The sequence below is a fragment of the Condylostylus longicornis genome, unplaced genomic scaffold (genome assembly GCF_029603195.1).
Source record: "Condylostylus longicornis isolate FDR11 unplaced genomic scaffold, ASM2960319v2 ptg000008l, whole genome shotgun sequence".
Taxonomy (NCBI): domain Eukaryota; kingdom Metazoa; phylum Arthropoda; class Insecta; order Diptera; family Dolichopodidae; genus Condylostylus; species Condylostylus longicornis.
The window spans coordinates 1,106,187-1,250,365 of record NW_026577977.1 but is presented as its reverse complement, the minus strand read 5'-3'; the positions used below and the strand labels follow the sequence as shown (position 1 = coordinate 1,250,365).

At 25.9% G+C, this 144,179-nt stretch overlaps 1 long non-coding RNA gene across 1 annotated transcript; it reads left to right on the top strand.

Annotated features, from left to right (window-relative positions):
• The first annotated feature begins 58,192 nt into the window (after positions 1 to 58,192).
• On the top strand, positions 58,193 to 59,668 carry LOC129618520 (uncharacterized). Its single transcript, XR_008697808.1, has 3 exons — positions 58,193 to 58,624; positions 58,949 to 59,202; positions 59,269 to 59,668. It is a non-coding gene; the product is annotated as an uncharacterized LOC129618520 (long non-coding RNA).
• Positions 59,669 to 144,179: the final 84,511 nt, after the last annotated feature.

Sequence of the window (144,179 nt, the reverse complement as noted above, 5' to 3'; positions counted from 1 at the left end):
TGCTACAACCTATTATCATCTATCGGCAGAATCTGTGCATTCCCAGTGATCACAAAAAACACGTAGAATCGCTCTATCTCTTCTAGTTTAGCCAGAAAACGCGTTTAAAGTTTTGCAAGTGATTTTTTCAAATATCTCCAAAAATATTTTTGCTACAACCTATTATCATATATCGGCAGAATCTGTGCATTCCCAGTGATCACAAAAACACGTAGAATCGCTCTATCTCTTCTAGTTTAGCCAGAAAACGCGTTTAAAGTTACGTAGAATCGCTCTATCTCTTCTAGTTTAGCCAGAAAACGCGTTTAAAGTTTTGTAAGTGATTTTTTTAAATATCTCCAAAAATATTTTTGCAACAACTTATTATCATATATCGGCAGAATCTGTGCATTCCCAGTGATCACAAAAAACACGTAGAATCGCTTTATCTCTTCTAGTTTAGCCAGAAAACGCGTTTAAAGTTTTGCAAGTGATTTTTTTAAATATCTCCAAAAATATTTTTGCTACAACCTATTATCATATATCGGCAGAATCTGTGCATTTCCAGTGATCACAAAAAACACGTAGAATCGCTCTATCTCTTCTAGTTTAGCCAGAAAACGCGTTTAAAGTTTTGCAAGTGATTTTTTCAAATATCTCCAAAAATATTTTTGCTACAACCTATTATCATATATCGGCAGAATCTGTGCATTCCCAGTGATCACAAAAAACACGTAGAATCGCTCTATCTCTTCTAGTTTAGCCAGAAAACGCGTTTAAAGTTTTGCAAGTGATTTTTTAAATATCTCCAAAAATATTTTTGCTACAACCTATTATCATATATCGGCAGAATCTGTGCATTCCCAGTGATCACAAAAAACACGTAGAATCGCTCTATCTCTTCTAGTTTAGCCAGAAAACGCGTTTAAAGTTTTGCAAGTGATTTTTTCAAATATCTCCAAAAATATTTTTGCTACAACCTATTATCATACATCGGCAGAATCTGTGCATTCCCAGTGATCACAAAAAAACACGTAGAATCGCTCTATCTCTTCTAGTTTAGCCAGAAAACGCGTTTAAAGTCTTGCAAGTGATTTTTTCAAATATCTCCAAAAATATTTTTGCTACAACCTATTATCATATACCGGCAGAATCTGTGCATTCCCAGTGATCACAAAAAAACACGTAGAATCGCTCTATCTCTTCTAGTTTAGCCAGAAAACGCGTTTAAAGTTTTGCAAGTGATTTTTTCAAATATCTCCAAAAATATTTTTGCTACAACCTATTATCATATATCGCCAGAATCTGTGCATTCCCAGTGATCACAAAAAACACGTAGAATCGCTCTATCTCTTCTAGTTTAGCCAGAAAACGCGTTTAAAGTTTTGTAAGTGATTTTTTAAATATCTCCAAAAATATTTTTGCAACAACTTATTATCATATATCGCCAGAATCTGTGCATTCCCAGTGATCACAAAAAAACACGTAGAATCGCTCTATCTCTTCTAGTTTAGCCAGAAAACGCGTTTAAAGTTTTGCAAGTGATTTTTTTAAATATCTCCAAAAATATTTTTGCTACAACCTAGTATCATATATCGGCAGAATCTGTGCATTCCCAGTGATCACAAAAACCACGTAGAATCGCTCTATCTCTTCTAGTTTAGCCAGAAAACGCGTTTAAAGTTTTGCAAGTGATTTTTTTAAATATCTCCAAAAATATTTTTGCTACAACCTATTATCATATATCGGCAGAATCTGTGCATTCCCAGTGATCGGAAAAAACACATAAAATCGCTCTATCTCTTCTAGTTTAGCCAGAAAACGCGTTTAAAGTTTTACAAAAGATTTTTTTAAATATCTCCAAAAATATTTTGCCACAGCCTATTATCATATATTGGCAGAATCTGTGGATTCCCAGTGATCACAAAACACACTTAAAATCGCTCAATCTCTTCTAGTTTTGCCAGAAAACGCGTTTAAAGTTTTGCAAGTGATTTTTTTAAATATCTCCAAAAATATTTTTGCTACAACCTATTATCATATATTGGCAGAATCTGTGCATTCCCAGTGATCACAAAAACACGTAGAATCGCTCTATCTCTTCTAGTTTAGCCAGAAAACGCGTTTAAAGTTTTGCAAGGCATTTTTTTAAATATCTCCAAAAATATTTTTGCTACAACCTATTATCATATATCGGCAGAATCTGTGCATTCCCAGTAATCACAAAAAACACGTAGAATCGCTCTATCTCTTCTAGTTTAGCCAGAAAACGCGTTTAAAGTTTTGCAAGTGATTTTTTCAAATATCTCCAAAAATATTTTTGCTACAACCTATTATCATATATCGGCAGAATCTGTGCATTCCCAGTGATCACAAAAAACACGTAGAATCGCTCTATCTCTTGTAGTTTAGCCAGAAAACGCGTTTAAAGTTTTGCAAGTGATTTTTTTAAATATCTCCAAAAATATTTTTGCTACAACCTATTATCATATATCGGCAGAATCTGTGCATTCCCAGTGATCACAAAAAACACGTAGAATCGCTCTACCTCTTCTAGTTTAGCCAGAAAACGCGTTTAAAGTTTTGCAAGTGATTTTTTCAAATATCTCCAAAAATATTTTTGCTACAACCTATTATCATATATCGGCAGAATCTGTGCATTCCCAGTGATCACAAAAAACACGCAGAATCGCTCTATCTCTTCTAGTTTAGCCAGAAAACGCGTTTAAAGTTTTGCAAGTGATTTTTTCAAATATCTCCAAAAATATTTTTGCTACAACCTATTATCATATATCGGCAGAATCTGTGCATTCCCAGTGATCACAAAAAACACGTAGAATCGCTCTATCTCTTCTAGTTTAGCCAGAAAACGCGTTTAAAGTTTTGCAAGTGATTTTTTTAAATATCTCCAAAAATATTTTTGCTACAACCTATTGTCATATATCGGCAGAATCTGTGCATTCCCAGTGATCACAAAAAACACGTAGAATCGCTCTATCTCTTCTAGTTTAGCCAGAAAACGCGTTTAAAGTTTTGCAAGTGATTTTTTCAAATATCTCCAAAAATATTTTTGCTACAACCTATTATCATATATCGGCAGAATCTGTGCATTCCCAGTGATCACAAAAACACGTAGAATCGCTCTATCTCTTCTAGTTTAGCCAGAAAACGCGTTTAAAGTTTTGCAAGGCATTTTTTTAAATATCTCCAAAAATATTTTTGCTACAACCTATTATCATATATCGGCAGAATCTGTGCATTCCCAGTGATCACAAAAAACACGTAGAATCGCTCTATCTCTTCTAGTTTAGCCAGAAAACGCGTTTAACGTTTTGTAAGTGATTTTTTTAAATATCTCCAAAAATATTTTTGCTACAACTTATTATCATATATCGCCAGAATCTGTGCATTCCCATTGATCACAAAAAACACGTAGAATCGCTCTATCTCTTCTAGTTTAGCCAGAAAACGCGTGAGTGATTTTTTTAAATATCTCCAAAAATATTTTTGCTACAACTTATTATCATATATCGCCAGAATCTGTGCATTCCCATTGATCACAAAAAACACGTAGAATCGCTCTATCTCTTCTAGTTTAGCCAGAAAACGCGTTTAAAGTTTTGCAAGTGATTTTTTTAAATATCTCCAAAAATATTTTTGCTACAACCTATTGTCATATATCGGCAGAATCTGTGCATTCAGAGTGATCACAAAAAACACGTAGAATCGCTCTATCTCTTCTAGTTTAGCCAGAAAACGCGTTTAAAGTTTTGCAAGTGATTTTTTTAAATATCTCCAAAAATATTTTTGCTACAACCTATTATCATATATCGGCAGAATCTGTGCATTCCCAGTGATCACAAAAAACACGTAGAATCGCTCTATCTCTTCTAGTTTAGCCAGAAAACGCGTTTAAAGTTTTGCAAGTGATTTTTTCAAATATCTCCAAAAATATTTTTGCTACAACCTATTATCATATATCGGCAGAATCTGTGCATTCCCAGTGATCACAAAAAACACGTAGAATCGCTCTATCTCTTCTAGTTTAGCCAGAAAACGCGTTTAAAGTTTTGCAAGGCATTTTTTTAAATATCTCCAAAAATATTTTTGCTACAACCTATTATCATATATCGGCAGAATCTGTGCATTCCCAGTAATCACAAAAAACACGTAGAATCGTTCTATCTCTTCTAGTTTAGCCAGAAAACGCGTTTAAAGTTTTGCAAGTGATTTTTTCAAATATCTCCAAAAATATTTTTGCTACAACCTATTATCATATATCGCCAGAATCTGTGCATTCCCAGTGATCACAAAAAACACGTAGAATCGCTCTATCTCTTCTAGTTTAGCCAGAAAACGCGTTTAAAGTTTTGCAAGTGATTTTTTCAAATATCTCCAAAAATATTTTTGCTACAACCTATTATCATATATCGGCAGAATCTGTGCATTCCCAGTGATCACAAAAAACACGTAGAATCGCTCTATCTCTTCTAGTTTAGCCAGAAAACGCGTTTAAAGTTTTGCAAGTGATTTTTTTAAATATCTCCAAAAATATTTTTGCTACAACCTATTATCATATATCGGCAGAATCTGTGCATTCCCAGTGATCACAAAAAACACGTAGAATCGCTCTATCTCTTCTAGTTTAGCCAGAAAACGCGTTTAAAGTTTTGCAAGAGATTTTTTCAAATATCTCCAAAAATATTTTTGCTACAACCTATTATCATATATCGGCAGAATCTGTGCATTCCCAGTGATCATAAAAAACACGTAGAATCGCTCTATCTCTTCTAGTTTAGCCAGAAAACGCGTTTAAAGTTTTGCAAGTGATTTTTTCAAATATCTCCAAAAATATTTTTGCTACAACCTATTATCATATATCGGCAGAATCTGTGCATTCCCAGTGATCACAAAAAACACGTAGAATCGCTCTATCTCTTCTAGTTTAGCCAGAAAACGCGTTTAAAGTTTTGCAAGTGATTTTTTCAAATATCTCCAAAAATATTTTTGCTACAACCTATTATCATATATCGGCAGAATCTGTGCATTCCCAGTAATCACAAAAAACACGTAGAATCGTTCTATCTCTTCTAGTTTAGCCAGAAAACGCGTTTAAAGTTTTGCAAGTGATTTTTTCAAATATCTCCAAAAATATTTTTGCTACAACCTATTATCATATATCGGCAGAATCTGTGCATTCCCAGTGATCACAAAAAACACGTAGAATCGCTCTATCTCTTCTAGTTTAGCCAGAAAACGCGTTTAAAGTTTTGCAAGTGATTTTTTTAAATATCTCCAAAAATATTTTTGCTACAACCTATTATCATATATCGGCAGAATCTGTGCATTCCCAGTGATCATAAAAAACACGTAGAATCGCTCTATCTCTTCTAGTTTAGCCAGAAAACGCGTTTAAAGTTTTGCAAGTGATTTTTTCAAATATCTCCAAAAATATTTTTGCTACAACCTATTATCATATATCGGCAGAATCTGTGCATTCCCAGTGATCACAAAAAACACGTAGAATCGCTCTATCTCTTCTAGTTTAGCCAGAAAACGCGTTTAAAGTTTTGCAAGTGATTTTTTCAAATATCTCCAAAAATATTTTTGCTACAACCTATTATCATATATCGGCAGAATCTGTGCATTCCCAGTGATCACAAAAAACACGTAGAATCGCTCTATCTCTTCTAGTTTAGCCAGAAAACGCGTTTAAAGTTTTGCAAGTGATTTTTTTAAATATCTCCAAAAATATTTTTGCTACAACCTATTATCATATATCGGCAGAATCTGTGCATTCCCAGTGATCACAAAAAACACGTAGAATCGCTCTATCTCTTCTAGTTTAGCCAGAAAACGCGTTTAAAGTTTTGCAAGAGATTTTTTCAAATATCTCCAAAAATATTTTTGCTACAACCTATTATCATATATCGGCAGAATCTGTGCATTCCCAGTGATCATAAAAAACACGTAGAATCGCTCTATCTCTTCTAGTTTAGCCAGAAAACGCGTTTAAAGTTTTGTAAGTGATTTTTTTAAATATCTCCAAAAATATTTTTGCTACAACCTAGTATCATATATCGGCAGAATCTGCGCATTCCCAGTGATCACAAAAAACACGTAGAATCGCTCTATCTCTTCTAGTTTAACCAGAAAACGCGTTTAAAGTTTTGCAAGTGATTTTTTTAAATATCTCCAAAAATATTTTTGCTACAACCTATTATCATATATCGGCAGAATCTGTGCATTCCCAGTGATCACAAAAAACACGTAGAATCGCTCTATCTCTTCTAGTTTAGCCAGAAAACGCGTTTAGAGTTTTGCAAGTGATTTTTTCAAATATCTCCAAAAATATTTTTGCTACAACCTATTATCATATATCGGCAGAATCTGTGCATTCCCAGTGATCACAAAAAACACGTAGAATCGCTCTATCTCTTCTAGTTTAGCCAGAAAACGCGTTTAAAGTTTTGCAAGTGATTTTTTCAAATATCTCCAAAAATATTTTTGCTACAACCTATTATCATATATCGGCAGAATCTGTGCATTCCCAGTGATCACAAAAAACACGTAGAATCGCTCTATCTCTTCTAGTTTAGCCAGAAAACGCGTTTAAAGTTTTGCAAGTGATTTTTTCAAATATCTCCAAAAATATTTTTGCTACAACCTATTATCATATATCGGCAGAATCTGTGCATTCCCAGTGATCACAAAAAACACGTAGAATCGCTCTATCTCTTCTAGTTTAGCCAGAAAACGCGTTTAAAGTTTTGTAAGTGATTTTTTTAAATATCTCCAAAAATATTTTTGCTACAACTTATTATCATATATCGCCAGAATCTGTGCATTCCCATTGATCACAAAAAACACGTAGAATCGCTCTATCTCTTCTAGTTTAGCCAGAAAACGCGTTTAAAGTTTTGCAAGTGATTTTTTTAAATATCTCCAAAAATATTTTTGCTACAACCTAGTATCATATATCGGCAGAATCTGTGCATTCCCAGTGATCACAAAAAACACGTAGAATCGCTCTATCTCTTCTAGTTTAGCCAGAAAACGCGTTTAAAGTTTTGCAAGTGATTTTTTTAAATATCTCCAAAAATATTTTTGCTACAACCTATTATCATATATCGGCAGAATCTGTGCATTCCCAGTGATCACAAAAAACACGTAGAATCGCTCTATCTCTTCTAGTTTAGCCAGAAAACGCGTTTAAAGTTTTGCAAGTGATTTTTTTAAATATCTCCAAAAATATTTTTGCTACAACCTATTATCATATATCGGCAGAATCTGTGCATTCCCAGTGATCACAAAAAACACGTAGAATCGCTCTATCTCTTCTAGTTTAGCCAGAAAACGCGTTTAAAGTTTTGCAAGTGATTTTTTCAAATATCTCCAAAAATATTTTTGCTACAACCTATTATCATACATCGGCAGAATCTGTGCATTCCCAGTGATCACAAAAAACACGTAGAATCGCTCTATCTCTTCTAGTTTAGCCAGAAAACGCGTTTAAAGTTTTGCAAGTGATTTTTTCAAATATCTCCAAAAATATTTTTGCTACAACCTATTATCATATATCGGCAGAATCTGTGCATTCCCAGTGATCACAAAAAACACGTAGAATCGCTCTATCTCTTCTAGTTTAGCCAGAAAACGCGTTTAAAGTTTTGTAAGTGATTTTTTTAAATATCTCCAAAAATATTTTTGCAACAACTTATTATCATATATCGCCAGAATCTGTGCATTCCCATTGATCACAAAAAACACGTAGAATCGCTCTATCTCTTCTAGTTTAGCCAGAAAACGCGTTTAAAGTTTTGCAAGTGATTTTTTTAAATATCTCCAAAAATATTTTTGCTACAACCTATTATCATATATCGGCAGAATCTGTGCATTCCCAGTGATCATAAAAAACACGTAGAATCGCTCTATCTCTTCTAGTTTAGCCAGAAAACGCGTTTAAAGTTTTGTAAGTGATTTTTTTAAATATCTCCAAAAATATTTTTGCTACAACCTAGTATCATATATCGGCAGAATCTGCGCATTCCCAGTGATCACAAAAAACACGTAGAATCGCTCTATCTCTTCTAGTTTAACCAGAAAACGCGTTTAAAGTTTTGCAAGTGATTTTTTTAAATATCTCCAAAAATATTTTTGCTACAACCTATTATCATATATCGGCAGAATCTGTGCATTCCCAGTGATCACAAAAAATACGTAGAATCGCTCTATCTCTTCTAGTTTAGCCAGAAAACGCGTTTAGAGTTTTGCAAGTGATTTTTTCAAATATCTCCAAAAATATTTTTGCTACAACCTATTATCATATATCGGCAGAATCTGTGCATTCCCAGTGATCACAAAAAACACGTAGAATCGCTCTATCTCTTCTAGTTTAGCCAGAAAACGCGTTTAAAGTTTTGCAAGTGATTTTTTCAAATATCTCCAAAAATATTTTTGCTACAACCTATTATCATATATCGGCAGAATCTGTGCATTCCCAGTGATCACAAAAAACACGTAGAATCGCTCTATCTCTTCTAGTTTAGCCAGAAAACGCGTTTAAAGTTTTGCAAGTGATTTTTTCAAATATCTCCAAAAATATTTTTGCTACAACCTATTATCATATATCGGCAGAATCTGTGCATTCCCAGTGATCACAAAAAACACGTAGAATCGCTCTATCTCTTCTAGTTTAGCCAGAAAACGCGTTTAAAGTTTTGTAAGTGATTTTTTTAAATATCTCCAAAAATATTTTTGCTACAACTTATTATCATATATCGCCAGAATCTGTGCATTCCCATTGATCACAAAAAACACGTAGAATCGCTCTATCTCTTCTAGTTTAGCCAGAAAACGCGTTTAAAGTTTTGCAAGTGATTTTTTTAAATATCTCCAAAAATATTTTTGCTACAACCTAGTATCATATATCGGCAGAATCTGTGCATTCCCAGTGATCACAAAAAACACGTAGAATCGCTCTATCTCTTCTAGTTTAGCCAGAAAACGCGTTTAAAGTTTTGCAAGTGATTTTTTTAAATATCTCCAAAAATATTTTTGCTACAACCTATTATCATATATCGGCAGAATCTGTGCATTCCCAGTGATCACAAAAAACACGTAGAATCGCTCTATCTCTTCTAGTTTAGCCAGAAAACGCGTTTAAAGTTTTGCAAGTGATTTTTTTAAATATCTCCAAAAATATTTTTGCTACAACCTATTATCATATATCGCCAGAATCTGTGCATTCCCAGTGATCACAAAAAACACGTAGAATCGCTCTATCTCTTCTAGTTTAGCCAGAAAACGCGTTTAAAGTTTTGCAAGTGATTTTTTCAAATATCTCCAAAAATATTTTTGCTACAACCTATTATCATACATCGGCAGAATCTGTGCATTCCCAGTGATCACAAAAAACACGTAGAATCGCTCTATCTCTTCTAGTTTAGCCAGAAAACGCGTTTAAAGTTTTGCAAGTGATTTTTTCAAATATCTCCAAAAATATTTTTGCTACAACCTATTATCATATATCGGCAGAATCTGTGCATTCCCAGTGATCACAAAAAACACGTAGAATCGCTCTATCTCTTCTAGTTTAGCCAGAAAACGCGTTTAAAGTTTTGTAAGTGATTTTTTTAAATATCTCCAAAAATATTTTTGCAACAACTTATTATCATATATCGCCAGAATCTGTGCATTCCCATTGATCACAAAAAACACGTAGAATCGCTCTATCTCTTCTAGTTTAGCCAGAAAACGCGTTTAAAGTTTTGCAAGTGATTTTTTTAAATATCTCCAAAAATATTTTTGCTACAACCTATTATCATATATCGGCAGAATCTGTGCATTCCCAGTGATCACAAAAAACACGTAGAATCGCTCTATCTCTTCTAGTTTAGCCAGAAAACGCGTTTAAAGTTTTGCAAGTGATTTTTTCAAATATCTCCAAAAATATTTTTGCTACAACCTATTATCATATATCGGCAGAATCTGTGCATTCCCAGTGATCACAAAAAACACGTAGAATCGCTCTATCTCTTCTAGTTTAGCCAGAAAACGCGTTTAAAGTTTTGCAAGTGATTTTTTCAAATATCTCCAAAAATATTTTTGCTACAACCTATTATCATATATCGCCAGAATCTGTGCATTCCCTGTGATCACAAAAAACACGTAGAATCGCTCTATCTCTTCTAGTTTAGCCAGAAAACGCGTTTAAAGTTTTGCAAGTGATTTTTTCAAATATCTCCAAAAATATTTTTGCTACAACCTATTGTCATATATCGGCAGAATCTGTGCATTCCCAGTGATCACAAAAAACACGTAGAATCGCTCTATCTCTTCTAGTTTAGCCAGAAAACGCGTTTAAAGTTTTGCAAGTGATTTTTTTAAATATCTCCAAAAATATTTTTGCTACAACCTATTATCATATATCGGCAGAATCTGTGCATTCCCAGTGATCACAAAAAACACGTAGAATCGCTCTATCTCTTCTAGTTTAGCCAGAAAACGCGTTTAAAATTTTGCAAGTGATTTTTTCAAATATCTCCAAAAATATCATATATCGGCAGAATCTGTGCATTCCCAGTGATCACAAAAAACACGTAGAATCGCTCTATCTCTTCTAGTTTAGCCAGAAAACGCGTTTAAAGTTTTGCAAGTGATTTTTTTAAATATCTCCAAAAATATTTTAGCTACAACCTATTATCATATATCGGCAGAATCTGTGCATTCCCAGTGATCACAAAAAACACGTAGAATCGCTCTATCTCTTCTAGTTTAGCCAGAAAACGCGTTTAAAGTTTTGCAAGTGATTTTTTTAAATATCTCCAAAAATATTTTTGCTACAACCTATTATCATATATCGGCAGAATCTGTGCATTCCCAGTGATCACAAAAAACACGTAGAATCGCTCTATCTCTTCTAGTTTAGCCAGAAAACGCGTTTAAAGTTTTGCAAGTGATTTTTTCAAATATCTCCAAAAATATTTTTGCTACAACCTATTATCATACATCGGCAGAATCTGTGCATTCCCAGTGATCACAAAAAACACGTAGAATCGCTCTATCTCTTCTAGTTTAGCCAGAAAACGCGTTTAAAGTTTTGCAAGTGATTTTTTCAAATATCTCCAAAAATATTTTTGCTACAACCTATTATCATATATCGGCAGAATCTGTGCATTCCCAGTGATCACAAAAAACACGTAGAATCGCTCTATCTCTTCTAGTTTAGCCAGAAAACGCGTTTAAAGTTTTGTAAGTGATTTTTTTAAATATCTCCAAAAATATTTTTGCAACAACTTATTATCATATATCGCCAGAATCTGTGCATTCCCATTGATCACAAAAAACACGTAGAATCGCTCTATCTCTTCTAGTTTAGCCAGAAAACGCGTTTAAAGTTTTGTAAGTGATTTTTTTAAATATCTCCAAAAATATTTTTGCTACAACCTAGTATCATATATCGGCAGAATCTGTGCATTCCCAGTGATCACAAAAAACACGTAGAATCGCTCTATCTCTTCTAGTTTAGCCAGAAAACGCGTTTAAAGTTTTGCAAGTGATTTTTTCAAATATCTCCAAAAATATTTTTGCTACAACCTATTATCATACATCGGCAGAATCTGTGCATTCCCAGTGATCACAAAAAACACGTAGAATCGCTCTATCTCTTCTAGTTTAGCCAGAAAACGCGTTTAAAGTTTTGCAAGTGATTTTTTCAAATATCTCCAAAAATATTTTTGCTACAACCTATTATCATATATCGGCAGAATCTGTGCATTCCCAGTGATCACAAAAAACACGTAGAATCGCTCTATCTCTTCTAGTTTAGCCAGAAAACGCGTTTAAAGTTTTGTAAGTGATTTTTTTAAATATCTCCAAAAATATTTTTGCAACAACTTATTATCATATATCGCCAGAATCTGTGCATTCCCATTGATCACAAAAAACACGTAGAATCGCTCTATCTCTTCTAGTTTAGCCAGAAAACGCGTTTAAAGTTTTGTAAGTGATTTTTTTAAATATCTCCAAAAATATTTTTGCTACAACCTATTATCATATATCGGCAGAATCTGTGCATTCCCAGTAATCACAAAAAACACGTAGAATCGCTCTATCTCTTCTAGTTTAGCCAGAAAACGCGTTTAAAGTTTTGCAAGTGATTTTTTTAAATATCTCCAAAAATATTTTTGCCACAGCCTATTATCATATATTGGCGGAATCTGTGGATTCCCAGTGAACACAAAAAACACTATCTAACAAAATCGCTCTATATCTTCTAGTTTAGCCAGAAAATGCGTTTAAAATTTTGCAAACGTTTTTATTAAATTTCTCCAAAACTATTTTTGCCACAGCCTATTATCTTACACTGGCGGAATCTGTGGATTCCCAGTGATCACAAAAAACACTTAAAATCGCTCCATATTTTCTAGTTTAGCTAGAAAACGAGTGTAAAATTTTGCAAACGATTTTTTTAAATATCTTCAAAAATATTTTGCCACAGCCTACAAACGTTTGTTGGCATATCAGAATCTGTGGATTCCCAGTAATAACAAAAAACACTTAAAATCGCTCTAACTCTTCTAGTTTAGCCAGAAAACGCATTTAAAGTTTTGCAAACGATTTTTTCAAATATCTCCAAAAATATTTTTGCCACAGTCTATTATCATATATTGGCAGAATCTGTGTATTCCCAGTGATCGGAAAAAACACATAAAATCGCTCTATCTCTTCTAGTTTAGCCAGAAAACGCGTTTAAAGTTTTACAAAAGATTTTTTTAAATATCTCCAAAAATATTTTGCCACAGCCTATTATCATATATTGGCAGAATCTGTGGATTCCCAGTGATCACAAAACACACTTAAAATCGCTCAATCTCTTCTAGTTTTGCCAGAAAACGTGTTTAAAATTTTTCAATAGATTTTTCAAATATCTCCAACAATATTTTTGCTACAGCCCATTATCGTATATTGGCGGAATATGTGGATTCCTAGTTAGAAAATTTAGTTTTTAAAGTAAAAATTTATTAAGAAAGTATTTTTTTTGTTAATCAGTTTAAACCTTATTTTAAATTTATTAATGTTGTTGACAAATATGATATTTTACTAGAGAGGATATCAGTCCCTTTATGACATTGACTTACAGTTCTTATATAGGTCGCGTTAAAAATAACTTCTTACGTTTTCTCTAGTAAAGAACAAGGCGTATTTATTAATTACCTTGTAGAAATGAATTAACTAGCTGTTTACGCAAAATACAAATTTAAAATTTTTGAAGAATTTTTAAGGTTCTATTTACTATATGACATCTATCTGTGTTCTAAATAACCATGAATAGTTTAATGCACATATTAAATTTGAATCGATTTTTTGCGTTAATACCATAAATTTTCTCGAATATTACAAAAAAAGTTGTGGACGGTATCGTATCAAGTTCTATTTTTATTTATAATAATACAAAATCACATTATATATTTGATATAAGAAAAAATTATTTACCATATATACATGAATTATAATATACAGCCCCGGATTTATCATACATGCAAAGTATGCATTTGCAATGGGCGATAAAAAATAGGGGCGCCATTGAAAACTTAAAAAACCCCTAAATTTAAAAAAAAAAATTTTCACCCAAAAAAAGGATTTCAAGTTTTTTTTTATACATCAATTTATAGCGAAATTAACTTAATAAAATCTACCTACATGCAAACATAATATTTTGTTCCTACACATATTTTCTATTTGCACCATATAACAAAAAATGTTCATAGAATTAAAATTACTCATTACATTTCTTTACTCTACACTACTCTTTCACTCTTATTTTGTATGTATTGTATATGCCTATAAACACAGAATATTATTTCACACAGCTGTATACATTCAATCGTTCATATATATAAGTGAAATCGTCTCATATAATATACATACATATATAGGAGCAATGTACGCAACAAATAAAAATATTCAAAAATACACATGTACACATAATTTATATTGCCTAATATGTATAAGATCAACATTCATGCGTACACATATAATTATCTCATAAAGCAAAATTTTTATTTTGTTGAGATTGCTCCCTATCAACACTCGCTCGTACACATATAATTATATCACAAAGCAAAATTTTTATTATGCTTAGTGATCTCCCTGGCTACACTCGTTCGTACACATTATATTTAAATTGCTTCATATATGCAAAATTTTATTTATGCATAGTTGTCGCCCACTCACCAAACAAACAAACACATTATTATAATGTATTGCTTTTTCTGTATACTATTGCATTAGTAAACAACAAGAACAAAAAAAAACAAAAACAAAAATTAAAAATGAGAATAGAAAGAAATTAGAACAAGTAAAAACGTTTCAGTCGGTATGAACCGATTGAATTATACCCTGCACCTTTCATTGTTGTATAGCAATTACTCAAACCTGTGAAACAATTCTATAGAAACTTCACGGATATGTCTGATCTATAATTGGACACACAACTGCCAAGTTTCATGAATCTAACTTTATTACTTTTCCAAATATTCAAAATAAGCTTTTGGACTTCTGTGGGAGCCACTCGAACCTGTCAAGCAATTCCACCAAAACTTCAGAAATATCTTTGACCTATAATTGGACACACAACTGCCAAGTTTCATGAATCTGTCTTTATTATTTTTCCAATTATTTAAAATTAGCTTTTGGAGTTGTATGGCAGGTACCCGAACCTGTCAAGCAATTCCACTAAAACTTCGCAAGTATATCTGATCTATAATTGGACACACAACTGCCAAGTTTCATGAATCTAACTTTTTTATTTTTTCAAATATTTAAAGTAAGCTTTTGGACTTGTATGGGAGCTACTCGAACCTGTCAAGCAATTCCACCAAAACTTCAGAAATATCTTTGACCTATAATTGGACACACAACTGCCAAGTTTCATGAATCTGACTTTATGATTTTGCCGAATATAAAAAATTTGCTTTTAGAGTTGTATGGCAGCCACCCGAACCGGTGCAGTTATCTCATTAAAATTTTTAGAGCATGTGTAGAATATAATTGGACACATGTATACAAAATTTTATATTTGTACCTTTATTAGTTTTTGAAATAATTAAAATAAACTCTTTGAGTTGTATGGCAGCTACCCGAACCCGCTGTCCGAACTGGTCCAATAACAATAGGGTTCGTCCTTGGCACAAAAGAAGCAACTTGTGAAAGTTTGGTGTCGATTGCATTATTCGTTTTTGAGTTATCGTGCGATCGGACGGACGGACGGACGGACGGACGGACGGACGGACGGACGGACGGACATGTCTAAATCAACGCAGAATTTTACGCTGAGCAAGAATATATATATATGTCCATATCGCAGATGACTCCTTCAAGTAGTTACAAACTCCATACCAAAGTTAATATACCCTTCACGAAGTGCAGGGTATAAAAAGAGAATGAGAGCAATATTCTTAAATAATAGAATGCATAGCTTGATATTGAGATTGTGTATACCAATATTTTGTTTTTGTTTAACAACAAAAAATTTTGAATGAATTTCAAAATTACATGATCGTTATGAATTTCTACTACTATGTTTTGCTTTCGTTTTTGAAAAAATTGTTATTAGTCACAGAATTAAATATTAATTGGTAATATCTACTACTTATATTGAATTGGAAAAATGTTGTTTAATAATCAAGCGAACATTAACAATTTTATGTTGAATTGATCTTGTGTAAATCATGCAAACAATAAAAGTAAAATGAAATGGCGCAGTAATTTGTTTCACACATTTAACTCCAAAATTAAAAATGGATTTATTTTAATAAAATCAAAAAAATTTAATGAACAGCATAAAAGCTTGTACCAATGTACATAAAAAGCTTAGTTTTCAAGTCATAAATTTTAGAACGAAACTTTGATTTTCCTTAAATTTTTGAATGCAAGTCGAAACTTTTTTTATACGCTGCTTAAATTCTTAGGCGATTAGTGAAATAAAAAGCCAAATTTTATTCGTAAATTTAAAATTACGAATAAAAATAAAAATAAATTTTTACTTTTTTTCATATTCAAATAAGCTTTGAAAAAGTTCATTTGATATAATTTTCATAGAACCTTTTACAATAAGTTTCACTTGTACGTCAAAAAGTAAATTTTTTGGTTGTTAAAATCAAAAAATCAAGTTTAAATGATTGATATAAATCTGATCATAACTTCATAAAAAAATCTGATGTGGTCAGCACATAACCGACCGCAATGTGTATTGTTTAGTTAAGTGAAAGTGTTACAGAATATTATAGAAATGTCTGTTAAATACTTCTTTCCAATTTTTAGGACATTAGTAAGCTTATAGTAAACATACTTAGAAAAATATAAATTTGACTCTTAGTAGAGTTTCGCTTTGTGCTACCCGAACTCCCTGAAAGGCTCACCAGTTAGTTTCAGTAACAACCAGAACTCAAATATCAAATTTCAAGAAACTCCATCAATTCGTTCCGTAGATATGATGAAAAATGTAAAATCGGCCCGCAGATCAGTTTTCGAGCCCTGATCTTTCCAAAAAATTTACATGTTCATTGTTTTAATACAAGGAATTCAAATATTAAATTTCAATGAAATCGGTTGATTATTTCTCTTTATATACACAAAAATGTATATTTGGCCCGTAGTAAACGTCCAGTTGCCGATGCCTGATTTGTTTCAAAAGCTAGGAATTTTTACGGACGGTCAAACAAAGCTTATATATGAAATTTCAAGTAAATCGGTTGAATATTTTCTTCAAAATGGTGAAAAATGTGAAATCGGCCCGCAAATCAGTTTTCGAGCCCTGATCTTTCCAAAAAATTTATATGTTCATAGTTTTCATACGAGGAATTTATATATTAAATTTCAATGAAATCGGTTGATTATTTCTCTTTATATACACAAAAATGTATATTTGGCCCGTAGTAAACGTCCAGTTGCTGACGCCTGATTTCTTCCAAAAGTTAGGAGGTTTCATCGCCGGAAGAGCAAAACTTATATATGAAATTTCAAGTAAATCGGTTGAATATGTTCTTCAATATGCTCAAAAATGTAAAACAGGCCCGCTAAAAAGTGCAGTTCCCGAGGCCTGATATATACCAAAAGTTGATCGATCCGTGCCATGGTGGAAATAAACTTACATATAAAATTTCATCAAAATCGGTTCAGCCGAACTTGAGATACACGCGTGCACACACAGACCGACAGACCGACAGACCGACAGACCGACAGACCGACAGGTTGCTAAAAATAGTTTATTTACACTTCCCTACTATGGAGAAGTACGTTCCCACCGAAAACTCGATATGCAAAATTTGTTGCCATCACATAACCTACCTATTGTTTACACAATACGGTCGGTAAAAAGGTACAGTTAAATAAATTACCTTGTTTTTGAATTTATAAAACAAAGAATTGAAAGTTTAGTTCCAGACTTTAATTCTTTAATTCAGCATAATAAGGTTACAAGAAAGTGCTTTATGATGCACAATGTGCAATGACCATTAAATTTTGTTCACAGTAATAAAATAGGTGAAACGGTTGAAGGGGGGGGGGGGGCGCACTTTTTAGGAACAGCTTAGGGCGACGAATACATCAGGACCGCGCCTGATAATATATTAAATTACATTCATATATAACAGAGCAGCAGCATACTGTTTAAATAAACACCCATATTTCAAAAGAGTTTGGAACTGACACTCTACACTCAATTAATTGAAACGTGAATCGGAAAACGATACTTAAAACAAAAATTGATTTATGATATAAAAAAGTATGAAATTCTAGCAATACAAACTATTTAAATAAATTTAGTTGAGCAGAAGAAAAGTTAATAAAGATTTGGTTTCATAACTTAAAAAAAAAGTGGAATAAAATTCAGTTATACCTTTTCTTTTGTATTTGCAAAGCAATTAAATTTTGAAATATGCCATTTTGCGGAACTCAAATTAAATGTATTCTACTAATGTGACACTTTTCTTTTGATTTGGGAAAACAAACACTTCAGACTTTTGTAAGTATAAACATGTTGGTTGAAGGATCCTGTCTTCTAAGTTCTTAGGAAAAGGGTGATGATCGGTTTTAGTATGAGCAGGAATTTGTTTAAGTCATAATACTAAACTAAAAATGTGTGTTTATATTAACTGTTATACAAAATATGTTTGCGCATTATTATTCTATTTAATTTGCAAAAATGATATTGATAGTTTATATATTAGCAGATTTTTTAATGAACCACATTATTATGTTTTTAATAAAACAAAAAATGAAAATTTATAAATAAATACAATAAAGTCAAACCGATGCTCGATTTTAAGAGTTAGTTGCGTGAGTTAAGAAAAATTATTATATTATGAATTTTACTAGTACAACATCATAGTTGCGGAATTAATAAGAATGTGCTTATTACACTACTAATTTATCTTAATGGAAATTTCTTCATGCAACTGCAGAACAGATGGATGACGTAATCAAAGGAACGAGTTAAAGACAGAAAAATTCATTAAAAAAATTTTTCTCCTCGAACTGGACTCGAACCAGTGACCTACCGCTTTCTAGGCGGACGCTCTACCAACCTGGGGTCTAGAAGAAAAAACACTTCAAAAATTAAAAAAACCGGATTTTATGTAACGGTAAATTTTAACGGCCATTTTGTTTTTTTAAAGTTTGAGTGTAGTATGCTGTGATAGAAGAACCAACCCACTACTTTTCTGCGTTTGTAAAATTTGAAAAATGCATATGGTTCTACTACAGTAAATAGTTGAAAAATGGCACTTTTAGGGTTTTGGAGGGTTTAACTTTTAGAGGGGGGGGAGATAGGTAAAAATTATGTTCTACAAAAATTAGTTTCTAATAAAGACCAATGTACATAGGAAATTTCAGCTTTCTATCTTCAGATGTATGTAGAAGTCTTGTAAACAGACACACGGACAGATGAACAGAAGGACCGACGGACGGACGGATAGAGTGAAACTAATAAGCACTTTTTTTCAAAATTTTTTTGGAAAAGTGCTAAAAAATAATACAAAGGTGTTTAAATACAAAAGCTAATTAAATTAACAGATAAAAAAATTCTACTTTTTTTTATACCTACATAATTTTATGCTGAATAATTACATAATTTATGTAATTTTGATGCAAATATAATAGTATTAATATATAGAGAAAACAGATTATTCTTTTCAATTGAAAATTCTATATTTCACTTTTAATTAAATATATGTATACTGAAGTTTTTATTTTGTGTGGGATATATCATAAAATATTGAAGAAATCATTAAAATAATTAGATGATAAAATTATAAATCTGTTATACATACTATTTAAATTTTATTTATGTTTATTCAATATTAAATATCAATTACCAACATATTAAAACAAAAATTTAATGGTAATTACTACAATAATTTAATTTTTTTAATTTAATGCTAGTTAATGTTATAAAGGTTTTTTAACACTTTTGTAACTTGAGCGACTATTTTATATAATAATTCTTATTTATTTGAGAAAAATAAACATAATTTCTGGAATACTTACATAAAATATAAAATTAGTAGTTATAATTATTAATTTATATCAAGTGTAAATAATATCAACATTAATAATAACACAAGAGCTGAAATTTAACTGCTGCGATTTCATGAGTGCAAGTCGAAATCATAATATGTAATTTGCCTCTAAATTTTAGTTAGTTAATTAGTTAGAGAGGAGATGTGGCACTCTCAACACTGCCATCCAGCACTAGATTAATAAAAAATGAGCTGATTTTTTTTTAAAGTGGTATAAGTACATTTTTTCATATATTGAGATATTTAAGGTTTTGCATTTGAATCAATTCAAAAATATTGAAAATATAATATATTTTGTTTGTTTTATGTTTAAGCAGAACTCTATTGAAATTATGATTGTAACTGCGGAGAGAAAGTGTTTATAGCTCATCAAAATTACCATTAACTTAGTCTTTTTAAAAATTAGAGTTATACCACTTCCAAAAAAACCAACTCAAATATGTCCTTAAATGTTGGTGATAAATTTATTGAGAAGTTTTATTCTTACAATTTATATAATTACAAAAGATAATTACAAGTTTTTTTAAATAAGTTGTGAAATTGAAGTGTTCTTCTACATATACATATATACGAATATACATACATGTACAATTCAATACTTTAACAATTAAGACATTGTAAAACAATAATGTATATTCTTATATTAAAATAATTATTAAGAAAACTATATTGAAAGTATTATTTTCATTTAAAAAAAAATCTGAAAAGAGAATAGAAAATTGTATCACATTTGAAAATGAAATCTTATTTAAAGTACATCCTTTTGCGTTTTCTAACATTTATTATAATTCATAAGGGGAAAAAAGTTTTCTTCTCCTGGCTTTATTCTCTCGATATGAAATTATCATTTAAGGGGAGGTTTATTATTACTAAATTTGATTAAATTATTGGGCGAAATGTAATTGAAAAATAATTTGTTTTCAATTCGAATATTTTATTATTTCAATTAGGTTATAACATGTATAGTAATAATAGTTATATTTTAATTAATTAATTAAAATGTTGAGACAAGATAAGATAATTTACTATAATTATTTCTAGATTTTCGGTACCTCGAACAAAATGAATGAATGCAAAAATAAAATACTTTGAAAGGAAAATTTTGAAAATGTCTCACTTAATCGAGAAAGTTACACAATACTACACTTACTTTTTCATTTAACTTGTATATTAATAAATGTAGTTTTATACTGTGTATATATTTTTTCTGTATCCTTTACTTAGTTAATAAAGTAGAGGTTATTTCTATAGTCGTAAGACTTTAAGAGATTTTTTTTTCTATTAACTACTTATTATACCATGTAGGTTCTCTTCATATATGCACGTATTAGTATAGATATTATTATATATACATATTATATACCCACATAACAATATTATAAATTTTATTTTTAAATTTCATTTTTTTTTTTGCTATCCTTTTCCATATAGCACTGGCGATATTAAAAATGTAATAAAAGCTCAAAAGTGGTTAAAATGAATACAAGATTACAAGTGGAAGAATAAAATGAATATTATAAAGGAAAAAAAATAATAACGGGCTAAAACTAGAAAAAAAACTCTAAATTATAGCATTGTGTTTGGTATTTTATTAAATAAAATTTGTACTAGTTCAGATGTATGAGCATATTAAATGTTGTAAAAAATATATAATAAAGTATTTCATAGGATCAAAAACAGAAGGATATACCAATAGAAAAACAAGTATAAAATATGAAAAAAAAAAAGAACATCGTACACAAAGGAATTTTCATTCACTCAGTAAATTTTATGATGATGTGTATATATGAATATACTCGCCATTTCTTTTTAACACTTCATAAACATGGTGGAAAATTACGTCTGTCGAATCATTCAAGACATTCATGATGGTATAAAAAAATTGTAGAGTATGTACTATGTACAACATAATAATAGACAAAGCAGGATTATAATAGTAAAATATAAAAGCAGGACAACGGAAAAAATAAACAAAAAAATAAAAGAATGAAAAGAAAAGATGTTAAATTACAACAAAAGCAATAATTAAAATGTTTAAAAAAAATGGAGTAAAAATGAAAGTAATCTTGAAGAAAAAAGTTTTTCGCAGTGCTCCATTAGAAATGTTTTACTAGGAAATTTTTTTGTAAATCCAAAAAAACTAAACAAATTTTTTGTTTAACTATTAAATTTTAAGTTAAAATTCTTTATCGACTGCATACGATAATGGGGGATATGTGACGGCATCGATTTCGGATGTCAAGTTTTTGGTGGAAACGCAGTTCTTCATAGTAGGGAAGCGTAAATAAAGTATTTTCAGAGCGATATCGGTTTGTCTGTTTGTTTGTGTACGCGTGTATTTCAAGTTCGGCTGAACCGATCTTGATGAACGGGAATTGAATCTTTTTGTGCGCCGATTTTACATTTTTGCGATTACGAGGAGAATCAGTTTCCTTGAAATTTAATATTTAAATTCGAGATGTTAAACTAACATCAGGCGAATTTTTCAGGAAATTTGAATGGCGTAAAACGAAACTCTACTAAGAGAAAAAATTAATTTTTTCGAGGTATGTTAACTAGTAACCTTAAAAAAAGAAGTATTTAAAAAACATTTTCATAATCTTGTGCAATACTTTCACTAAACTAGACAATATACATTGCGGTCGGTTATGTGTTGATAAACACATTTCAGGTAAAACTTCGTTAAAATGATTAAATAAAAATGTAGATAATGGAAATATTTTTTTCCGTTGCAACACATACTTAAGATCGCCTTCAATTTATTCATAATTACTGTATAATTCATTATATATATCATAATATACAACTTAAAAATTTTAGATTTTTACGTTATCCAGACGTTTTACGTATTGTAATTTTAGATTTTTTGATATTCTCCAATAATGTCATGTGCGATAAATTATATTGGTTACTGAATATTGGATCAATGCCATAATTTGTATAATTTGAAATTATCATCTAATATTTTTTAGTACTGGTTATATTAGAAACAAATTTTTACACACTTATTAAAATTCAATGATGGGTTCTCTTGTCATAGTAAAAGAAATTATATTTTTTTTTTCGTTATGAAAATATTCACCATTGTAAAAATAAAATGAGCGTTAAAAAATCATTTTTTGGTTTTTTTTTTCGCAAAAGAACTGGGGCAAAGTTACAATTACACGAAGAAAAACCAAAACCATTGCATAAAATTCCGGATTAGAAGACGAAAGAATAATAGAAGTTTGAAATTTCCGTTTCCTTGCAATAAGTTCGTACATGAAGAATAAATACAAAAAAAAATTTTTTTTTTCCTTTTAGACTTTTTTCCTAAAAGTAAATGCTTCTGCATTTTAGTTTTTTTTTTCAAAAAATTGAAAAATAGACTGAATGAACACTCTTTTGTTAGATTTGAGTTTTTCTGGTTATTATGAGTATCGCGAGTACAAAGCATTAGGAAGTTTGTAACATATAATGTGTTTATTACCTTTGATTATTGATTTAAGAAAACATCAAGAGAGATTAAGAGAAATATTATAGTTTGGCAACAGGTGTTTTATATGTGTATATATGGATCCGGAAACATTTTATTTTCGTTTGTTGAAAAACCTTTGGGACTGTCATAAAACGGAAGTAGTACGATGTTTAGCTCAAAAAATGTTGTAACGTATAATATACTTCAATATGTTGGTATAAATATTGTTGATCAAATATTTTTGTTTAATAGTGTGTCCCATATATAAATGGTGTATGATCGCTTCATTATTTGAATGAAATTTTCACTTTTTATAAACCACTAATTTCAAAAAGTAAATGATTTTTAAGTTCAGAAAATATTTAAAATAATTCGTTGATTTTGCTTGGCAAATTTGGTATGAAAGGTGAAACGTTAATGTTGTAAAAATGCAAAAATACTGATGATTGTAAATATGTACTGAAATCTGAAAATACTAGGAATTCTATTAATTTTTTTCCAACTTTCATACAATATTATTTATTTGTATTCGAATGAATAATTATTTACAAATAAAACCAATATTTCATTCAATATTCAAACTATGATATTTGGATAAATAATATAATAATTAAGAATCTAATACTTTTAACCTAAAATATTGCTAAAATTAAAATAAAAGTATTTATAGTAACTTTTTATAAATCACAAACCAATTATTTCCGAGGTCATGGAAACTACATACATATACATATATCATTTTTATGCAACAAAAATAATTTTATCTAGAATACCACATTCTTTTTTTAATAAAACAGTTATAAAGCTTCAACCCGATTTTTTTTTCAATTAGAGTAAGTGGAACGCATTCATAGATAGAATGTTTTTGCTTTAAATGAAACCAAAGACTGCATGTAAAATACCAAATTTTGTTTAGCTATACATAGAATAAAAAATATTAAATACTCGTAACAATATTTGAACCAATATTTGAGAATATTTTGGTTTATGTGTCAATTTTAAAAATGTAGAAGTGTTTAAATTTTTGGGATTATTAGTATGTAAGTTAGATGTATATTTAAAATTCTATGAAAATTCTTTGATTTAGTTTTGAATTCACATACGTTACTTGTAAAAATTTTGAGATGTAAGAAGTATCGGAAGAATATTTATACATTTAACAATAAATGTGAACATTATATAACACATTTATTTATACAATTAATATTTTTTCATCATAACATATACATATTATTTCACGCATTTGAAAAACAATTCCAGGTTACTTCATTTTGTATTTCTTTATACGACATGTTTCTTACGGGAGAGACTCTCACAGCTACCCAAAGGATCTTAACCCTATCAACCTAACATTGTTTTTATTAAAAATAATGGAAAAGTTGACAGGCGTATACATACGTATACAAGATTGATATCTTTGGCACAACATGCGTATTATAGAGGAGGTCAACGGAAACCGCCCTTCACTCTTTGATACACTATATTGAAAAGTCTTTAGACTTCAGAGAGGTATCATGCATTGAGCACTCCGTTGGCAGGGCGCCCAGCAAGAAGGTGCACTTTCTTCTCCTTTCTGGAGCCTGGTAATCGATCGATAACTGATATGACTGTAGGAGCAGAGCTATAAGGTGTTCGCCTGGGCTGATGACTTGACGGTAGCTATGTCTGGGAAACACCTTGATGTCGTAGGTGAGCTAATTCAGAGTGCTCTGAGCCTCGTCTCTGACTGGGCTCTCCCAGGTGTGGACTGTCGATCAACCAACAAAAAACGGGCTAGATAAGCATAACTCCGCTTATCCATTAGGCGGGAGGGTAAGTACCTGAATCATTCTTGAGTCGAAGCTGAACTGGAACTCCAGCATTATAGAATGAAAACAGTTAAATTAGTCAACATTCAGATCAAACATGACTAATCGGCTATACACTGCGGTGATGATATTTTTTTTGATGTGCGATGCTCTGGTATAGTGGCTAGAACTCCGCACAGCCAGGAACTTTATGTCGATAAGGAAAATTTAATCCGAAGTTATGAGCATTTATTCGTAAGAATTATCCCTGAAATTATTTGCCACTTTATGCGAAACACCCTGTATATTTTAAAAATAAAACGCAATAACAAAAATAAATTGTAAATGCAAACTGCAGTGGTTTACAAAAATTGTCTAAATTTTTTTTATCTAAAATAAACCATTCATTTAAGTATCTTTTTTTTTTAATTTTTATTTAAAATACTTACATTAGATATCATTACAATTAATCTCTAATAATTTAAAATTCAGTTAAAAACCAAATAATTTTATTAATTATTGGTAGACAACAGTTATGAGCCCCATTTAATTTTGTAAGAGTGATAATGGCATTTAATGTAATTACATTTGTAGTTTGTGTTATAAGAAATGAAATGAATGGAATTTGAAAAAAAAACAACAATTTATTTATTTTCTTCTTCTCATTTTTGCTCTTAAATATTGTAAGATAAATTGTAATTATTCGCAAAATTTAAAAAAATGTTAGCCATCTCTATATCAGTTAATTTTTTTTTTTTAAATAATCTCTGTACTGTATTCCATCAAATTTAAACTTAATTCAATTTTAAGGTTAGATAGAGAAAATTTAATTTTCTTTAAAAGTTTAAATTGAAAATTTTATGAAGTCTTAAGAGATGAAAAAAAATCTTGAACTTTTAATTTAATGTGCATAATTTAGAAAGTTTTTTTTTGTGCTATTTGGAAATGAAACATTTCATTTATCTCTGAAATGTAATTTTTAAGAATTTTTTTGTTGTAATTTTTGTTTTGGCCAAAAGAGAAATAAATTGAGGCGGACAGAATAAAATGTTATTGAATAAGCAATTCTATTTTTTTTTTTCATTTTTTTTAATTTTTTTTACAAATTCAATTTCTTTAAAAGTTTTTTCTTTTGGTACACATATAAATAATAAGAATAGAAATTACAACAACGTGTATAACGATAATAATAACAATAAAAATGAGAAAAATATAAATTGATTTTTTACTTTCATTTGACCATTATTTTCATTTTGTATGGTTAACCAACCATTTACCTTTTGATAAAATTTTATATACATATATAAAGAGAGGAGAAATGGTACAAACAAAGGCAGGTATATAATACGTGTAGGTAGATATCTAAAATATTCAATAATAAAAATTCCACGTACGCTTATTTTTTCAAAAATCGAGTTTAGAAAAAAAAATTCAATTGAAAATAATTTGTAAAATTTTTTTTTTAAAAAGAGACCGTTTGTCCATTTTGAATTGAAATTTCGTTAGAGTAAGACAAATTGTTGATAAAATTTGATCCATGACGATCGTTTCAAAATAAGGTAATATACGATGTTGTCGGCGACCCTTGGTATGTTCGTAACACAGATATTTATGAGAAACTTCAGATCCCTTTTATACAGAATGAGATAAAGAAGAGGGTTTCATTCCATAGATTTCGTTTATCTCATCATGCCAATAACGAAGTAGCACTATTAGTTGACGATCAAAATTTTGTTCAACTTCAAAGACGACTTAAACGGGCGAAACTATGGTCTATTATTCATCTAGTATTCCTATTGGAATATTGGTAAATCATAGATGTCTACAAAAGCTTTCGACCGCCAAATTCGTTTTAATAGTTAATCTTTAGGACTAGTTTTAATTTGCAAGATCTAATAGGAGGTGTTAGTGCTTTCGAATGGTACAGTTCTTCAACCCTGCACTCTCCGGTTCTAGCAGCGTTGAAAGTCTCATTCAACAGTGTTGAATGTCTTATGAAAAGAAAAGAAATATTGCAAGATTTAATGCATATTTTATAAATTTGAATAAAAATTTTTTTGAATACACTCTTCAAAAAGAAATAGGGTATGTTCATTAATTTAAAATTTATACTAGAATTTTTGCACTTTAAATAATATACACAAAACCCAAGTATTGTGTTAGACTTTGTTAATTGCAGAAATTTAATATAATAATGAATTCCTGAATATACTATAGAATTGAAATATGAAAATAAACTTTACGTTGGTGTTTACCTTAAAAAAAATTTATCAAGGAAAAAAAAATGCTCGTTATTTAACCTTCGATCAGCACAACTCCTATTTTTTACTAAATTTTTTATTTCTCATTTTTTTTTTCTACATTAAAAATACTTTAGGTTCAATTATTGTAATGATACGACTAGACTTCATGGAATGTTCGGTTTGCCCCTTAATATTTAGGTTAGTTTTTCATAATGTTTTTTTTTTTTTATTTTTTACCTTGAATTGTTAAAAAGAATAAATATGTATGTATGTATGTACAAGGGAGAAGTTAATAGAAAAAAGAATTAAATCAGAAAATTAAAATTGAAATAAATATTGATTCTGAAAAGATTCAATAGAAATTGTGTGTACCACTTCTAAATTTTAATTGTACATTCTAAATAATATATATATATATAAAATACTAAATGAGCGTATATACAAGTATATGTATGTGTGTAGCATTATATTATTATTGTTAAAACATTTTCAATTTATTTTGATACTGATGAAATTGATAAAATTTAAGGACATTTTTAGGTATACAATATAATATTAGTAGAGGCAGTGGGTATAGCATTATAGTATTGATCGATAAGTTGATATTTTAAATTACAATTTCAACTATAATATTTTTATAAAAAATCCAATGCCAAGTTCAAATTGTAATAGCAAATAAATTAAAAACTCCCAATTAGTGCTTAATATATAAAATTTTCCGATTTTTTATTAGTTTTTTCTTAAATTTTATAAGGTTTGGAGGCAGCATTTGTAAGTGAAAGTCTTTATCTTCTTTTTCAATAACTGCTTTAAATTTATATAGTATAAAATCTTTTTTAAAGAAATTTTCAGAATTCGACAAAAACTGCTACACTCAAATAAATTTTTCACTAGACTTCATATTTTAGCTTTATAAATGTACTGAGCTAGAATGAATATTTCTCTAATTAATTAAAATTTGAAAGATAATAAAAGATATTTGATGTTATGCTGAAGCCCAACTAAGTTTTCATGCTGAACTGCCAATATTTTTCACATCGAGCATATGTGCGTATAATTAACAAGCAAAACATATAATTTCGAGAGCCCTTTACTTATAATTTAATAAAATAAAAATACTAAAAACGTTTTATTACTAAATTTTAAATTAAAGTAGCAAATTTTATTTTTTATACAATATAATAATCTTTAATTACTTTAATACATTTTATTTTCTCACATATCCTTGGAGTTCTTTAATAAATGAAATCTTTAGGTAAAAGCCTAATTAAATATGGTAGTTTTTTTTTTTTAAACAAATAGACTTTTAATTATTATTAAGATGTTAAAATTATATTCTCTAGTCGATTATAAATATTAATTTATAAAAGGAATTTGAAATATCCTTTTTCTCATTTTAATGTTAACACCGTATTACGAATTATATACGAATTTCTATGTAGTATAACCTTAATGTATTTCAAAGTTGTATAATAATAGTAATGTTTAAAAAAAAAAATTACAATTTTGAATTTGGAAAGGAAAAAAAATGTAAAATTAAAATTCTAAAACTGAAAAACCATGTTTATTTTTCTCACATATAGACTTATAATTAACATTATAAACCCTTGGACTTTGTAAATCCTTTCACTTTTAATTTAACCATTTAATAATAGTGTGCAAATACATATAAAACTTATATCTACAATATTGCTTATAATTTTATGTATATAATATTTGTTTTGTTCCGAATTTTTAGTTTGCAATCAGAAAATTGTTATACAAATATCCTATATCCAAATATAAAAAATTTTTCTATAAAAATTTGGATATTTTAAAATAATTTTCTTTTACGAAAAACTTAATTTATTACTACACTGTCCAACTGTTCATTATGAATTGCAATCTTAAATTTTTGAGGACATGATTAAAATAAATTTTTATATTTTTACTAAACATCGTAAACAATTCAAAATTGATGAGTCGAATCTGTTTTGTTACAACTTATAACTTCATTCTGTACCACAGTTCTTTAGCCACCGTATTTATAGTCACTTTCAAATTAAAATTCGCACTTTTTTAAATTAAATATGTCATTTTTCCCAATAGGATTTCAGAATATCAATTTCCAAAATCAGTGCAAGAATTCAATGGATTAAATTTAACAGTCATGTATCTTTTTCAACAAAACATTCTTCTTTTCTGAAAATCATATTACAAAGAAAATGTAATACACTTCATTCATTTCTTTTACGAGAAACTAAACAAGAGAAACTCTTTTAATAAACAACCCTTGCAAATACTACTATCGGAAAGCAAACTAATTTAGAATATTTAATGCGATTACCTTCAAATACTTTGTAATCTTAAGGTTATGGCATTATTTAAAGTAATTTTCGAATCCAAGTATCATTAAAATTATAATCTTGGCAATCTCGCATTTATTTACTTAATTTTAAAATACAAAAAAATATAAAAAATTAGCTTACATATTTTTAAAATTTGGAACAGAATTGCAAGGTTTCCCTTTTTTTTTGTTTTTGCACTTCAGTTTTATTCCACTAGGTGTAAATTGTATAAAACATGTAAATTTAAATGAAAAAAAAATATGGAAATGAAAAAAACCCCAAAAACATAAAAAAAAAAATGGAAAACCAAAATAAAATTTTCTCATTTATAATTTTTTAAGTATCTAAATATAGCATTAAAATATTATAATATTTATAGTTGATTTAAATGTTATGCATGTATATGTCATTTGTGTATAACTTAGATGTAGTCGATTAGGTATATTGTAGGTAATATGTGAATGTGTATTTTATAATAATAATAATATGGTAAAAGCAGCAAGAAGATGTTAAATACAAATAAATATCGTACCTTCACATACCGAAATTAACTTGCATTTTAGGTCAAAATTACTCTCAAAGGAAGCAATTAACCTTTTTCATTTTATTTGTTCTGTTTTCCTTTTTCTTTTTCATTTTGTTTTGTTATTTTTTGCCTTTGTTTCTTTATAGTTTTCGACCTTTTATTGTTGTCCTCCCAAGAAATATGTTCAAAATGATAGTTAAATCACTAGATAAAATAGAAAGTAGAAAAGTAATTGTCCCTTAAGTACATTTCCTAATTTTAGTTTTATGTACAAATTTTTTGTTTTTATAATATTTTTTTTTGTTTAAATATTCTTTATGTATATCCATAGGAATGTGTCTCATATTATGTGTGTATACTTATATGTATATAGAATATACAATGTAGAATGTTGTTAGTATATAAAGTAATTAGTTCTATTCTGGAAGTATATAGAAGTAATTCTATAGCTTTATGACTTCATATATAGATAACTATTGTTGTTGTTTACATCTTATTTGTCTTAAATTTTCTAAAAAAGAAGTGAACTTTGATATTCTAACTTTGAAATCACATTTATAATACTGTCCGTGATACACTAATTTGGCCAAAAATTTGGGTAAGTTTTTCAGTGAAAAATTGTAACTTAGTAATTTTCACTCTAAGCTCTTTTAAAACTTTTAAATAATTGTTCCAATTACCGATTTTTCGGAATCATTTTTTTTCCAGCCGGAAATCCTCAAAATATGCAAATTTTTCTTCTTTTTCGGGTGTAGAGACCCTTAAGTAAACTACATATTATAAGAGAAAGAATGCTGTGCTAACTCTCCTCTCCTTCCGAAGAATGTTCTTATGCTAACTCAATTTTTCCTAAATTTATGCAGAGTTGTGTAACAACAAAATAATTATTTCAATATTAGCTTGCAATATGTTATTGCTTTACGTTTTTACTCTTAAGTGTTAAAGCTATATAAATAAAAGTTTTAGACTTAAATGGCTAAAAGAAAATATTCTATTTTTTTGCACCATATGTGTTCGATGGATTGCATAGCTTTATGTTTTGTCTGCCCTTAATATATTTAAATTCGATGTCTTTAACTTCCATCTTACACTGATTAATTTATAAAAATTTTTATAATTCATTTAAATTTAATTTTGATCCTTAAAGATGCTATGAATAACGATGAAAATTTTCACAACATTTATTATTGAAAAATTTATTATATCTTAGAAAAGATTTTTATATAAAAGAGGAATAACATATAGGAATGTAATTTGGTTTCTCTATTAAAGAAATAATACCATAGTAATAACAAAGTGTCAACGACCTCATCCTTGTTCTTTTAAATTGTTATGCAAGCTTATCTAAAATAAAAGGAATGTTTATTACAAGTATAAAATGTATATTAGATAACAGTAGAATGCATGTTTATTGGCAAATTACTGTCAAATTATTTATGGAAAATTTATTTATGCAATATTGGAAAAATCTGATTAAAAAAATCTTGTTTGTGTGAACAATGGCTTTATGTTTCAAAATTTACGAGTTGCTATATATTTGAACACGCAAAGTTACTGAACTTTTTTATTTGCGTAGAATGATTAATAAGTTCCAATATTATGCATGTGTACGTATGCATGTTCGAAAGCTTGTTGTGTTTAAAGGTGAAATATCACCTTTCAAATGTAGAGGTTTTGTATTATGAATAGTGTAAAATACAAAAGTTCTTGTAAATACCAATTTTTACTATAATTGTGGAATAGGATTGATAATAGGAAGGATATTTGTACATTATGAAGAATAATACACTCAGACACTCATACGGAACCCGATTAAAATCTTTGTGTTGTGGGTGGTTTAATCTAAAAATTCTTTCAGAAACAAATGCTTGTTTCACTCCGAATTTGTTTGAAATTTCTTATGTCTTCAAAATGCTTCGTTAAATTTCGGAAAATGTTTTTTTAATTTTTCTTTCCAAATATTTTTGCAACTCTTAAACATACTCGAACTTTTTTTTAATCTAATTTTTGTGTTCATTATACCAAGAATTTACTGTATTTCTAAATAATTTAAAAGCATAAAGTAATGTAGTATTTAAGTGTATAAATTTGCGCACAAAGAAACCAAAAAAAAAAACAAAAGAAAGAATCACCGGTTTTTCTTTTTTGTTTTATTGCAAGGATATTTTAATTGTTTTTACTGATATTTGTATACTAAATTTAACAAAGAGTTATTGTTGACAATTTTCATATTTTCTAATTTTTGTTTTCTTTTCATTTTACCAATTTTACGTAAAAGACAATTAAATCTAAATGGTAAAAAGTATTCAGGTAAAAAACTAATAGTATAAAATACAAAAGGAGGAGAAATGTCAGAGAAATGTTTGCGTAACTTTTTCCATTATTAGTAAATACACATACACATGTGCTTATTTTAAATGTAAAGATCAGTGTCCTTCATTTGATAGAATTTTATAGGACTAGCACATATGTATATGAAAATCTATATAGGAATAAAATATGAATTAAAAAATTTTACTACGATTTTCCATTTATTACACAAGTTTTTGTTGTATTTTCTTTTTTATATAAAAAATGAAAATGAGACAAACTATTTAAGTATATAACTGTAAATAAACATAAATATTTTGTTATTTGAAATTCTTTCAGGTAAAAAAAAAGTACCGACATTGCTGCTATATGAAACTATATAATGTCCAGGTGGTCTTATCATATCTTTCCCCCATTGTTATGTCCACGAAATGTAAACAAAACTGACATATTTGTAATCTCCATTATAATATGTGTGCTTGTGAATAAAAATTTATTGAAAGTAACTTGCAGAACGGTATAATGTGCCTTTTTCCTAATACTGTGCAATAGGGAAGAAAAATACATACATAAACATTTTTTGTATAGAAATTTTCTCATTTACAATGGTAAACAGTAGGTTGTTGGCTTGGATAAATTGTGAGCACATATATGTAAATAAAATGTTACTTAAAACATATTCAAATGGAATTTTTTTTTTTGAGAAATTATGCGTGAAATTAAACAAAGTTTTAGTTGCAAAAACTAATTTTCATTTGAGATTTTTTCCATAATTTTTTAATGGAATTTTGTAGTTGATTTTTTTTTTTTTGAACTTTACATTTCAAATTATTTTTTTATATTTATGTCACAATTTTCTCTTGATTATTTTCACGAGACATTAATTTTCAATTTAGTACAATACTACAAAATTATTGTGAGTCTATTAAAGCTTAACCGTTTTAAAGAGACTCGACTTAAATAATGGTTTTCCAAATGAAGGTGGAAATAGATTGTAATTCGTTTGAATACTAGTAGTAAAGGTTGAGTATATCCGAGTTTGTTGAACTGTAGGAATTGGATCTAAACCTGTAACACTTAATGAAATGTTAAGTATAGTACTCAATATCTTAAGTAGTACAAACATTTTCAATTTATTACTGAAATATCAAAGGAATTTATTTTTATTACAATTTGATTTAAATGACATTGAAATTATTTTAAAATATAACACTTGCCTGAATGTTATATACATTAATTCATCTTGAATTTTATAATTTTGATTTAATGCAAAATGGATTACTTTCGTCGGACGGTAATATATTCTTTCATTTATTCTCTAATGTGACCATAAGTACGTCAAAAATTAATAATTTGTATATAAAGTGAGGAAATATTATGCAAATATTTTATTTATTTATTTTATTTTTTTGTTCATGCAATATAAAATTCACTTGGGAAATTACACGTTTCAATAATTTTTTTTTGCTTTTTTTTTCATAAATCAACAGACTTTTCTTTATAAATTAATTCAATTCAGCAATGTAGATTATGAAAATTATTTGTATAGATGTACAAGTACATAATTTTGTTGAAAGGCGAGAATAGGTTAATGATTATAGTCGGTTTAATTAATAGCTATTATTATTAAAATTTATTACAAGAATAATATTGTAATTTTGCATTTGAGGATTAAGCATTTTTCAAAGTTAATATTTTTCAGTCCATAACTTGAAAATGGTTGACTACAATAAATAACAAAATTATTTTTAGAACGTAGTAATGTTGGTTGAAGATGGTGGGAGTTCCACAAAGAGGCTACACGAATTCACTTAAAAAATACATAAGTTCTCCACATAAATAAAAAAATCATACACTCTCTCTCATTAATCTTTAATCAAAAAGTCATAAAGTTAAAAAGTTTGGCCGATTCAAACTTCTCTAATTTTCTTTTTGTTAAAAATTAATTTTTCAATTTCGAATAAAAATGAAGACAAAATAAATATGGCCAGCAAGAGAAGACGGAAAAAAAAAAAACAATATTTTTTTTTTCATGCTTGGAAAAATTTAAACCCATGTCTTATTTTTAGAGCACAATAATTTATTAAAAGTTTAGAAAAGTGTAAAAAATTGCGATAATATCATTGTGATCATCAAAAGGAAAACACAAAAATTATTTTTATTACCTTTTTTGGCTTTTTTATTTTATACAATTGGGATTTTTTTTTTATTATTTTGAATTTATGTAAATTGTATAGACGACAATTTCAAAATAGAAAAATATTCAAAGTAATAAGTTAAAAAATGAAAACAAAAAGTTAAACCGATAATAAATATAAAAAAAAAGTTTGAGGTTTTAAAATTATTAAGGTTGTAAAATTATAGATGGACTTTATGGTGTATTGTACACAACTGTGAATGATGATCCTTTAACAAATTTTCAAAATAAAATTTGGCGGTATTCGGTACTATTTGAGAAGTGTAAAAGATAACTGGGAATCGCCACAAAGTATAAATGAAAAGCTCAAATTTTTGGGCCTATTTAATATTAATTGTAACTGTGAACTTTTTAAAAATTATATTTTTCAATATTTTGTTAAAATAATTAAGAATTACAGTTGAAATTATTGTTAAATCTATATTATATTTTCCCGTTCTGTCCATATTATTTAGTTCATCATGCAACATCATTAGCATTTGGCTAGTTAATTTATTGAATGGATAAATTAATTAATATTTTCGATTTTACAACCTTCAGTGTTTCTAAAAGTTGTCCTTTCTAATCTCATTCCCAATTATTATTTTAGATATTAGAAATCACATAATGTTTATTAATTTTTAATAATTATTGGAATAACATAGTATTCTTTAGGTAAACGATTCACATTTTAAAGGCGAAACTAAAATTAAAAGACTGGGCATTTTGAAAATTATTATATAATTTTGCATAAATTTAGGAGCATAATATAATTTTGCATAAATTCAGGAGTTCAAATATTCAAGTTTTTCTTCGAACAAAAGATCGCTTAATACAACACTTTTATAGGTTTTATAGAATTTTAATAGTGCCGAAGAAATAAAGAATTAAAAATTGACATTTTGTAACTTCTTATGAGTTAAAATGATATTAAAATATAAATATGTGGTAATTTTAAAAACTCGAATGATAACAAAACCTCAAACTCGAACGTGACAAAAAAATCTAGTTTTAGATAAACTTTAATTTAAGGGGACAATTATTAATCAACCAAACATTTTTGGTGATTTACAAACAGCCAGATAAGTATGTAGAATGGACCCTATAGACACAATTTTTCCAATATGCTAAAAAGCAAAATTGTAGGTCTCTTATTTTTCCTTATAATACTGAATTATTTTAAATACGCAATTATTAATTTAATTAAATTTTTATTATAATAGTTATTTTTGAATATAATTTTTTAAAGTACCATCATTGTAATATCCTAGTTAAGACAGTGGAAAATTGTAAAATAATATTCATTCAAATTCACTTATATTTGCTTTAAATGTTATAATTAAGTCAATTACCTTTATAATGATTTTTTACTGTCCTTCTGTTCCATGTTATATTAAAAACACAAAAGTACATAAATATATATGTTATATAATTATAAAACAAATGAAATTTAATTTACTTTGAAGTGTCCATTAAAGTAATTTCCGGAACAAGAAATTATATTAATTCATAAACAAATGAGACGTTTAATTAGCTTAAATTGCCATTAAAGGTGAAAATAATTTTAAACCCTTTTTTATTAAGAAGATTATTTCAATAGCTTGCTGTGCTCATTAATGGGAAATTTTAATATTAAGCAAATATTTTTTCCTTATAAAAAAAACATGAGTAATATAAGATCTAAAAGCATTGCTTCCTTTTTTTTTAAAATTTAAAGATATTGTTATCTACAGTTTTTTTGTTCTTTTTCTTAAAAAGTTTTCCGAACGAAAATTTATGTTTCTAATTGCAGAGAATGTAATAAGTATTGGTTTTTTTTATAGTCTTTCCTATGCAAATGTTATTAAACTTAAGAGTAGAGCTTCGGAATCCATTCGCAATATTTGTAGTGCCACTGGTTACTTAATAATAAAACTCATTCCACGAATACAAAATCTGTGTTATAGCGAGTAAAGGACGCACCAAAAATTACATTTCCCTATCTAATTTTGTTGAATCGCTTTTGTTGTTTCGCTATCTAATTTCGCTAAATTTTGTTGAATCCTCACTTGAAAAAACTACATATATAAAATCGCATTCATTGTTCTAATAAAACTAATTTAAATAAAGAACAAGAAATTAAATTTCAATTTAAATATAATTACAAAGCAAACTGTGTACAAGCGAACAATGTGTACAGGCGGACAATTAAAAATATAAATTTTTTACCTGCATCTAAAATATATGAACACAATGAAAACACAAAGATTTCTACTCAAAAGTTATTTTCAAATCAAAATGTTTACTTTCGGCAGTTTGTACGTTCTTCGAAAATGAGTTGACGATTCGCCCAACTTACGTTAACTACGTGTTTGATGTTACTATATGTGCTTCACCATTTCTTGTGATAAGTGTGTTATTTAGTAAAATTGCTGCATATGGAATAAACTTAATCAATAAAAAAACTCTGTACAGCTTCCATATTTAATGCAGAAAAATACATTCCGAAATTTCAATTTCGTTTCAATATATAAAAATCTTAAAGATCATCAATTTTACTCTTTTATTTTCACTATACTTAAAGACATCCAATAATTTATATTTTATCATTTTTAATAAATATTCAAAAATTTCCACATTATAAACTTGGCAGCAAATTTCATATAGTCTTTGAAATTTTCTTAATAAAAAAAATTAAAAGAGAATTTAATTAAATTTTTAACAACGTCCCCTGCTGCTGAAAAAATTCCGGTAAAAAGATAATGCAAAATATGTAAAATAAAAAATATTATTGTTGTCTGCGAATAATCGTGAATTCGTTAATTTATTATGTTCGTGTAAATGGTCATTAACATTATAAGGAAAAAAAAAATATTTTGTGAATAGGATTTTGTAATTGGAGAGACGCACACAATAATTAATATTTTTGTTGGGGAAATGAATGAAGTGTCGTCCATGCAATTGCAATACAATAGCAGAACATATATTAGGATAAATGTTTTGTTTCCTTTCTAATAATTAGTGTACAGTATACAAGGAAGGGTTACGTTCCTCGTATAGAACTGGTAAGATACAGAATTTTGCAAAAACAAAATTAAAATAAAAATTTTAATAAAAATTTTTCAGAAAATTAGTTTGTTTCAGTAATTAGCAATGAAGAGGGTTTAAATCTTACAGGTTCTATTTTCTAAATAGTTTTCCCACAAAATATTCTTATATTTGAATAATTCAGGAATTTTTGCATGAAATTATTATGATTGTGTAAAATCAAAATTATTTTTATTTCGGTTAGTAAAATAATTCAATTAATGACTAGATTAAAATGTCATTGAGCTTTTAGACTAAAATTTTCCAACAATTTAAAAAATTTTTTTGTTTTTCTCTTTTATTTAACTTTAATTTACAATATTCAATTTTGAATATCTAAATATGAAGAAAGAAGAAAGCAATTTGCATATTTTTATAATTTATAACTTGATTGAATTATCAAATGGGTTTTGTATAAAATGATGACTATAAATACAAGAACATGCCAGCATCTTAATTATTAATCTAAGTAAACAACATCAATTTGTCTTCAGAATTTTTTTTTTCAAAAAGGAAAACTTTAATAATGTAGTCCAAATACCGAAAAAGAAACAGTAAAAAAATATGAGTAAATAAAAGAAAAAAACTCAGCGCTTTTTCTAAGAAATTTTTGACCTCTGTATAAAATCATTTATAATCATGTTTTTCTTAAATGAAATAGAAAAAAAAAAGAACATTCAAAAAATTGTCAAGAAAAAAAAAATATTGCTTGGTTGTGTTATCCTTCAATAATACCCCACACGAAAAATGATGAATTATTTTTGAAAATTAAAAACTTTTTAAAGAAAAACGTGTTGCACAAAAATATTAGCTTTTGAATTTTTTAGAAAAAAAAATATGTTATTTATGAAGACATTCTACAATATTACTAATCTATTTTTATTTATAGACAAGTTGTTAAAGTTTTCTTAGGGGTTACGATTATAATTATTGGATTTCATGATAATCCAAGAGGATTCGAACTAAATCATATCTAATTAATACTAGTAGCTATAATAAACCAAAGCAGACATCTTTGGTGCATATTACCGTGCTCTCGTCTCAAAATTACTACTATGATTTCGAATTCATTCGGAGTAGAACAAAAATTTTATTAATTTTTAAATCGTTTATTCGTATTCGCCATTTTTTCCCCCAAAATTTTTAAAAACAGTTTGAACAAATAAGATGTAGCCAAAAATATAAAATTTGGAAAGCATATGCGTGTTCTAAACGTTATTAAGAAATTCGTATGAACCAAAAAAAAATTTTTATTTTCATTTGTACATTTTTTTGTAAACCGTGTTTTTTCATTCCTAAAGAACAAAAATTTATCTCAATCAGCCTATATGAAACTTAATCAAGTTTTTTTTTCATATTTCTATTTTTTCTTTTTATACGCAATTTTTGAAGTTTTTTCTTCATTCTTTTACTTCCTCATTTTTGTTCTTTTTTTCCTGTTTTTGTTGAAATAGCAAGAATAACAGTAATGGTGTAATTTTTTCACATTCATTTCTTATGGGAACAACATTAAATCACTTCAACTTTTCACCTTAGTAGATAAAGTTTGATTAATGACAAATGTTTGTAACATTATGCAAATGGATTAAAGAAATATCAATGATGCTAGATATTTCGAATTTTCGTTCATATTGATCAGCCTTTTTATAAAGGCTGACTAATATTTGAAAGATGATTTACGCAAATCTTATTGGAGGGATAATAAGAGCATCAATTGTAATTGTAGGTATATTTAATAGAATCTTACAGAATTCATGTTATGTCCTTTAAAGGGGTATTTTTTGAAAATGCAGCTCTTGAGGTTAAAATGGCAAATTTTTCAAAGCTTCGTCTATAAATTAAATATAGAGCTTTAACTTAACTTTGCGCTCTAACTTAAGAATTTCATTTTCAAAATTCCCAAATATATACACATTTCGAACTTTGAATATCCGATAAATTGAAGTTTTGAATTCCACAATTCCAAACTAAGTTGTCGGAATGCCCGAACAAAATTTTAAAACTTTTTTCTTATTTGTTTTACAATTCTATGAAAAAAAAGCTAAAAATTAACTTTGAAAAATTATATTAAATCAATTTCAATATTGAAAACATTAATATTAATATTTTTCTCGTATTTTTTTTTATGTAAACATAATATAAATATAAAATGTTACTTTTGAAAATGCGAAAACAGGCATTTACTTTTATGGCAAAATTTTTTTATATGACTTAATAAAATTTTTGAAACTTTTGAACTTAAAAATTGTAAAGGTTATGATTAAATACTAAATAATGTACGTATTTTTGTTTGTAACCTAACAAGACAGCTGAAATAGCTTTATTCTTTAAATTTGGGAAAAAAATTTACTAATTACAATGCTAAAATTCAATTAATTATTCAACAATATCTCAAATTTATTGAAAATTTTTATTGTTCTAGTAAAAATAATTTTAGTTTGCATCACTTAACCAAAAATTATGAGTGCAACTTATCCTATTTTGAACAGATTTGTTAAAAAGTAGAGCTCTGATTTCCGTAACTGCTAAGTGAATTCTAAGATTTTCTGTAATTTTTTAGAAATTAATATAAAAATCTTAAATATGAGCTTACAAATACAATAATTCTACAGTGCATATTGTGTTATACGAAAAATGTCATAGACTTATAAAATGTTTACTATGACAATTTCAAAATACTTAAACTAACAAAAAATTTTAATTATAAATAAAAAGTTACACCAATTTTCAATATTATTTATTTTAGCAAATAATTGTGAAAATTAAATTTTACGAATTTAAAAAGGATATTTTCTTTTCTCCCTATATTATGTTCACATCACTTTGTTAATAATAAAGATTACATCGTCTAATACTGAAAACATTGAGGGTAAATATATGTTATACCTACATGTGTAAAATTAAACATATAAAATATGTGCACTAATTCTGATATCATAAAATATTACAGAACAAAAGACTATGAAATGTTGATAGCGGAAAAGGAAAGCAAATATCCTGTTTTGTTATTTATACAATATATTATACAATAATATCATTGGGAAATTGTTTATGCAAATACCTTGAAGGTTATAACACATATTATACTAATGTACGTATGTACAAGTACGATATGTAAGTTAAAAATTAAATTGTAACTTATATACATAAACGTATTTAAATACATTATTATTCTTATACCTGCAAGTAAATTAGTACATACATACATACAAGTATAATAATTAGTTTTAAAATTGTGCGATTCATGTATAAGATTTCAGTATTTATGTGTAATTTTAATTTGAAAATTTCACTTAATTTAACTAAAGAAAAGTTAGTAGGGTATCTGCAAGGCATTTTATTTTGATTTCCCTTTTTTCATTTTTTTTTGCATTTAATGAATATCCTCTGTGTTTTGTATGTTTTGGATGTAGGTACATTTCATTCGTACTTACATTTTAATAATATTGTGGAATTAATAATAATGTATATAGTAGATAGTGAAGTAAAAATTATTGTTCATTACGCCATACATATCTAGTGATTTGTGTTTTCATTATGATTATCTGGAAATTGCAATTATTTTGTTACAGAAAATTATTTGTTTTGAATATGAAATTTCTGTAGCTTGTTCACTAGAAAATTTTGCTTTTTCCGAAGTTTTATTTTGCATTGTGTCGTGGAAGAAAATATTAATTACATTTATAGGTAAAAAAAAAAAATTAATATCATTAATAATGTAAGTATACATATGTGATTAGGGATTATAAATGCATGCATAGGAAATTTCTTCATGCAACTGCAGAACAGATGGATGACGTAATCAAAGGAACGAGTTAAATGTAGCAATCAACGTAAACAAAAAACAAATACTTAGTAATCATGTGAATTACAGTATAAAGCAATGTAGAGAACATTTCGTCGGCAATTTCTTCATGCCTCTGTAGCTCAGTTGGTAGAGCGTCCGCCTAGAAAGCGGTAGGTCACTGGTTCGAGTCCAATTCGACGAGAAAAATTTTTTTAATGAATAATTTTTCTGCCTTTAACTCGTTCCTTTGATTGCGTCATCCATCTGTTCTGCAGTTGCATGAAGAAATTTCCATTAAAGATAAATTAGTAGTGTAATAGGCACATTCTTATTGATTCCGCAACCATAATGTTGTATTAGTAAAATTCATAATACATGCATAGGTTTTTATTCAATTACAGAGAATTTATCAGAAAAATGAATCATAATTTTGCATTATTAGTAAATTAATGTATATGTATGTATGTATATGTACATACGATATTGTGTTCGCTTTACACAACTCATACAAGCTTATATGTATTCACTCTTATAAATTGTGTTTAAGTAGCTTATTGGATATATTTCATTATTGAAATGACTGGGTTATAAATTTTTCTACTAATAATTTAATTACGGTATATAATATACGGTACGGTATATAATGTATATATGTAGATCAAAATTAGGAATTAATAAAAGTTTGTAATTATTTTTTTAAAATCTAAAACATATGTAAAGATGTTTGTTTAACCAATGTGTTAATCACAATTTTCTCAAAAAGTTCTGGAGTAATAATTAAGTGAATTTAAAAAATATCTTGGATGAAAGCTAAAGTTGGGTAACTCAATGGTTGAAAGCTAAAGTTGGGTTGGGTAAACTCAATGGTTTATAAAGCAACACTTTTCCCTTCAATAACTGAAAATACTGCTATCATAAACTAAACTACCTTATAAAGCCATCTACTACCTTATTAAAATTAGTTTCATTTGTATACGAAAAAATTACAAAAAATTGCATACTTTTAGGATGAAGAAGAAAAAAATTTAAAGAGATTGCAAATTTCGAGTAATGGTAACTTGAGAGGGAGCGGAGGTGGAAAAAAATTTTCTTCTAATGAAATGAGCTGTTTATTAATTTCTAAATGGGATTTTAGATAACGGTAAATTTTAACTGTCATTTTGTTTTTTGCAAAATTAAGTATGGTATGACACGGTAGCCAGTTAATACTTTTTTACGTTTACAAAATTTAAAAAATTTTTGTGGTTTTTTAAAATAAATAGTTAAAAAATGGCATATTTAGGGTTTTGGGAGCTAGTAGGGTTATAAATTTTATTCTACGAAAATTAGTTGCTAGTTAATATCGATATACAAATGAAATTTCAGCCTTCTATCGTAAAGAGTATATATTTGGGAACAAGTATGTTTTTTCTAATTAAACGTCTAGTTAAAGCTTAATATGCTGATTCAAGTTGATTTGTATAGGTATACAAATCCACGTGCGCGTGTGCCTAGACAATTTGATTGTTATAGAAAGTCTACTCTAAAATACATTTTACAAGTTGTAAAATATAATGTCTAAGTTATGTAAAAATTAATAAAATCCTAAAATAAAAGTACGTAATTTTGAAAGTGCTTGTGTTTTTGAAAAGTTTTTTTTACTCTAGTTATGATTGCATTGCTAAAAAAATTAATAAAAATAATATTTTCATATGAATTTTATATTTAAGAAGCTTCTATATGACTTTTTGTTCTTTCAATTTATTTATTATTTTTTTTTTAAGATTTTTATTAATTATTGAAATATTTTTATAATTTTAAAATACATCGAAATTCAAAATTAAATCTTATAAGTATCTATTTAAAATAATTAGAATAAAATATTTATGTACACAAAATATCTATAAGAGCTACAAGACTAGATTCTTTTGATTTAATTCCTTAAATTCTTTGTAAATTCAAATTAATAAAAAAAGAAAATATTGATAGCATATTTAAGTGCTCTTATATGTTTTGCTAATACAAAATTTAATAATTTTAAAAATACATAAGTACGTATATGTTAAGTTATTGTGTTAAATTTCGGAATATTTGTACATAAGTTCGGTACTTTTCCACAAAATACATAAATCTATTTAAAATAGATTTTTGTAAGGGTCTTTGTTATTCCTGTATCGGAAATAATTTCGTATGCTTAGATGAATTCGGAGCTGATTTTTCATTTTTCATATTGAAAATTTAAGTATTTTTAAATATGTTGGTACAATTTTAAATAAGAAATTACAAACCAATACAACAACCGGTTTAGAGAAACTTCAGCTTTTCTCTTTAGTTGTCAAGTTTTCGGTGGGGACGCATTTCTTCATAGTGTGGAAACGCAAAAAAACTATTTTTTAGAAAGACTTTCACTAAACTAGGCAATACACATTGGTTATATGCTGACCAAATCACATTTTTTTCTGTTATCACTGGAATTTTACTTCGGAACTAATTATTGATTCCATTATAACCATGTTGGTCTTAATAGCAACAAAAATACATGTACCTAACTATGTATATTCAAGTTCACATTATTATGATTTTGGAATCTTGTTTCATTGCCACACAATTTGGTATTGTTAAAAAATTTCAATTATCAAATACAAAGAGTTCTTATACAATATTATTGAAAATATTCAAAAAAATCTAATATTTTTTTCGTTGAAGAAAATGTCTTCCTATTATATTTTCTGTTATGAGTTTGAATTGCGTTTTATAATATAGTCGAAATAAAAGCTACATATAGATCTTCAATATTTGAGAAATTTGACTAACGTGTAATCTTAACGTACTGTATAATATTAAACTCGATTATGATATTTCAACTTTACGTTGAGAATGTAGGGCGTTTATATAGAATATTGTTTATTTGTTATAATAATTTTATATTTTATTGTAAATGTTTTGTTGATATACTATAATTTATCATAATAATATTATCGTATATACATACAAAATATTTTACATGAAATTTATTGTATTGTTATATTGTATATATTCAAAGCAGATTATACTTTGTTTAAGTAAATCTTTTTGGAAGATTTACTCGAAGGACCAATAAAATAAATTTTCGTATTCGCACATTATTCTATATACATATATAAAAGAAAATGAAATGATTGAAAATAAAACCCAAAACGAAGGTATACGTAAATTGGTATTTATACACAAAAAGGATTTACACTGAAAGAAATAACCGTCAAATTCTGTTAAAAATTTTTTATAATCTATTATAATATGTACAAAATAAAAGAAAGTGTACGAAAAATACACACATATACACTATCCAAAACGACTAAATTGGAAAAAATTAGAGTTGAGCATTTTTAAGAAATCTCGTATAAGATGCAAAAGTTTGAGCAGTAAACTGGTCATCATTACTGATTATTCATTACTACCAACGTTTATTACGTATACCTACACATTTTATTATGTATGTACTACATAGTATTTTGGATTTTTCACAATATGGAACTATAATTTTTATAATTTGAAGCATTCGCCATTCATATCAAATTTTCCTGAATTGCTTTGAATATTCGACACTGAACTGTTATGATCAGAATTTGTAAATATTTATAATTTTTTCCTGTGTATACAAATAATATACGGTATATAAGTGTAAACGAGTCTCTAACAGTTATGATACACAACGTAATACCGTTAAAAAAAACCTGTTTTACTGCTTTTAAACGTAACCTTCAAATGCAAAACGATTTCTTTTTTTATGTAATATATAGTATGAAGGTACGTATACATGAAGTATGTAGTATGTACTTACCTTTTATAAAATATACATGTTTGTATGTATGTTTATCTTAAAGGAAACTTATCATATTACTTAAACAGTGTTCTATATATTTATATATCGTTTATATATGCTACGTATATCTAAATATAAAAATTTTAAGCTTAGTGAGACAACAGATTATTTTACTGACATGGTTTTACTGATTTTTTCCTTATACTTGCGAATTATATAAGATGTACATGTACTCTCTAAATACACACATCTCTATACACGTGGAAATTTATATTTAATATATTTTGTTCTTGCTTGAATATGTCATTTACACAGGTACCATTTATATAAATAAATAATATCATAATTTATTGTAGGTAGATATACAATTATTCTTAAGTACTTATATATGTATATGTATTTGTACCATATTTACGTTGTTACATATATTTAGGATGTATCAATTTTTATTGATATCAATTTACTTTCTCTTTTATGTTCAATTGCTTCAAAATAATAATATTTTCCTTGATGTGACATTGATGAAAATTATCAAGAGATTTTTCTTTACATATATATTTAAGTGTATGTATTTAAACAAGGTATACGATGTATAAATATGTATATATATACGTATGTATAACAAAAGGCATGTTTTGTATAATATAAGTAGGTATGCATGATAAGAAAATAAGGATAAACATAAATAATGTATAATGAAGTTTAAGACTAATATTTAGATGTTGTAAATGTTTTGATAAGATTACAGGATATTATTTGAAATTGTTTGTTTGTTTATTTATTTATTTGTTTATTCACTTTATAACTCGTTTTATTCGCTAAATCACTTAAGTGATCCAAGAAATTTACCATATGTATTTTATATGCGTGTATTAAGAAGGTATTGTGATCGCACTGAAATTAATACTTCAAGATTTCAACATGATTTATTTTGGCTACATCAATAACTGAGCAAATTTTCAGATATTAAAGACTTGAGAGTGAATGTCAGATTTTCTCAAAATTTTATATTTAAGTACAAATATATACATATATTTAAAAAATATGACTAATTTCGAATTTTATATTTACAGTTGTTGTTGAGACATGATTTGAGATCTTGATCGCAACTAAATCATTAATATAATTTTACGAGTATTGATTTAAATTTAATAATTTTTTTAATTTCGTAAAATTCCGATTTCCAGGGATTTTAACGAATTTTCACGGAATCTTACTTATTCAAGGTTTTTGGATGATAACTTGCATTTTGAAGAAGATAAGAGCTTCAAATAAACAGTTTCTGAAAGGGCTTAAAATAGACATGCTGCTTGATTCAGAATTTTAAGTACCTTCGGAATACCAAGCGTTCGAACTTCAGGGAAAATCAAGTTTTACCCTTGAGATTTAGTAACCAGTCAGCAACAAAAGTTTTACCCATTTTCGATCTTCTACCCAATGGTATATGTTGTTGTATAATTTTAGAATCACCCTGAATATGTATGTCGTTGCATTAATATATCAATTACTACCCGAGGGATTCCAACTTGTCGCGGTGGGGAGGCTTATGTGGGACTAAAGAACCAAAGAGCGATGTCAGCGGATACTGTACACCTTACAGTAAGTGGCCGGTGCAACCATGCCGATAAGGTTGAGGGCGAGGTCTGAAGAACCAAGAGAATCAGAAAACCCAACTATTATGAAGGATGTCGAGAAGGAGTGTTGAAAAGAATACTGGGATATCAGCACAAGTATCGTCCGGACTTATGACGGGCGGCGTGGGCTTAGACACAGGAGATGCTAAGTCGCCAGTGGGACCGTGCTTCAAGGTGGCAACCGGCCTTGAGGAACGTAATGCTACTGAATGGAATAACGACGAAGAGGTGCGGGCGTTGTCGCGGTCTTTGTCATCCACAGTCAACAAGACAGTAGGTCTTGCTCGAGCTCTGGGACTGAGGATGGTGTCGGTGAGAGGCACCCCTCAGGGAGATCCTGTCGCCATATCTGTAGGTCCTGGTTATGGAAGGTTATCTTAGGCTCATGGGGAATAGCGGGTGTAGAGTAACTGCCTATGCGAATAATGTGGCGATCTTGTAAGGTAAGTATCTTGTCAGTGGGGTCTTGATAGACTGGATGGCTGGGCGCGGGGATGCGGTCTTTCTGTGAACCAAGCAAATGGGGGGTTCATGGGGCATTGGTCTGGTGGCCAGCGGTGCTTCGAGATAGGGAGAGGAGGAAGTTGGAGAGGGTGCAGCGTATGGCGTGTGTTGGGGTGACTAGTGCATTGCGTACTACACCCACTTTGGGTTTGGAGGTTATTCTCGACTTGGATCCGATGAGTGATCAGGTGAAAACGGTGGCTGCGAGGAGTGCCTTGAGCCTACAAGCGATGGGCATACTTAAAAACAGGGAATACACACACAGTAGGATTTTGGGAAAATATGGAATGCGGCCTATGGGAATTAGGCTTGATTTTGTCTGCCATATACCAACTAGAGGATTAGAGTGCGGAAGGGTTATGCATGCATGAGGGGTTGTCCACCTATACGGATGGGGGCGGGGGTCTTCCCCGAAGAGTTGAGGATAGAGCTGGTTTCAACCATAAAATTAAACTATAAAATAAAAAGGTTGATATTTCTAAAATATAACAGTAGGAAATTTTTAAAATTCAAAAAAGATAAAGTGATCTTATCACCAATACTAGCTAATTATTATTTAACAATGAAAATTTATATTCTTCTTCCAACATAATTTTATTACTCATTCATAATCATAAAATGTCCGGACATGGCATATAGTTGCATGAAAATTTTTGTGTGATTTATACTTCCCTTCATGTAACAATTTATTATAACATAATTTATTACTTTAGGATTTTGTTACACTCATACTTACTTACTTACTTACTTACTTATTCTAAGGGTATATTATTATTAAAGATATTAAAAATCAGTATAGCAAATTTTCACTTTATTTTTTTTTATGACGGTGACATATTTTATTCACTTAATTTTCAATTTTTCATCATAAAAAAAAAAATAAGAAAAAAAGATATATTAAAGTAATTTTTATAGGTATTTTGGTCATAACTTATCGGACGACAAGCATAATAAATTTTCTTCTAACGATTTTTTTTTTCATTTTGATTGAAAAATTTTCAGAAATGTTTTTAACTTTTAGCTTTTAAATACTTCATCACCAGTATTATTATCATCGTCATCATAACGTTTCCATCCTGGATCATATTAAATCCATGAAAGCTATACAAGTGTATGTCTACTTATGAAAACGAAATGAATCACGTTTTTAGCATTATTGTAGGATGAACTTCAATATAATTCAATTCATTAGTTATAGTAAAGTTTAAGTGGTTTCATATATAAAATTTTGGTAAATCACATATTACACTAAACATACATGCAAAGCTAAAATATATGTTATGTAATATAGTTAATTAGAATATTATATGGGCACATAAAATTGGTAAAATTTCATTTTATTATGAGAGAATTGAAAAACTACATGTGTGTGTATAAATAATCACTTGCACAGAGAGATGTGCGGATGTCATAATAAATAGTTAGAGTTAATTTTTGTTTTAAAATGTGCTGTTGGCTGACCAGTATTGTTAGTTTAATGCACATGTAATTTAATTAAAATTGGTTATGCTTTACATAGAATATTATAATTTTTTTTCGTATGATAAAAATCCAGGGTATATGCTATGCTTATGATAATTTTAAAATTTATAAAAAATTTTGTTTTCTTTTAAAGTTACTTCGAATATTATTAATTTTCATTTGGGTTTTACGTATCACATTTAAAATTTTAATAATTTGACATAATTTTGACAATAATGAGAGATAAGTAAGTACTTCAACAGTTTACATGTTTAGGCTCTGTTTTGTAATCCAATAATTTTTTGCTATAAAAATAAAAATTAGAAAATTGTACTAAAAAAAATTTATTTAACCCTCCTTTGTTCTTAAAAAAAAACTACGTTTTTATACTTCATGTGTAGACTTGTACACATATGAAATATCTATTATTTTTTTATACTTTATTCGAATCAAAATGTAGAAAAAGGTGAAAATATATTAAATTAATTTATTTGAAAAACATTTTGTGTAAACATATCTATTGTGCTCTGCTTTACAACATGGTTTTTTGCAACAACAGCAGATTGTCTCATGTACGTTATTTTTTTTCTTTGAATCTTCTTCGTAGCAAATGTGGCATCTACCTCTTCCTTTGAACTCTTCTGGAATGGTTTTTAGGCGTTTTGAAGCTGGGGCTTCGTTTTCAAAATTAGAATCCTGTTCTGTTATACTTTGAAGCAGTGATAATGACGATTGCGATGTAGGGTTTCCAGTTCTATTTGACATATATGGTTTTGCAAGTGAAATCCCCAACTCACGAAGGAAATTTCTTCTTTTTGTGTTTTTTTGTGCTTGTTGCCAATTTTAATTGATTTCGTTGTAAACTATATATGCATTTAGTGCTGATATGTCCTTTCAAGCCAAGGTAAAGTTTTGCAAGGTAAGGTTGAATTCTCCATACGTAGTACGTTTTAGAGCACACTAACATCCAAAATTTTAGACCATATTTTGCTGGTTATATGGCATATTATATTGACGGAATGGACATTTTCCTCTAAATCCTAATAATTGTTCATCTACAGTAACAGACTCATATGGATTGTAAAAATTTGGCAACAAGTTGTTCCATTTTTCAAATAAATCTCGAATTGGTTCAAACTTATCAGATGAACTTTGTTGTCTTCTACTCATTGTGTTGTCAAAACGAATGATGCTATTCAAATAACGAAGTGTTTTTTGTGGCATTATAGCCCTGAATATTGGTCGACCATTATCTTCATCAAATAATTCATCGGTTGTTTCATTATTTGATCGATATACGCCAGCTAAAATTAAAATTCCAATATATGCGTAAAGCAAATTTGAATCAATTTCTATATTTGAAAAGTTGAAGTCCATATTTTGCTTGACCAAATGCATTTGAATTTTCAATTATAATTTTTTCAATTTGTTTAGGAAAGTAAATCCAAAACGCATCTTTTGGCGTATCTATTCGAGATTTAGCATATCTGGTAACACCTGGTGGAAGAGTAATAATATTTTCAGATCTTATTCGCCCAGACTAATTTGAAGTAGGTTCAGAATTCCATATTCGACCATCTTTTGAAATGAATAATGGATCAACGATTTCGTTATTATTTTCTTCATATTCTTCATTCTGACTTTGGTTTTCATCGCTATCAGATCTATCAGTATCATCTGATAATAAGTAGTTTAAATCTTCGTCTTCATTTAAAACTAATTCAGTACTATCATAACCAAAATTGCTATCGTTATCACCGCTGCTTTCTCCAAAAACATCTTCTATTTCTTCATCACAAAGAAATCTCAAACTCGACATTTTTTGGAAAATAAGTTACAAAACTTAGATTTTATTGAAAAGAATAAAAAATTCACAAAAACTATTACTGAAATAATAATATACTGAAATAATATTATTGAGTGAGCTTCTATAGGTTCAGAAAATGACATTGAATCCCGTTATGTTTATAAATACAAACAATATGACATCAAATAACCAAAAATCTCATATGTGTAGAAATCTACACACATGGGACAAAAAGAGATATTTTTAAATTAAGCAGTGAGATCTACCTTAAAGTCTTTAAAATTATGTGTTTCTGGTGTTAAATAGAGAAACTAACAAAGTCATGAAGTTTCTTGATTTTGGTGACAATAGTTGCCGCAAAATTCATAAATAAAAAACTTTTTGTGTAGGTTTCTACACAAGGTATAAAGGAGGGTTAATTTCAACTTTTATTTGACATAGCCAAACGTAGAAAAACTTTTAATAATGCTCTAAACATACATTTCTCTTCAGTTTCCCTTCCATTCTCATTCTCATTAGTAATCATAGATTTTGTCAATATATCGGTATTATTTGATGTTACAGCTACTCCTGAATATTTTAAATATCTTATATTTAATATTGGTATATCTGGATTATATTTTGATTTCGGTTCCAATAACATTAATTCGGTATCATACCATAAATTCTGTTTGTCATAACCGTTAAATTGAAAATCAACATGTTTGAAACCAAGATAGTCTTCTAATAATATCCCATCAATCCAAAGAGAAAAAATGCCACCTTTTAAAATATATTTTATTGTATGCCAATCATTATTATAAATTTTATGAGCCCAGTATTCAGTATTATGCCAAATAAATTTTCCATTTATATTAGCACAACCCGATACTCTTAATACTTGACGTTTTCTATTTAAAGATAAAGTAAAACGTGCACCACTATTCGATGATAAAACTATTAAATAATGTGTATTATTTGATTTATTAAATTCTTTAATTCTATAGACAATTTCAAATGAATGATCTTTATCAATACCATTTTCAAAATATTCTGAAACATCATAACTTATACTTTTACTAAGTTCATAATATAATCCCGGTATAGTAAATAAATTTAAGGAGTCCACTACATCATTAATTGGATAATAATTTCCTTCGTATTCATTTTTATTAAATAAATTTTCTGATTGTGTTAAATTAAATTGTGTCTTACATAAGTTACGATCAAAATCCATTTCCTTAATTTTCGATGGTATTTTAAGGAAAGTTATCGGTTTATTATATTCTATTTGTTGGACATCGCCATATTCTAAAACTGGACTCTCAAAATTATACATAATATCATTATTAATATTTATTTTCGATTTATATTCATGATTATAATTTCTTTTTAATTTACAATCAATCCAAAGTTTAAAATATTCTTCACCAAATCTATACACAATATAATGCCATTGATTATCATTTAAATTTATTAGAGGAAATTTTAACCACCAAGTACTTGGTTTTTCATCAAAATCTGCATCACCACGAAAATAAAACATTAATTCGGTTTCATTTTTTGAATAAATAATTGACATTTGACTTCGAGATTTTAAATTTAGTATTTTTATTTCATTATTTGAATTGGTTTTTAAACGTAAACCAATACGTGCTACATGTGTTACAAATCCATGTTCAAGTAAATGTAAATCACGATTTGATTCATTAAGCTCATCAATCGATATATTTTTAGTAAAATTGTAGGTCCAGCATTGATAAATTTGAATATTAATTACACTAAGAATTTTTAATATTATAAAAAATTTCATTTCATTGAATTTAAATTTTATTTTCTTCCTGTTACCGAAAAAGATTATTTTGTTACTAAATTTTTTGTAACTATAAAAAAGTATGTTAAGCTTTAATTAATCAATTTCTAGCTTTTAGTGTTATTTGATATTTTTTATAAAATGAATGTGGGTCATTTGAAAATCAACAGAAATATCAACGTTATCTAGAAATTTTATATTTTTTTTTCTAAAAATGTGATTATATTAATTAACACATCCATACAAAGTTTGTTCTAAAAATGGGGGTACTTTCAATTAAGAAAAATCGATTTTAGTCGATATAATATTAAGTATCAATTAATTTTAATCTTGTTAATGGTATATTGGAGATACAATATCATTAATAATTTTCCCTTTTTTAAGATTCATTAAAGCATAAAAATAACTAGGTATTAACGCGTTAAATGACCTTCTAGTAGGATGTTATTGTAAAAGTGTGCTCTAAAGTTCGTATAATTTCTACTTATACGATACGAAGAGAATCTTCGCTTTTCTCAGGCGAAATGAATGACCTTCCTTTCAACGCAAACATTGTTAATCTATACTTAAGTACTTAGAAAGAGTTCACTGTACCTAAAATTTGTTGAGTTTTTTGAACCGTTCCGATCTATCGATTCTGCAAATAATTTAAATATCGCTATGTTTTATCACTACATATACATATTATGTATGTATATACAAGTTTAATTAGTACCGGTAATATGTGTAAAATTAGAACATAAACAAATAGAAGAGAAAATCAAATTTTTGAACTGATTAATCTCATTCATGAGAGTAATTTTAGCTTTGTTTATTTTTGTAATAAATTAGTTTGTGAATGAATGTAAATATGTATGTACGAAAAAAAAATATAATGTCAGATTTGTACTTTAGTTTCTATGTTGAACTCTTATTGATGATTCGTTCATTTTTACATTTCCTAATTGCAACTGTATTAGTTAGGAAAACACTATTTTTTTATTAAGATAGAAATCGAAAATTTACATATTTTCACACTTATTTCGGAATAGACTATGGCTTATTTTAATAGACTATGGCTTATTTTAATTCGTTTGTTCTAAAAAAAAATTTGATACTCTAGTTTAATTTTTTAACTTTTATTACAATTTTAATAGTTCAATTCACACACATTATTTCTTAAAAAAAATTGTTAAATTCGACAAACAAACAAGTCTTAAAGTAAGACAAATATAATTGGCAGTGAATGCTTTATTTAAACTAATAAATAATATTAAAAATTAAAGTTTAATAAAAACTGAACGTGTCATTAATTTAAAAAGTGATGACATTTTAAAATCATTTTCATTAATACCATTTTCATCCGGTTCCAATGATATTTTTGTATTATTTGTTGTTATTGCAGTACCATAAAATTTCATATTACGAATATTTAATATTGGTGTATTATTAAAGATACCTTGTAAATTTGATCTTGGTTCTAAAATTGTTATCTCGGAATCAAACCATGAATATGTATTTTTTCGATTTAAACGTCCCACCAATTTAAAACTACTTTCACCTTTTGTATCTGTTAATAATGTTGAATCCATCCACATTTTAAATGTACCATTTTCTAAATTATATTTAATTGTATGCCATTCAGTATTATAGATTTTATCAGATCGATATTCAATTACATAAAATTTTAGATGTTCTTCATCATCATATGCACTACCATATATATTTATAATATTTCTTTTAGCTTTTAATGTTAATGTAAATTGTGATTCAGCATTTGACCATAATTGTATATAAAAATGTGAATAATTTGCTGATGGAAATTTTTTAATACGATATGTCATTTCAAAAGTATGATCCCTTTCTAAACCATCTTCGAAATGTTCAGATATTGATCTACTTGTACTTTGATTAATTTCATAATAAACACCAGGTGTACTATATTTTTTTAGAGTTGATGAAAATTCAATAAGAGGATAATAGATTCCTTGAGAATTTTCCATATTAATATATTTTGTTTCATTTATTTTGAAAAATTGTTCACATATATATTTGTCTTCAGAAGAGAAAAAACTCATACCAGTATGAGATTCAATAGCAACTGCTGTATTATATTCAATTTGATCATGTTTACCATATTTCAGTATAGGATTTATAAAATTTATTAAAAAACTTTCATCATATATTATATTTGTTCTTAAATAACCATCTGAATTCAATTTTAATTCACAATTAATCCATAATTTTAAATAATGTCTACCAATTCTATAAACTAAGTAATTCCATTCACCATCTTTAAAATTAATATTATTATATTTCACTTGAAAACCATGACCTTCACAATTATCATCTAATGTTTGTAATTGAAAGATTACCGTTTGTTCTTTTCTAAAATATTTTAAACATATGAAATTTTTATTTTTAGATTTTAACGAAAATATTTTTATTCCTTCATTGATATCAATTTGACTTGAATTGAATTTTAATCGAAAAGCTACTTTTGCTGTATGAGTTTGAAAACCATCTGAAAATATTTCAAGATCATAATTTTTTGCATCAAGTTCTTCTAATGTTGCTGTAGTATTTTGACCCCAAAATGCCTTAGTACCAACAGATATTTGAATATTATATAAGAATATTATTGAAAATATTAAAAACAAATTCATTTTGTACTAAACTATTTTATAACTTCCAATAGCTAAGTAAGAAATTTCATTACTAAATAATAAAAATAATGAAATGCCTACAATTTAATTACATTTTAAGCAAGTAGAAATTCCAATTTAAAATACAAAATTGATTGAGAATTGTTTTGTATGCGTATATCAGAAAAAAAATTGATAACGCTATTTTTGTAAAATAATTTGAAATATGGGTGTTGTTTGTTTTTATAATATTTCTTTATTAATGATTTTTTTTAAATAAATCAAATTATTTTGCTGTCTGAAGTTAGCACTTAAATAATTATTTTCTCTCTTGTTATTTATAATTTTATAATCGACTAGAGAGCCATTAAATTAGATGCAAAATGTTGATTGCATCAAATCGTAGCAGATTTTGTTCTTTAATGCATTATGTATTTATGTATGTATGTTAAGCTTAAAAATATTATAGAGTTAATCTCCATTACAGCTTTAATTTCTCAAACTATTCTAGGATCACATATAGAAAATCTAATCATACAATACAAATTCTGTTCGTGATTAATCGGTGTCAATTTTAATTATTATTCATTCAGTACTGGGAAATAATTTAATTACACTAGTCATTTTTCATTTGAATTAATATTATTTCGTCATTTTATCGAATTTTTACGATTTTGTGTTCACATTAATACGTATGTATATAGGCACGTTAGTACGCGGATCAGCTATATTGTTTGGTGCTATTTTAAAGAAAGTTATACAGCCATACTCTGCGTTATTTTGAGTGTAAAATATTTTTCGCTATTATAATACTTATTTTCGTAAACTCTTGGAAATTAAATCAAATTTTTGAATACAATTAAGTGATATAAAAAAATTTTATATTTTTGAGTATTTATTTAAATATTTGAGAGTTAGAAATTCCAAGATATTTATTTGAAATTACTTGAAAACTATTTCAAATGAATTGAAAAAATTTCAAAATTTTACAAATTTTTTGGTAAATGAAAAAAAAACGATTTAACCCTTAAGCCACTAAACCAAAACAATTTCGTTAATTAAAACATAGTTATATTCATAGAATAAAATTAGCTATATTCATAGCTAATTCTTGGTCGCTTCTAATTTTGATCTTTCATTTTACAATCAAAGAATATTTATTTGATTATTCAATGAGAAATTTATTCGCATAACAATGAATTAAAGAAATTTTTATATAATTATGTACATAATACTGTTATATAATCTGTATTAAACAAATGAACAAATAAATTTATAATATATTTATGTATAACATTGTACAGGGTACGTCACATATATTTTGATTGTCAAATATTCATCATTTGGGTCAAACATTTTAAATTGAAACTGTTTATAAGATTATTGACCTTAAAGTCGGAAAAAATTTAGACAAATTGCTACTAAAATTAATAACGGTTAAGCAATGAGTATCAATAAGCACAACTAATCAAACCTATGCGACTGATCGAATTCATTCATTTAATATTTTGCAACTCTTCATTTATTTCTTGTAGTATAACAGATTAAGATTTTTGAAAATAACATAATGCTATTTGCAATTTCCTAAGTTCTAACGTTTTGCACAATCACAAAGTTGGGAATATTGTGAATTTTATTTCTGATGTGTGTAGCTACTTATAATTTACATGACCTGCCGAAACGGAAATACTTTGTACGTTCGTTTGAAAAATAGTTTTAATTTATTATCACAATATAGAAGCAAATTTCAATAAAAATATAAAATATTTTTATAAGCCAATGGGTTTTAAAATATGTATGTGCAAAGAGATGGAATAAGTGCTTCTTCTAAATTTTTTTTGTTCAAAAATATTTTTCATAGTTTAACCATTTCAAAGGAATACAAAAAAAAAATCATTAATACCTTAGAACAATTATTTGTTTACCGCAACGAAAAAAAAATCTTAAATTGGATCTAGTATAAAAATAGTACGAAAGAAAAATTCTTGTGAAGTCAAAGGGAAACATATTTTTATTGATCCGATAAGAGTTCCATATAGGGAAACCCTTTGAAAATGTAAAAGAATATTTTCTCTTTAGATTATTAAAAATGTTTTGAAGTGGAAGAAGGTACTTAAAAAATTTAAATTAATTCTAAAACATGAAAAAAACATGACTTTTTAGCCGATTTAAAATTTTTTTTTTTAAGAAGTCTATATTTTTTTTGACAGATGGGGTGTGATAGAATATAGTTTTTAAATATAATTATTTTATGATTTATTTTTATCGTTATTTTTCATAGTACATGTAAATTGTCCTGACAGTTATGATACGTTTGTGTAACTTGGAGACTTAACTTTTTATATGTTAAGTACATATTGTTTATATAATATTTCCGTCTATGGACGCTTATTATTTGCATAATTCCAAATTAAAAATTTAAACAGAAAAATTCCAAATTTTCTTTTATTTGGCTTTATATAAATATGGATTATTACTACATTCCAGGTGGTACATTCCAAGAATCCTATTTGAGACGTTTTTACACATTTCAGTCGGAATAACCAGAGTATAATTACAAATAATTGTAAATGTATACGGGACGTTCCCCGTAGCGTCGTAAAAAAAAAGTTATGGGCGTCAAAATGCATTACTTATTGTAAAAACAGAACCACTTAACTGGAATTTATTCTATTTCACCGGCAGCGATTAAATTCGCGGTGGTAATTTCGTTTAATTCGGGGCAGTTCCATTTAAATGTGTGTATTCTACATGAATTCTGATATTTCGCCGCGGAAAATCATTCTTGTTCTGTTTTCAACTTCAGTTAATCATTTAACAATTGATATCCTATCCAAGAGGAAATAAATTTCGGCATTGGTCAGTTTTTTTCGAAAACCAATTCTAAGACCTGATTTCAATTTCTTGCACGAGCTTTTGTACGCCAGAGGGTCAAGATCCTGGCAGTTTAAAAATGGAAGATTTCCACAGATAAGAAGGAATTCAGCTGAATTTTAAGGGAGCTATATTTTTATTTACAAAATGCACATATATACGTGTATGTTTCCCTTCTATAGAAGTTCAAAAATTTAAAAAGATTTTTACTTGAATTTATTTGAAAATATTTGAATAAAATTAACAAAACACTTTCGATTTTTAGTTTTCATTGTTTAAAATATTCGTGTTACATTTAACATCTTTTTAACAGAAACAATAGTGATTTTTTTTAAACTACGAGTATCTACTACATATTTACAAAAAAGCTGTGATTTTTATTTTCTTTATTAAATACGATTATTCTACTTTACCATATTGTACATACAATTTGTTGCACTTTCAGTATACAACGACTTCTAAACACGAGTAAAACCATGTAAACTTTATTACACCAAAAGATAAATTGATGTCGTAAATTGGATTTTGCGGTAAAATGCAAAGCATAACAGTAACAGCAAAAGTGTTTATGAAAATACAATAAAAGCAAATACTTGCAAAAAAAATTTAGTTGTTCTGCTTAACATAGGTTAAAGTGAAGTTCGAAGATAGATGATAGTTTAAGAATATTAACTCTTTAAAATATTAAATTATTGGTAAAGCAGGTGCAGTCAGTTGTTAATACAACATTATCTTTTTAAAGAAGTAACGATCTACAGAAATTCTTTAAGAATTCTACGAAATCCTTTTTTCTTTATGTTAGAAAGGAATAGAAAAATTTATTATACCAGACCTACCAATTTTACAGGGAAACAAGTAATTTTGTAGTAGCATAAGATCTTATATTTCACACTGATTTAATATACTGTGAGTAATAAATTATGTTATAGAAATTTGTTGCATGCAAGATTAATATCAAGTAATATTATGAAGTAATAAAAATTTTTCCTCTTTTGATCTAAAGCTTGTTTAATACACTTAAAATGAACTTTTTATTAGCTTCCACTTTACGTAATTTAATTTGAAAATTTATTTTCACATAATTGAAGCTAAAACATTTGTTACAGTAGTGGTAATAAGTTTTTATTCTTCACAAAAATTACAAAATGGTGCAGTTATAAAAAGTTGCACTTAATTCAGTTTTGTCTTTTAACAATATTTAAAAATAATAATTTATTTATTTTATTATAGTGGAAAAAACTACAACGGCAGAACGGGCCAACACCTTAACATGAAATGATTTCGAAAAAAAAAAAGGGGATTCTTTTCATCGATTGTTTCGAAAAAGAGACGGCTGAATGGCTTATGAGGCAGTAACTTTTACTATGGGAGGAATGTTAACCAAGCCACAACTAAAGTTTGAGCTTAGTCAATGTTTCCAAGATATTTAGAAGACAAATAAAAAGATTAGCTGTTCGAGATGTGTAGGCAGTATATGATTGTAGGTGGGTATGTCTTACTTAGAACCGGCATCTTAGTAATGAAATATATTACATTTATTCTATTTTCAGAAATCATAGCGAAGGACTTATCATGTGGTATTAACACAGAAACAAGAAATCTATATAGTGCAGAGTCCGCGTCATAGCCCTTGGGGAAGTAGGCAACACCAGTTTCAAAGTGAAATGTTAATAAAAGAATTTTTAGTTAAAGAAAACCTAGATATACATAATGTAGGAAATTTCTATACGGTTGTGACTATGGTTAGAGAAGATGTGGTGATTTCCTTGTAGAGAAATGTGGTGCAGTAGAGCATAATGTAAGCAATAATAAAGTAAAAGCAAAAAAACCAAATGAAAATGAAATTGAATTTTACTGAAATTTCAATTACACAATTGAAATAGTTTTGTACTAATTTCCAAGCTCATGTCCGCTCGTTATTCTTATAAATGCGTTTTTTTTTTCAAATTTCTTGTAAGCATAATAGTATTGATTTTATTATAGAAGTAATTAAAGTAAAACCCAAGAAAAGCATAAGAGGTTATTTTTCATTAAAATCCATTTTAATAATGCATACCTACCTCAACATTCCAAAATACATTCCGATCGATTCCCGGATATTTTATATTACCATATATCCCGAATTTTTACTTATTTTTAAAAATATTAATAAAATAAGATTGACGTCAGGGTATTGAAAAAGCATTATGATTTGTTGTTGGAAATTTCTAAAATATTTGTGTACCATAGTATGTATGTACATACATAATATTATTCATAATTGTGAATATACTGTATTATTATAATTATTGTTATTTCTTTCTATTCACTACTTATTACATTACTCTCAACCGATATTGAAATCCTATAATAATAATATTTCAATTGTGCTTAAGAATAATTTTATTATATAATAAAAAAATAAGTTATTAAAAATAATTATTTTATTCTTGAATATCCTCTATAATAATTGTATAATTTCTTGAATATTTTAATTTTGATTTCAAAATAAATTAAAGTTCTCTATATAATAAAAATTTTTGATTAATTTCAATATAATTTTAATTATTGCTTATATCCAATTATTTAATTTTTCTTTGTTACTTTTAAGTTTATGTTCTTATCAATTAATTAATTTATTAAAATTAATTAATTATATTTTAATATTTGAATTTTTTTTGAATTTTAATATTGCCATTATATTGAAAATACTATAACTACTTAAATTTTTTGATTTCCAATTTAACTTTCTACATTTACAACATCAATCAATTGTTTTTCAAAATCATTACATATATACATACAAATGTACACTGAAATTAACTTGGATTCATATTAATAACTTTTAATACCGACTATTCTCACCTAACTTTTTATTTGAAACAAAAGCATTTTTCTATTGATTTATTTTTCTAATGCTTTATAGAATTTTGACTTTTTGTGTTTATATGCTCGTTCATATTTTACAATATCGTATATATATTATGTGTTTGTCTATATAACATGTATAACAGTTTTGTTATGTACACGATGTGTATTGTACACTCATTTGGGAAATCAATTTCATCAAAGTAAATCATATTGAATCTGAATTGAAATTAAAGGTAAATATGGAAAATTCATGAAAATTTTTATAAAATCGAAATGTGAAAGAACAAAAAAAGAATAAAAAATTGTAATTATTTTTAACTGTTGTTATACTTTACAGATATTACAAAATTGGATATTGATAGTAAGAATTTTATAAATGTCGGTATTAGCAAACGAATATTGTCGGATTCTTCGTACATTGTACAACTAATTGAAGTATAAATAGGTATAAAGTGATTGAGGTGTAGCATTTTTAATAAACAGATTTAGATTTGAAAATTTCAATTATTTGAAGCACTATTGCATTTATTACAAAATTAATTGTTAATAAAATAAGAGTGTAATGTTTTATTTTAACTTTATTTCAGTAATTTGAAACTTATTAATTAAAATTCTTGGCAAGTTTTTTCTAGTAGAATTGTGTAGTGTACTTACTCTTACATCAAGTTATTTGGAAAATTTAATTTTTATTTTTATTGCGTAACTGTTCTTTTATCATAATACGAGTTTCATTCCAAGGCCGAAAAATAAAAATTAAATTACGCATTTAAACCTGTATCGCTTTTAATCTGAAGTTTTATAAATTTAATCCGTATATACCTAATAATATTGTGCAGTTTTCTTTTAGTGAACTGCGTAGAGAATTTTTATATATAAACAATAAACACTTTATTATTATTGAAAAATGTCTTTTCTATACATTTCATTCTAATTATAATGAATAATGACAAAAAATGCGGACAATTCTGTTTTTTGGGTCTTCATTTTCCAAAAAAAAAATTTAATTTTTTTTCCAAATAAATAAAATTTTCAAGTCTTTGAATTTCTTTGCAATCAAAATTCCTATAACGATATGCAAATTAGAAAAACAAAAAACGAAATATTTGAATATTTTTGTTCTTATTCTTTTTACCAATGAATAGGTTTGCATACAATAAAGAAGGTATTGTGATGGCATCAAATTTTTCAAAGGTTAAATTTTAAGAGGCAATGCATTTTTATTGAATGAAACGTTTCGTATAAGTATGCCAGTTACGGTGTAATATTCTTATTTTTAATTATGAAACTGATATAGAACTGATGAAATTTTGATGAGTATTGAAACTTCTTTGTCCTTTTTTTGATAGGACAGTGCATATAATTTTGAATAATTCGGTTTCTTCTTTATACCAATGCAATTTATCTACCTTTCGAAATATATTTCGAAAAATTGACAGTTTTTGTTGCGAATATGTCGGCCAGATAAGAATTCTTCTTTTTCACAATAACATACATACATACGCATAAATTGTTTTCTTATTTCTTTTCCCTTTTTTTTTGTTTGCCAATTTTTTTGTGTTAGGCTCTATTTTACATCCTTGTTATTGTCACATGAGAAAATACAAAAAATAATAAAAAAAATATATTATGATATTATCAGGAGAATAAATATCGTTTTATGAATTTTTAATATTGATGAATCTTTTAATATATACACAAAAAAAATTGGAAAACACAAATCTCAGTTTTGCTTTCCTCATACTTAATTTTTAATATTCTTTAAAATTATTTTTTGATTTATACTTTTTGCATATTGTGCTTCATATGTTTATTGTGACCAATATTAAGAATTGCTATTGGGTAGGTATTAAAAATTTATCGCCCATATTATTATGGCAATATTATTGAAACATTTCTTATTCCTGTATTGAATTCGCTTCGAATAGTTTGAATGATTTCAAAATTTCAATGTGTAATTTGTGCTTTTAAGTACCCTTGCAAAAACTCCTCTTTTGAAATTTATGGCGAAACGATTGAATTCCTTTATTAACAATTATAGGAAAACCGCAAATTAATGTAGAAAGAAAAAAACTTATTTCAAACTTAGAAAATTAGGTTCAATCGAACTCATGCAGGTGAAAAATTAAATTAGCCCACATAAAATAACTCTTCGGTTAAATAAAAAAATTTTCAAGAGTTATAAACAAGTTATTACAGTTGTTTTTATTAATTTTTTTTACATAAAACAAAATAAGCTCCTTGCATTACCTTACAGTTGGTCTGATCAATCAGTATGCTTATTCTTCTTTCAAATAATTCAATCTTTTTAGATATACTCCTTTTTTTCAATTTTTGAGAAAAATTATCCTTTTCAATTTAATATTGAGAAATAAATGAATATATTATGTTGTATGTTATGCATATATATACCTATATATATATATATATATATATTATATAGATAATATACACATATAAGTAATAATAATGACAATAACTGTGAAATTTTTTATGACATATTAATAGACACTTACAATTATTATATATACATACATATACATTCATATTATATATATCAAAATTCATATTGTATAATAGAATTAGAAGAAAAGGATATCGAATTGTCAATGAAATTCAAAAATAATGTTTCTTCTATTTGAATATTACCATTAAAGAATAATATAATAATAAGTAAAGTACACGTGCAAAATATAATATTATATGGATTATACTGGGTCGTTGGTGGAATTTGTATATTATGTATGTCTGTAACTTATGTATACCAATAAGGAAAAGGGGTAGATACCATATTGTAATATAGCAATATTTTTGGTGTGAGAGCTATATTATACGTAATAACTTGAAATGAATAATGGCTATTCAATTCTGACCCAAAAATTATATAGAATAGAAAAAATATTTAAAATTTTTTTTTTTTTTTTTCAAAAGAATTTTTATTATTTTAATATGAAAAAATATTTTATGTAGTGTTATGTAGTGTGAATATAAGTGAGAGTGCAATGTACGTGAAAATATGTATGAAAAGAAATAGAAAATTAATTGGAAGAAAATAATATGAAAGAATCTTTTGTTTTTTTTTTCTTTTCATAATTTACTAACTATGTGATATTATATAAGAAGATGAAAAGACATCTCTAAGTTTTTATTGTTCTTTCGGATATTAAAACAAGAACAAATAAAACGAGAAAAATATTATTTTTTTTATCCATTTATCAATTTTGACAGGAATAAGCAATTTATTTTAATTTTAAGCTTTAAATGTTGTAAACTAACATTATAGTTTTATTAGACCTGTGTATATACATATTAACATTGAATGTATGTGTGTCAGTACGAATTTACTATGCTAAGGGTATTGTATGTAACCATATACGGGTGTTGTATATGCTATTATAAATTAAAAAAATTTCTTATTAAAAAGTTATGAATTGAATTCTAGCATATAAAATTTTATCAAACTGTTCTATTGATAAAATTTGCTTGCACACTTAGATGGAAAATTTAATAACTGAATAATAACTGAATAATAAAATTAATTTTATTGTTTGTACCATAGAGGTTTGCTTTCCCAAAAATTTCTCATAAAAAAATGGATTATTGCCAGGGGTAGGGGTAAATAAAAATTAGTAATTAGTTATAATACTCGAATTAGATTTAAAAACCAAATAAACTTTAAAAAATTTAAATAAGGTGAAAATCCTAGAGATTAATCCTTGATTATAAGGACATTTAAGGAGCTCTTTGTATAAATTTGAATAAATTAAGTTAAAAAAATAAGTTAAAATTGCTCGGAATTGTCAAATTACTTTGCCTTTCTTCGCTAGTTCTCGTTATTTCTTAATTTCTAATTTTCGTACATATAATGTACGATTTTATGCTAGAATACCAATAAATTAACCTTCAAATTTTATTAAGATAATTTGTAAATTTTTTATATACTTTTCTGTTGGAATGATGTTCCCTTGATTAAGATATTAATCTATATATGAAATTAATCTTGTAAAATTTGTATGTATCTTTAAAAGAAATTTTTAATTTATTCAAATGGTACTTTAAAAGTGTTTTCTTTCATACATTATTAAATAACGATTATATAGCTTATAGATATACAAACATACAAACTTATATACTTAATCTTATATTGTCTCATTTTTCAGTAATTTTGTAATTTTTACCAATAAAACGTATAGAAGAGATTATAAGTTTTTATATTCTGGGAAAATGGAAAGAAAAATTAAAGAGAATATATGAAGAGAATAAAAATTTAATGAAAATTAAAGAGAATATATGAGTTTAAATTAGGGTGGATCGCTCTTTTTTTAAAATTTTTAGTTTTTAATTTTTTTTTTTCGGAAATTCTGTCTAATTCCTTGAAAATCATCTGAATTCCTTGATTTCTGAAATGCTGCTCAATTAGTTCAAAATAGTTTAGTAAATTAGCTACAACTTCTATATTATCCTTTAACATTTAATGCAATATAAAATTTATAACTTCCCGTAATATAAAATATAAATTGCTACATACTAATATTATTCTCACACATTTTATTCATACATACATATGTATACTTACATAAAAAAGTAAAAACTTTTTTTTATAGATCTTGAAAAATGATTTTCGCTCAAACTAAGTTAAGAATTATTAATGTTTACTGTTCATGAACCTTAAATTTTTAATAATAACATGATTTATTGAACTTGTGAACCCTTCAAACTTTTTATTATTTGAAATAAAAAATTGGTGTATTTATGAAATTTTTCTGAAATATTATATAACAGTAAAGTATTTATGTTTTTAACAATTTAAACGAAAAAAAATCTAGCAATATAATATCAGATTAGCGTTTAAATTTGGTATTATTTCCTTTTTGACGAATTTAATAAAAACCCAAGTTGATTTAAGCTTTGCTGCAGGAAAAAATTAAGCATCATACGAAAATGGTGCAATAAAATAACTGGTAGTTGTAAGTTCAAAACGAAAAGCCCAATTAAAACCAGGATCATCACTACAACACCCCAACCCCAACCATAATTAATTTCAATTAAATACTTGATTTTCCTTTAAAATAGGCCACTTTTTTACCAATATACTAGTCTACTACATAAAGTCAAAAAATAATCTAAAGCGTCACTTTAAAATTTGAATTTTTAATTTTATTAAAGTAACACTGTGTATGCTATGCGTTCGTCTTATTAAAGTATTTTGTTTTTCGTTAATTTGTGCCTGATATTCTGGTGAATGCTCCCTTTTGCTGTACTACTTGTGGTAATTATAATAAAATTGAACTTAAGTATCAAAAAGAAAAATGATTTTAAAATAATATTTTAACGTTTAATATAACCATGAAAAAGGAGCAAAAAAACGATAACAAAAATTTTAAACTAAAAAGAGCTCGTAAAGGTGTAACTGCTTTAAATACAAGATGAGAAAATATTTTCCTTTTTCAAAATCCAAGAATCTTGAAAACTTTTTTAATAGCAATTTAATGAGAAATATTTATCATTATTAAAATTTATAACAGTTAATCGAAATTGGAGTGTGAACATACACCATTTACTTAGAACTTCTTTGATTTTAAATTTTACATACATATACATAAGAATTGGATGGGAGTTTTGTATGAATTTGCAAAGTTTTTAAATAAATTAAAATATTACAAAGGTAACTATCGTTAATCAAATAACATTTTACAGAATATAATTAATATTAAGTTCGTTTGCTTAATTTCTAAAAGTAAATACTAAAAAAATTATTTATTAATTATTATATGATCACTTCGCCAGGAGTGATCATACCAAGAGGGTGGGTCTCGAGCATATGTTGTAGGGAATGCTCCGGAGTCAGGGGGAGCGGACAGTAGATCCTTATCATAGTAGGGTTGCCTTGCACTGTTGCCCAAAATGTACAAACTTACAAATCTGATCGCCAAATCGGGCTCAGTTACGCATGTAAGAAAATACCAAATTTTAAAGAGATTTCTAAATATAGCAACCTGATTTTGGTATAATATGTATATAGTCAAGGTATGCAATTGTTCATAAAATATTAACTTATGAATTGGTATTTAAGGAAGTACTTTTGATATTTGTGTGTAGGGGAAATATTTATTAAAAGATGCAAGTCTTTTTTTGGGAAATTTCTTAGTACTCACGTATAGTAGAAATACGAAATACTTTATAAGAACTTGCAGTTCTTTTGTATTTAACTATATAGCTTGCATTGCAAATTTACACGTGCTTTTGATTATCTGTTTGAAATTTCTATAAAATATACTAGAAAAAATAAAAAAAATTAAAAAAAAAGTTGAAACTTTCAGAAAAAAAAAATTTAATTAATTGGTTATCTAGATTTTGCTGTCTAACTTTTCCATACATACATGAAAATCCCAATATTTTATACTTGAATTAAAGATTTTTAATTTAAGATTCTTGTATATTATAGTATAAAGAAAACTTTTTAAAGAATCTTTAAATGTTTTCAATTTTTTTCTGATATTTCACATACGCACATACATAGATAACACTACATAAGACTAAAGTTTTTAAATCTACATAATATTTTAAAGAAAAAATTTTGAAGGCTATAAAGGTAACATAGAATTGGAGCAAATAAAACTTTTTAGGAACTTTGCCAACAAATTTTCCGTCTTAGTTTTTCTTTAATGAAATTTATGGTTTCCGAAGAGCATATGAAAAACCTCTAATGTTTAATCTATTAAAGTTAATATTTGCAGATTTTCAACTAAATAATGGAAATAAATTCAGAAAGAACAAGAAAAAGTACAGTTGACTATGTAAATTTTACCGTTATGGTACTTAAACTTTTTATTCCATTTTCTGCATTTAACAACTTTCACGAGGATTTTAAATTGCAGCTTTATCATATACCAATATCTGTTATAATTTTACGACAACAGGCACATTCTTACAGAATTCTTGTTAAGTAATATGACTTAAGGTTTTTTAATTTTCGCAAATGTCACATACAACGACGGTATTTTCCATTCACTAATATTCAAATTTTTCACATATTTTGAATAAATTCTCCTTATACTTATTGAAGATTTGAAAATTCTATATCTATTATGAATCGATAAAATATGAAATTCTGTACACGTACAAAAATTTTAAATAAAATTTTAAGAATATTGAAATGTTTTCAATATAAAATGATAAAAAAAATTAGTTGGAACAAAAAAAAAAGAAAGACAAAATAACTAAGAGAAGAAAATAGCAAATTTTTTTTAAAAATACAATTTCTTTGCAGATTTTACTATAACATTTAACATTCGTTCCTATATAGCTATGCTTTCTAACTATAATAAAAAAGATTTGATATTCTTAAGGATTCTAAAATTATTTTTAGGCTTAAGATTTTCAATTTCTAGATAATACTTACATATGTTGGTTTTTTTTTTATATAGATACGTGAGTTTCAACTATAATTTACCCCGTATAACAATAATATTTAAAGTGCGTATACTTTTTGTTCTTGTGCACGTATAAACTTAGGTGCTCGTTAGATTATGAAAAACTTTTATCACTTTTAATATTAATTTGTAGATCACCTGGTGTTTAAGACTTCTCGAAACAAATTAATATTCTTATATTTGAATGGTAATTTAAATATAACAGTTTTGAATGTTAATTTTGTTTTAAAAGAAAAAATAAGGACAAAATCTAATTCGTAAAATAATTAATATAAAGTAAAAGTTACAGTTTGCCCCAGTTTGCTTTTTTCATGCGGAATTAAAATATTTGGAAATTATATATGTATGGCATACAGAATATTCATTAAGTTTCAATGATATTTTACGGGCTATTAGACTTAGCAAATCATAGAACAATATACCGTTTCTTGCGTTTCATTAAAATTACTATACAAGTCGTGTACTCATATTGAAATTTTTGTGGAAGTTACTCATTGAATTTTGTTGTTTAGAAATTAAAGCAGTGAACATGTAAAGTTAAAGCAATTCTTGAAAGATGCGAGCTGCCAATTGAATAAAATCGTTAAGTAATATGGTTTATCTTGTTCCATTCTCATGAAAGTTTCTAACTCAGGGATTTTCTATGTACAACAGCTGTTATTTTTGGCTATTACAAGCTTAAGCAGTAAATTTACATTACACGTTCAAAGTACATAGTGTAAGTATGTATGTGGGCAGAAATTTATCACAAGCAGTTTATGCAGCATATGGATTTTTTTTTAAACAATGATGAATGGAAACTTGTATTATTTTAAAAAAAAATTTATTTTGGCATATTTTTATTGGCCTCAATAAATATCTGAAAAATATTATTTTCTCATATAAAAAACAATATTAAATTATTGTTGAGCAACATGTACCTATAATATAATATACAAACAAATGCTATGTTGCTTGAAAAAAAAATATTTATTTTCTTACATATTTTTAGAAAAATTGATTTTCGAACAAGTGCAGCTTTTTACCAAAGACACACATGGATAATCTAATTTATAAGGTTTATAATAATTTATTGTAAATCATTTTAGAATAATATATGAGTTACAATGATGTTTCTAGACAAAAAAAGTGTTAAATTATAATATATATATTAATAGTTTCACACTGCCCGCCCGCCGGTGGACACGATTATAAAACTTCTACACCCTTTAAGATACAAAGCTAAAATTTTATACATAAATAGACCTATACTAGAAAATTACTTCTGTGGAAGAAAATTCTTAAATATCCTCCCCTCTAAAAGTAATAGCTTCCCAAAATCCTAAAAATGTCATTTTGTAAATTTATATTGTATTTCTTCTATCGCCTCTCAAAATTTGAATTTTCGGATCCTTATATTTCCGAAATTGCAAAATTTGCAAAATTTCTATAAATTGCAGAACACTTACGCTAAATGTCATGCCGCATCAAATAATCAATTTTTTTTGTTGCCTCATCCTAATTATATGCAATCTTTAAAAAATTTTAGTATATCAAATAAACTTATTTAAATAATGTAGAAGATTACTTTCGAAAGCAGTATTTTTACTTGTAAAATGGAAAAGTGCTAATTTACAAACCAAACTGTATTTAAAATCATCTTGATTTTGAAATATGAAAATAGGTAATCTTTATATAATTTCTTACCCTTTCTTAATACAATAATGTGATAGAATCTGTTTAGCTTTTTTGTTAACATTTTATGAGAATTACAAATTACTAGTTTATAAGAAAAATTTACTCAATTTTTATCAATTTCTAATATTTTTGCTAACAAAATTTTTGAGTAATTAAAACAAACTATATTTGTAATACTTAAATTTAATAAAAAAATTACTCGTATATTTACATACTAAGAGCATCTAACCATAACACTAAAAAGTTTCTTAACTATGGCATTATGAGATGATGTAATCCAACAGAACTATGTTACATGTTAAGTTCATTATGGGATGCAATTAAATTACTAACTAACTACTTTATACCGAAGTTGGGAAAAAAAACTTAATGACCTCTTTTTAACTACAAATTTCAGGCATATTGTTTTACATTCTAATAATGCTCTTTAGAAGTAATTATTTCCATTAAAAATTAACATTTATATTTAAATGGAACGATAATAAAATGTTTAAGAGCAATTTTAATACTTACACATACATATATAATAAAATGTGAGCATGTAATTATAAGTTTTTGGTTTTGCCCCTCAAGAGAATATATTAAACTAATCATCATTAAAGTAAAATTAAAATTTCTTAATAGTTAAACTAAAAATAATATTAATAAGCTATAAAGAGTAAAATATGTAAAAAATATAAAAGTTACCTATTTTGTAACACTCGAAAATAAAATTTTTATATATAATATGTATGTATGTATCTATACGTTTTTATAATACATTGAAGATATCTCAAAGTCATCCAAATCCACTTTATAATGCAAATGAGGTTTTCTGCTTTTTCTCATTTTTTTTTATATTTTTTGTATAATAAAATATTTAAAAGTATATTAAAATGTCCTTGAAATCGGGTCACTATAGTGTTGTAAAAAATTTGCGAAGGTCGTCTTTAATATTTTTTACGTAAATTTTTGTAGCAATAAAAATTCAAAAGTGCGAAGAATTATGATAATTTCATTTTATATCTATTGTACTTTATATAATATGAAATAAGTATAAAAAAACAACTATAAAGTAATTTTTTATTAAAATTAGTTTCTGAGGGCGATTATCATATACACAAAAATATTATAGTAATAAAACTACCTAAACAACAAATTTTGTAATAATTTGTCTTGAAAATTAAAAGTTAAAATAATGATTCGCAAAAAATAAAGGATCAAATACGCAAAATTCAAAGTTCCGAAAATGTATACATACGATTACAAGGAATAAAAATCTATATGGTATATTGGTATTACAAGAATTCACAAATAAAGTATATCCTTATAATAAATATGAAAATACAGCCTTCCATCTTAAAATTAACGACGGGATATTTGCTCAGTTTACGACACAAGTGGTTTTATATAAAATATTTTAATCGAAAACATTTTTCCTTAAGGCTGTTTTGTATTCAGTGACAAAATTGCATACTCAAATTCTTGATAAATTATAGCATTTTTAGTCACCCGCGTGCCGAAAGGTAACGCAATTTGTATATTCAATTTATAAATCTCTACATGCATGCATACTCATATATAAGTATATTTTGCAGAGAAGGAAAAAGCATTTGTACTTCACAGCACTTCTGCCTGAATATTCCATAACTTTATTCAGATACATATTGGGTAGTGGTCTGGTAACTCATTGACGTTCAATGCTAGTAAATTCTTTTATTGAATAATAATATAAAACTTTCATTCTTGAATAATAAATTTTATGATGAGTATCGTAAACGTGATGACTCAAATACGATCAATAAATATTAATACATTTCGTATTATAGATATATGGAACTACTCGTAGTTATTGATTTTTCATATCTTTTTAAAATTCATATAAGATTGTATAGACATATAGGTACCACCATATTATTATTAACCAAGAATCATCAAAATTCAAAGAAACTTTAAAACAGCAAGAGAAAACACGAGAGAAGTTCTTGGTAATTTGTGATGATGAAGAAGAATAAAATTAAGAAGTGAATTTGACAAAATAACAAGCTTTATAAATTTTAAGAACTTGAAAAAAATGAATGTAAATTGCTTTTTTTTTTATATTGATATAAATTACATACATACTTACTAATTTTCATAGAATGAAAGACTCATCGATTTGGTTTTTTTAAGCAAGAAGCAAAAAAAAAAAAACTTAAATTTCAGATTCCATTTCTCTTTCTTTGTATTACTAAATGGACCTTGATGTCGACTTTTCAATTGGAAATTCATGCAAAAATATTTTTTTGATGATGACTTTATGATTTTATAATGTCCTTTGCTTCCTTTTTCCAAATTTTATATATATATATATTTTTTTTTATTTTAAATAGATAAAGAGAAATATGAAAAAAGTTATGCTACATTAATATTTATGGTCGAAACTTTTATACCATTTTTATGTTTTTAATGACTTGTTGACTTGATTTTGAATATATCCACGTACATATTATGTATAAATTTATATGTGGATTTGACATTCTGGTTAACTTTAAAAATATGGTATTAAAACCAAAGTAAAAATAATAAAAAAAAAATAGATTCTAAATTTCCGAAGATTGACATTTATTTATTTTAAATTACTGTAAAGTTTATTAGATAAATTTCAGGAGATTTATTTTTTTATGTGCGGTTATGTAACATGTTTAGTGATTAATGTGAGCAAATGAGAAATATTTCAAATATTTTGAAATAATTATTCTCTAATATGTGTTGAAAGTATTAATTTACTAAAATTTTATTATACTGTTGCCTTTGCCGTATAGAACAAGAAATATTCTGTTGGCGACGTAATAACTGACTAAAATAATTTTACATTCTGAACACATCCAACAAGGCTGGCACTCATAATCCTGCAAACAATTCAAATGAAGAAATTACGAAGAAAGAATAGAGCAAGCCGAATTCAGGAAACAAAGGGGATGCATAAACCACTCAGTCACTTTGAGACTAATTGTGGAGCAGTCGATTGAATAAAAATCCCCACAGTCATACATCAATTTTGATAGGGCGTTCGACACAGTAAAACGCGAAGCCATATGTAATACAGAGAAAATTAACGACTCTCATACAGTCGCATCGAAACTGGCGTAAAACAGAGGCGCTCTCTCTCCCCAAAGCTATTCAACATAACCGTAGATGAAATAATGCAAAAATCAGAAGCCATACTCCAATGGGTATACAATGGATTCATAACAAGCTGCCTAGAAGGTTAGGGATACGTAGATGACATGCCTCTGCTAGATTACAACAAACATTCAAATGTCAAGAAAATTCAGATCTAAATCACTCCCGATAAATACAGCCAACCCTTTCCATTTCAATTATCACGTGATTTACTTAGAATGCAATCTACAATATCAAGAGAATTCAGGCATACAAAAGAAATTTAATGAATTATGCCATCTTTCGTAATAAAACATAAAAATTACTTTCTTATTATTTTCGGATACAAAATATTTATTGAAGTTAATCCTGACGTGAATTAAGTTTCATAATATTTAAATTTTGGTACTCGAATTAAGTATATGTAATTCACTGAGGTAAATGGATATTCTAAGCATACTTCCATATACATATAATTTCTATACCTATACAATTACATTCAATAAGATTTATAACGACAGCAGTAAACTTTTACAAATGATAATTAATAACTATTGCTGGAAACTTATTCAGTTTTTAAAAAAAAAAAGTTTTTTTTTTCAAAAGTCGAATTTGCATAACAGTTTGTTACAATCAGTTAAATAATAAAAGATAAATGTTGTTAAATTAAACATCCAAACTGCGAGAAAAAAATTCTCGCAACAGTAAAAATGATGGCCTTTTAAAGTTTCAAGAATAGTTTTGGAAAGTTTTTTTTTTCACTTTCATGAAAAGGTTCCTGTATTAGTATAGTACTCTATACTTATACACTACGAATGCCTATGTAATTTCTATTCATATTTGAATATAGGGTTGAAATATTCTTTACATTCTCTTTCATACTTGCTATATATATATGTACATACATATATACAGACCTGAATATTACAGATACTATTCTATGCAAATAATCATTTAGTCGGGAGTTTATGTTAACAAATTTTTGCATTTGAATTTTTCTTTTTCAAATTGTCTAGTAATGGACGTAATCCTGCAAGGATATTTTTTAAAGCCAAATAATAAAAGTTTTCAAAAAGTTTTTTTTTGATTTTTATTTTTTAAAAAAAATTTTAAATTGTGATGTAATGTCATTAGCGTTGTCAATAAATCGAAGTGAAATTTTATTATGCAAATTCGAAAGAATTTCCACCAGCTTATAAATGTAGTAATAAAATTTTGAACTCACAAAATTTAAATATTACAAACATAATTATTTAAAACTGATTTTTGTATTGGAATTGGAAAAATATTTTGGAATTGACCACATTTTAGATGGAGACTGACTGAAAGAAAATTGAGTTTTTGAAGAAAATAAGTGAGTATAAAGTTTTAAAAATGAATTATTATTTTCGTAGTTTTAGGAAAAATATGAAAAAATAAATTGTTCGCTACGCTAGCAAATCGCCGGAGATTGTTTAGTACAAAAGTAAGAAAGTTGGTGTTCTTGAAAATAAATTTGTGTGAACAATGGCTGAAGTAATAAATTCATTCTAATCTACAACATATTACGCATTGAATTAAAAATTTAAAATTAAATATTTACGAAAGGTCATCATTGAGCCCATTAAATTTTTTCATACATATAATATATACATACTTATATTGGTACATTATAAATAGATTTAATGACAGAATGTTCAATACCCCAAGATATGTCTATCGCATGTTAGAGGTTTCTGTTACATATTTAGGGTAAGGACTTTAAACTTGAATTTCTCAAAAGAATATTTTAAAAAAATATCATGAATAAAAATCTCAAATTCTATTTTTCTAATGTAAATGTAAATTTGATTGTTAGCCCGTTCGGTAATTTAATCGTATACCAATATAAAAATTTTGTTTTTTTCTTAAATTTACGTTATGAGAAAGGATATTTTGCCAAAAGAGTAAAATTTCTGGTTAAATTTTAATTGTATTATAAAAAATCGTCCAAAATAGTTGCTTATGAAAGTATTTTTACGTGATACTTACGTGATACTTAGCTCATATTGTGGATGCAAACATAATTTAGCCGATTTTTGTGAACATAATAGAATTTGTTATTAATAACTCACACCAGTATGTGGTTTTCAATATCTTAAACGAATGTAAAAAATTTTCCATTGTAAAACCAATTTTAAGGTTATTAACTTGTAAAAAACCGAGCACAAACATTATTTTTATTTATACGTATATGTAAAGTCAAATACTGATAAGTTGGTGAAATATAAAAAATTAAAAATTATTAAAAGAATATCAAATCACTATATTGCGGTAGTTTTAAGAAACAAGTAACAGACAGTGTACCGTAAATGTTAACACGCTTTTATACATGTATGGGGGGTGGCCATAAGTCAATCAATTTAATATATACGAAATGTTTTTCATGAATTAATTTTGCATATTTAAAGTTTACACCTTAACCAAAAATTAGATCTATATAATGTTACATTTTGTCTAACAAAGTGGAATATTCATTTCTGTAATACACCAAATTGTTTCCAAATTAAAACCATAAAAATAATTTATAAGCTCACGTTATTATTTTATGGCTGCAATCAAATATGAAGAGGTTTTTATTCTCAAAGGAATTTTTTGTAAAATTTTTTTGTAATTCTATCATTTCTTTTTGTGTTTACTATGAAATTAGAGTAGTTTGAACAAAACCGAATTGGGAAAGCAGAAATTTATCAAACATAAAAATTTAATATTGAATATTGCATAATGATTAAGCTGTAATCGAAGTGAGCTGAATTATATATTAGAATTTTGTGGAAGGGTTGGAAACTCAAAAATCTCTATAAATTATTTATCTTATTATTTTGCACTTGCATATGTTCTTAATTTCTTTTGTTGTTTAAAAGTTCAATGCAATAGATCACAAACTTTATTTATTTTTTCTATTTTTTTTTTTGCTTTTTTATTTTACTATATATTATTTATGAAATCCTTTACTTCTATTCCTCCTAAAATGCAATAAAGAAGAATAAAATATAAAAGATTTACATAATCGTGACATGATGATAAATTATAGAATGTTGAAATAAACTAAGAGCAAAAGCATAGTAGAATAGTAGCATTAAAATAAATCTCATGATGCACTCGAGTTGTTCAACACCGTCATTTTCTTATAATATGTATGCATACATTTCGTGAACCAATACTCCTTGTGTATAAGGCACGGTACATAGTGTAAATATGATGCAGGGAAAGTTATGAACAACAAACAAAAAAAATTAGAAAAAAAAGGAGTCTTCCGCTATTACTGATTATCTTATATAGTAAAGTTTTGAAAGCTTCAAGATGTTTTCGCCTTTTAATCTTACAACACTTTAAAATAGACTGTAAATTTTAATTCTATAAAAAATATTTCAAATTATTTGTAGCTTAGAAGTTGAAATCATCATATACGAAAACGACATGTTAAAATTAACATAGTTGAAATCTGCGTGTTTCTTTAACAGATTTTTATTCTAATAGGATCTTATAGCAGTAAATTTTTTCAATACTCTTCAATATACAATATTCAATGATCACTAATATTAGAATTTACACAGTTTCCTAACACAATTATTGTGTTACACCCTACTTTAACTACATATATTGTATTATTCACCATTATTTATGCTTTATTTTCAACTCAACATATTATTAATAATAAGATATTGCGATGATAAGTGCAAAGAAAGTGTGCATATGTACGCTCCATACACATACATCTGTTGCATTATAAATTGCTACAAAAAATTGACAAAAAATATATTGTCATCAAAAATACATAAAAATCCTATATAGGATTGTATTTCAGAACGATGTTCATTCTGAGAAAAACTAAGTTCACAAACAAAAGTTTCATATAATATGTATATAAGGCTAGAGTTCATTGGCACGCAAAATTTTAATTTAAACTGTAAACTTAGGTAAGATTATTATTTAAATAAAATGCAGCATATTTCAGTTTAGTGGTAGTTAAGATTTGTAGCGGCAATTTGTTAAAATTAAAGCAACCAAAAAAAAATATTGGTGCAGCATGAAAATATTAAGGCAGCCTGCCCCATAAAGGAGAAGAGTGTTAGGACAGATAGAGTGAGATGAACGATATCTCTCCATTAGGCTAAGTTTTGAATTACCACTTTCGTGCCCTTCTTCAAGGAATAGGTTAAGTTAGGTTAGGTTCAGCTCCCCGAAGGCAGAAGGAAAACCCAAGGAATCTCTGCCTGGAATTCGCCAGTGCTGGACATGAGCATAGAAGGTGGGTCACCGTTTCCTCCTTCCCCTCGTCACAGAAACTCCAATAAAGATCGTTTGCGGGGCGGCCCATTCTCCTTGCATGTTTGCCGATCAAACAATGGTCCGTCAGTACCCCTACCACAACACTGATATCCTCCCTTCTGAGAGAAATCAGATCCCTATATATTCTTCAAGGAATATATAGACACAAAGATACGATACGATCAATTCTGGGTGACTATACCGTTCCAGGGATTTATGATGTTAAAGTCCGCAATTACTGATAGGTCTGGCGACTATACGAGGCAGCCTATTATTGACCCTATATATATGATTTTTAACTGTTATTTCAAAGTAGTTTCACCCATTCAACTGGTTGGATCATTAATATTAATTGAAAGGAGGAAATGATCTTGATTTTAATTAAGAGTCACCTATTAGTCGACTAGTAATAATTTCTAAAACAGTATAATTAACATAACAAAACTGTGATCAGTTAAAATTTCTCTTTTAAATTTTATGAAAAAGCTAAATAGAAAATTTTGCTTACCTTTAATTAATTTTCTTATAGAAGAAATTGACTTAATTTACCTTAAAACTATTTTAAGTGTAAAGAAAATTCAAAGATGTTTAATTTAAAATTAAATATTTCTGGTCTTTAATTTTTCGTTTACATTTCCTGAATGTAAACTTTTACTTTTATGCAAATTTAGAATATTTTTGAATGTATGTGTATGTTCGTGTATACTAGGAATTCAAAAAGTAGCAAAAAACGACAAAAGCTCCAAATTTGTTTGAAGAGAAAAACTGTACCTACCTATATATAGAAAATATTTTTGTACGTCAAATTGTAGATATCATATTATATGTACATGAATTTTTCAAAAACTCTAAAATTTTCCATTCATTTTCATTAATTTTCTTAACTTTTTCTACCTGAAAGAAACTTAATAATAATAATATTTCCTTCTCAGTAATTGCAAAGGAGAACTGCTTTGTTGAATTATTTTCTTCTACTAAAAATTTTTGTGGGGCTGTTTTTAAAAATTTTAGGATTACCACCCGAACAAAATTTTGAAAAATTTTTTATTTGAGTAATGGCTGAATTAGAGCTAATCAATTCTATTTCAAAAAAAATGCAGCTAATATTTAAGAGAGAGAGAGAAATAATTGAGAGAGTTTAATTGTCTTGATAATGGACAGGCTCTCATATTCTCATTTATTTACATATATTGAATTTCTTCTAAAGAAAAGTTGTAATCTGGTAAGCTTGTTTCAATTTAAAGTAGCAAAATAAAAAATGTTGATGATCGAGACTAAAGGATATAATTTTTATAACTTTGTAATTTTCGGATGTAAATTTTTGCTAATTTCATTTTGTTAATTTAAATACATAGTCTATAAAGTGATGTAGTTGTGTCTAAGAAAAAATCTTTAAAATGCAGTGTTGTCTCCTTAATCTTAAAGAAGAATCCTTAAAATTATTCTTTTCTTTGAATATAATATTTTGGCCTTATCTGTATAGTAATGCTATGTAGCGGATATTGTTTCGTATTTCAATTTTTTCATAACTTTTGTTGGCTTTTTCTTTAAAATTTTTAAATATTATGCTAATTTTTTAAAATAAATTTCAACCTTTGAATTTTCTCTGTTAAAATTTTTTGACGTTACTGATTACGTTGCTTGCTAAAATATATAAAATTTTCGAAAACTAAGTAAATAAACTGAAAATCAAGAATTAATTTGATATTTTATCTCTCTAAAAAAGTTAAAATTTTTTATGTGTTAACAGTAAATTTACATAATGTATTTTACTGTCCAAATACATGTCTCGGCCGAATAATATGCCACAGACTCTGTAAAAATTTATAAATCACAAAAATTAATTACCATCATTATTTAAATTTAATTACCTAATTCGGCTTTGTTTATTCTGAAACTTATCTAATACCAAATTAGAATATCAATTATAATGTGGTAAAATTTACTTTATAAATTTAATTATTAATTATAAGTTATTGTAATAAATTTCATTGCATTTTTATTAGAATAATATTGATTATCACTTTATTTAATTCACATCCATTTATGAAAATATTTCTTCCACATAATTTAATCTAAAAATAATGTCCCTAACAATGTTGTCTCTTCTACGGAGCTTATATAATATTATCTTCATAAAAATATGTGAGAATGTTTTTGTATTAATCAGATATTTGGTCGTGTTCTTGTAAGTAATTAAATTTTCTGTACTGTATACTTTTGGGTCATTAAATTTTTGTATTTTTGACAAATTCAAATAGCTTGGTTTCGCCATTCGTTCATCGCATAAATAGCTGATTTTATTAATTTCTTTTAGAATTTATTGTACATGTATATTATGAATGTAATTCGAAATAAATTATTAATAATATAATGAATAATATTTAAAAAAAAAAAGTAATTTTTTTTTTGTAAAAAAAAAGGAATTTTTTTTAGCTTGAAAGAACTTAAATCAATTTTATAACGAGACATTATAATTACCTTATCATTGAGTAGTAGTGCGGAAAAGACTATTCTATATCCCTATTATATTTATACATAAAAAACAGTTTATGCTTATTATAATGTGCTAGTTCGGATGCATATCTCAAATTTTTGTTTTATTAATTTATTATAGTCCGTTAATTCGTGTTATTCTTGAAATATTTTGTTTTCTTTTAGAACAGAAATTATAAATTCTAAGGGCGATATTAAAGACGCCAATAGAAGATTTTTTTTAGATATTTGCTTGTCACATAAATAATTTTTAGAAGGTTATCTAATAGTAAATACAATGAATAGTTTTGTGATCAGCTAGAATAATTACATCTGCTTCAGTATCTTTGAGGGTATAGAAGTTAATTTGTAAATTCTATTTTCTACTTTTTCTTATAAATATTGTAGCAAATTTGGAAATACGCTATTTACAAAATCTTATTTCATTATAGACTTGTATTGTTTTTCCTTTTTTTTTATAAGAAAATTTTGGAAATTTTCAAAAAATTTTTTTTGATGAATAAACTTATTTATATACATATATTATATGTATATATGTATATGTGTATATGTGTAACAATAATTTCATTAATAGCAAAGGGATTTATTCCATTTGTATTTCCTATTTTTTGTTCTTTTTACGTATTCAAAAGATGAAGTAATCTGTTTTTTGTTTAAGGTTCTAAAAATGAATAGAAATACTAGCAAATAAACTAAAAATTATACATAGATAAAAAAAAAGAGAAAGAATTAATTTATCAAAATAGAAGTTTTGACAGATACAATTAGTTAATTGTTTGGAAGAAAAACAGGAAATAGAAAATTTTCCGTATTTTTTGTTTCATTCATTTATTAATATTCACTTACACACATGTATATGGTATTATTTACCTTTGTAATAAAATTTTCATCTAACTATAAGTTCCCATATATATACTCGTAATACTCGTATGTATTTTATGTATATAAATATGGCATTGGTAAAAATTTTGTAAAATAATTAATAGGAAGCAAGATAATACATAATAAATTATTTGAATATCTAAAATATTGTTAATTGTATTCTTTTATAATAATAATAATAACAAAATATTTATTTCTATGTAGAAAATTTAAATTATATAGTTTATTGTAATTTCATTTAACAATAATTAATAATTGTTATTATGAACAATAAACTTTTATATAATGTATGTGTATATGAGTGTGCTGTACCTCTTACGAAAATTGTAAGAGTATACTCGTATCTACTTACTAAAAAATGAAAAAAATTTTAAACGATGATAAAAAAAATCTGATGTGGTCAGCACATAACCGACCACAATGTCTAAGCCATCGTTTAGTCAAAGTGTTACAGAAGGTTATGGAAACGCGTTTCAAACACTTCCTTACAATTTTACACTGTTGCACACACAGACTGACATCTCTCTTAAAGTAGTTTATTTACGCTTCTCTACAATGGATAAGTATGCTCTTGCCGAAAACTCGACATCCAAAATTTGGTGCCGTCACATGATCTACCTCAATGTATACAATTCGGTCCGTAAAAATTAATCTAAGAAACGTAACTTAGATTTTACTAGAAACTTATTAATTAGAAACTCTGTAGAAGCAAATTTTCAACTCTCTCTCCAATCTAAAAATTATGGTTTTTTTCCGAATTCCCAAACGTCACATTCTTTTGACGACTTATTGTGTCTAAACCACAAGCGTAAGGTTGTAGAAAGGTGCCGACCTTATATTTTCGAGACTGCAAGCTTTTCAAAGCTAAAATCTTAACTTTACCGTCGAATTATGTTGACGCTTATCAATTTTTTTTTGTTTATCCTAAATATATGCAATAATTTGTTATATTTTCGTGCATTAATAAAAGTAATTTAGTAGCTAATAATTAGATTGTTTATAAAAAAAATAATTATTTTCACTTGTTCTAATGGAAAATTGCTACTTTGCAAACCATTTGATCCGAGTTTGATCCGAATATATTGAAAATGTATGTACTTGTTATAAGTACATTTATAAGTATCTACATATAAGTTTATCTACATAAGTAAATTCATATTTTTTAAAAATGCCACGAATTGAAGTATTTTTTTACTTAGTACAGTATTTTTGTGTTACAGTATTTTTGTCTTAGTATTTTTGTGTTATTTTTTTTGCCACCAATTATTATCAATTACCTGTTAGTACCTTTCGCTATTATTTGCTTATAAAGTAAAAGCGTGCATAGTGAATAAAATAATTGCATATTATTTTATGCATAAATTCTGATCAAATTTTCAACTTTTCAATTATTATGTTGTACAGAACGTCATAATATTAAAATAAACATAATTTATTCATATCGTGACTTGTTAAAGTTAAATAAAAGAAAAATTAATTATATTTATATACTCTTTTTAAAATGCAAGTAAGTCATTTAATTCTGACATTTTTAAAAACAAAGGATAACATTTCTTAATTTACAGGCTATAAACAAACATGTATTTTATTAGTAATAAACACATAATATAAAAAGTATATGAAATTTCTTTTTATATATTTGTGTACAGGTTGCCAAATCGGTGGTTCACATAGGACTCAACGTAATTTGTTTTGCTAGTGCGTAAGAAATTCAATCATTTTGCCATATTCACCAACGATATACAATATTAGTTAAAGCAAGGCGTCGGTGGTACAATGTGACTCACCGTTTATATGGGACAGTACTAGCCAAGCAAACTCGAGCACTGAGTAGTAGGTTGGCAGTGTCCAAAGAACAAAGAATATTCTTCAGACAGCTTTTATAAGTTATTGAATTAGAATTTCTCGTTCTGTCTTACAGACATTCGGTGATTACTAAGTTTGGCAGAATAATACTGCTAAGTTTGTAATATTTTAAGTTTTTTTCATCTTTTATAGTCAAACATTTCATACCGAAGCACTTTGTGCTATTTAATTTAGAATTTACTTTTATTATAATTTGTAAGTATGTGTATGTATTTATATATTTAAGTTCTTCTATAATATTTTAATAATCTTATATCTAGGCTAAAAGTTCGAATAAATTTGAAATTATTTATAAGTAAAGGTTTTTCTGAAGAAAGGTAATTTTGTTGCATGCAATTTTTAGTAGTTTTTCCTGTTCTTACATTATCCATTAAAATTATGCGACAGTCATAGTATTTTACAGGTAATTTCATATTTATATGGTTAATTAGCATATATATTAAAAAGGTGTAACTGTAAATATTTAGAACAAACCGTTATAATAAGTAATTAATTTTAAGTTTTCTTTTTTTATTGTGTATTGTTATTCGAATAGCATAATAACTTGCTTATATTTTCAGAATTTTTAATTTAAATTATGCAAACGCGATTTTGATTAGCATACAATTATCATTATAAGTTTCTTTATTCTTCTATATTAAGTTTTGCTTAAATATTGTATTTTAAACGTAATGAAACAATATTTTTTTTTTGAAAAAAGATTTGGTATAGAAATTATTGCACGTAATTTAATTATATAATAAGTTTTTAACGATATTTAACAGTTTCAATTTTCTATAGGGAAATTATTTATTTTTGAAGTAAAAACGCTAATGTGTCAACGAGTTATTTGTTAAACTTTACAATGCCGCGGACAGGTATATTTGATTTCGAAAATGTATTTTTGAAAAAAATGAGAATTTATTGCCCAACATTGTCTTGTAGATTCAAGAATGGAATTCGGGCTTTATCAAAATGCTCAAAATATAGCAAGAAATCAAAATATTTTCATTCTAGATTCTTGTAATTAATTTTGATCTTATATAGCTACTAGGTTTATATGTATTATTTTTTATTGAAACAACACAAATTTTTCCTTCTTCATTTGGTATTTCATTCATATTGGGAATTTTAATGGTATACATATAACATAAATATCATCTATATTTCAAAATATGCGAGCTGAAGCAATACAAACTTTTACATGTATAATTTTTTAAAAATATGTCAACAATTTAAATATACCAAATATGACTAAAAAATACAACCTTTTCTTTTTTCTTTTTCTAACCGCATTACGAGGTGTCCTCATTATTTGTATTAAATTTGGTATTTTCATTTATAGCTGCAAATGAAAACGTTGTGATAACAAAAAAAGAATTATTTTCCAGAAGAGGAATCTAAGTTCTAGAGCCATCTTCGACCCAAATTTGTTTATTATTAGAGTTTCATTTAAAAATTAAATTTAATTGATGGCTTCTTCAGTTGTACACTTTAATTTTCAGTTATATTTAAATTGTTGTAAAATTCTAATATATTTTGACACAACCGTTTGTTTTAGTCAAAATCAATTGAATTTGTTCAATATAATATTATGTAGAAAACAATAGAACTCTTATGTACTCTTTATAACAAATGGGTTGGAAATGTCACAAGTATGGCCTTAAAAATATTAACAGAAACATTATTTATAATCAACTATATAGATACTAAATAATAATTTGAATGTACTTATGTTGTTCATTGGGTTACTATCCATGTCAGGACATTATTTTTAAACTTCCGGTTCATTTAATATATATATATATATGTATGCATAATTTCATAAAGAGGAAATACTGAAAAGATTTTGAATTAAGACAAGTACTTACTATAGGCGTATTTCTTTATATAACTTTCATATAACTTTTATAATATTATATTAAATTATATAGATAAATAATAGATAAATAGAAAATATGAAAAGGGAAACTTAAAGATTATAGGAGAATAGATAAGATTTTAGTATAAGATAAGCATCCTTTTTTGTTTGTTATTTTATTATATAGGATAATATTTTGTGGTTTTATAATGAATATAATTTTATATTATATAACAGGATATTCAATTTTGTGCTGTTTTGGTTTTTTCTTTTTTTTTCTTTTTTTTTGTTGAACATCTATATTATTATTGAACTATGGTAATGATGTTTCCTTTCTTATAGAATATAATGGTATATACATGTTATATAAGATATGATACATATATATATTTTTATTATTAAAACATACATATTTAAATAAATATACAAATTACATACACAAATTGTCACGTTTACATTCATTCTGGGATGAGCTTTAGAAAATAATTTGAAAATTATTGGAAATTTGGCTGGACTTTAACTTTGTTTTAGACATTCGGAAAATATCAAATGTGTTGTACATTTTAGTGCTGTTAATTAAACAATTAAGCTTTTTGAAACTGAAGGTTTTTATACGTTCAGTACCTGCTCTTCAAAAATAACATTTTTAAAATAGCCAAAACAAAATCAAAATTGTCATACAAATTTTTATATATTTAGTTATTTTTATATAAATTAAAAAAAAATGTAGCCCCAAATGGGAATATTACAATTTGTCGGTTTAAAAGAACAAATCGGTTTAGAAATGGCTTTTCTATCTCCGTTCCCCAGGCTGACTGCTGTCAAGTCCTTGTTACTGTATAGAGGCAGTAAAAAAACATATAAGTTTCTTTTGATAAGTATGCAAGATCTTATTTTTCCGCCGTTGCTGCTATAGAACAGCTTGTAGCTTTGCATCCCAAGTTCGCAGATCCTCCTTACTGGAAGCCAAGGCTTCTGAATCCGGACAATTTTGTTTCATATGCTTTCTTTATCAAGCAATACTTGGAATTTTGAAAGAATTCGTAAAATTTCATTATAACAATACGAAATATTGTGTTAAAAAAATTAATTAAATTTAAAGAGCACTTTCAAACGAAACACTTTGTATAATTTACTTTTAAAATAATTTTAATACAATTTTTTTTTCCTTTTATGTTGTTGAAAACCTAGAAATACATTATGCATATATATAAGTAGAAAATGCAAGAGGATTATAATGAAAACTATGTTAAAAATATAAAGATATTTAAAAGAAAATGAAAAATCAGTAGAAAAAAGTCTTTATCATTCATAAACTTCCGTTTTGTTATTAAAAGCGGATTCATGCTTCTTTTATATCAAAGCATCTTTTTATTAAATAGTCTTTTTTTTTAGAATAGAAAAGTATTATTTAGTCATAGTATTATAAGTGTACCTTCCTCTCTTTATAAAGTTTAAAATAAATTTTAAAAAGTAATTTAAGATCTTTAATATGTTACACTTCTTAATACTTTAACATGTTAGCAGTTGTAAAAAATTACATTATTGTATTCTATTCTTAAATTACATTTTTAAAACTTTTTAATAAATTTGTAACACTAACTATGCAATTCTATTCGTGCTGTAAAAAAAAATCATGTGGTGTTCATTAACAAATCAATTTAATATCTTCATTTCACTTGTAGGCTTATTGGAGGCCAGGGGCATTGTGAATGTTATTTGTAATTATTGCTTTTAAATCAACTGTCGAAATTGGAAAATACTACGTCGAACTGTCAAGAATTTCATTCAAATTCAGTCGAACACAAAGAAATAGTTTAAAATCAAAAGAAATCGTTGCAGTTTTTGTGACTCTAAAGCTTAACTTGTCTACTGAAGTAAATAATATACTTGTTTAGAGCTTTATTAGTGAGCTTTATACTTGAACAGCTGTAGGATTAAAAGCCTTTGAATATTAGTAGTACCATTAGTAGCAAATTAAATAGTTTTATTGAAACTTAATGAAAATACAAAAAGCCAAGTCATTATTTTAACTGCTTTGTTTCTTTTGGAAATTAAGTGGAAAAATCTTGTAATGACAGTTAGGGATTTTCATGTACGATCTATTCATATAATATTCATATATATACATATATATATATATATATACATATTTATATGTTTTAGAATGTAATAGTAATTTACTAATGTATTTTTAATTGAACTTTAAAATTTCTTTTTATTTTCTTTAAAATGTCCTACCCATATCTTTCAACGTAAAATTAGATCCTATACATCTTAATCATGAAAAAACATTTTAAGAAAATTGAATGTCTAAGCTTTTTCTTTTATTTTTCGAAAGTTATATAGAAATTTTCTAAACTTAATATAAAAATTAATATTGGTAAAGTAGAAATAAAAATGTTATATAATCTCAAAGGTAAATGAAATTACAGGAAAAGAGATTTTTTTCGCAATATTTGAAATGAAAAGAGTTTTTCACAATAAAATATAAAAAATTAATATTTTCTCTTTTTTTTTGAAATAGTAATTGCAATAATGGTAAACTTAATGAAAAATGTGGTAAAAAAATTAATCAAGTTTTCTGAATTATTATAAAAATTCCTTTATTTTTTAGTCGAGTAAGCATGAAGATTTGCAAGCAATGCTGATGCCCAATGTGCGCGTTCCAACTAGCCTGTGCAGTTCTCCAATCGTGTTGAGATATGTGGTAGCCTCGGAAGCCATGACGACATTTAGCGAGTCACTGAACTTTGACCAATGAGTTCTTTTGCGATTTCTAAAGCTCCGTGTAGGATTCTGCTCAGCAGTGATTTCGAAATGTGTATATCGATGTTTTCCCAGATGGTGTAATGTGCGTAAGCGTCATTTGCAATGATGAGGCCGGTTAGAAAAGATCGCGTGTTCTCTTTCAAGCCTCTCAAATTTAAAGGTGCAAACTCTTGCCGGGAATCGTCGGACAGGTGTACTGATGTCATCGATCTCCCTACCTCCGGTTTAAAGGTTGACTGCTGTTAGGTCCTTGTAACTGAATAGAGGCAGTAAGAAAGTACTTGAGTTTTAACAAGTATGCAAGATCTTGCCTATCCCAAGCTTGCAGCTTTACGTCCAAAGTCTGTAAATCCTTCCTCCTAAAATCCAAGGTTTCTAAATCAGGACTAGGTCTTTTCCATCCGGCACCGAGAGGAAAGTTTGGAATGAGTTGGATCTCAACTTTCTTCCAGTACTTAGCCTAGATCCTGTCGTCATTTTGAGTCTAGTCTACCACAACCATGATAAAATGGTTCTTAAGAATCTCGTTGAAAGGTTTGGAAATCGGTTTAAGTGCAGCCGTGTTCGGCGGATTGCTATGCTATCGCGGCCTCTTGTTTTCCCGATGCGTGTACTCTGTGTATTTAATGCAAAATAATGTCAATACAAAATACACTTATAATTTGATTTTCAAAATAAGATGTAGGGTATAAAAAAATGCTGTAAAAATTGAATAATTTTTTGAATAATTCGTTGTTTGTTTAAAACTATTTTGATAAAAATTGCAATGTTACCAAAATTAACTTTTTTTTCTTTTTGTTTTTTTGTAACACAACCTTTATTAATTTAAATAGCTAATTGGCGTAACAAATTTAGTTTTTCTGAATCAAATGTTTCTATATACTTTTATTTTTATGAGATTTTACAATTTAACAAAGTTTCTATTTTAAATTTTTATCTTATTTTTTTTTTCAATGGAATTTTAGAAGTTTTTATTTGAAATGTAAACGAAATCCTTAAAACATTCTGTTTAAATATTTGTAACTATGTATGTAAGTACAACAATTATTACTCTTTTTAATTAAAAGTTGAAGAAAATTTTGTTGCAATATTATAAAGGGTTAAAATATATTCCAACAAGAAAAAATGGTAAGAATAACAAAAGAAAATTATTCATTTATTTACGAAATTTTATTCTTTGATATTTTAGAAAACTTATTCAAACTATACAAGACGCTGTTTTAATAAAATTTTAAAAAATATTGTTTAAAATGTATATACAAAGTTTTTAAAAATGATAAGATAAAATGTGAATTACTTGGTGATTAGTTTGATTTTTGATGGTTTCCTTGTAGCTTACTACAATATAGCTGCATATAATATAATTATTTATACAGTTTAAAAATCCAACTTTCCAATAATTTTTAATTAGTTAAGAAAATTCTGTAAACTACAAGTAATGCAAAGTTTTTTCGTTAATTATTACTTAAAACACTAATTTTTAGGATTTTCGTTGCCTGTTTAAGAAATCCAACAACAGATTGTATTATATATTTAAATAAGGAGTCCCGTTAAAGTTTATGATTCTTTTGTAATATTGTAAGTCCAAATTTTGGGATACAAATAAAATTTACATGTAAAATATATTCAATATTTTACAAATTCAGTAATTTTTATATAATTGTATTTATTTTTTTCATTAGTAAAATAATTTTAATTATTAAATGCTTTACAATTCCTTAGTATTTTCAGATACCAATTGAATTATTGTGAAGAAAAAATTTGTAAAATAAATTTCAATTGATTTTTTTTTTCAATTCTTTTTAATAAATTTTCTTTTATATGTAATTTTGTATTTAGAATTTTTTATATTACATTTTCCATTTAATTTAAAATAATATTTGGAAATTAAAATTCTTAAAAATTATACTTTATTTTTGAAAAATTTTAAAATATTTGATTCAAAATCAGAAAGTGAAAATTAAAAATTTATTAATTTTGAATTTCTGGCATCTTAAATAAGAAAAATTAGTATGTACTCGTTTGTACGAGTATGTATTTAAAATATTCTTGAAGTAATTTTTACATTTTTTTAAGCAGTTTACACAATTTTTTTAAGTATTTTTAATTACTGTACACAATAAAAATTATATAAAGATATAAAATTCATTTAATTCAGAGAATAAATTATAACTATTAGTTAAAAAATAATCTGGCTTCCAAATTTAAAAAAAAATCAATTTTTAAACCGCATTTGTAAAGTCTCTCAATTTTATAATTTTTACTTAAATGCTAAAACGTAAAAAGTTTTATGTGTTTACGTTATTTGACGAATTATAAATTTAAATTGTCAAAATCATATGTTTTGTGTTCATAATGCCTACCAATTGTATTACAACTTGAATACTGCTTAAACAAGTTATATTCGCTAACAATTTGTAACACTGCTCGAGAGACGCTCTTTCCTTTTTCTGCGAATCCATAACGGTTTTTAAACAATATGAAATAACTTGCAGCTTTGGGTCTCGAGTCTGAATATTGATTGAAGGCTTCATTAAAATTTTTATATGAACAATATGGAAAGCGATACTACGCTTAAATTGTGTTCAGTTTTTACAAAATTCAGTAATTACAAAATTTTTTGACATTTGATTGAAACAGTTTTAGTTGCAAAGTAATACAAAATGAAATATGAATGCCAGCTTAAAATTTTTAGACACACTACGGCTTTTTGTAAACAGTTCTCGACTCTCAGAAAGGTCGACTTTGACAGATATCGTATTTTTTCTTTTAGTTCGACTTATTTTACACGAACAAAAATCATGTAGTTTGTTTACCGAAAATTTAATTTTTTTTTATAAATCTGCGTGCTATAACAGACAGACAAGAGTACGTATAGCACTTTGTTTATTCATTCAGTTTTTCACTGTATGTGCATTCTTTAACATTGTAAATTTTAATTTACCAAATTTTTTTAGTAAGTTTTATACAAAACCAAAAACAAAAAACAATTTTGCATTGTAATTCTTTACAATATAATGAAGCATGAAATCAAGTCATATAAATTTATCATACTTCATTATACATACAAACATTCCAACACACTGATAAAATGAAAAATGATTTACTTCATTTTATAAAAATTAAAATAGTAGCTATCCTGAAATTATTAAGACAAAAAAAAAGAAGAAATTTATTTTTTTGTATATTTAATGCAGGTAAATAATGTAAAAAATTTTTGGTAAATTTATTAAATTTTATGACAGTGCAGATCTATTAATTTTAATCACTAGCTAAATAAAAGTTCTCTTTTTTGTTGTCTTTATTCATTTCAAATTCATTAAAAAAAAATCATATTTTGTATAATAATGTCCAAGAAATTTCTATAATACCTAATGATAAATAATATTGTATAAATGATTGTCATATTATTCTACACTATTATAAAAACTTATTTTTTTAAAAAAAATTCATTAATTTTTTTTTCTGATATGATTGTATTTTAATAAAACATTAATCATGTCAGATGAGCAGTGAAATAAAAGATAAAAAGAATAAATTTTCTTAATAAAAATGATTAAATTTTCTTTTTGACAATTTTTAATATTGATTGATAACTGAACTAAAAACGAAAATATTGCATGTGACTTACATGTATAGCTTCAAACTTCAGATTAAGGGAGCTCTAAAATAAAATGGAATTAAAATTTAATTGCAATTACAAATATTGTTATACTTAATGCTGGTTAAGCTAATTTCTATTTCATTTAGTACACAAATGGAGTTAAGCTGATGATTGCTTTATTATTAAAATCTTAAATTTATAATATTATTTTTTTTTATAATTTTATTCTACGGTACTTATGGTTTTCAGCTTATTTGCTTGTTAACTAAATTACATAATATACAAATTTATATTATGAATATTGTACATAGTAATATTTGCAACTGTTAATCAGCACAAATGTAATTGATTTTCAAAAATCTTAATAATTTGTTTTCGAAAAAGTTTATAAAATTTTTCGCATTTTTATTTATTTACTTCTGTGTAATACTCCAATCAACAATGCTACTATACGAGTATAAAATGTATGTATGTGCAAACTAAATATAAAATCCTTCAAATTGGATACACATTGTTACACATATCATGTATGTATTTTAAACTTCTTTGACAAATGATTAAAATTATTCATGTACATCCAAAATATTTTTAATTCACATTATACATATATTTAGGATCTTAAATTCAGCATAAAATTTTCAAAATATTCAAATTCTAAAATTTGTAAACAAAAAAAAAATTTGGTATAGAAAATTTTTCATTTAAATTATTATAGCTATACATATAGGCTATACACAAATGCACAAGTATATTGTACTCTCATTATAAATATGGGCTCTTATCAAATTCACATTAAAGTTTTTATACTCAGTTTGGTAAATACAAAATACAATTTTCTACACTAATATTTATTATCCTTAGAATATTATTTTTTAAAAAAAATTTTTGCGTTTATTCGTTTATGCATTAGTGTCGATTCTGCATACTATACTGATACATATTATATGAATGTTGCCAGATGAAATTATTAATATTTTTCAAAATTTATTTTAATGAGTGTAGTGATTCAAAGAATTTACGGGTACTTGTTGTTGACTAAAGTATTTAGAAATTTTGTAATGTACGAAATTAAATTATCGTCCTCAAAAGATTTATCATTATGCTAATGCGAATAAATTTGGATTGCAACGAAATCTTTCGGGAGCTTATACTAATTTATGTCGAAATTCAAATTCGTTTAATTTTTCTTAAGATTTTTAATTAAATATCAGCCAGTTGTCAGCTGTTTCTTTCATATTTTGATTTTTCATTAGTTAGCCTGAAAGATATTTTGTGTGCGTCGTACTTTTACTTTATTCAATATTAGTTAACAATATACAATGCGTTTTTTAATCACATTTTCTTCAAAGACATATGTATCGGCAGTATTACGTTTATTTCCGCGAATCGAAGATTTTTTAAAGCACATCATAAAAATGCTATCCGTTTTTTTTACAATTATGTGGCATTAAATTTTTTTTTGACACATTCCCAAGAAATTTGTATTAAATATAAAAATAAATGAAAACCGTGAATATCCAGTTTCAAAAACATGCGATGTCAAGCATAAACAATAAATATTTTTACATTCTGGCATCCTTAATTATTCACTTATACTATGTAGTGTTTTGAATTTTTATTATAATTTTATTTCAATTTAAGAATTTTTGATTATTCAAAAGGACCCCAAATATACTAGTTATATATTTGAATAATGCAGATATCCTATGGGATTAAATTCGAAAAAAAAATAAAAATTTTGAGCAAAGTTTTTATGCAGTTGTTTTATATTGCTTTCTATTACTATGCCCTTATTCTTATATACCTACACAGAAAAAAAATTAAATTGGATGTAGATTTGACATTTTTTTTTTGAAATATTGTTTTATGATAGAAACGATAGAAAGGCTGGTCTGTAGTATTGAAGAAAATTAAAAAAAAAAATGAAAAATAAAAAAACAACAAACTATACGGAAGAGGAAAAACTTTAAAAATGCTACTTTTAGCGTAAAAAATTTTTTTTATTATTTCCTTTCGATTATATACGGTATGTTATTTTTAACTTTAAACACAACTGGTAATGTGTTTTACATTAACTGTATACGAGTATGTAATACTTATTCAAATAATTTCATATTGTACTCGTAGCACATATAGCATGTATTTATGAATATACATATACATAAATGCATCATGTAATGGTATTCATGGTTAAATTGAAATTATTGCCCCCCACAAAATTCACCGCAACGCAAATCATCCCTCTGCTTTTATACATTACAAAAAAAGAAAGAACAAGAAAAAACAGAAAAAAAATAATGATTTATTTTTAGTTATTTCCCATTAAAATGGATATTTTATACAAAAATATTTTTGGTATAAGTATATTACTAAAGGATATTTACTTTTAGAATATTGCGTAAAACGTTCACATAATATATATGTAGATACGAGTATATGCAAACATTATATTATATTCTGTATGTAATTTTCATAAACAAACCTATATACATTATGTATTTATAATTTTGCAATAATAAATTAAAAATTAGAAAGTGATTGGGGAATTATAGAGAATTTTATTTGGCTAAAAGGGAGAAAATACAAAAAAAAATAAAGGATATTTAAGTGCGTTCATGTATACTTAATATACGTACATATACATTAATGTACGTATATGAGAAAAAAATAACAATATTTTATTGTTTATAGAATAAATATGTTTTATATATTATAACATCATTTTTTTGCAATAAATTAATAGATTTTAATTATATCATAACTATACTATAAGCGTCAGCTAGTTACTTTTATATTGAGGCAATTAGTGGTAATCTTATTTATCATTTAATTATACATAAAGCATATTATACACAGAGCTACAATTATTTATGTATTTGCGCGTTTGTATCTTCAATTTATGTACATACACAATTGCAACACTAAATGAAAATTGTAATATTTGTTGCTCTATTTTATTGTCTTATATATTTAAATGGGGAGAAGAGAAAAATGTGTAAATGGTAATGCAAATGTAATAAAATTATGAAAAAGTGAAAATATATAAAATAAATGAATTCAATTAAGTTGAAGGGTTAAAGTAGAAAATTTCAATTGTTATATTGTACGTACATACACATATACACCTTCTTTAATTATAACTAAACTATTAAAATTAATTTGGGCTTTTATTGTACAAATGAACTTTTGATGATGTTACAAGAAATTTTACCGATTATAGAGCAACTAGTATTGTTTCTACACATAAAAATTTTAATTTTGAAGACATCAACAAATTGTTAACAACGAATTGATTTAAATGTAACCTGCCTTTGATGATACTAACAGTGGAACAAAATATCTTTCTAGTGTCATGAATTTTTTTCGGGAAAATTAATTTTTCCACACTCTAGGCCTCAAAGAAGGTTCTAAATCATTTTTAATTATTTTGTTTATATTCAACTTACTAATGGCTCTGCTCAGCTCAATAATATTTTCCCAGCTCCAAATTATCTAGGATTGCAAACTGTAATTAATTATTTCAAAATAGAAATTAAAATTCAACAAATAACTTTTTTGCTTACCTACGTTATTAGTGTAATTAAGCATACTTTTTAAGTGTTTAATTTCAACTTTTTGTGCTACAATACTTATTAGTATATTTTTTTTTTTAGTAATTGTAATTAATTGTATAAAATCTGTATGAAATATGTATAACTATAGAAGATATATTTCCGAATTTTATATTTGTACACGCGCCACTCTCATTCTTACATAAGTAGTTACAAAAGTTTTACAATAATTTTTTTTTTCTTATTCTACGAGTATTACACCTGATTTTATGATGACTTTTTAGAAAAAAAAAACAATATTCCAAATGAAAGGATAAAACTTTGTTGTGTAATGGAATCTGATCCAAATCAAATAAGCTGACAGGAAATAATTAGAATGGTTCTTATTAGACTTTAGTTTTTTTTCTTTTCCTTCTCTTTTAACACTTAAGTAAATAAAACAGTAGGACTTAAATAACTTTGAAAAATAAAAATTACACCTAAATATCAGCCGGTGATTATTAAAGTTTGCTATTAAGAGTTTCGTTTTCTTGTTCATTTTCTGTGCGTTTCAAAACAAAATTACAAAAGTTATCAAGGACAGAACTTTTTAATAAAGTAACGGAAGAACGAAAAACTTTTCGTTTTGTTTTTCAAAAATTAGAAAAGTTACTTTGCGGTATAACTAACAATTAAGTTTACTTTTACTTTTTTATTTTTACAAAAAAAAAATAAAAGTGAATAAGTTTTTTTAAGAGCTTTAGAGTAGGTGCAAAAAATTACACTTCAAAGATAAAAGAATTAAAATATAAAAAAAAAACAAAAGAAAGAATTAAAATTGAAATTAAGTGAATTTCACGTTAATCATTTCATTCAGAATTTAATTTTGAAAAAAAAAATATTTTTATTTATATTTCTCAAATTAAATAACTTTAAAATTGCAATTAACTCTTTCGTAGAATAAAAGCAAAATTGATTCGCAGTATTTTGTAAGTATTTTGTTTTACATTGTTGGGAAATTTTTTCACAACAAATTTTATTCACGATATTTTCAGAGTTGTTAAAATATCGGACTTTTATTAGATATAAAAAGAAATCTCTCTTATGTTCTGTTTTGACAATACCTGAACTCTAACAATATTTCTTACTCAAGCAGTAGTTCAGATATTTGGAACTGTAAAAGTGTTTTATTTCAACAATCTGATATTGCATTTTGATAACTGAAATTTCTTAGGGAAATATTTCTATTATCCAGTGCCGGATCTACCATATATCCGAAATAATCATTTGCAAGGGGTGTCGGAAAACGGGGACGCCTTTGAAAATATCAAGAAAAATAAAAATTTTTTTTGCAGACTTTGATTCTATGATTAGCCTTCCACTCGGTTACAAGAATTATGGAAGGCTAGTATGATTAAGTTACAAGAAAGTGATTTATTATGCGCAATGTGCATTGTTTATTACATATAGTTAGTTGGTTTAAAAGCGGATGGGGAGGATGCGCAAATATTAGAAACCGAGTGGGGCGTCAAACAAATCAGAACCGTACCTTATATTACCTAAATATACAGGATTCCTATATTTTTAAATTATAATTTCAATTCGGAAAATTTTTCTGTTAACATCAAAAATTCAAGTTTTGCAGTTTAGTAGTAGTCCTAACAAGCCAATATTTCATTTTTCAATTAAATATAAACTTATTTTTTAAATTTAATTTTCTTTTTGAATTCAATACTGAACACAGATTTGGGTTAAAGTTTTCATAAATTGATATACTCTAATAAAATCAGAAAGTTAAAGCGAAAACTTCATTTTCAATCATGTGGAAGTTAAGTTGTTTTTTGAATAAAATTTTTAAATAACGATTAAATTCGAAGTTTTATGAACAAAAACAAAAAAGTCCAAAAACAAAAAAAAAGGAAAAATACAAATTGAAAAAGTCCTTGAAAATATTCGGTTAGTTTCATAATTTCAAGGATTATAACTGGAATCGAAGTGTAATAAATGCATTTCAGAATCTAAGTGTAATAAAACGTATTTTGTTATTGAAATTCTGAATTGTTTGAATTGAGAAAGTTTTTTCAATTTTATGTTTTTTAATAATTTTTTGGATTTTTTTTTTTAACAGAACTATTTTCGATTTTTGATATCCATCTAACTTATAGTTTATGAAAACAATCATAATATTCGTTAAAATTTCTTACTAATTAATTGAAATTCTGTAAAGATGAAATAGATTTTGTTTTTATTCAAATTGAAATAAGAAATATCTAATAAAAATTTTGAAATTGACCTGAATGACTTTTATAGTTTTTGAAATATATTACGGTAATCCCTCGGCATACGACATTTTTTCGTCATTCATGTTACAGGTACTTAATAGACATATATTATCAAATTCGAACATATTGAATGCAGAACGAAAACCTTGGTGATCTACCTATATTAAATACTAACTTATTACTAACTAACTAAATTAAATTTTTAAATATACTACATGTTACGAGTATAACAAAATTTCCGTGGGGCGTTTGAGCATTACGGCACAATGTAAGTGGGAACAATTTTGCCAAAAATCAGACTGTTTAAATTAATATCTAAAATACCTACACACATTCTATATTTTTCTATACAAAAATCTTATTTATAATTGTTAATAACATGTGCAAAAACATATAATACAAGTGAGTTTTTGATTTGTTTATTTGTTATCTACCACTTTATTTGTTATTTTAATGAATTTCCTAAAAATTATTTAACATTAATCAATTAGTAATTGAAAAGTTATAAAGAACAAAAGAAAAATTTATTACAAAAATTTATTTTCATTGTATATGTGGGTGATTTGTATTGAATAAAACCTTATAAAACAAAATAGGCCTAACAAAAATAATATATAAATATTAAATGATCTTTTATTCTATACATTGTATAAAATATACTTGTAATTAATTATACTTCTCAGCTTTAGAAAATGTTAAAATAAATATTTAGAAAATTATTTTATCAGAAGCACACTATTCACATAATAATAATACAAATGAAGGCAAAAATTTTCTAAAGCCAAATAAATAAAATTCTATAAAATAAAGAAAAAATATAAAAATATAAAAAATTATACAAAAAATTCGAAAAATAATAAATATTATAATAAAATATTAAATGAAATCCTTTTTAATTCAAACTTTTCATTCATGAAAAGTCAGGAATATGTTGTTAAGTACCTTGTATATATAAAGTTAATCAGGAATTTTCCATAATCCAAATGAAAACTTATTAAAATTTGATTTTAATTATTATAAAATGCTAATAATTACTAATTTAGAATATTATAAAAATTAATTAAATGTTTTTTATTTAGTTTTATTTGGGAATCACTTTTTGGTTTGCATTAACATGAAAATCTGACAGACTTGTAATTTTTCACGTTCTTTTATTAGGCATATTGGAATTGTAAATAAAAATTGGTTTATAATACTATTAAAATAATGAATTACATAGAAATTTTAATTGAAAATATGTGTAGCTAAATATTATAAATGATGTGAATTTTGTTTTTTATGTAGGTACTAATATCACTACAATATAAATCACTAATATATAAGTACAAATATGCAGAAAATATCACTTAAAAACAATGACGAATGTTAATTACAGAATAAAATATTAAATATCAAGTAGAACTTCTCGAAAACTTAAAACCAACTTCACTTACACAAACTATACTAGTTGCAATACTTTGTGAAATCTAGCTTCTAAAATAATATTTTAATATAAAAATTAAATTTCATTTTAGAAAATTTGCCTACAAGAAACGGTTAATATAACTTAAAGAGGTTGCATTCAATATTTTGTTTTAAAAGCTCCATAATATCAATTATAGATTAAAGTTATTTTAGCCTTAGTAGAAACAGCGATTTAGTTGAAAAGACAGACTTTGTCAGGCAGATTGACGAATTCTTCTTTGTAAATTTAAAACCGTAACATTTTTGATATTTTCGACAAAATAACAATTTATTGTGAATATATTCAATTATTGCTTGAATTTATACACTTAGATGAGTATACCTCAGTAAATATTTGTTAATTTGTTTATATTAGAAATCGTGGAATTTTTTTTTGGTTTTTCTATAAAATGTTATTGAAAATTATTTCAATATCTTTAATTTTTCATCTCAATTTTCAAAATTACATACAATATTATGTACATAAAGTAAAAATTATAAAAAATTAATCGAAAATTTGTAATTATTAAAATAGACTTCACAACTTGAGGCTACAGTTCTTTTTTCCCATTCCCCTTTTTATAGATTTAATTTAAGTAATGTGTTATTTCTTAATAAGAAATAATTATAGTATTTACAAAAATAGTGATTAAAACTTAATTAAATTTATTATCTAATTAATAAAATGTGTATATTTATATCTATATACAATATGTAAATAGAAAATAAAAAAATAAATATTAATAATAAGTATGTGTATTAGGAATTTAAAATTAAATTTACAAATACACTAAAATGCATTATATATGTATGTATTTAAAAATTTCAAAAATCTAAATTTAAGCTAACTGCTAAAAGTTATTTTTCATTTTAAAAAAAAATATGCATTGAAAATGGTGAGCTCCTTGCATTAATTTTTATTATAGTTTCATTTATTATCTAAATCGAAAAGTTATTAATTAATCATTTTGAAAAAATATTACCTTTGATCGGATTTTTTATAGCATCAGCAAGTTTATATTAATGGACAATATGTTGTTACGAGTATTGCTTTTTGGATTTCCGACTTCTGATAATATTATAATCTGTCCATTGTTTCTCTGCTAAGAATAAAATTTTGGATTTAAATTAAAAACTTCACGTTATTAACAATAAAATTGTTGTAAACATTTATTTTAAATTCGATTAATTTCTAAAATATTTTTCAATACCAAACTATTCGATGTTTGGTTACGTTTTATGAAAATTGAAATTAATTGTTCATAATCATTTCCTTAGTAAAATTGTTTAACATACAAAGTACAACAAGAATAAGGAACAAATATAATATGCAATAAAAGTATTTTCTGTAAGATAATATTATTAATAATATATATATACAAATGTATGTATGTATTATAATAACAAATAATTTGAATTCTAGTAACAATATGAAATAACAAAACAAAATGCTTGTATGTTTGCATTCCACATATTATAATTATGTTTTTGAATATGAAAATTTTCAGTTCTTAATAAATTTCAACAGAAATTTTTTCAAATATTGTTATTATTATAATATTATAATATGTATGTATGTATTAAAAAAAATTTAAATTCTGTTATTTTATTTTTATAAAAATTTTCCTGGGGTGTAGGTACTATGTATAGCATAATAATAAATCTTTTTTCAAATATTTTGCAAGTCTTCAACAGAATTTTTGGTTTTGCTATAATATTTATGCACACAATACTCGTGAATTGTTTTTTTTTTTTTTTTAAGAAAATGAAATGTTTACACTTTTAATATTATGCCAAGCTTAAAATGGAAAACACATTAGCGAATTGTTTTCTTGAAAATCTACTCGTAATAAAAATATTAAATATTAATAAATGAATATAAAATAACATGCAATATATTATGGTTATTCGGGGGAATACTAAAATGTAAATTTACAATATATAAAAAAAAAACAGTAAAAACAAGGCGATTTATTAGAGTTGATCATGTCAACCTTGTTTATATAAAAATTATATTAATAAATTTGTAATTTAATTACATTATAAGAGCAAGTGACTTGATTATACCTATTGTATTTAGATGCGTACTAGAAGCCTTATAACTGAATTTGTAAAATTTATGAATGCATGCATATGTACATATGTATATATATATATTAACTATGTATATAAATTATTCTTAAGCATCCCTAGGTGACAGCACTATGTATAATTTTATTTCAATACATCATGCCATCCATTTAATATTTATACATAAGACAAATCAAGATTCTTATTCGTAATGTACATATGTATATTGTATATATATATATATGTTGAAATATGTGCAATATAATTATAATAAAACTTTTATCACTATAAATTCAGAGATGATATAACATTACATAATTTATTTCAGATATTACGTATAATGAGCAACTTATTTTACAAGTTGACGGAAAGAGTCGACACTAAAAATTGTTGCGGTTCTCTGGTTGAGAAACACGGAACTATGCGATTGGAGATCATAATATTATATTTATTGCTAGAATATTGTAATAATCTATAAAATAATTTTCTTCCGTATATTAGATATACTCTATATATATCATTTATATAAATAATAATTTTCATTTTAAAAGCAACGAAAGAATTGAGAAATTTATAATACCCTCACTCTGTGACTGCATTATAATATGTACTATCTACATATATACCAAGTGGTACAAACACAGAATTTCCAAATCTCAGTTAAATCATAAAAATATAATCTGTACCTATATTATATATTTACATATACAACTGTACTTATATGTATACGTGTATACAGGATATAGAGAAATACTATTACTGTGCTCAAAGAACTCTGCCACATACTTGTTTTTCTTAAAGCATGTTAAATTTCATTTTTAAAAGCTAAAAAAGAAAGCAATTTGTTGCGTGTGACGGATGTGAGCAAATAAACAAAAAAAAAACATTGTAAGAAAATAAAATAACAAAGTAATTTAATTTTTTTTAATCCAGGGCTAATACAATATTTGTATCTCTGGCTTATTAAAAATACACAAGAAATTTAAAAAAAGTGGCAACAAATACAAAGTATGCAAATAATAATGCTAATGTTTTTGTGAATTTTAAATAATTAAAATGAAGTAGCTTTTCTACCTATGTATGTTCAGGTACGCCTCTTTGTATTATGTGTGTTTGCATGATGTGTGGATTTTATTGAAGCATTCATTTTGTTATAGTTACAGGTAGTGTTGGAAACCTGATAATAATCTTGGATAGAATGAACTGAGACAAAAAATAAAATATTAGAAAACATTTTTCTATTGAATGCCCCCTTTTCTAAGTTATTAGTATAAGAACTTTAAAACAAAGTAATTTGGAATAAGCTGTACGTCATATGCAACAACTTTAATAATAGACAGAAGATATTTCAAAATTTCAAGTAAAAAAAGGAATATTTTATGAAATGAGTTCAATAATGTCCTGTACGCTGGTAAACCATTAGATTATTATTTTGTTAGATTATCCACCAAATAATTATGAAATAACTTATATACCTACATACATACATATATAAACTTATTATTATGTATCCAAAAAAAATAAGTACATGCGATGACTGTAAAGGTGATATTCAATTTGAAAATGCTAGTCACGTTCTGATTAATTGTATTGGCTACGTTAGTTGAATCAAATATCCTCAAACTTAAATAAAATATATATACAATATATAATGTGATTAAAATCCAAGACGTCTTAAGTAACCAAAATCATAATTCTGAAAAAACAATATTGAAATTTTGTAATTTGAATGAAATGTTGTATTCTAGTACTGTGAAAAAGGCAACTAAAGCAAAGAAATCTTCAGTTGAGTTAAGACATTTAGGATTTTGGTAACGGGTTAAGAACTGTATAGTGGATGTAATTGTGTTTGCAGTATTCCTATAAGTAATTTTATATAAGAATTTATCTATGTTTTTTTTTATTTTATTTTGGCTGAAATTAAAATGAATGTATTATTAACCTATAGGATAAAAGCAGGACTATATACATACACACTTTGGATACATAAATATAAATACACAATTTAATTTGTATATAAATAATGACATATTAGTATTAATATGAATTTGCAAATTTTTTTTTATAACACGTAATTTATTGTGGTATTTTTGAAATACATATATGACATTATATCCCTATATATTTAAATATTTCAACATCTACACATTCAATGCCATGTTATATAAAATTTATTATATAGAAAAAACAAAGTTTGTCCATTTTAATACAATAGTTACTCATCCCAGGATTAATAAGTACATATTGTATTTTATAAGTGCATATATAGAAGAATAGAAGGAGCATATATAGGATAATAAAGTTATATTCTCGTATAGAGATACAAGCTTACATAATTTATGGTTAACCAAATGCAATATAGATCCGAAAATTATTTATTATTATCTGATTTTTGATTTTGACTTTCTTTTTTAATTTGAATAATTTTAATTTCGCATAACCAATAATTTGAATTTTTTTTATATAATATTAAATTGATTATGAATGCACTGTACACTCTCGCTTGTCCTTAACGATTGAAGCTTAGCTGTACACAAATACAATTTTATAAACACTGTATTATATCGGAGTCAAGTCTAATAAGACAATGCACAGGATCGAATCCGATATGCAGTAGTCAAATATGTATACTTGTTATCTGTTTAAGTCTCTCAATAAAACGCTTTAATTGAGTTCTTATTTCGAACTATCTTTAAATCATGACAATGATTACTATTAGAGATTTTCTTATGTAATTAGGTTTTGCTTTGTTTATCTTATTTTTGTTCTTTCTTGCACTGAACGCGTCATCTTCATCATCATATGGTACTACTGCCCGGGTAGGGCTTCACCTGTTGTACAATCCTTCTCTATAGATTTCTCAAGTCAACTTTTTTCAAATCCTGTTTTATATTACAAAACAGATTATTTTATATTATTTATATTATTTATAATAAACAGATTATTTTATATTATCTTTCCATCTGAGCCTAGGTCTACCTCTGCTGCGCGTGTTCATCGGTTTAGCCTTCATTATTGACTTTGGAAGTTTTTCTTCCGGCATTCTATACAAATGCCCGACCAACAAAACGCTCAAAATATTTAATGAAGAATTCAAAAATTTTTCGACTAAAAAAATGAATGGTTTTTCCATAACACTTAAAATTTAAATAAATTAATTAAAATATTTTTTTGTTTGAAAACTAAAAGAGTTCTGGCAATTATTTCCAAAGAAATAATGATCTTTCAATGATATTTTCAAATTAAGCAAATTTTCTATTCCATTTATCATTAGTATACGCATGACTTTTAAAAATTTTCCTTATATAATGTTGCATATGTCACTATATTTTTATTAGGGCGATGCAACAATGATGCATGATTATAACAGATTGGCAATAATAAATAACAAGGAATATAGTCGTCATTCAGTTTACTTATTTCTAAAATCAATAGTATTCTATACAATAAAATCTTTATGTAATATTCGAATATTGTGCATAAATGACTACGGCAGCAATATTGCAAACAAGGCAAAATATTAAAATCATCTTACTTAATTGGAATGATTTCTCTAATAACATTATATTTTTATAATTACATTTTCGTATACAACGAAAAAAATTAAAAATAACAATATTTTAAAAGTCATTCTAAAATAATTTTTCATTATTTAAAAACTAAATACTGTATAATATGGAAAAAAATAATAATATTAACTGATGCATCACGTGATTTTATCCTAACTATGAAAATATGTTCATGTTCACATTCCATCAAAATATCCGGAGGATATCCTCACTTGCTTTTATATATTCTTTTCTTGTACATTCCTATTATAAGATTTGAAAAAAAAAGTGAATTAAAATTTACACGCAAACTTTGTTCTCCATCGTCTATAGGAAACAAGAAACAAGAGGAATAATGTAGACCCTTTTTTCTTTATATTTACCGCAAAAAAAAAAAATTCCTTTAAAATAAGAAAATTAGAAATTTTTTTCCTATTTTTTCATTTTCCCCATGAGAATTCTTTATTATATAAATGGGAATTTACCCTAAATGTAATATTTTAATTAAATTTTCCTGGTATATTTTTTTTAACCTAAAATATTTAGTAGTATTTCTAACGGATTTATTATAAGTATGTCGTTAAATGCAAAAGGTGGTATAGTGCATTTCGACTGCTTGTTTAGTATAAATTACATAGCAAAACCAATATACGATGATAATGCATTAAATAATAAATAATTCTCTCTATTTACTTATGTGACGATGCAAAATTTGTCCCTTCTTTTCATTCTTAAAGGGGGATCTTTTACTATTTTGTTATATTATAGACGTGATATCGAAAAGAATAATAACATAAATTATAATTATAATATTTTAGTAATTTCGATTTTGTTAACCGAGAAAGTATTTATTTTCGCATTTCTAATACAGCGTTCAGTATAATGTTCTTAGAAAAGTAATATGAGTACTTACTCACTCAAGATAAACTATACAACACGTTCATTTTTAATTATACTGTAATATTAAAATCCAATTTATTAAGTCTTGCATCACATTTTAACCTTGAGAATTATATTATACATGAATACTGAGCGGAATTTAATGAAGCTAATTAAGATATTGTCGATACCCTTTGCTTTACAACTGACTAACTTTAATTTGTTCAAATTTTAAATAAATTTCGATACTATTGTAAGGAAGAACTAACAATATCGTAAAATTTGTTTATGAAATAAATTCGGCAGTTTGATTATAAGAAAAAATTTCGCAGCTTTTTATTCTTTTATTAATTAAATTGCGACACAATATACATAGTGTGCAGATTAAGTACTATATAGGTATAAAATTTTAATGAAACTGTTATGAAATTAGGAGTTTTAAAATTTAACTTCCAATAATTTAGATTTATATATTACAGTTATAAGGCAGCAATGGATTAGGTTAGATTTGGTTGTCGCAGACCCTCAAGAGTACACCGGGCAACAAGGCCCGTTTTAGTACCGCGGGATTTCACCTTTTTCGTTCCTAATTGTTTAAATAAATTTATTTAAATTTTATCTAAAATTATTGTATATTTTTTCAAAATATATTCAACTCCTAACATCAAGTTCATTATTATTACTTTTGTGAATATTTTTCATTTTTTAATTGGTTGAACTTTTTAACAAGCATCGTTCCTATGACACAACATCATCTTATAGAATCATCAAAATATTTACAATGTCTACTTAATATTTTAGATTTCAAGAAAAATTAAAAATAATATAACTAGCAACAATTTCTTGTTAAAAGCACTGACTGCGTTTTCCCTCTTTACATTCTACTATATATGGCATTCCAAATGATTTCAAAGAAATTTTCTTTTGATAAACGTTGCTAACACTTGAAAAACACACACATTGAATGTACTCGTAAGTATGTTGGATAGATACGTAGAAAATTCTTAAAAATCAATTCGTATATTATTGTAGGAACACCATAATGTGCATATTCATATAATGTATGTATGTAAATATGATATCGAGGAGGAAAATAGAATTTTATATGGCGGCAAAGCAATAACTGTTCAAGGTATATTGTGAAAAAAAAACATACTATAATCAGCAACCACTGTTGCAAAATAGTTGTTTGGCATAATCTTTTTGGTATGTTCAGGGTTAAGGTAATGGTTACACAATATGATGACAATGCATGAATATTGTTGCGACCAAGTTGAAAATTTTCTAATCATTTTGATAATACGAGTACATACAACATGAACTAAAAGAAATAAAATCAAAAAGTATAGTAAAAGTTAAACATGCAAGTTAAATTACAGTTTTAAAAATGGAATATTGTGAGAGATTATAACATTTAGATAAAAGTGTTCAAACTTTTCGTTTTATTTCCTAATAAAGATTATACATAATATGTTTGTAACGTGTGTATGTCATATATGGTATATAAAAAAGTTTTATTGTCATACCACAAATAAAATGTATGCGTTGATCATTGATTTTCTTTAATGTTTTGCCATTTTGTATTTTATTCTTAAAAAAAAAATTTATAGTATGGCAGTTGATTAAGTCGTTTTTGTATTGTTAATATTGTTAAGAAATAAAATCAATATGTAATCGAATTGGTTGTATTGGGTATTGCAACACGTCATGATATTGCATTAGAATTGAATTGCGGTGAGGAGAATAATGTTTTTTATAAAAATTTCGTTTTATACGGCGGGTAAATTTCATTGTATGGTTGTATTAAAAGAATAAAAATTGAATTTTTTGACTGTATATTAGAGGAGTTCATGCAGGGCATCACTAAGAAATTATTGCATTTTTTTTCCATATATAGTGCAAGTGAAATAAAATTTGTTTAAAAGATGATTATAGCTATATAAAATTATAAAGAGAAGAAATTTAATTTATATACATAAACTTAATTTTAAAGAGCAATAAATTGCAAAATAAATTTTTGGATTACAAAATTACAATACGATCGTTTGATCATAACGCAATTTTTTTAGCGATATGATAGAACTGTTTGCTAATAATCTACGTCCTACGATATAAGGCGGTCAAGAAAATGCTCTAAATTTTGATTTATTGTTCACCACAGTCCAATAATAATAATAAGATTTTACTAAAAATAGGAAAGAGATTGAAGGGTTAGTTAATATTCCTAACAGTTTCTTTAAATTAAAAAAAAAAATTGGAGTAATCAGCTGATACCTTAGAATAATTGTTTGAGATATTATAAATACGTTCTCCTTCCATACTTCACTGTTAAATCAGTATTATCTTGAAAGTGTTGTCGTATATAAATTTTGATATTTTTGGCTAAAAATATTTTTGTTTATTGTATTTATTTTGTCTCGATAGTAAAACTTATTAAATTTTCTCTTCATTTCCTAAAGATTACTGCCGCCATGACTCATGCATAGTTCTTATAACTCATTAACAAACTAAGAATTCTAATGTGTTTTTAATACAATTTTCACAGAATATATTCAATTAATTTATGTACATATTTTTATATAGACTATTATTTGTCTCGACCAATTTATAATAGTAAAATAAATAAAAAAAAAAATTCTAGTAATAAGTATAAAAAATGATAAAAATTTCCATTTGATAGTCCTTATTCTGTTGTAATAGTCACAACATAAATATATATAACTACAAATATATACTGCGAGTGTTGAAAAATATGCACAATATAATTATGAAAGTATGTATATATGCTAATATATATTCATATAATGTTTATTAAGATCGTTACTATATCATACTATAGCTAAGGGCTATTTATATAAAGGCTTTCAATTTTTGTTTTTACTTTTATTTTCATTCGAATTTCTTCTAATTTTTTTGTTTTTTTTGCCCTCCTTGTTTGTTTTTTATTCTTCATTCTAAGCGTTTATTGTACACTCATTTTCTTCTTTATACAATATATAAAATGTTTTGAATAATAAAATTGACATAGCGTGTTGTAATTACTATTCCATTGATATTTACTTAAAGGTTATTATGATTATTTGCGCATAATATTTATTCTATTATGTACAGCTGACGCAAAGAGTACTTCATACCGTATAGAAAAATGAACAAAGCTTTAATTTATATCAACATTACGACAGTTAAGATTGGAACGACAATATTTTTTAGAAAAAAAATAATATAGCACTTGTATTATAACCGAGCTTTTAAAGAAAATTATTTTTAAAGAAAATTTTAAATATTTAAAGAGAATTATTTTTATTAAATTAAATTTCTAGTTTTTAAATTAATTGTTTTTGCTATACAAATTATTCAGTTTTTTCTTTCAAACTGTGTGTATGAATGAAAATTCTTAAAATGGCACACCTTTCCTAATTAAATAAAGATTTTGTTAAAGTTTTAAATTTCGCAATAACCCCTAATTAAAAATTTTCTCAATTTACCATAAATAAAATTTATATTATTGCTTTTGTTATAAAATATAGCGTAACATAGCAGTTTTTAGAAAAGATAAGGGATTTCTCTCTTTTAATGCAATTCTACAAATTATTATTCACTTCTTTTGTTGCACCTCAATTACCATATTACATTTTGTAAATACAATTTGTATAAGCATAGATGAATTCAATTTCTTGTCCTCTAAATAACCTTCAACTATATACTTCATTTTTAAAATATAATAAGAAAAACAAAACTTGTTGCATTATAACGAAAAAGAAAAGTTAAAAATGCAATTTTAAGTTAAACGGTTTATCCTTTTTCTACAAAAATAAACAAGTATAATGCAAAGTGTATGTAGTTGCTTAAGCAAGATATAGTATACTTAGAAAGACTGTTATTCATAGTATTAAATTATGTTTTATAAGCGCAATATGAACGAGATTTTCTTAAAATTTTGAATAATCCAAAAACATTACCCCATCTTGACATAAAAAATTATTTGATATGTTAGCATTATGTATAGTGTTATACCAGTCTTATATATTATTTAATATTTGCAAGAAAATTGTTATCTTAAAATATATCTAATATAAATTTTATTTCAAAAATGATTTTTCATGACATTTGAAAAAGGATAATTGTGTAAGCTAATAATAAATTCTTGTATACTAATTTTACTTATAAGTGTTAGTATTTTTATAGATAACACTATGTGCGTTTCATTGACATGAAAATTACATCTTCGTTAAATCTACTTAATTCATGTAGTCCAGATGTGGATTCATGTATAATATGTATGTGTATGCCCTTTTAAAATTTTAATACCCTTACAAATGTTAAACGTTTTAAATGGTTTAATATCAACCACTTACTCTATATGCATTTTCATTATTATGGCTTTATAACTTTAAATAGCTCAATAGTTTGGGCGATTTGGAAAATTACATTTGAACGGATGGACAAACATAGCTTAATCAGCTCAGAATTCGACGAATGCAAAAATATTTTTATATTTTAGATGATTGTTTTTTAGGCATTCCTAACCGAAATCTGAATGGTAAAGTTTGAATTAATTTATAGATATGCGTTCTTGAGGCTGTAAAAATGCTAACAATAAAAAAAATTTGAAATTATGACCGAATAACAGGGTTTTTTTAATAGAAATAATCTGATAATGAAAAATTATTGCAATATAAAAAAATTACTTGCAAATTATCAAAAAAAAAAAATTTTTTAAGCCATGCTTTTGATATTTACATAAAAATATAAAAATTTCATATTTATTGGTATTGAATTGCAGTATTGATGACAAAATGATACAAAAATAATTAGGAAAATTTTCTCTTCAAATAATTAAAACAACATAAAATATCCTTAAGAGATGAAAATATTTCACATAAAAAAATTTTTCCTGTATTCCTTGAGGGATTTTAATTTCCCTTGTTACTTCTGTCAATCTGTACTCGTAGGAAAAGTAAAAAGAAAAATAATAAAAAAAAACTTCATATTATTCTATTAACTGAAAAGAGTTAATTTCCTTTTTGAGAGTTCAATTTATTTGAGTACAGAGTACAGACAGAAACAATTTTTAATTTTAAGGCAATTTCTAAATTGTAATTGTACACATACAAATAAACTGTTATATTTACATGTACATAGCTAATTATAATAATATGTTTTGTTTACATTTTGAAAGGGCATTACTCTCCAAGTATTTAAAGGAATTTTTTCAATTATTACCGCATTGCATTATGAAAAACAGATTTAAGATTATTTTTTTTTAAAATTTCGAAGATTTCTCTTATTTTAACTATTTCCCATAATTTGGTGAGAAAATTTTTTTAAAAATTTGTCATTTACTCTTTATTTTGGGATTTTTCTGCGTTTTAAATACTTATATTTATTAGGATGTTATATAGAATTTTATTTGATGTACGCAATATTATTTTAACATGAATAACAGAAAAATTTTAAATCTTCTGATATACTAAATTTTTTTTTAAATAACTATTTTCATATATTTTTCCTTGGTAATTGTTGATTCTGGAGGGGAAAATAATTATTTCAGTAAAATATTGCTTTTTACAGAAAAGAGTAGTAGTAAACTGTGCAGATGGTAAATTTATTTATTAAGAGTAAATGTGCTCTTAAAAATATTGTTCTCAGAAATTCCTCTTTCTCTTATTTTTATAGATTTTCTATTCTAGAGCTGCTTTGCTGAAAAAATAAGAGATGTTTTTTGAATTTCATATTACTGCCTTTGAACTCTTAGAATATACTGTTTTAAAAAAATATTAAGATGTATGAAAGGACTTTTTCTTTTCCCAAGTAAAGTTAAAGTGTATTACATATTTTACAGGATATTTCAATTCCTTTATAACATCTGCTGAATTATTAAGGGTATATATAGAAGAGAAAATAGAGAGAGTATAACAGATTTTCAACTGTGAAAGAAAAAAATTTATTAAAAGTGAATTTATATCTAATGTAAAATCAGTTTGTTTTCTGCATGATCTTGATGCTAACGGATGCGGATATTTACAAAGTCTTTTTTCCTATACAATAATGGTTTCCCGAAACCCAAAAAAAATTTAAAATATGTTTAAAAATTGGGTATTTTTGAAAAAGTATTTCAAATATTTTTTATGAAACTTTTTGTTAAGAAATTTCAATAAAATCTTAGAAAAAATGCACGTATGTATGTACAAACCTTTGGTTTTCGCAAAGCAGGAAAGGTTAAGGCAGTTGTAATAAAATGTTCTTCCCCCCGTTCCCCTAAATATATCTACATATAATGCAAATGATTGTATTCCGAAGGAGATGATTTTATTATACAAACGATCACGATACATAAAATAAAAATCAACAATATTTTATAAAAAGATTCCATCAACTGAACTTGCTGAATTGGTTAACTTCAATCTAAATTCATATTTCATTACCTGATTTGTGTATGTATATTGTCATGATCATGAACCAAATTTTTAGTAATTAACGTCGTTTCTTCTTGATCCTGAGTTATATTGCCTTATTTTCATAATTGTTCTTGTTTTCTTTGATCAATGTTTATTTACACTTATTTAACAAGAATTTTTGGTAGAGTTGTTTCCAAAGTAGAACTCTTAACAATCTTGATATACACACACGATACAATAAATTGAGTATGCAGATACAACCATACATTTTTTTTTATTTAATGAAAATTTTTGTTACATTTTTTGATATTTAATTTAAAAATTTTCTATTGTAAAATATTTTACAAAATAAATTTTGGTTTAACACATTACAGAACAATATTTTCGGTTTTATATATTTAGTGCTTACATAATATTAAAATTATGGAATGTATACACAACTATACTTTATTTATGAATAGTTATACCGACCGAGAATGCATAAATATAAGTTATTTTAAACAAAAATAATATTTCAGTATGAAATTTTAAATAATAGTTTTTTTTTTGTATGGTATAGGTTTTGAAAATAATTTTAAGCGCATTACTCGTTGAGAAATGAAAAATTTGCAAAACAGAAAAAAATGCATTTAGAAATTGTTGGTTTTTTTTTTTTGAAATCATGTTGAACATTAGTCATAAATGTAGTTTTGTGAAAATTCATAAAATAATTAATCATTTTCATTTTAGAAGTCTTCAGAATTTATTGCATACTTGTATAAGTTAAAAAAAAATGCATTTTTTATTAATATATTCAACCGGATGGATGGAGCTATAATACGCTTCTGTTTTTAATTTTTCACGGTTTCAAAAAGGCATTAAATTTTTTTTCACACGTACATTTTTAGTGACCACTTTTCAGGTCAAAAACAAGGTATCGTTATCCTGCATGAATTTAACATGTAGTTTTTAAAGAAAATTTATTCAGGAAAATGTAAATGTTAACAAGACATCGGACTGTGTGTCTTTCTTATTTCGTTCGCATTAGCATTTTTAAGATTTAAGATTATTTTAGAAATTTGATGACTTATTATGGAGTGTATTTAATCCACAGCATCTATACATTTCTAATGCGAGTCAATTTTATTTTAGCTCTTTAAATTTGACTCTAAAATAGCTCTAAAAATATGGTAATTTAAAATATGGGAATACAATTTAATAAATGCATAATGTAACATCAAACATCTGATGACCACACCACAAATGTAATTTTGTTTTTATACTTCGAAAGAAGTATTTGACAAAACAGTTATTCATGCATGTGCAATTCAATTATTGTTAGTATTGAATGTATTCTCCAAGTAATTACTTATTATACCTAACATATGATATCAAAACCATAAAAATTAAATCAGAGTTGTCCGAGAACAAATTAGAAAAACAATTATAGTGCAAAGGGTTAAATATAACTACATATACATATATAATCACATTCGTATAATAGTATATGGATTGTTATACAATAGTATAAAATAAGTGTACTTGTCGAATCAATTAAATGATAAAATTAGTATAACATAAAATCATTTTATTTGAAAATTATTTGCTATCCCAACTTAAATTAATATACAAAAAATTTAACTGTGTTTCAGAAATAAAATTTCAGAAATTTCGAGTAGTTGCTTTATATGAAACAGAATACTTTTAAAAATTATTTGTTTCAAAAGTGAAATGCATATAAAAGAATTCAATATATTAAATAAACCCATTTGAAAAATATTAAATTTAAAATAAGGATATTAGGGCATTTTAAGTTTACATAAAATAACAATAACCACACCAGTTCCACCGTGAATAAATTCGTGTATTATATTCAGTATAACAATCAATAATATTGTTGCCGAAAGGTTTAATAAAACGTTTTGTTTGTTTTAACAATGCTTTGTAAAAAATTAACCATAATCCAAAAAATTTACGCTTTAAATTTAATAAAAAATACTGAAAAATATAAAATTTTTTTAGCAAATCATTCTTTAATATTATCAAAAATAAATATTACAAAATAATAATATATAACAGATTTTCCGATATATATAGAGGACGCCTAGTTACACGTGTATGGATATAAGAGAATACACATGTACTTCGCAAGGACCAAAATAACAATCAATATTTAATTTTGTATTTTTTTGCTCTGTTTTTTGTTAAATAGATTTATTTTTAAAGAAATTTGGAAATCGTTTTCCTTTCTTTTAGAAATTCCATTATTTTCAATCAATTTTCTTCTTGTATCCTAGTCTTAAATTAAATTTCCTTTCCTATGTTTTTAACTAAAAAAAAATCAATCTTTATATGATTTAAATTTAATTCTATTTTTTAATTTGAAAAATAAGAGGGAAAGCAAAACAATTTGAGAAAAAAGCAGAATAATTGTTTCTATATGTAAAGAAAACATATAGAAACAATTTCAGTTTAAAGTTTAAAGGAACGGATCAGAGTTGATCCAGCTTACAAAAAATGTCCAGTACTCAGCGACCTATTTTTTTTTTTTATATAGATTTTAAAATTTTTTTTTTTGAAAAGGAGCACGCTTATTAATTAAAAAGTGGTAGATATAATAAAATTATAGGAAATTTGAAGGAAACTCTTTGAAGATGAAAAGAATGAGGTTAGAACTTATGACTTACGAAGGTTCGTAACGGAAGTGGTTGTAAAAATTTCGGTAATGCTTTCTTTACTCTTTGGGATTTTTAAAATAAATTAGTGTATAAAAACAAAGAGTTTACTGACAAGTTACTTGACGTGGCCGTACTCGAATGAACTACCCCGATGCAAAAACTCGTGTAATTGTATTTCATATGCTTGGTAGGCCGAGTCGAATATATAGTGTATATCGATATGAATATATAGTGCTAGATTGTAGATTGTAGATTTTCAAGAGAACCGAGTGGGGCATGAGTATCCCCCGGGCCATCGCTGCCATTCGCGACTTATTGCAGCCTACCCACGCCCGTTCTACAATATCCCTGTTGCAAATATGAAATCGGAGACATCCCTAAGGAAGTTGGACAGCAGTTCCTGAACTCTTAAGAAACCCTGTCCAAAACAATTGTGCCGCCGGACAGCCAGTACCGGGCAGTCGCAAAGGATGTGCACGGCAGTTTTATCACTGCCCCCGAAAATCTGCACTGGGTAGAGCCCGATTTCCCCTGCCTTTGCAGGTGATATTTAACCGGGCAATGGCCCGTGAAAAAATTTGTAATACCGCGAACTCGGCTCCTGCTCATCCCCTACAGCTGCGCGGGGACGCTAAGTTTTTAATCTTCTTTGCCAATATGTAATCCATACGAGTCTCCGTGATTTTAGCAATTTTTTTTTTAAAAACGGACAGGGATTTTCGTTGTCTTATTTTTCATAAAAATGACTTGCATTTTATTCAATGTTTTACAAAGTGTTAAGTTAACCTTACCTCTTTCCTGATTGAAATCAAATGTATTTCTGGTCGAAGCATCGTTAGAAAACTTTTTGTATCCAAAATATGCAAGCAAATAAGTGCGTAACGTAACAATGTTATTCTGTTTTAAAATATTATAAAATTAACACTCATTTTCTTCTTACAATTTTAACTTAAAAATTATTCGCAAGTTTCTTCTTTCTATCCATTATATTATAAATGGAATTTCAATTTCATGACATACTAATTTATGTTCGTTTTGTTTATATTTTCTCCTATGTGTATATTTCATTGACAGAACACATATACAACAAGTGTATAAAATTCATTGTACACATGCACGTTCATATACAAAAGTCTTATTCCTTTTCACTCAGTATCAAAAAGACAACATGAGGCTCAAGTAAATATCTACCGTTTATTTCATTATATAAGAAATCTACTTTATATTTTGCTTTTCTATTTTAAAAATCTTTTGAATTTTCGTTTTACAATAATATTATTATAAATAAGAACGGAAGTGAAGAACAAGAAACTAACATATATCATCATCAATTTTCCCATAAGCATATCAGAAAAAGTTAAGACAACACAAGAGTGAGGAGTGATGAAAAGTAGAGTTCGTACCAGAAATGAAAAAAAATATACATAATATATGAATTTTCATCACGTGAAGTTGCAGTGTGTTTGATGTAGACTTAATACGTAGTTCCTACTGTTTTGTAATAAGACCCACATACTATTCCCCATGTATACTTGTGTATAAGAGTGTTTGATATTTATGTAAGTAAAAAATAGCCTATAATAACATATATAAATATTTTTAATATATACTTATATATACGTAAGTGTGTGTACATATTACTTTGAATTTTATCGTTGTCTATAAAGTTTTAAAATAGAATAATCGATACTACATTATAAATTCCTTTTCTGTAAATTATTTTCAGTTGACTATATACCTAAATATATTTAAAGAATTTTTGATATGGCTGTTAAGTCGTCGTTATGTAGTTACGAAAGCTGTGAAGAATAATAATTTTATTTTTAAGTGAGTAGATAAATTACCCAAGTTTAATAATTCGACATTGATTTTTCAACACACTTATGAATTTATGAATAAAAATAATTTAAAATATTTTTAAAACAATTTCAGAAACTATTTTAAAATATAGAAAATAGGAATAATAAATTGGGCTGGAGTGTTTTTACATTAGTATGAACGTATGTTCGAAGGACTTAATAAATTTGATTTACCATTTATAATATATTTACCTCTACATCTTGGACCGTAAATAACGGTCTAAGATATAGACATAAGTGTATGTTTATGATTAGCATCGAATTCTGAGTTGATTTTACAATGTTCATGTCTGCGCATTTGTCGGTCCGGTCCGTCCGTCCCAACGATAATTGAAAAACTATAATTAAGGTAAGATCACCATATTTTCACAAAAGATTTATTATAGTAAATGTCGGAGCCCTATTGAAATTTGATATGATTGAGGCAGTGGTTCGGATTCGGGTCGGCCCTGCAACTTCAAAAGATATTTCACTATAGATCTCAGATATTATAGAGCTCACAGTATTGAAATTTCGCACAAATAAATAGTTTATCAGGACTCTTATATTGAATAAAACTAGTTGAAATTTTTTGACCTGTCAAAGCTGCTATACAACTTTGAAAGTCATTTGACCGTTTCTTGTAGAAACTATTGAAAACACAGTACTGAAATTTTGCATAAACAAATATGGTAATAAGGCGAATATTTTCAATAAAATATCTTTGAAATTATATGAGTGTATGTTGTAACTGCCATATATGTATAAAAGCACTAAACATATAAAAATAAAGGAGAACAATAAGAAACAGTGTGGCAATTATCATACAACACTTAAAATCTTTCGTTCGTACGTTCTACCTATTCTTGTTTTAATTATAAATGATAACAAACTACTAAAGTTCAGTTTAAAAAAAATTGTTAAAAGTAAAATAAAATAAATTTACAGTACTGATATAAAATTTTGAATATCTGATAGCATATTTGTAGGTGTGTGACTAAAATCATATATAAATTGTTGTTTTGTTAAATTAATACCATCTATGTATTTGTGCCTCAAGTAAAATACTAAATGGAATACTTATTAAAAAATTTCTTATATAATTCTGAACAGTCCGTATACAGATTGTGAACTTGTTCTTCAGAAAAAATTAAATTAGCAGAACTGAGTAATGTAAATGTTATATTAAATACGTTATACATTGAAATATAATAAATAATTGGTTGTAAATAATTTCTGAGGCCTTTGATTTAAAATAATTTAAAGATATACCGATATAGTATTTAATTTACACTAATTATGAGGTATTAAAATTAATTTTTTTCTTGTTATTATTAATTCCCATTCCAAATAGAGCCCCTCCTAAAAGCATACTGTTCTTTTCTTTGGCTTTGAGGTTTTAAATACATAATGATGTTTGGTTTAAATTCTTCTATATTGTGTATATTGTTATGATTCTTTGAAAAACCTAATTAGTAATTGGAATTAGCCTTACAAAAGACACAAAAATTTCTATAGGTCATCATTAACACATTGTATTCAGGTATAATGATGCGTAATTTATTAATATGAAATAATCTGTAATCAGAAATCAATCTATAATCCTTACTAAAAATTACATATTACTTATATGTTTGTCATAATTATAGCTATACGTATAGTAAAATGCATATTAAATGAATTATATAATAATATTAGAAATTTCCATTGTTGTTGATATTATAAATTTCCATTGTGTTATTGATCCCGCAGCAATTTTACACAATATTTAATTCAAGGGTATATTTTGGTTTTGATTAAATTAAATTTATTATATTTGTTTAATAAGAGAAAATATACACATGTACTTTTTGAGGAGAATGAAGTAGGACTATATAAATAATAGTTCAACATTAAAAGAAACAAATTGCATACAATAAGGGGTTATGTGATGACACCAAATTTCGGATGTGGAGTTTTCAGTGGGAATTCACTTCTAAATAGTAAGAAAGCATAAATAAACTATTTTTAAAGATATGTTGGTCTGCTTGTTAGTCTGTCGGTCTATCTGTCTGTCGGCCTATCTGTCTGTCGGTGTGTCTATCTGTCGGTTTGCCAGTCTTATATGCACGCATGTATCTCAAGTTCGGCTGAAGCGATTTTGATAATATTTTGACGTATATATGAATTTATTTCGGTTATGTCACAGATCAGATTGATCAACTTTTGGGATATATCAGGTATCGGAAATTGGACCGGCCGATGTTATATTTTTGCACACATAAAGAGAAATAATCAACCAAGTTCTTTGAAAATTGATAGCGTAAAACGAAATTCTACTAAGAGCCAAAATAACATTTTTCGAGAAATGTTACCTAAAAGCTTACCAGTATTCTTAGAATAGTAAAGAAGTGTTTAAAATGTATGTTCATAATCTTTTGCAACACTAGTGAAAGTGTTAACTAAACAATGTACATTGCGGTCAGTTATGTGCTGACTACATCAGATATTTTTTTGTTGGGTGTAGTGATGAAAGTTCGAAAGTATACCAAATAGATTCACAAAAATATTCGTAAATAGTATCAGGCATTGTTATCGTCTATAAAGGGTTACTTGTTAAGTAATCTGTCGAAAAAATATCGTGTCTACTCCTGAATATTATGTACAGTTTCCTTGGAAAATTCTCACTGTATTGCCACTATAAAATAAACTTAAAATTCTACATTATATTATGTCAATTGATTTTATTAAAATCAAATTTTTATAATTTAATGGTTGCAAATAAAATACAATAAAATTAATTTTTAATAAAAATTTATAGTTACGATTTCATTATAATAATGATTTAAGAGGATCACTATATTACAGACACTATAGGATTTTATAAAGCAATGTTTGGGTCTTATAACAAGTTTTAAATTAAATTACAAAAAATACGAGTTCTTTTTTAAATCAATTTAAAATACTTGTACTTGTTTTTTTTATTATTTTTATTATATTATAACAATTTATTTATTTTTTTCCCATTTAAAAGGATATTTCAGTCCGTTAATTATATGCTTGAAAAAAAAATCCACTCATTTTATTTTTTCTCTTCGATCTTATAGGTACTGCATTCCATAAAATATTTCCTTCCTATTTTCCTCTAAAAATGTATAAAATAATTTTACTCCTTAGGCATTTGATTATTTTAATGATGCTCATCCTGATATTTTTATAAAAATAATGATGGCGACTTTTTTTTGCTTTTTTTTTTTTTTTTGTGAGAAATATCCAGTACTTCAAAATAGAAAGTTGTAAAAATATAAAAAAAAAAAAAATAATAAGAATAATAAACCTAAAGAGCAAATCAACATCATCATAACTCTTTATAGTGCCTATTTTTTTAATCCTTAATGACGGTAATAAAAATAATATAAAAAAAAAAAATAAGTAAATAAGAAAAATGAGAAAAAATATGGTAAGCGTTATAGCTGCCGACTATACTAATAATAATGCATATCATTATGTATAGGTACGAGTATATATGTATGTACATTAAAGGAATATTAAAATTTAAACAGTTAAAATTTGTTTTTTTTTTTTCCATTCCTTTGAGAAGCTGGGCAGCGGTGGTAACAGTACATATTATAAAACCTACATAAAGTTTGATGAGAAAAAATAAAGAAAACAGAAAAATTTTGTAAGATCAAGCAAACGTTCAAATTGAAAGGATTTAAAAAGTCAAATCATTGAAAAATTGTACTTAATATTTGCAGTATATTTTAATCCTTGAATATTTTATGATTTTATAGGTAGCAAATAAAATGGTAATGATGGTGAAAAAATGTTCACTTGGCCTATAAATCGCCTCAGGATATGAAAAGAAAAAATTTTGTTTGTTTTTTTTTTTGTTTTTGAATATGTTAAAGTAGGTATAAAAAAAAAAAATATTAAAATATTTTCACATTTTTATTGCATTAAAGTTTTTTTTTAAAGAGTGAAGTCGAATTGAAATTCATTGAAAACGAGTAAAAATACAAAATGAATGAATAAATAAATGAGTTTTTTTCTTACAGTTCCGGTTATTCATTCATTCATTCACCCGTTCATCGGTTAACTCCTTCATCTGTTTTTTTCTTTACCTTATTTTCGTTAAACATTTCTTTTCTTTCATTTAATTCAGAATATTAAAATACAAAATAGAAAATCATTAAGATTTTAGAGTAAAATAAACTGATCCCGAATATAAAAAATTTTTTTTTTTATTTTTTTGGATTAATAAAAATTACTGAAAGTTAATGAATTTTTAATGACAACATTTTCTCTTTCTTTTTTTTCATTTTATGTCCTCCTCCTCTTTCTGTTTTTATTATTCTTATAAACATAGGCAGATATTTTAATAAAGTATTTTAGAGTTGCCAAATGTACTTATTTGATGGAAAGAGATTTGAATATATTTGATGTCGAATAGTGCCTTTTAACGAAGATATGAAGATATTTTAGGTCCGAATTTTTTACGACTCTTACACAGAATTAAAAATTCAGAAATTAGACAAAAAATACCTGTTTTCAGTTCAATTTTTAATTCTATATAAATTGCAATTAATTATTGCTTAATTTTATAAATTCGGTTCTCATCTGTGAGTATAATACAATTTCAACCACATAGAAATAAAATCTTTTCTCATTTAAATTTATAAATTAGGTTCTCTCGCAATTTCAATACACAATTTTAAGCACTATTTCTAAAGACATTTTTAATTCAAATGCGATTTTTAACAGTTCTCTGTCAATTTCAAAATTAACATTATTACCATAATTTTTGAAATGTTGAAACTATAATTTTCAAGTTTATTTCAATGAGTGCGAAATGAGTGCTCCTTTTGAGTTTCTCGTTTTCAAAAAATAGTTTTTTCTCTGAACAAATTTCTAATTAAAAATTTTTAAAATGGCAATTCTTCTGAATCAATTCTCTTGCTTATTTTTCTTCCATCTTTTAGCTTTTAATGAGATATTTAGATGACTTGTAATAATATATAAGGATATAGCATCTCAATATGCTACGCTTAACAAATTTAAAGAGGTGTGAAAAGGATAAAAAAAAAAGATTTGAAAAGGAAAATAAGAAAAAGAAGAAAAAGATTATTTTTTTTTTCTCTTTAAACACAATATGAGTTTAATTTAAGAAATGGAGGCAAGAATAAAATAATAAAAATACAAAATTAAATCTGTAAAGGAGTTCTTAAGTTTAATAGAAGGAAAAATTGTCGTACCAATGGGACTATTAGCCCAAAGTGAGGCTTTAAATTTATAAAACAAAAAAAAAAGGAATAGAGAAAAACTGAAAATTAAAAACAAAAGAAAAACAACAAAGGCAAGCAGTTTTTCGTCATATATTTTGGCAATAAAGTAATCAAAAAATTTTAAGGGTTATTTTAGCGTTTTTTATGTTATTACGAATTTTATTACAATCGTTTTTACGGTTACCAGGTTAAAATTTATAATGTTACAAAAGGTAAAATATATAAAATTCATTTATTTTGTGTTTTGGTTCTTTTACTACCGTTATTTTAATTTTTCTATACAGCTATAGAGAATTTTTTATTTGGAAATTATTTTTTTTTTAATAACTTTAAATTATTACACGATAATAAATTTATTATATAATTTTGTGGTCTTTTATTATTAATTTAATCTTCTGTTTTTATATAAAATAAAAAAGGTTATTTAATAATAATAATTACATTAAAAAATTACATTTAATTAAAATGATAATATTCTAATCTTAAAAACAAAACAGTATGGTAATCGAAATAGTGGCATATAATTAAAAGGTGTTTACAGATTACTGAAAAGCTGGTGTAATTAATAATATTTTTGTGGAATGTAAGGAAGAATGTGTTTATATAAATGTGAAAAGTAATGAAGAAATATGCTATTGTGAACACAATGATATATGGTATATTAAAATGGGAATTAAATTGTTATACAAATTGTTATTGAGAATGGAATTATTAAATGCTTGTATTATAAAATTGTCATATATTTTTCAGTAGTGTTAGAAATTTTCTGAAATGTTAAAAATTTTTGTATACATAATGCCCAATATATCACAATGAATTTCATTATTGAAGTACAAGTTACAATTTATTTAAAATATTAGAAATTGGTCATCATAAAAGAAATATAAGAAATCATAATTTTTTAAAATATTTTCGAAAATTTGTAATAATTAACAGGAAAATTTATATTTTACTTAGCTATAATATACTTGTTTATAAAAATTTGTACGTGCTATTAACGCTTATTAGATAACGCTTCTTCCAAATATTTTTATGGCCTAATCCTAAATGTATGCAATATTTAAAATATATTCGTATATGAATGAAATTAATTGTAATAATGTAGTAAATTATTTTTAAAAGCAGTATTTTCACTTACATATGCAGGTGAAGGTGAAAATGCTATTTTATAAATCAGCTGGGATTATGGACTAAATATTTCGGTCAACTAAAAATTTTTGAGTAATATTTTTACTAAAACTCGGCACCAAAAAAAACTGCTTGTTCATTAAATTGCATTTGAATGAAAATGTAAAAGTAAAATATTTGTGGAACTGAGTGGGTTTTTTCTAAATTTACAAGTACTCATTTGAATTCTGAAATTTGAAATATTAAATGAAATTTTTCTATTATTCTACATTGTGTTGCAAATATAATTTTATTTAATTAAATAACAATACATAAAAAAAACAAAAGAAATATTTAGAATAAAAGAAGAAGTTTTTTTTAAAATACTTTAATGTTAATCATTTGCCTAAGGACTCTTTAAGATTCATCAGAAAATGAACAACAAAATTACCTATACGAATTTTATTATTGCGTTAAGAATTTTTCATCTATATTTTATTCGACAAAATTTCATACACAAGTGTTGGTAAATTTTTTATTTATTTTATGTATAAAAAAAAAATACTATCGAGATAGAAAATCTAATTAGCATCCACTTTAGTTTTTTTTTTTACCATATTGAATTGGTATAATGTTATGTACCTATAATGTTTTGAGAAGAAAATAAATTTAAAATAAAATATTGTGTATAAGTAGATAATTATATAGAATATTTTTAAATATATTTAATGTAGAAAAATAACATTTGGTTTTGGTAAAGCTTTTAAATACTATGGTAATAAATTGTAGCAAAGTGGTTTTGTATATTATTATAAAAAATATATAGGAAAAAAAACCGGGATAAAAAATAATTGGATGAAATGAACCTAATCAATGCATAATTAATTTGTCTGGTATCTATTATATATTACCCATACATATTAGAAGTCAGAATGACTCGCTACAAAACATATTTACGTTTATAAACAAACCTGTATTTTATACATAGAAAATTTAAATTATCACAGAAAGATGAATGACCCTAAAAGTGATAGGATTTTTTTTTCTTGTTTTTCAAATTTCTTTATGTTTGTATGAATGGTATTAAACTTATATTTTAAGTACACATAGTAGCTTATATTGTATACGTACAACATCAATATAATTATTATAGAATCCTGTGTATACCTACACGGAGTTGGTATTTATTTTTTCAATTAAATAAATTATATAAAATCAGTTCTGTTTATATTATGTGTGTACATTCATGAAAAATTTATAATCCAACCAAGCACACTTTGTAGTACAGGTTTAAAATGAAATTTCTAATCGATAAAGCTACTGAATTGTAAAGGAAAAAAAATGGAAAAGATAAAATTGAAAGCGTGTATTTTAGCTAAATTTAAAAGTGAAAAAAATGAATAGGAAAATTGTACTGCAAAATAAAGTATTTTCAAAACTAAAAGGAGTTTAATATACCTACATACATGCACATATATTTTTGGTTCATTGAGATGGTAGCTTGTTGTTTTTGAATATAAATTTTGTTAATGAAATTTTCTGTTAGCAAAATATTGTTATTTTTAGTGAATAAAGTTATTTGCAAAAGATGTTTGACTCTACCTAAACCTTTAAATAGAAAAAAAAACAGCTCATTTACACTTCATTGTTAAATTGTTGATTTACTCTGTTGTAATTATCAAATTGTTTAATGGAAAAATTTTTATTAAAAACTGTTTAATTTGTTGTCATTAATTCAAAAACTTGTCCTATCAATTAAACTAAGTCTGCACAAGTAAATTTTACAAATAAAGCTTTTGTAAGCCCCCCACGTGTTAATTTAAATCGGATAAATATTTCGCAGGAAAATGTGAAAAAATATCTAGGAATGACACTGTATGTCAAGCTAAAATGGAAGGAACATGTTAGGAAGAAAAAAACAGAATTAGAAATAAAATATAAAGAAATGTATTGGCTTATAGATCGCAAGTCAAGGTTACCGATACAGAATAAGGTCCTGCTCTATAACCAAATTATTAAACCAGTTTGGTTGTATGGTATTCAGTTGTGGGGATGTGCCAAACAAATACATGTCGAGCGAATACAAACGTTTCAGGGTTTTACGGAATATGGTGGATGCCCCTTGGTATGTGCGAAATGGAGATTTGACCAGCGATCTAAAAATTCTATATGTAGTTGACGAAATTAACGAAAAGGTTTTCTTCATGCTTTCCTCCTTCCTTCGATAAAAAAAAAATTCAAAAACATACTTTTTCACGATGCTGAAGAACTATAACTCAGAGTGAAAGGCGAAAATATTTCTTCTAAAGAAATAATGTTTTCACTAAAATCTATTTGCTTACAGAATTTCAGTTTTGCATGTTACAGCTGGTAAAGGTTTTTGAACGAACGAATTTCCATTTCATATACCCTTTTCTGCGTAGTTGACAAAATACTTTTTATTGTAGTTGGGATTTGAATTCAGTTATTAGTTCGTGATATCATTTGATTACAAAATTGATTTATTTTTCAATTTCAAAATGACTACAGAAAAATCAACTCATATTACAAATTCTTTTAAACTTTTATAATAAATCAAAAATTCAGGACTAACTTGAAAATAAAAATTTTAAAATATTCCACTAATAATAATATTAACTTAATAATTATCATTACGAATAATGTTGGAATGAAAATCTAAACACTTTGTATTTTAATAATTTGAATTGACTTTGAATAATAATTAGAATGATATCATTCCAATTATTATTCAAGAAATTTTTGTACATATCAGCCAAAGAAATGGGAAGAAAATTCAGCAAACATGAGTAGGAGCAGTTATATAAGAATTATTATAGTTCAAAACTTTGTCTTCAGTTTTTCAGACAGTGAAAATTTCTAGGAAAAAAAAAATAAAAATAAATAAATTTAAAATTTTTCCCCAATTAGAATTGCAAATAAAATGTTATTTATTGTTTATTATTATATGGTCATTAACATATCATTTGGGTTGAGTGAGAGTCTCACAAAATAAATTTTCGTATCAGTTAACAAATTTTAAAATTACCGAATATCCACACAATATGATCTTTAAGACACAAGTATGTTTGGTTTTGGAATTTCTACACATATTTCTCTGTACATCACTTAGACATTCTATTAAATTTAGTGTGTAGTAAAATGTTACATTACTTAGAAGCAGTTTACACGTTTTATTTCAAAAATTCGTTCCAAAATCTCTTAGTTACGTTTTGAACATAAAATAATGCTCACAAATTTTTTTGCTGGTTGGAATTGCATATAGTTTTATTTTTTCCTCATCAAACAAAACTCACGAACAAGCAATATAAAGTATCAAAAATTCTTTATTTAATAAAAGATTTTAAAATATATTTATTGAGAAGTAATTCCATTGTCTGATATAAGGACATTGTAACTTTTCTATATATAATAAAAGAAAAGTTAAAAAATGGATGCTGACATCATTTTCAACGTTATAACAAGAAATGAAGTAAATTTTCGCGATATTAAAATTTCCATTTTAATGCTTGTATAATTTAGCAATAAAACTTGATTTATTGTAATACTTTCATCATAACTTTATTCTAACTTTCCATTTTCCATATTTCATTTATATGTAAAAAATTACAAAAAATATAAATAACTTTTCTATTGACAAAAGTTAAAAATTTATATTGATACTAAAAAAACTTTAAATAATAAAATAAATAATAAAAGTAAAAAAACGAAAAATGATAGAAATTGAACTGAAATTTAAGTAGATATAGATGTAGTATGGTGAATGGACTTTGATGCGATGCTTTATTAGAAATATGGATGCAGTGTTTGTTTGAATTAATCATAGTATTCGAATCTAGCTGATTTCCTTAAATTCTCGAAGGCAGTTTTTGTATGTTCAAAAATAAATATTGCTTCCTCATATACAAAATAAAGTTCATTATCTGTTTTAAGGCTCTAATATAAATTCAAGTGGCGCATAAATCAACTCCTACGTGTGTAACATTTTATAGAAATGTCCGTTAGTACAAGCAGTGTGCCAACTATATTTGCTAAAATAATTTATTCGTATGAGTTTTAAGAGTTGGCACGGTCAAGTTATTCACAAAATTTAAATGTGAAAAGCGAATTGTTATGAAAAACAACAAGCAATTGCTAAAAGAACAAATAGACCATAAATAATAGCTTAAAATTAAGGCACGGCCCAGACAATTTCCAGCACACAGAAATGTGTTATGTTGTCATTCGAGTTTGAAAAAATTTAAAATTAGTGAATAATATTCTTAAAGCAGAAAATTAATACTTAAGAATATTATTATATATAATATGTAGTTACATACATCTATATACATAATTACATGCTTCTATAAACTTTTAATATTTTTGTAATTTTATTTGACGAACTACAAGAGATTTGATATGTAAACATTATATGTGATGTGATGACAACGCAGAAGAGAGATTTTCAAATTTCAAAAAATAATTAGAGAATTTTCAATAACTAATTTAATAGGATTTTTTTTATACATACATATATAACATGTGGGACAATCCCCCTTGCTATAATGAATGTAAGATTAGAAGACATAAATTAAAATTAAATCAAAAAAAAAATGTTATACCAAAATTAATTACATATACGCGAATATTAAATGTTCGCCATGTTTTCTACTATTAAATATCATAGGGGAAATCTAATTTTAATTCAATACTTTGAATAATGCTTTTGCAAATTGTTACAATATTTATACCAGTACAAACGTATGTTCGAAGGGTATACCAAATTTGCCTTGCCGTTTTTAATGCTAAGAAGTAACGGTCTTAGATATAGACTCAAGTGAATATTTTTGATCAGCGTCAAATTCTGAGTTGGTTTAGCTTTGTTTGTCCGTCCGTCCGTCCGTCCCAACGATACCTCAAAAACTAAATGAGCTAAGTTCACCAAATTTTTACAAATGATTTATTGTAGTAAGTGCCAGAACTCTTGGACATGATCGGGGTACCGGTTCGGGTAGCTGCCATACAACTTCAAAATTTTTTTGGCTATACCTCAGAAACTATAGAAGCTGTAGTATTGTAATTTCACACAAGAAAATATATTAGTAGGGCTATATTTGCTTGTGTAGCACATCGGCTTGATAAAATTCGTTAAAATTTCTTGGCTCTTTCTGGTAGGTACCTAACAACTTTAATAGTAGTTTGGTACACACAGTATTTTGAAAAACACATAGTACAGAAATTTTGCATAAATTAATATGGCAATACGGCAACCTAAAGTCATAGTCTGTACCATAGTCAATTATGGCATCTTTCTAACAAATTCGTACGGGTATCACAGAGTTGACAAGGTCAACTCTATTTTTTTTGCTCGTTTTAATCTATATGGGAAAATGTGATTTTATTAATTCTTGGAACTGTAACAATATTATGCAATATATTATAATATAATAAATAATCAATGCGAATATAAAAGTGCCCTTTACTATTTTTATTCAAAACAAGTTTACTCATTTTCGCGTCAAATGAATTTTTTATGTTATACTGTATTCCAAGTATTTTGCATTAGAGGCTATAAAACTAATATTTTCCATCTGGTTGTATGTCTTTTAGAAAGAAAAATATGATGATAATTTAAATATTATGATGAATTGTAGTTAATCTCTTATTTTGATATTTATGATAAATTGCGTGAATTCAAAATTTCTGTATATTTATTAAGGGCTTTTTGGACTTTAATACAAATCAATGTATACTACGTCATAATAATGCAATATGAACATACATACAGACATATATTGAAATAGAGGATACAAATCCAAAAATCATACTATGAAATTCCAAGGAGCTTTCGGAATTTTTGTTTTAATAAAACAAATGGTGCATTTATAATGTATGCAATTTTAGATGTTATCAGCTAATTATTATGTGCATATGTCGTCAAAATATAAATTCGTGAAAATTTAAAATTATCTTTTAAGTAAAAATTAACAAAAAAAAGTGTAAAATTGAGTTAAATTATTTGAATTTGAACAGTTACAAAGCAAATTTAACAAAATTGGATTCTAAAATTTGAAAATCTTTAGTAGGGTTTTCGCCTTGCGTTATTATGAGTGTGTATATACCTATAATATACAGAAATTTTTTTCAAAATTTACTTTCTCTGATGAAATCAGCAGTCAAAATTTTTATTATTTTACAATTTTAAAATGCAATGATAGTTTCATACTTAATTTTAAGAAGGCAATGAAATAGAGACAAATTCTTGTCGAAATTTTATTGATTTATTTTGTGAAATAAATGAGACAGATCAATTATTATTCAAAATATTTCAAAATTCAATTTTTGGTGTTCAAATTTAGCGAACCGTATAATGTATTAAATTTTGCAAAATATTTCAACAAATTAGGTTTGAAATAATAAAAACACTGAACCTTCATGGTTTCTTTATTAATATTATTTCTTAGAAGTTGTACTAAATCCCACTCTCTATGTTGGTAAAATTTTTATTTCATTATTCTAAATTTCGTTTTAATGATTTTCAATCACTTTATTAGCTTTGAAATATAAATCGCGTAACGTTTAACGACCTTAAAAATCGAAATTTTTCTATGACATTTGTATGTGTATGTGTGGACATGTAACATTATACATTTCAGGTCTTGTTTTGTGAGCTTAAGCAAAGAAACTTATAATTTTCGAAATAGCACAATTTCTATTTGGTATAAATCTTAATTTTCAAAATCAACATCCAAAATCTAAATTTTTTAGGTATATCAAAATTCGGGTATGTCAAATAAATTATCAGTTAGACTTGTTCAGTCTACTGATCATTATTGTATTGTGAAATGTTATAATTTAGAAATTTTCGTTAGAAATATAATTTTTGCGAATCTGAAATTTTTTAGAAATTATATCAAATTAAAGTGAAATTAGAGAAAAGTAAAAGAATTTTTCAAATTAATTTGAAAAAGAAAAATGACATTTGCATCCTTGTAAGTACGAGTATATCAATTTTAAAAATAAATTTCTTATTTTATTTGATGTTTTCTTAAATTTCTCTATAAAGTTAATTTTCTATATTTTTTACATTGAATTATTTTGTACGTAATCATTTTTGAAACAAAATGCTTCTATATTAAATTTTTCAGAAATAAATAAATAGTATAATTTAAAACAAGAAAAAAAAACTAAAGTTCCTTGAAGTTTAAATGTCTGAAGGCTACAAAGTTCAATATCCTGTATTAAAAGAAAACGAAAAATAATATTTTCAAAAATTTCTAAAAAATTTTTTAAAAATAAATGTTACTGGCAGTTTATGCTCGAATAACAAGATGTAATCGAATATGCGAATCTGTTTGGGGTTTTAAGAAAATTGTTTGCCAATCCCACAGGTAACAACTTTTGTAAAACTGAAAACACGTTAAGAAGACTTAATTCTCGTTCATATTTAAAGACCGCAACCTAAATTTGCTAGTTAAATTTTTCAAAACAGAAGATTTTGTTTATAAAAAATATATTTTTTGTTATTACTTTTTGCCCGGACACCTAAAAATAATGTTGTGTTTTTTATATGACAGCTTAATTTTTTTTGATATATAAAAAAAATAAATTCATACACCAAGTATTTTCAATGATTTGCTATCAGTTTAATATTTGTATGAGGACAGTATATTTTATTTTATATTATTTTTTTTAAAGAATTTTCTTCCAAAATTTTTCAATTTAAATTATTTTAAAGTTTCTATATACAGGATGACCTGCAAGTGGTGGTAAAGTATGTATTCAGGAGGAAGACTGTTTGGAGTCTTTCAAGAAAAAAATTGTTTGAGTGGGGTTAGAACTCAGGTATGTAGATGTACTTTTAGAGTGTTAAAAAAATTAGGTTTTCAAAACTCTGTCTGATAAATTTTCATAACTGGTGATACAAATTAAAATTTATCAGGTGAAATTATTTGTTTATGAGTATCGTAAAGGGTGAAGCTGCTTTGGCAATATGCGTCGACGGTATACTTGACATTAACCACATACACGACCGTTATGTAGTTTATTTCTAGCAATTAAGAAAATATAGTTGCGAACAATACTTTGATCTAAGTTCAACAGTTTCGAAACGACAAACCCTCCAAGGAAGCTTGAACAGTTTCGAAGCTTTCCTTTTCAAATTCAAAATGATTAACTTCCTGAGGGTTTTAACATCAGTTCCGGAACACCCTGTACATAGTTGCATATATACTGTATGTATGTATTTCTATTAAAAGAAAAATATAAAATTATTTTTAGTAAACAAAAAATATTATGCTTATATATAACCTCGATAGACAAAAACGAACTTCTAGTTTTTTAAAATTGTATTTTAAATTTTATAACATTGGAACTCATTGCCTGAAAATCTTATTCTAAATTATATTTAATATGGTTGTGCTTCAACTTTCACTTCAACTACGTACTATTTTTTCTACATTCGTATAAGAGCAAAGATTAACTATGAATGGACGTGCATGACAAATTTCCGATTTAAATATTTTATGCTTAATAGACGTGAAACAGTTTTACGAATCTTTATATTAGAAAATATTTTAACCCAACTCATATTTTCAATTTGGAATATTCGCATAATTTTTGAAATGGGATGCATAGGGAAACAATATTTGAAACTCGAAACTACGTCGTATACGAATTTTCTCGTATATTGCTCGAATCCTAAACTCTAGACGAAAATTTTTTTTGGTTTCTTAACGTAGACATACATAATATTTATACATAGTTTTATTTTATCAGAGATTACTGTTTATTATAATTTCTTATGTAATTTCTTTTGCAAGTAAATATTTTTTTATACACATAAACGATCATTACTTTGTACTACATGAGTAACAAGTGCTTATTTAAGACTATTACTCTAAAAAATAATAATCTTTTATAAGAAAAATGAAAATTCTACTTGTACATTTAAAAAATTCAATGTAAAAGTAATTAAATTGAAAATCAAGATTAAATTTTTTCAATTTGTTGCTTCGATATTAAAATTATTCAAAAAAAAAAAAAACAAGTGTTGGCTTATATTTAGGAAATTTAAAAACAATTATAAAAATTTTATCTGATTTAAAATCTTTGTATAATGAAAATAATCCTTTTAGGTACTTTATTTGATCTCTTGTGTAGCCTCTGAATAAATGCCAATTTTACCACATGATACTGTACATACTTATTCCTACAAACATAATGTGAAAATTAGAAAAAATTTTTACTGCAAAACAACAACAATAATTTTTATCTATTTTATTGTACTTATGATTTTTTTTTTTTGTTGTATAAAAATAGATTTCTTTAATTTTTGTTACGAGTATAAATAATCAAACAGGGCCGGATTGTAGGCTTTTTGATTTTAGGCACTGTGTATGAAAGAGTTATGTAATGCAATTTTCCAATGAGAAGATTTTTTTTAATATCGCGCCTCGTGCCAAACAGTTTTGGAAAAATTAATATTTGGAAAACAAAAGCAGGAATTTGTCACATTTTTTCATGCCAAAAACTACACATTATATTAAAGGAGTGAAGTGTTTATATTGCGCACGGAAACTATGAATTCGGAAAATTACAAATTTATAATAAAGTCCTTTTTAATTGAAATTTCTATTGGTTAGTGCAGTGCAGCTATAGAAGGTTAAAAATTTTTTTGGATAATTTAAATGTGTGCCTACAAGTTTCCAATCTAAATATTATCCTCACATTTTTTTCATGGTTTGAAAGTCCTTAATTCTAATTTTCAATTAACATTTACAATATTCTTTATTTTTTGACTGTACACATTATATTTTGAGATTAAATATATTCTAATATAATATTTTTTATAAATACATTATACATTATGTACACATAATATAAAGTGTGTATGTAATTCAATAATTATATGAAAATCATACAGAGAAACTTGAAAAAAATATTTTGGAATAACCTTTAGAATTTATTAAATTTTCATAATATGCTGTTGAACACCGATGTGTAAGTACCAATTTGTAAAATTCTATACATAAATAATTTAATTTTATTCAATAATGTGTTTGTATGTATATTCATATGCTGATATACATACATGCATGCGAAACTTTGAAAAAGTTAGGTATATTGTTTGTACGTATCTAAATAAAATGACCAAATGATTTGTCTTTATTGCACAAAAAAAAAGAAAATTCAAAGAATTAAATTGGAATTAAAATTTAATATTTAAGGATTATTTGAAAACAATAAGATAAATTATTTTTTGTTTTATTTATTTTGAAAATAATATGTGTATAATGTGTGTGTTTCAATGGAATATTTGTATTACAACGCAAAAGAGAGAAAGCATTTTAAATGGAACACCTTACTCATAGTACGATAAATTTTTGTACAATAAAAAAAGTACGATGAAAATTTTGTTTAAAAACATTTTGTATTTTATAATTTGTGTACTTACTTATAAAAAAAATTTTAAAAGTTGTGTTCTTGTTCTCGTATCGACGCGCAATCTATTCGAAACTGTATCTCAAATGCGCCTCATCGTTTATAATTTTTTAATTATGTATGGGCTAAAATTTAATTAGGAACAAGTTAAGAAAAAAGGCTCATTTTAATAATGGTGCTACAGCGCACTCAAAATATTGTGGTTTGTCGGAATATTCAAGAGTATGTTACTCAAATTATTGATATTGAGATGAAAACTAAAATTGGCTAGTGCAACAGCACCTAGAACTAATAAAAATTTCCGCATAATTCGTGAGATATCCTTCAAATGACATTATAAATATTAAGAATATTATTTTTTAAATTGGTTAATTATGACATGGCGTCCTACAGTGTCTTGCACATTCTCATTGTGCGAACGGAATTAATAATTTTTCACCCACACATTCTATATTTTAGATGGTTTAACTTTTAATTTATTCGTTTTAAATATAATTTTAATGATTAATAATTTCAAATGAATTTATTGGGAAAGGACTAAAAGAAAGAAATAACAAAGAAAATAAGACAAAATTTATGTCAATTTCACATAATGCACATACATATATTTTTTTCTTCTGAAAACCCAACTTAGTGACATAATCGCAAGGATAAAAATTAACTTTAGAAATTTTCCATTATTATGAATGATTTCCAATTAAATCAAAAACCTTTTTTAGACAAGTGCAACGCATATTAAAGAGCAACGCAAATTTTTACGTTGCTCTCAAATTGAAATTGTTTTCTTTATAATTAAACAATATTGTATTAACGAGCTCTTAATGGAGATCTCTATAAGGATTTCTCAAATAATTTTTTTAAAAAGTATCTTTAAGCTAGTAGTCTTTTAAAAAATTTTTGTGTTAATTAAGTAATCATGTTTCTATGGTATTGGATAATCCTAGATAATATAAATACACGGAAGTTCTTCAACATTATTTTAGAGTAAGAAGTAATTGTACCAGTCAAAACATAATAACAAATGATATGAAATGAATTTTGTTTGCGTATCATATTTTCTAAATACATGAAATAAATGAGATGAAAATTTTCAAACCATTAATTTCTGCACATGTTTGATTATTAGATTTGACAATATAAAATAAAAAATATTTTTTCACATACATAGCTATTCTGAAAAAAGGAAAAGATACAAGAAATCTAAATAAAATCATTATTTTTAGCACATTTTGAACAAAATTCGAAAATTTATATATAGTTGTTTGTTTCATTCTCGCTTCCTTAAATATTTACCCACATCGTTCCTAAACTTCTCCTATTATTAAAAGAACAGATTTCTTCTTTTCTTAAAAATAGTTTAGGTGGGACTGATACATTTAAGAAAGGCTTAATTATAATACTGATGATCTTTCTTAAAAATTTGATACTTGGCTGTTTATGCGTCTAAGTGATGGTTGTTTTACTATGATGATGATTCGTGTGATTTTAATTTTGTACGATTACTGTATGATCTGACCAATCATAATAATGTGAGTTTTTTTTTTTAAATTTTGTTGTAAATAAGAATGATTTATGTGGAAGGTTGTCCTTTAAAAAAAATATTTTCACTTGTTTAAGAGAAATGTGCTATTTTATGACCTACGAGTATTTAGGTTTGTTTCGTTAATATTTATTTTTTCTTTTTTTTCTTAAAATAATGAAGTGATAAATGGTAAATATTGTAATAATTTTTGATATTTTGTATTGTTCAACAAACATATGATTTAAGGTGCTGAGAGGTTCACGCATGATGGCATTGCAGGTAATCGTAAAATGTAATCAAAGATAACAGACATTGAAAAAATTTAAATTTTGCGTTTAGAACTAAGAAAAACAGCTTTGGAGCCGTGTATTTTTGTTCCCGGATTAACTAGACAACTATTTGTATAATGTGATGTTTCGAAATTCAAACCTTTGGTTCCAGTATGAAATACCAGTATTCTCTGCAAAAATAAGTACCTGCTTTTCATGCATCAAAATTCAGATAGTTTTAGAAGCAATATTTATTCAATTATTTAGAATAAGAATACAAGACTTCTTTTCTCCTCTAACGTGTGGATCAAATGTAAGAATCATTTAAATTAATTTGTTTTTGAAATTGTTCATAAAATTCCTTTTCAATTATTATATTATACCTATGTATAAATGATTTCGAATGCAAGGTATCAGGTTGTCAACGACAAATTGTCATTTTTTTTATCTCAATTTTTATTTCAATTTTTTTCTTTTAGGTTAAAGTTTGAGTAGGTTGAGTAGATTGGTAAATTTTTTTAAATTTTATTTTATTATATCTACTGAGAACGTTATCTTTTATCATAAAATCTTTTGTAGGTATATTCGTAATGTGCGTATCTCATTTGACATTTAGGAATATTAACAATTTGCGGTTGTGTTTTACTCTGAAATGCTTTTATATACATATATGTAACGTACATAATATAGGTTTAATAAAATATCTTAAGTTCCCCATTGAAATCTATATGAGAACGGTATGTATACGAATTAAATTGAAATAAAATGAAATACATTGTTTTCATGTGTCTTAAAAATTTATGCTTTATTATTTTTACACTTGTGTCACAGTGTATTAAGACAACGAAAAACCATTTGTTCTAAACGACATTATTATGAAAAACAAATTTTTATTTTGTTTTTAATAATTTTTCTGTCGAATTGTAAACTTTTTCCACATAGGATAAGAAAAATTGTAGAGCATGCAATTAAATTGCCAGAATTTTTTCTATACCTTAAAAACAGTATGTTTAACGTAGTTTAATAGCACTAAATCACATACGATTTTTTAGTTAAAATTTAAGTTTTTATACCTGTACGAACATAAGTTCGAATTATATACCAAATTTGCCTTACCGTTTGTAACGCTAAGAAATAATGGTCTAAGATATGAATATAAGTGTATATTTTTCATCAGCATCGCATTCTGAATCGATTTAAGAGTGTCTGTCCATCTGTTCGTCCGTCCGTCCAAAAATTGAAAAACTAATTGAGATAAGCTCCACAAATTTCCACAAAAGATTTATAATAGTAAATGCCAGAACCCTGGCTATTTAAATTGAATGTAATCAAGGCAATGGTTCGGGTAGCTGCCCTACAACTTCAAATGGTATTTGGCTATATCCCAAAAATTATTGAAGCTATAATATCGAAATTTCACAGATGCCAATTAATATTTTAGGTCTCTTATATTTTCTCTACAACGTCGAAAGGCATTTGGTCGTGTATTACGAAAACTATTGAAATTACAATGCTGAAATCATGCATAAACGAAGAAAAAACCACGATTACGTATGGAATTTTGTGGCAATTAACACACAGCACTTAAAATCATCCATTCGTGCGGATATCACAGAGTTGACACGATCAATTTTACCTATTCTCGTTGTTTTATAAATTTGAAAATCCAATAACATTTTTGAAATTTTAGTTGAAAATTTTCGTAAATGTTGGATGCAACAAATTTGATAACAAAATTTATTTTTTGTATCATTTATAGGTAACGGAAAAACAAATGAACATTAAAATTAAAGTAGCACCTAAAATGAATAACGTAAAAAAAACAATATTCAAAAATTTTCATTTAAAACGTGAATTTTGCTTACGGTATATTTCAACGTCACGTACAAATTACAATAAACGTGTTTTTTTTTATTACAGAACGGTGGTGTCGTGGTACGACTTTGTGTGGATGAAAAACAATGAATAAAAGAATACCAAAAAAAAAAAAATTTTTTTTTCGACTAATAGTGGCGTTTTGGAAAATGAAATGTTGTGTGAATGCAATAAAAAAAAGAAAAAAAACCAAACGGGAGGAGAAAGAAAAATGGAACGCTAAATTTTAAGGTACAAAAATTTTGTGAACTTGAAATTTGAAAATAATGAAAATGTAATGGTAAAAAATGGAAATTTTCGTTTTGTATATGTACATATATAATTATGCAAATTATATGATTGTAAAAATTAGTAAAAAATTTACAAAAAATTTAAAAGCTTTGTAACTAAAACAAAACAAAAAAATTCGATGAAATTTTTCCTCTTTTGCTTATTTTCTAAAAATAGATTCATCGTTATGTCTGCCTTGTTGTATATACGCGTGTAATCAAATAGGTTAATAGACCTATTCATTCATTCAAATTATACAGGTAACTTTGTGCTATTTCAGAAAATTAATAGTCAAAATTTAAATTTTTATTTTAAAGGTATTTGTGCGTTCTTAATGAAAATTTTAAATTTAAATTTTATTTTAGCAATATCTTATGTATAATAAGTAATCAGGACCAAAGGTATAATTAAAGGAAAAAATTGAAAATTATTTTGTGGCAGATTAAGAAAAAAGGGATGACTAAAGGTATAAAAGAATTTCAATTTTTTTATTAAATCCAATCTTTAACAAAAATTAAAAAAAAATTAAACTTGCAGCTATTTCATACAAGTAATATTGAAAATTTTTTGAAATTTATTGTTTTAAAAGTTAGTCAGAGCTTTTGAATTATGATCGTCAACACTTCTCTATAATTATAGGTCTATATTATGATAAAAATCTATAAACACAGGGACGAAAGTTATTTCATATACTTGCGATTCAGTCTTATGTTATCCATGTAAGCTATTAGTAATTATAATCACAAATATTTCTACTTCATAATCAAAGATATTACATTATAAAAATAAAGAACATGTTTTTCTTTGATTTACGTGCACGCCCTCTTAAAAATTAACAGACTTTTTATGAATATATTTTTTTATTACAAAATATCATAATTTTAATATGCGTACGTATTTCTTAAATAATAATTTTTATATTCTTCAAGATGTTTTGGATTATTTATATTGTTGATATATTATTATTAGGTGAATATTCCAGATTAATTTTTATCATTTCGTGAGTAGAATAAAATTTTCAAGAAACGTTTTCTTTATACACATTTCATTATAATATTTTGTATCTGAAAATGATATTAAGAATTTTAGAAAAATTTTGGTATATATGTAAATATTTTGATGCCTAACTTTTATGGCTCTTTCCTTTAATAATTTTGTTGAAAAAAATTCTGGATTTCTGCAATTCGGAATATTCGTTTGCCAGAGAAAAGAAAGCTATCGATCTCAACTATATAAACTTGCAACAGATTTAAAAATAAATTTAGTCAAAACAAAAAAAAAATATTCTTCAGAAATGGAAGTGTATTGTCTAGTTAAATGAAAGTGTTACAGAATATTATAATGTCTGTTAAATACTTCTTTCCAATTTTTAGGACATTAGTAAGCTTATAGTTAACATATTTAGAAAAATGTAAATTTGGCTCTTAGTAGAGTTTCGCTTTCTGCTACCCGAATTCCCTGAAATGCTCGCCAGTTAGTTTCGGTAACAACCAGAACTCAAATATCAAATTTCAAGGAATTCCATCAATTTGTTCTGTGGATATGGTGAAAAATGTAAAATCGGCCCGCAAATCAGTTCTCGAGCCCTGATCTTTCCAAAAAAGCTATATGTTCATTGCTTTAATATGGGGAATTCATATATTAAATTTCAATGAAATCGGTTGATTATTTCTCTTTATATACACCAAAATGTATATTTGGCCGTAGTAAACACCCAGTTGCTGATGCCTGATTTCTTCCAAAAGTTAGGAATTTTTGCGTATGATCGAGCAAAGCTTATATATGAAATTTCAAGTAAATCGGTTGAATACTTTCTTCAAAATGGTGAAAAATGTAAAACAGACCCGCTAAAAAGTGCAGTTCCCGAGGCCTGATATATACCAAAAGTTGATCGATCCGTGCCATGGTGGAAACAATTTTACATATAAAATTTCATCAAAATCGGTTCAGCCGAACTTGAGATACACGCGTGCACACACAGACCGACAGACCGACAGACCGACAGGTTGCTAAAAATAGTTTATTTACACTTCCCTACTATGGAGAAGTACGTTCCCACCGAAAACTCGATATGCAAAATTTGTTGCCATCACATAACCTACCTATTGTTTACACAATACGGTCGGTAAAAAAAATTTATGTAAGAAGTGTTCGTACTGCCTTCATATTTCTAGTACTACGAGTAAAAGAATGCTACGTGTAGAATATTTTACCCTATTTTTCAGTTTTGTATAGGTACTTACTAATTTTTTAAATAATAATATTTTTGCTTGTAAAAACAAAAAGAGTTATCAAAGGGAATTAATAGGGTTATCATAATTTTTGAAGATAAACAACAACTTGTTCCCTGAAATATTTTCTTAAGTAAATCATTTAATAGTTTATTTTATATGATGAATAAATTTTATTTTGGAGTATTTTACATTTAAATATTCTAACTATTTCCTTACTATTACATAATGTATATTTTTCTAGAACTATCCAAAAAACAGACTTCCTAAATCATTTAACTACTTAATGAACGTGTTAATATAGGATGTTAAAACCATATGCTAATTTACTATATGGTTCCAAATTTTGTGGTTGCCTTGTTGACCGTATTGGACATTCTAAACAACAACAACAAAAAAACGAAATATCATACAAAAAAAAAAATCAAGTATCCCAAATAAAAAGATTAACATATTTTTATAGAGGTTGCAGAAATTGAAGGTAAAAATAATTAAAATAAAAAGTTTTGCTTATTTTTTTTCTTCTTTTTACATTTTATATTTTTGCGGTAAATCAAAAATCCTACAAAAGCCATTTTATATATATAGAGTAAGAATTAAAAAAAAAAAAAAAAACAATAACAAATAAAAACAAATCCCCGTTATAAAAATATGAGGGTTACTCGACCATGTATATAACATAATTTTCGTTCGTTTATGGTGTCTTTCCTTAATCCTCATAAAGGAGCTTAAATATGCTTAACCTAAAAAAATTAACATAAATTAACACAATAAAACTGTGATTTTGTTAATTAATTTTGGATAGAGAGAGAGAAAGAATGAGAGAGAGACAGAAAGAGAGAATACTGTTCATGGCATTTCTGTATAATTTTGACTCTTATATGGTTTTTCTACGTATTTCAAAAATTTTTCATTTTATTTGTGTTTTTCGTTCTTTTTTTTTTTGTATATCCTACACTTTTCTCTATAATACTACCACCCATTCACCTTAAAAAAGAATTAATTATACAATTTGAAATAAGTATATAAAGGCAATAGTAAAACAAAGTTAAATAAGTAAAAACAGAAAAAAAAATACCAAGAAATTTTTTGTCCTTTTTAAGGAAATTTGTTATACGAAAACTTAAAATGGAAATTGAAAATTACATTTTATAACCATATAAAAGTATGCAAAATGTAAATATGTATGTATAGGTAAATTTATATGTAATTTATATTCATTTACATTTTTTTTTTTTTGGCTTCGGCAAATTATTATTCCATTTCGTTTCGAAATATTTTACATACATGCTTGAAGCGACTATAACTGAATTAGAAAACAAAACGATATAAGAGTGTAATACAGAAATGAGAGTTTTCTTGAATTTCAATAAGAGTTTTCTTGTGAAGGTTGTCGTTTTAATCACATAGATACATACAACAGGCAAAATATAAATATATAGATAGCATAGCTCGGTACACCTTTTTTTTGTTTTTCATTTCATCTAATAGAGACTGGAATTACCTATTCTAAAACCTAAAATATCTTTAAAATAATATTACCATGTTAGTTAAAATACAATAAATGAGTCGAGATACAGTCAATAAAAATTTTAGTGCTTTTTTCTTGATCTATAGCAGATACAATATTCCCATCATTTGTTTTCCGTAAAAAGCCTTGTATATACTGATTTTTTTTTCAATTTTGGAAGTTAATTTAGCTATTCAAAATTATTATTCAAGCAGGTTTTGAAAAACTGTCTTTATTATTCCAAAACTTTTTTTAGTTTTCAATTAAAGAACAAGGCTCTGTTAAAATCTGGTCCAATTAAATTATATGATATACCAATTAATCTTTTCAGTATTCGTAACTATGTAAAGGTGTTTATTAATTATAGTGATAATGGAATAATGCCGAAAACAAATAAAATCAAAAGGACATTAAAAATTTAAAGTTTCGTGCGACTTAGAGAAATTTGTGTATATTTAGAACAATACTCATTTTGTATTTGGTAGGGAGTGAAAATTTTATTACACAAAAATCAAATTATATTACAGTTACCCTTTTATTTTAGTTTCATTTTTTTAGATTTTGAACGAATTTTGTATTCTCTTGCACTGGCAATACCTTCAAGAGTTGACAATAATTAACATTCTTTGCAAAAAAAATTTAAATGAATTCAATTTTAATTTTATTTCTATAAATATACAGAATATTCACTCTTCACAGTATACTATCTATATCTTTTCAATAATATCAGTCAGTGTCTTTACTGTATATGTAAATAGGTTTGTTTTATAACGATATTATTATCTTGAAAATAATATAAAGGTAAGCGGGAAACATCTACCTATGCATTAATTTTTAACTGTGTATATTTTTAACATTAAAGTGTAGGTAAATGGAAAATGAAAATTCATTTTCAATTTGGTAACCTTAATTATTTTATAATGGTATAAAAATGGGAAGGAATTTTTTATATTCATATTTTTTTTTCCTTCAATATTTGAATTTTCATGTTAAATGTATTTTAGATCTATATAGAGAAATAATGCAAAAAAAAAAGAGAGAAAAAAAATATAAAAAATAAGAACAAGGAGTGCATTTATGTATAATTCAAATATATAATTATGCTTTACGAAATCCTTAAATATTATTCGGTGGCTTTAATCCAAGGATAAATTTGTATAATAATTATTGAATGACTTAATAATAAAGAAAATTATATTTTGAGAATTGTTTTTTTTTTAGATATAAGATAAAACAAAAAATATTTATTTAAATTTTGTTAATTTTTTATTTTTTTTTTTGGAAATATTTTGTTTTAATTAAAAACCATAAAATTATTCAGGATTTAAAGATATTAAAAATTGAAATGAATTTATTTGATAATTTAATTTAAAATGTAATCAAAATGAAATTTTTAGTAAATGCTTTATCTTTATAATTAATCTTTACTACATTTATGTAAGTGTTATTTATTATACATAGTAATTACTGTGCAGTAAACTGTTACCAAATATTATTTGGTATAGTTTTACTACGAGCCTTATTTTATCAAAAATAATTAGATAATAATAACTAGGCGACACTGAGCTGTTATCAATGTAATTATATTTAAATTCCTGAATTTCGTAAAAAAATAAAAGAATTTACAAAAACTACCCCATTCATCCAACGTATAATTCTATTTCCCTAAAACAATTGATCCTACATGGTACTAAATAAAATGGACAATGAAAATAATCGCCATATAAAATAGAGACTTACGGTAGTAAAAACCTTAAAAATTCTTTTAACATTGTCAACTAAAATTAATCGTAGAGACTTATAGAGTCTCACAAAAGTTTAGCTTTTTAATTTTGTATTTTCGATTAATTCTTTATAGTTTAGCGTGATTTGCACTTTCATCAAAATTTTTTCGCACAATGAAATCATACGTTATTTTAATTCTAAAAGAGTCTTATTTTAGTGTCTGGTCAGTGCCTTGAACAGTGCATGTATTCGGGAATGTTTTTTTGTCTTTTTTAACTTTTTTTTCCATTCCCATAATTTGGGAAACATTCCTCAACACCGCAACACCGGATATTTTCTAGGTCAGAAATGATATTATTATTGCCATTTATTTTTTAATACAGGTGTTAAAAATCATTGAAAGACCAAGATGGGCGGACCCACATTGTCGGCAGATCTATTAATACCTAAATATCTCAATGTTTTAGATGTAGAGGCAGATCTATCAATACCTAGGAGACCTGAAACCAACCTAAAACGTGCCTGGATTGTCATAAACACCCAAAACTGTCCATTGGTTTTGCTCTATCGTGTTTCTGGGTTCCGTGAAGGAAGGAATGGTAGTGCAATTATTGCCATATAATTGAAAATTATTTATTGAGACTAAAAAAATTTATTTAGTTTTTGAAAAATCATCTGCCGACCATAATAATATTAATAGTAAATGTAAGTAACTGTTATACGGGAATGAAATACTTAAGAAAGTTTAGAACAAAAATTATTGCTTTTAATATGAATTACTAACACTAATTGTTTTAAATAACTGATTTTATTATGAAAATTTAATTTAATGAAATTATTTATTGAAAACATTATAAATGGTTTTTCTTAATATTTTGGATAAATGCTAGAAATTATTACATGAATTCAATTAAATTCGAAGATTTGAACAGAGAGACCTAGGAAATCGTCTATGTTTTCATATAAAATGCAATTACAATATTACTACTACATTGATTTATCATAATTTCGATGTGCATGAAATATTCATCTCATTATATTAAATAAGCCTATTTAGAGCTGATTTTGTCGTACTTAAATTCAAATATTTCTAACAATTTTATTGGGATTTAATTGAATTTGAAAATAAATTTATAAAATTAGGAAAATTTTAACTAAATTTTCCTTCCGCCATTTCACATAACACTTATCATTCGTTATTTCTATCTTATTTTCCTACTAAACATATTATAGTTTTTCATATCCTTCAATATGAATATGACTATACATGTAGGTATAGGGTAAAATTACAAAAAAAATAATTTAAGAATATCTCACAAGTAAAAAATTTTGTATTTATATGTAAATTAAATAATTTATATTACAAATTTATGTGCACCTATTATGGTCGTGAACAGTAAAAAATAAAAATATTTAAGAGCTACAAAAAAAAAGTAGAAAAACGCAAGGGAGAAAATTCCCAGAAAATATGTGACTTTAATAACATACAATAAATTTATTGAGGTTGACCACAGAAAATACTTGCAAGTATAACAATTTAATTGTTTGTATAATAGTTATGATATTTTTTTTTTAATTGTCATACTCTATACCGTTATTCATTCATAAAATTCATTTTTTATTGTCTTCCCTACACATTCATATACGCGTTCGTTCTTGTAAACCATACACTTCTTGTTTGCTTAACAAAAGGATTGTCATTTTCTCCATAAAATATGTAATTATGTCTAGTAGAATGTATATGTATGTATATGTAATATGAAATTATTATGACGGTTATGATGAAAGAATATTATGCGGCTACTGATATACGACCACACATATACTTACGTACAATTGTATAATGATAAATGTTTGTAATTTATTGTTTACAATATCCTTATTTTATTATGCGATAGTACCATTTGTGTGATTTGCGGTAAATTTTAAATAATTTAATAATTTGATACTGCTTTTATTTGTTTTATTTTTTGTTTTAAATTTATGAGTTCAAAATTAATTTGAATTTATTTTTTGTTTTTCTTAATTTTATTGTTATTCTTTGGAAACCAAAAACAACAATTAAAATATAATTTCTTAAAGTATTTTGTGGTTTAATAGATTTTTTTTTTTGTTTATTATAATTTTGTTTTTGCATAGATCTTACGTACGAAATATGCGTATGTATGTATTTGAAAAATTAAATGAGGGGTTAAATTAAAAACCATACCATGCTTATTTCATATACCACACAAATTTTAAAAAAAAGTGTAATATGTGACCTGAGAAAGATGGTTACATAAAGAGTTTTTCTTTTCTTAGTACTTTTCTTTCAACTTTGTTCAAAAAATAAACTTTCATTTTTAAATAAAACAAAAGATATACTCGGATTTCAGGATAAAATGTAATTTAAAACACGCACGAAACCAATGAGGAGAAATTAAAAAACAAAAAAAAAAATATTTTTTTTTAATTCCATGGAGATTCCATGGAGAACTTCCATGGGTATACTTATTCGCTTGATTAAAAAAAAGCCCGGGATAGATAAGGAAACAAAAATTTTAATTTTGCATTTGGTTTTAATTTTTATTAAAATTTTTGTTAATTTTAGTATTTTATACACAACTTTTACTTTGTTGAATCAATACTTGCATAAATAAGAAATTTTGAACAAATGATGGTCTGTGGTATTGATACGTGGTGCCATACATCAAAACTTTGTAATTCTTTTATATCTTCATTCAAGCTGTGTATACCAATAAATATAATATTATGCATATACAAAATTTCTGTG